Source organism: Cyprinus carpio, chromosome B1 (genome assembly GCF_018340385.1).
Source record: "Cyprinus carpio isolate SPL01 chromosome B1, ASM1834038v1, whole genome shotgun sequence".
NCBI lineage: Eukaryota > Metazoa > Chordata > Actinopteri > Cypriniformes > Cyprinidae > Cyprinus > Cyprinus carpio.
The window spans coordinates 11,215,738-11,359,916 of NC_056597.1; the positions used below are offsets into that span (position 1 = coordinate 11,215,738).

General features: G+C 36.9%; 12 protein-coding genes across 38 annotated transcripts in view; 6 read left to right on the top strand and 6 right to left on the bottom strand.

Moving 5' to 3' along the window:
* Positions 1–6,155, top strand: part of LOC109087252 (teneurin-3-like) — a 497,439-nt gene extending 491,284 nt beyond the window's left edge. For all 20 annotated transcript variants that reach the window (XM_042716547.1, XM_042716552.1, XM_042716548.1 and 17 more), the window contains 3 exons: positions 1–1,199; positions 1,343–1,473; positions 2,201–6,155. The exon at positions 1–1,199 is cut by the window's left edge and continues 413 nt beyond it. In XM_042716547.1, coding sequence (XP_042572481.1) covers positions 1–1,199; positions 1,343–1,473; positions 2,201–2,959 — 2,089 coding nt within the window. In that variant the 3' untranslated portion in view covers positions 2,960–6,155. The remainder of the gene's footprint in view (positions 1,200–1,342; positions 1,474–2,200) is intronic.
* A 14,420-nt stretch (positions 6,156–20,575) lies between these two features.
* dctd (dCMP deaminase) lies at positions 20,576–37,831 on the bottom strand. Its single transcript, XM_042716571.1, has 6 exons — positions 37,656–37,831; positions 33,915–34,026; positions 32,115–32,250; positions 29,417–29,533; positions 25,159–25,255; positions 20,576–21,258 (listed from the first exon to the last, which is right to left on the bottom strand). Exons 1-6 carry the CDS (start codon positions 37,694–37,696, stop codon positions 21,156–21,158), a joined length of 606 nt encoding a protein of 201 aa, XP_042572505.1. The 5' UTR covers positions 37,697–37,831; the 3' UTR covers positions 20,576–21,155.
* A 1,150-nt stretch (positions 37,832–38,981) lies between these two features.
* LOC109082905 (interferon regulatory factor 2-like) lies at positions 38,982–49,648 on the top strand. Of its 3 annotated transcripts, none has more exons than XM_042716569.1 (10): positions 38,982–39,089; positions 43,152–43,222; positions 43,721–43,814; positions 44,438–44,537; positions 44,721–44,897; positions 45,066–45,100; positions 45,186–45,300; positions 46,084–46,251; positions 46,446–46,492; positions 48,208–49,648. In XM_042716569.1, the coding sequence occupies exons 3-10, from the start codon at positions 43,728–43,730 to the stop codon at positions 48,538–48,540; spliced, it is 1,062 nt and encodes a 353-aa protein (XP_042572503.1). In that variant the 5' UTR covers positions 38,982–39,089; positions 43,152–43,222; positions 43,721–43,727; the 3' UTR covers positions 48,541–49,648. The 3 variants fall into 3 exon arrangements, with proteins under 3 accessions (XP_042572503.1, XP_018953290.2, XP_042572502.1); XM_019097745.2 differs by lacking the exon at positions 38,982–39,089 and adding an exon at positions 42,515–42,670; XM_042716568.1 differs by lacking the exon at positions 38,982–39,089 and having other exon boundaries at positions 42,986–43,222.
* A 635-nt stretch (positions 49,649–50,283) lies between these two features.
* Positions 50,284–56,228, bottom strand: LOC109082906 (transmembrane protein 134-like). Its single transcript, XM_042716570.1, has 8 exons — positions 56,031–56,228; positions 54,994–55,238; positions 54,839–54,906; positions 51,850–51,936; positions 51,632–51,708; positions 51,368–51,412; positions 51,077–51,130; positions 50,284–50,851 (listed from the first exon to the last, which is right to left on the bottom strand). The coding sequence occupies exons 2-8, from the start codon at positions 55,192–55,194 to the stop codon at positions 50,769–50,771; spliced, it is 615 nt and encodes a 204-aa protein (XP_042572504.1). The 5' UTR covers positions 55,195–55,238; positions 56,031–56,228; the 3' UTR covers positions 50,284–50,768.
* A 2,297-nt stretch (positions 56,229–58,525) lies between these two features.
* stox2a (storkhead box 2a) lies at positions 58,526–103,136 on the bottom strand. Of its 2 annotated transcripts, none has more exons than XM_042716572.1 (4): positions 101,724–103,136; positions 68,315–68,467; positions 64,191–66,696; positions 58,526–62,252 (listed from the first exon to the last, which is right to left on the bottom strand). In XM_042716572.1, the coding sequence occupies exons 1-4, from the start codon at positions 102,043–102,045 to the stop codon at positions 62,051–62,053; spliced, it is 3,183 nt and encodes a 1,060-aa protein (XP_042572506.1). In that variant the 5' UTR covers positions 102,046–103,136; the 3' UTR covers positions 58,526–62,050. The 2 variants fall into 2 exon arrangements, with proteins under 2 accessions (XP_042572506.1, XP_042572507.1); XM_042716573.1 differs by lacking the exon at positions 101,724–103,136 and adding an exon at positions 84,789–86,427.
* A 2,346-nt stretch (positions 103,137–105,482) lies between these two features.
* On the bottom strand, positions 105,483–108,201 carry LOC109052870 (inhibitor of growth protein 2-like). Its single transcript, XM_019070292.2, has 2 exons — positions 107,864–108,201; positions 105,483–107,139 (listed from the first exon to the last, which is right to left on the bottom strand). The coding sequence occupies exons 1-2, from the start codon at positions 108,000–108,002 to the stop codon at positions 106,442–106,444; spliced, it is 837 nt and encodes a 278-aa protein (XP_018925837.1). The 5' UTR covers positions 108,003–108,201; the 3' UTR covers positions 105,483–106,441.
* A 1,485-nt stretch (positions 108,202–109,686) lies between these two features.
* sod3b (superoxide dismutase 3, extracellular b) lies at positions 109,687–110,909 on the top strand. Its single transcript, XM_019070294.2, has 2 exons — positions 109,687–109,814; positions 110,141–110,909. The coding sequence occupies exon 2, from the start codon at positions 110,153–110,155 to the stop codon at positions 110,750–110,752; it is 600 nt and encodes a 199-aa protein (XP_018925839.2). The 5' UTR covers positions 109,687–109,814; positions 110,141–110,152; the 3' UTR covers positions 110,753–110,909.
* Positions 110,910–115,415: 4,506 nt separating this feature from the next.
* LOC109056466 (AH receptor-interacting protein-like) lies at positions 115,416–120,527 on the top strand. Its single transcript, XM_042716575.1, has 7 exons — positions 115,416–115,576; positions 116,445–116,627; positions 117,115–117,279; positions 117,432–117,641; positions 118,875–119,016; positions 119,332–119,564; positions 119,682–120,527. The coding sequence occupies exons 1-7, from the start codon at positions 115,478–115,480 to the stop codon at positions 119,685–119,687; spliced, it is 1,038 nt and encodes a 345-aa protein (XP_042572509.1). The 5' UTR covers positions 115,416–115,477; the 3' UTR covers positions 119,688–120,527.
* A 59-nt stretch (positions 120,528–120,586) lies between these two features.
* cdk2ap2 (cyclin-dependent kinase 2 associated protein 2) lies at positions 120,587–126,272 on the bottom strand. Its single transcript, XM_019073668.2, has 5 exons — positions 125,979–126,272; positions 125,547–125,706; positions 125,007–125,098; positions 121,485–121,605; positions 120,587–120,899 (listed from the first exon to the last, which is right to left on the bottom strand). Exons 2-5 carry the CDS (start codon positions 125,599–125,601, stop codon positions 120,832–120,834), a joined length of 336 nt encoding a protein of 111 aa, XP_018929213.1. The 5' UTR covers positions 125,602–125,706; positions 125,979–126,272; the 3' UTR covers positions 120,587–120,831.
* A 1,407-nt stretch (positions 126,273–127,679) lies between these two features.
* On the top strand, positions 127,680–131,636 carry lgi2b (leucine-rich repeat LGI family, member 2b). Its single transcript, XM_019073669.2, has 8 exons — positions 127,680–127,956; positions 128,146–128,217; positions 128,369–128,440; positions 128,608–128,679; positions 129,409–129,480; positions 129,644–129,813; positions 129,972–130,136; positions 130,225–131,636. The coding sequence occupies exons 1-8, from the start codon at positions 127,763–127,765 to the stop codon at positions 131,040–131,042; spliced, it is 1,635 nt and encodes a 544-aa protein (XP_018929214.1). The 5' UTR covers positions 127,680–127,762; the 3' UTR covers positions 131,043–131,636.
* A 1,956-nt stretch (positions 131,637–133,592) lies between these two features.
* Positions 133,593–140,680, top strand: ccdc149b (coiled-coil domain containing 149b). Of its 4 annotated transcripts, none has more exons than XM_042716577.1 (13): positions 133,593–133,786; positions 135,378–135,539; positions 135,640–135,678; positions 135,840–135,947; positions 136,065–136,181; positions 136,326–136,498; positions 137,474–137,546; positions 137,652–137,736; positions 137,868–138,015; positions 138,836–138,912; positions 139,123–139,155; positions 139,308–139,394; positions 140,026–140,680. In XM_042716577.1, exons 1-13 carry the CDS (start codon positions 133,736–133,738, stop codon positions 140,559–140,561), a joined length of 1,689 nt encoding a protein of 562 aa, XP_042572511.1. In that variant the 5' UTR covers positions 133,593–133,735; the 3' UTR covers positions 140,562–140,680. The 4 variants fall into 4 exon arrangements, with proteins under 4 accessions (XP_042572511.1, XP_042572512.1, XP_042572510.1 ...); XM_042716576.1 differs by having other exon boundaries at positions 133,594–133,786; positions 140,023–140,680; XM_042716578.1 differs by lacking the exon at positions 139,123–139,155.
* A 1,658-nt stretch (positions 140,681–142,338) lies between these two features.
* si:dkey-117m1.4 overlaps positions 142,339–144,179 on the bottom strand; it is a 20,236-nt gene continuing 18,395 nt past the window's right edge. For both annotated transcript variants that reach the window (XM_042716579.1, XM_042716580.1), the window contains one exon: positions 142,339–144,095. In XM_042716579.1, coding sequence (XP_042572513.1) covers positions 143,845–144,095 — 251 coding nt within the window. In that variant the 3' untranslated portion in view covers positions 142,339–143,844. The remainder of the gene's footprint in view (positions 144,096–144,179) is intronic.

Genomic DNA, 144,179 nt, shown 5'->3' on the forward strand with positions numbered 1-144,179 from the left:
CCGCTTCAGTGAGGACGGCATGGTCAACGCCCGCTTTGACTACACCTATGACAATAGCTTCAGAGTCACCAGCATGCAAGGAGTCATCAATGAGACCCCACTTCCCATAGATCTTTATCAGTTCGATGACATTTCCGGCAAGGTTGAGCAGTTTGGGAAATTCGGCGTCATCTATTACGACATTAACCAGATCATATCAACAGCTGTCATGACCTATACAAAGCACTTTGATGTCCATGGCCGTATTAAGGAGATCCAGTATGAGATCTTCCGCTCCCTCATGTATTGGATCACTATCCAGTATGACAACATGGGCCGGGTCACCAAAAGAGAAATAAAGATCGGCCCTTTTGCCAACACTACCAAATATGGCTACGAGTATGATGTGGACGGGCAGCTGCAGACAGTCTACCTGAATGAAAAAATGATGTGGCGGTATAATTATGACCTGAATGGCAACCTACACCTGCTGAACCCTGGCAACAGTGCACGACTCACTCCCCTCCGCTATGACTTACGAGACCGCATCACGCGGCTGGGTGACGCACAGTATCGGATGGACGAAGATGGCTTTCTGCGCCAAAGGGGTGCGGAGATCTTTGAGTACAACTCCAAGGGCCTCTTGGTTCGGGTGCATAGTAAAGCTAGTGGCTGGACCATCCAGTACCGCTATGATGGGCTAGGAAGACGTCTGGCCTCTCGCAACAGTCTGGGCCAGCACCTTCAGTTCTTCTATGCAGACCTCAACTACCCGACACGCATCACCCATGTCTACAACCACTCCAGCTCTGAAATCACCTCGCTCTACTATGACCTACAAGGCCATCTGTTTGCCATGGAGATCAGCAGTGGCGAGGAGTTTTACATTGCTTGTGACAACACAGGAACACCACTCGCAGTCTTCAGCAGCAATGGGCTTCTCCTCAAGCAGGTGCAATATACTGCTTATGGAGAGATCTATTTTGACTCTAACCCTGACTTTCAATTGGTTATTGGATTCCATGGTGGCCTATATGATCCTTTAACAAGATTGCTGCACTTTGGAGAGCGGGACTATGACATTCAAGCTGGCCGTTGGACTACCCCAGATATTAGCACCTGGACCAGGGTGGGCAAAGACCCAGCTCCCTTCAATTTGTACATGTTTCGCAATAACAATCCTATCAGCAAGGTGCATGAGGTCAAGGAGTATGTCACAGGTGAGGAGAGGGCCCTTCTGGCACACTGTATAACTATGATTTTAATAAGTTGCACTGTTTAACGGTTTGGCAAAAAGCTGTAAGGCAACCTGTGAAGATCTTTTTTTTTTCTTTTTTTACAATGTCTGTTCTTTCATTCATAGATGTCAACATCTGGCTGGTGACATTTGGATTTCACCTGCATAATGTTATCCCAGGATTTCCCATCCCTAAATTTGACCTTACCCAACCCTCATTGGAAATGAGGAAGAGTCAACTATGGGACGACCTACCGGTATGCAGTCTAATGTCATCATCTGTCCTGCATAAGTTACTTGGCTGGATAAGTTACTTGGCTGGATTGCTTTCGTACAGTATTTTAAAATAATGCAATGAAAAGTAACACAGTTTGATTACTCGCAGACTCTAAAATTCTGAATCATGTTCTCTGCCCTAGTAACCTTGATTGCTTTCATTCAAGTTAAGATTTTGGGGCTCATTTATAAAGCGTGCATACACACATATTTGATCTTAGAGTGTGTGTGCGCTTAAATCCATGCCAACACTCATATTTGTGAAAACTGCCTTTTACATGGAACAGTACGTAGTGTTACAGACGTACATACTTTTCCATGTTGAAGTACTGCAGGTTTTTGGAAATGTGAGCTGTTCTTGCAGCTCGCTTTTGTAAATTAAAGGATTTGGACGATGACTGGTGATCTTTTATATGTTAATGACAATAAGAGTTGTTTAAAAGGCAGAGAGCTAAAACCATTCAGTTGCATGCAAGTTCAAGATCACTTGCGATTCATAGATTTCACATCTGAAAGAGAGATGTACGTGCATTTTCTGTGCATATGTTTATTCTTTGAATCACACATACACATATTTGAGAGATAATTTGTAAGATCAAATTTAGGATGGTCTCTGTGCAGCATTTTATAAATAAGGCCTTTAGTGTTTACAAATATGTCCAGATAAATAATTAGAATATGTGTTTTGTCTTTTTTGGCTCACTTTAGTCAATCTCAGGGGTCCAGCAGGAGGTTATGAGGCAGGCCAAGGCTTTCTTGTCTTTTGAGAGGATGCCAGAGATCCAGTTAAGCCGACAACGTTCAAGCCGTGAAAAACCTTGGCTATGGTTCGCCACAGTCAAATCCCTCATTGGTAAAGGTGTGATGCTTGCCATTACCAGTAAGGGCCAGGTGGCGACCAACGCACTGAACATAGCAAATGAGGACTGCATTAAAGTGGCCACTGTCCTCAACAATGCCTTCTATCTAGAGGATCTGCACTTCACAGTGGAAGGTCGCGACACGCACTACTTCATAAAGACCAGCCTTCCTGAGAGTGACTTGGGCGCCCTGCGACTCACCAGTGGTCGCAAAAGTCTAGAAAACGGTGTCAATGTAACAGTGTCACAGTCCACCACTGTGGTCAATGGACGGACACGTCGCTTCGCAGATGTGGAGTTGCAGTACGGCGCGTTGGCTCTGCATGTGCGCTATGGCATGACACTGGATGAGGAGAAGGCACGTGTCCTAGAGCAGGCCCGCCAGAGAGCACTGTCAAGTGCGTGGGCACGGGAGCAGCAGCGTGTACGTGATGGGGAGGAGGGAGTGCGTCTTTGGACAGAGGGGGAGAAGAGGCAGTTGCTGAGCTCTGGGAAGGTGCTGGGTTACGATGGCTACTATGTACTATCAGTGGAGCAGTACCCTGAACTGGCAGACAGTGCCAACAATATCCAGTTCCTGAGGCAGAGCGAGATTGGGAAGAGGTAACAGTCTGCACAGCACAGACTGTTCAACAGACTACTGCCCCTCTGCTCCACAAGCTCCTCTCTCCCGTGTACACACTCCCAGAGCTCTTATCCAAGAGACTAAAGGGAAGGGGTTTATGTTAGAGAAGTGAGGAGTTGTGCCTAAGTGCCACACACACTGCAGTTATACGGAAAAAAAACCTGAGGCACTTCCCCTCATTGACTGAACACACCCCCATCCTACATATTTGTTCACATTATTGCATTGAATGGATAATGGACTCTCTAAGAGAGCAACCCAAGAAAAAACTCAGTTATGATTTGTTTTTCTTTTCGGCTTTTTATATAAAACCTTAAAGGTGACTTGGTCAGTGATAAAATTGAGAGAAAAAAGGCAAATGTGTTTACATGCGAAGACCACTGCACCCAGATGAACTAATATAATGCCTTTTTCGCAAGGCAGTGACTGTAATTCAGTGGTTTGTACCGTCCTTGTTCTCAGCAACATGTTTTGTCAACTAGTGAGGACTGAGGTTTCAGACTGTGAGCTAGCTGATCGTTTCTCTTCTGCTTTGATTTCTTAAGGGACACAGTTGTGGTTCATATAATCAAATCTGAGTGTACGATCTCATTCCTGAACCAACCCAGGTGGTGAATAGAGCGGAAACTGACAGAACAAAATATATAAATATATATCTCATAACTGACCAGTACTTTGACAAGAGATGTTAGAATATCTTTATGGATTTTTTTTTTAAAGTAAAAAAATTCCACTTATCCGTACAACAATATTAGTCGCAGAGAAAGTAATGTACAGTGTTTATACATAAAAATAAAATCTTACAAATATTGAGACTTTTTCGTCTTGTCATGCATTACTGTTTATACTCATGAATTTTAATATTTTATCGAAATTTGTGGTAATGCTAACTGAAATAAAATCAGCTGTACTGTGTCATTGAATCCTCAACATTGTTTTTCTTCTCTTTCCATCCTCTGAAACTGATTGTTGCCATTTTTATTTCTATTTCTCTCTTTTTCAGATTGTCTAAATACGTTCAGTGGTTTCATGGCGTTACTGCCTCTGTAATCAACAATAGGTTTAGAGTAGCTGTTTTCCAGTTGTGAGATGAGTAAATACTACTCAAATACTAAAAACCCAACAAGGGTTTAGTAATTTGCCAGAAATTATTCCTTTACAGTAATGTCATGGTATTGTTCTGTCTTTAATTGGAATGTTTCAAGCTTAATGCTTTTTAAACACTTTCTGTCCAGATATGCGAGTTCAAGCTTTAGCTTCGCTTTATATCCAGAGATAAGATTTTTTTAAAGTTTCCGCTCTTTTTAATGTGTTTAGATGAAGACTTTATCACACTAACATTAATGTGTGTTGCCACTGGCAGCATGGGAGAAAAATAACTTGCACGGAGTTTATATCCCTGCATTTTCACCATGACTAAAAACTCCCTTGACAAGAAGAAACACTCAAACTCTCTTGAATCAAAAGGGTCATTAGACAGCAGAGATAGTGTGGCTTTTTACCCACTCTACACAGACATTGCCCTATGATCATGTTACGATGCCAGAAATAAAAAATGTTTTGCATGGGGCTGAATTTATGTACCTGAAATAAGTCCTAAAGCAGAAATTTACTGAGCACTAATTATGAAGTGAACAGTTACCTTAAAAGAAAACTCCACCATCATCCATATGAAGGAGATTGATTTAGGATTTCTTTTACTTTAAAATATTTGACAACAAATGTATTCATCTAAGAGCACTACAAACATTAAAGTGATCAAAAGTCACCCCAAAAGGGGAAAAATAATAATAATTTATATGCCTAAATGGACTGCCTCCTTCTTCAGATACTGTTTTTGTAAAGGCTTTTTAAAGATTGTATAAAATAAAATGTTCTGACTAATGAATGAGAAAATATTGTTTCCAGTTTTAGTTTGTTGTTTTCCTATGAAAAGTTTTTAAATCAATCATGTAATTGTATGGTGGAGCCTATTTTTCTATTCATGAGTGAATGGAGGTCTGAAGGGGATGTTACCCACCTGTGGGCATGTGAGGTTTTGTTTGGGATTCTTCAGTTAAGGACTGGTCTGAGCTTGTTGCTAGGGTGAACTTTTCCCCCTGGAAAGAGAAAAAAAAAAGGTGAGCACTTCATTAAAACACTAGTAATAACCAGAATAAGAACCACTGCAATATTAAAGTGTTTGCCCTAAAAGGTCTACACAGATTCTCTGAGTTGCTCTGCAATACAGTCAAGTTATTTGTTAACTTAAGGAGTGGCCACTGTACTCCGGAGCCCTTCAATTGGTGTGTATTGACAATTTCCAATTTTCAACATAGTCAAAATACTCTTATTAAAACCTAAAAGTAGATTTGGGGGAAATGTGTTACAGAGTAGCAGTGAAGATTCAAATGTCTGTGAGAGAAGTGAGAACTGAAATCGTCCTGATATGTTTGCTATCGATTGCATGCATACAGTGTAAACCCAATGAATCAAAGGAAGGTCACTTTTTTCCTTACAGCATATTAGTGCCAATATGTACGTGGTCTGTTTTGATATTTCTTTGCACTACAATGTATGTTGAAGATGATGATGCCTCTACATTATACATTATTGCAGTCGTCACGTCTCTGGTCTGATCTGAGGGAGATTGTAAAAACTGGTTATTTTTCCTAAATTAAAAGGAAAGATGCCTGTACAGATAATCATCAGTATTTAATTTAATACTTTAAAAATAAAAAAAAGTAATTATCATCACACAGTTTACAGTCATTAACAGTAACATTTTCTCATATCAGATCTGATGTGGGATTTGGTCAACCTAAAATGTGTGCATTATGTGACTGAATTTGTCTGAGTACTGAGAATTTAAAAATGCAGTGTGTGATTAGCGTTGTTGCTACTGCGACGAATCAACCATTGGTTTTTGTTAAATTACTTTGTTTTTGAGCAGCCTCTACATTTTGTGTATTTTGTATTATCTGTTTTACAAACTTGTTCCAAACCATTACTACAAACTGAAGTGGTTTTACCTGTAAATTCAATAACTTATCTTACAATCTCTCATTTGTCATGAGGATTTAGAGGAAGTTGTATTACTGATGTTCTTATGTTATTTGTTTTTGCTCGGTTTTGCTTTTGTATTGTTTAATAGCCACGCAGCATCTCAAAAAAAAAAAATAAAAGCTCATGATTTCCATTTGATAGACACGTCTGTTTAGAGTGCAATTAAAGTGCAATTTTGATGTAATCTAAACTAGGTCACTGCTGGATTCATTACCTTTTATCTTCAACATGTTTAATGCTCCACAGAGATCAATCGTAAAAATAAAATGTAATATTCAAAAAAGTTGTGTATTTATTAACACATTACACAAATGTGACCACATATCTTACTCATTAAGCATATCAGAAGAGAAAAGCAACAGAGCAGTGGCTCTAAAACTGTGGGAGGCACGTAGTGCGACCCAGGAAATGTACACTATTAAAAAATAATTAGATATAATGTCTTGTTACTATTGTGGTGCTTGTGTTTTTTAGATGCTGGGGATTTTCACAGATCTCCAAAGGGTCAATAAAGAAATTAAAGGGGCAAGGATATTAATATTAATGCAAATGTGGCATTAGGGTAGTTACATTCACACACCCTCTTGTCATTCCAGACCTTTATGATATTTTACTGCGAAAGACACTGACAAATACATTGGATGCATACAGGTTTGAATTGACAATGCTAAAAAAAAAAAAAAAAAAAAAGAAAAGAAACGGAAAAAAAAAACACAAAGAAAACCAGTTTTCATTTCTTATTACATTCCACATTCCTGTAGTTCAAACATTAGAGTATGGAGCTAGCAGTGCCAATCTCACAGGTTCGACAATGTATGCTTTGAAATGCAAAGTAAGAAGCAAAAGCGTCTGCAAAATGCATAAATGTAATTTAACTGAATATCAGTTCAATATCCACGACAAAGAAATATAATCGCAAAACAAAGCCTGACAGCATAATAAATATGAAATTATTTCTTACATAGAAAGCATGTGTGTGTGAACTAGTTAGGAAATCACTAATTTCACGGTTTCGTGATTCTGTATAATTTATCAATTATCCATATGTTTCAGAACTGATGGAGAGAAAAGTGTCTCAGATTTGATCCAGCACATTCCAATTATGCATGTTTCATCTTACATAGCTCTACTGGAAGCAGCCTAGAAACTCAGGGCCAAAGATTAATGAGCAAGTCTGATTCTCTGTTACAGCCAATCACGTATACCTGACAACCGAACTTCACCAATCCGCACTCTAACAAGCCTTGTCCACCTCACACAGCAGTCTGTGCCCCTCATTCCTCTACTGTATCAGTAAAACACCGCCCTACAGTCAGACTTCATTTTTATGAAGCAGCGAGCCTGAAGGGTTTGGGCCTCTGATTTCATGGGCAATAGCCCATTCCTTACTGCAGAGAAATAGCTTTGCTGCCCCTTTGTTGTTCTGAGAGCACCAGGCCAGATGTGCTTCCATAACAGTGTTTGAGGCTCACAGTGGCATGGTGCTCTCAATCAGAGTGGGACTCCATCCAAAAGGCCCCACATCTCAAATGTGGTCGAGTTTCCAGCAGCTGCAGCTGCCGAACAGAAGACACAAAGCACACTTTTGGGATATGGGAAGGCTTGTGAAAAAAAAAAAACTGACTGGCTGTAATGGGTTTTCCAGTCACTTCTGCTGCATGTCTCTGGGGCTAAGCACATCTCTTTTGTTAGCCATTTATGAGAAGGTCTGAAGTGCTGACCCAGGCCACGTGTTGAGATGCCTTACAGGTGCGGTGTGTCTGTTTGCTCTCATTACTGGGGCTCCATTATAACCTCAGAGCAGTCCTAACTCAGGCTATTCCGTCTGTGTGTGACAGACAAATTACAGGCCTTTGACAGTTGATTTATATAATTATACAAGTTAAACAGATAAAGCTGGGTCATTTGCCTTGTGTTGTCTGCACAGTGCACACACTTTCTGTGTTGTGTATAGTCGGCACAAATTGCTTATTGATATTAGATATCAAAAGTAAATATAGCTGCAAGAAGCGATGACAGACGCAAGCACCTGAGCCATTGCCACCCACTGGCTTTAGAAAAACAGTGTATGGTGGGCATTTAAACAATTTTTTCACAATAGCTAGGACCCATTTCTCAATCCTTAGATTACTTTATCAAAACTCTTCTCATAGTGAGCACAGCAACAATGTATGTGGGTTAAACTTGGAATCTTTTTCCATTGCTTTGAGACAAAACCCATTAATTTTCTAAATCCTTCCAATAACATAAATCCTTTTCTCACTCAGACATAACCACCACCAAAAATCTGATTTACCTGCAGGCCAGTTTGGAAAATTTTACTTTTTATAGGGCTGGGTATTGACAAAAAATTCACGATTTGTTTCAGATTCTGATTTGGCATTGTTTTGAGTATATATATCACAGTACATAGCAAATTTTCTCAAGGAAAAAAATCTTAACTAATTCTGTAAAATATAAGAATCAGTAAAAAGTATAATAAATATGTTATATGGTGCAAATATTTAGCAATATTACTCTCTAGAGTTAATTTTTCTAGCAGACTAACGAGTTGACATTATATGATATTGTTTACAGGCTGCTTTATTGATGGTTGAAACACTGATTGAGCGATTACATGAGAGAGGTCACAGATTTCAGTAAGCTGTACTCTTTCTTTTGACATTCTTTCGGTAGGGGTGGGCGATAGAGCTAAAAATTCATATCACGATATTTTGCACTGTGCAGGCGATATATCAATATTATATTGCGATATGAGTAAGAAAATAAATAAATACAGGCTAAATATTTTAACCTTATATACAGCCATTGTTTTTCTGCAAACGTGCAACACGAGGTAGGCCTGTATGAATTAAATTAAATTAAATTAAATTTAAATATTGTGTGTTTGAGTTGGCCAGTGGTTCCCAAACTTTTTCTGCCGGGCCCCCTTTTTGTAGAGAAAAATATTTTCAAAGGCCCCCTCCCCGCTCCTTTTTTTTTTTTTTTGTAAAGTCTCATGCTCACCAAGGTTACATTTATTTATAAAAAATACAGTTAACACTGTAATATTGTGAAATATTGTCAATTTAAATTATCTATTTGAATGTTTTAACATATAAGCTACTGTATTTCTGTGATCAAAGCTGAATTTTCATTATCCAGTCTTCAGTGTCACATGATCCTTCAGAAATCATTCTAATATGTGAGCTGCTCAGTAACCATTTCTGATTATTATCAATGTTGAAAAAATTTGTGCTGCTTAATATTTTTGAGGAAACTATTTTTTCACGATTCTCTTAGTTATGAATTTTTGAAGTTTTTTGAAGTCTTTGTGTCAGAGTGCTGGAGTTCGTCAGAAATAGAATAGGGCATTAGTTTACTGTCATGGATTTGTCGTGCCGCGCCGTGCCGCCCTGCAGAGGTTTATTTTGCAAAATAATCTGCTGACCGTACACTATCCCTCAGTTTGGGAACCACTGGAGTTGGCGATCTGCGCTCTATTAATTTTGTCTGTTGATCACTAATGCCTGTGTGGTACGGCGTTGCACACAGAGGACAAAAACGTTCAGCCTCGACTCTTTATCGTCATTTGTGTTACAATTTGCAAAGCGTACCAAATTAAACAAAACTATATAAATGCAAAATTTGAATTCATGAATATATAACGGTATCCACCGTATAGCAAAATCCAAATCATGGATATCAGTAGTCACTTTCATACCGGTATAGCTCCCACCCCTAACCTTTGGATGTTCAGTCATGTTTATTTCATGTTATTAAAGCAGGCACTGCTTCTTTTGAAACCTTAACATGGGGTGTTAGAGCCCTCAAACACCTCTATAAATTTGCACCAACGGGTCCAATTCACAGAACTAACAATTAAAAGGCAAAAACCTGTTTCTAGTGGAACCCAATTATAAGCATACTAACAAATTCTAGTCATACTGACCAGTGATATAGGACGAGAAAGTTGCTCATCTGCTTCCAAAGTGGAAAACTTTTCACAAAGAAGGATAATCAGAATACAATAATTGATTTATCCTAAATAAAAGAACACTTGCATAGTACAACAAAACATTTTCAATAGCTGCAACTGTTTTTGTCACTTCATTCTGTCAGCAGTCAAACCCCCCCCCCCCCCCCTTAACTGAATGAATCAATAAAGACAGAGATAGATTTAGAGATCATAATTAGCCATAGTAATCAGACCATGATGACATTGCAGTCTGTCTTCTGGATGGAAGCCAATGTGAAGCCTTTTTGTGACAGCTTTGGCTTTTTGTGACAGGGATTAAATGTTTCTTTTAAAGCACAGACAGGTTAAGCTGAACTGTGCTTGCCCAGTCACAAACTGCCATCAGCCCTTTTTTGATTGAGCAATGACTTGGTATCAAGTTCCTACATTGTTCTCATAAGACTGATCCAACTTTGAGTCATAGACAAAACTTTTAGATGGTTGCTCACAAAACACAAAAGCTGGCAGGATATACCATTCTGCACTAAGTCTCCAGCCAGACTTGTTTTTAGAGTAGTACATAAATATTCTGTCTTTCTCATTTTGGGAATTCAAAAGTGGAACCAACCTGCAGATAGCTGGATACTTAATATAAAAGATGGCTTTTATATGAAACTTAACAGCAGGACAGCTGTTTGCATGCATCAGAAATACTGCCAAAACCTAAAGCCCATCTTACACAGATGTCCTTTTTGTCATAACAGCATCAACCCTTTTTCCACGTAGGAAAATCACGTTGCCAGAAAATTTTGTAAGGTGCTATTATTTGAACCAATCTATAGTGTGAAGCTTAGAGATAATGTGAGAATACAATTAAATGCAAACAATGTTTGGAGCAAGGAGAGCTAAAAATATCCAACCAGGAATAAACAAGTTCTCACTTCCAGAGCTTCAAACTGAATTTCTAAAGACAACGATGTATATTCTGACTATACAAAAACGGCATCAGCTATTTTATTTATAGGCAGGTGGAGAGGGCCACATGAGCATAATTCATTAAGTACCTTCAGACAACCTCCTCACACTTTCTGAATTTTAATAAGATAATAGGCATTAGGTGCCAGATAGTGATTAGGTTAAGATAAAGTATTCATGATATAAAGACATTCAACCTTAATATTGTTCCTCTAAGGGGGCACAAGGGACATTAGATATCCTGTAAGAACTTAACACTTATGAGACCGCAGGAGTAGTCTATGAGATACAAAACATACACAAGGCTCAAAATTGCAACCATTTTGGTCGCATATGCCCTTCATAATTTAATCTGTGCAACCTCAAAATATATTTGGGAGCGTTTGTGCAAGTGCATATAATTGTTGTAGGGCGACCTGTTTTAATTTCTCTAAAAGCGTTCACATTTATGTGCCTTCTGTGTGCTGATACGGTGACCGGTCTGCCGTTCTATCAAACGTTACATAACTTTACATTCTTAACTTTAATGCAGATTAAAGGAGCTAACTACCACGGGAAATGCAAAGGGCTGAAGAAGAGAGAAAATGAAATACGGACAGATTTATTTTGTAAACCACCTAAAGTTACAAATAATGGTGCAGGTGATAGCGGTCATGTGGTGAATGTTCCACCAGCCGAAAAGAAGGCGTAACGTACAGTTTTCGGAGAAAATGGTTGACAGACTTCGAGTGACTCCGCTATGAAAATGCACTGTGCTCTATGCACTGCATTCACTTTAAAGCCTCTGGGACAGAGCTTGCAGGTAACAGTAACAGCATTTGCCACCAAATCTACACATTTTAAGCTCGAGAGCTTGGTTAAACACGAAGAGAGTGCCAAACACAAGAAATGCAGGGACAAGTGTGTGGCAAAATGTTCAGGATCATCAGGTTCAATCGTTAAGGCATTTAATCGTCAGGATGCTCTTATAAGGGTCTGCGATAATATCGTAATTATTGTTTTTACGATGTGCGATTTGACATTATCGAGTATAAACCAAACACTTACAGAGAGTGCACGCATACATGATGTGAAGTCTAGTAAATTAGGCTAGTATCATGCGTGCGCATTTAGAGTGCATTTTTTTCACCGCATGATTCATCACTCTATTAAAATGCTTCACAAAATTCAAGATATGGGGGCTTTTCATTTCATATAGTTTATATCACACGAAGAGTGCCGTTTTTTCCCTTCAAAATTAGCATGATTACAAATGTGATATTGATTTTATACAGTTAACAGTTCAATAAACAAGAAGTTAATATTAAGGGACTTATGTTTTAGACACCATATTTCCTGATTTTGCTCTATTTCGACAACAAAAATATTTCCAGACAAAGCCAAAGCAGTTTTGTGTCTCTGAGCAACATGACAGCATTTCGTTTCTGAATGAATCAACTGTTTAAATGATTTGGTTCAATCGCAATGACTCACTTATTAAGAGTGACTTGCTGCCACCTACTGGCATTTTTGATTTCACATCTAAAGTATCTTTAAATTTTTTTTTTTTTTAATATAATTTCAAACACCAGTATTCAACATTATATGTTTACAGTATTAAAACATTACAAATGCATGTGTAACTGCATGTTAAATGCATTCATGTCCTGCATTAAACAGTGTGAAAATGCATCTAAATGCCACTTCAGATGCAGCGTCTGTTTCTCCTCTGCATTGCAAAGATGAATTTTGTTGATACTGATTTAATTTGCTTGATAACAGCCTAAATGTCTTATTATTCTAATTGACTGATTATATGATTATGCAAGAATTTGTCTCAAATGATGATGCATACTTTTGGAAATAAAAAAAAAAATGGCTTAATTGTAAAAATGACGATAAAACCTACAAATCTATTTAAACTTATTGGAAAAGATTAATTTCTATCACTGCTGTGAACTGACCACCACACAGAATATGAAGAATATCAAAGTCAGCTGTCCACGGTAGTCTTTAAGACTACCAGCACAATATCACAGGCTCAGCACAATAACACACTCAGCAAAGTATTGTCTCATAATCGTTATCGATAAAATCCTAGAAAATAGAGATATCATTTTTGTCAGTATCACACAGATTGTCCATGCAAATAAGAGTGAATGTGTGCATATTTTAAATAAAAATATTACTTGCAAACAGTTCAAAATTATTTCCCAACTAGAATTGGACCTAGAATTTCCTTCATGAAAAAAGAGAAAATAAAGTCCCCCCGAATGTTCAAGACATGTTCAAACATACATGCTTTTTATGTTTGTTTCTTTGTTGTATTCCTCATTTGTAAGTCACTTTGGATAACAGCATCTGCTAAGTGAATAAATGTAAACATATTACACAGTCTTCTGGGAGCTCCCCCTTTCCAGAGCTGTGTGAAGCCATAGCAAATGCTATAAACTTTTACATGGCAAATAGACACATTGGGTATATTCAAAAAGCACTGTTCTGTCACCAGAGCCACTAACAGAGTAACGTCTCATTTGATCTCCAGCATGTGAAGAGAGAAAGCCAATGAGACATGCCAGTTCAACCAAGAGCCCAGACACTGTCCCAGGGTTGATACTACTGCATGGATCGTCTGGAATACAGCATTAAGCTTTATATGTCAAACACTTATATAGAACTTTTAAAATGTCATAATGCATCACACTGACATTGATTTAAAAAAAAAAAAAAAAATCAAAGAAATTCAGAAATATACATATAACCTACAATACAAAGGACATGAAATGCCTTCAACTGATAAACTTAGATTTCAATAACCTGCCAGGCAGCATTAAAAAACAGAGGGCTTATGAACAAAATGCATTCTTATAAAGAGTAATTAACAAAAAATGACCTAGTTTCACAGATCAATCCTTTTTGTACATTCAAACATAAATACATTATGGTATTAAATTATATTACGTTTATAATAAATAAAGGAATGCACTTTATCTAATGATTGGTTAAGCATTATCCTATATTTAAATATATTTTCAAGTGTTAAAACTACCTCACAGAGTACGCAAAGTACTGCACATTAATAACTGGAATCTGTATGCTGTAATTTATAAATCCTAAAGGCTTAGCTCCAAAATATGAATCCACATTAATGCATGAGCCATGCAGTCGTGTAATGCAAACTGCTTTGTGAACTCACTATGGACGTGTTCTGTTCGTTTCGGTGGAAACAATGCAGGCAACCACTGGATTCGTTAATGTAATTTCTGTATAATGTTAGATACATAAGGAATGCCATATGTAGTATGTACTTTACATTTATAATGAAGACACGATGCTTCTCGTCGATTTCCAGCGGCGGCAAATCATTTATTAGAGGAAGACGCTTGATAATGCGAACTGACGCTGTTTATAGCGAGCAGCGCCCTCTGTTGGTCAAAACAAACAAACGCCAGAGGCTCTGATAGGCTCATACATTACATTAAAAACGTTTCAATTTTGCTAATATTAGACAGGATTAGAATCTGAATTAGGTTTGTTGCCATCAAAAATTATTTTATTTATAACAGTAGTTAATGAATATTCAAATACAAATTGGTCTATATTTTGCATTATGACGTAAATAAATATTAGAATGCACTTTATCTAATGATGTGTTGAGTTAAAACCATAACTATCTCAAAAAGCACATGGACTACTGCACATTTATAACTGAAATCTTTGTACTGTAATTTAATACCACATGTAGTGCAGAAATGGTGACGGCATAAAAAGGTAACATATAAATATGACAGAATTTACATAGCCTTCTTCACTTGAGTTGTACTGCACAGTGGTAGTATTTCCACTATACAATAAAATGTAAAAAAATAAAAAATAAAAAAAAAATATCCGTTTTAAAAATTATAATTCATTTCTCTACATGAATTAGCCAAACAACACAACATATGCGGTATTCCATACAGTGGTTTCATAAACCATGATGAAAGTACAGTTAATGTCCCATAAAGCTCTAATCACTTAAACGGCTGGAAATGAAGTGCATTCCAAAATGTGTGTCTACCAAATTTGGTTACTAAATCGAAGACATGGCTGTATGGATCAGCGAGTACACGTTTAGTTCTGAACTTGACGCAAATAAAGAGTTTTACACTTACTTAATAATCAACACCTTGTGGATATTTGCCACCTGTATTACTGTTCCCTTGTTTTATGCTATTTTTTTCATCTGGAACCATATGGAAGCAAGTTTGATGGATATCAAATGGAGCTGTCAGTGTGTCACTTTCCATATGCTGAAGCAAACATAAAGGTAAGTGAAGTCTGCTGCGGTTCATTTATTCCATACTGCATTCAGGTCATTTCATTAATTACACATCAATTCATGCAATAGATCAGATCGGAGGGTTATATGTTGTTCAATGGAGACAATGGGCCTAATGAAATAAGACGTGTTTTAGCTCATTCCACTTTTTTATCTTAAGAGGGCATCCTTTATATTTCTGATCTAAGTGTCTTTACACTTGGCAGCCAAGAGTTTTAATGCAGCCGCCTTCCACTAACTGTTTTTTATCTTAACTTACAAAGCTTTTGTCTAATGACCAGCGCTTTATCAAGGCTAAAAATGGAAAGAAACAGGAAAGGAGCTCACAGCAGGCCCATGCAGGGTTTTCCTGTATAATAAACCTGAGCTAAATCAGACAAAGCACCAATGGCAAACCTGATTACTTTGTCTTTGCATGATATATTATTTGTCTGTCTGTATTTTATTTGCCTTCAAACACACACTATGGTTACCTGAAATATTGAAATACAAGAAGTAGCTGTCAGAGTGGGATAATGTAATAAATGCTAGAATGCAAACGGTATGATTTTGCTCACATTGAATTATCTTCAGTTTATTCAACACCCACATCACCTGTCACTGTTGTTACACTTGCTGAGCATGATTTGCCAAACACCATATCGGACAGATTGCATCTCTCTGGTCTGAAAATTTTTGCCTTCACACTGAAGAGCCTCTATACTGGCATGGAGGAAGTGTCAAATTGTGTTTCCAGTTTGAAGATGAAGCTTAAAGGAAACTAGCTTTTGAGGTCGGCAAGCAGCAACATAAGGACAGATGTACTTTACTGAGTGGGAGAAGAACTGATCCTCAGTGCATTTCAAACTGCTTATGTTTATATATAGCCTAGCATACACACACACACACACACACATAAGGGTGATGCCGAAGAAATGAACAAACACCCACCATAGTCTACACTATTAAAGGTATCAAAAGGGGGTTTTCATAGCGATGCCATAGAAGAACCATTTTTGGTTAACCAAAGAACCTTTGGTGGAGTGTAAATGTGAAGAACATTCTAATAGTTAGAACCTGTTATGCAACTGAAAGGTTCTATGGATGTTAAACCACCTTTGTGGAATCATCAGTTAAGAACCTTTATATTTAAAAGTAATGTGAGAAATAGCCTTCATGTTTAACACAACTGGCCCCTTACCTGCTGCTGTAGAAAGAGTTTTCCCTCTGATTTCTGACATAATATGGATGATGATGTTGTTGTTAATAATGAGAAATAAATAGTTGGTTTAAACTGACAGGTTCAGTGTGCTTAGTCCTTCAGGTGCATTGCATATGACATCGATGTAATTTTATACAGCTTCCTGTCAGCATGCCTCTATCTGCCACCACGCTTCTCTCTATACATATTCCTCTTACACTAAGTGACATTGTGTAGTACTCAAAGTACAAGACCTGTCACACTGAGCATCAGTTTGAATGTCTACACAACACAAAGTGCAGCATGGTACAGAAACTGTGGCTTTTTCATCCGTTTTGTTCCTAAAGTAAGTTGTCCAGCTCTTTTCTCTCATAAAGAGTGACAGAACATTTAAAGTTACATCACTGAAAAAATAACTACACATTAGCAGAAAGATGCATGTATTTTAACTACTCAGGAGAGCCATCTGAATTCCATCAAATATTTTTGGAATGACTTGAGTCTATCACAAGCCATCGCTAGAATGACAGAGCTTTAAAGACTTTTCAGTGTGTGCAAAATTAGGTTACGATATGCTTTTACGATAAAAGCATCTGCTGTCTTTTTTTAAGCTATTCTATTTAATCTTTTTGCATTATTTTTTCTTATACAGCTGTTGCAAGGTTTGCTTTTTGTGAATATTTTAGTGAAATATATATGTATATTTAACTATTTTATTCATAATTTTTTGAGCTTTACATAGTGTCTGTCATCCTTATGGTGCTCGTATGCAGACATATCTTGTCCATCATTTCTGTCAGCTCTCAGGCTGTGACTCCCAATAAAATGGCAGTGTCAATAAAAGTCTAAAACACACTGGTGTTGGTGACTTTCCAAATGTACAGTTAAAGAGCTACATCTTCCCATAATCTGCATTGTAACAGTAAAACTAAGCTCTCGTGACCGTGTCATTTCTTAAGACATCAGTGTCTCACCAGTGAAGAGGGCCATTGTGCTTTGGTCTGTCTTCTCTTAGACAGTGCTGGCTGGCTGTCAGAGCGCTGTGTTCCAGAGAATGATTGCACTTGGTTCTCTAACAGACTATGCTGCAGCACTCCATCAGCTACACCATCTGACACATGAACAGGTTTTCATCTGCTTGCTGTAAACTTTTTTTTTGAGGCATTTTATAACCCCCTTTGCTGCTCACACATAACAAATACACTTCCTCAAAAATAACATTTAAAAAAACATCCAAACACAACACCCAAAACAAACAACCAAAAAAAAGTCATCCAAGAAAACCGTCAAAAAAAAAAAAAAAAAATCCACCCAAATTGATAGGTCTAAACACCTCCACATATTGTTCAACTTGCATACATCAACCAACTCAAGTCTTTTTTTATTTGTTACCTTTATTAACAACATACTGCATTTCAGATAAAAGAATGGAAGAACAAAAGAGTATTTATTTTCTCTTGAAGTATAAACTCAGTGGGCCTATTCTCTTCCAGCAATGACAGCACTCCCATCAGGTGGGTGTAATGATGCAATACATCATCAAAACGCAAAGAAAAAAATATAAGCAGCCACAACATCTACCTAAAAAAAGAGCAAAGTTATAGAACAGCAACAAACAAATGGTCAACATCATTATGGTTTTCAAAGCTTCAATTTCTTCTGATGTAGTCAGCATGTTCATTGCAAGGACTTAAAGTTTCACCAAAAATCATGATATTGTAGACATGTATAAAATTTTTCTGCCCAAAAGTATATTTACATTTTCATTAACCATTCAAAAAACCTTTCAGAGAACAGTTCTTAATATTCACTTTTTTCTTAGTCTGAAGAACATTTTAATAATCTAAAGAACCTTTTTTCCACTATAAAGAACATTTTGTGGAATGGAAAGATTCCATGGATGTTAAAGGGATACTTCACCCCAAAATGAAAATTTTGTCATTAATCACTTACCCCCATGTCGTTCCAAACCTGTAAAAGATACATTAGTCTTCAGAACACAATTTAAGATATTTTGGATGAAAACCGGGAGACCTGTGACTGTCCCATAGACTGCCAAGTAAATAACAGTGTCAAGGTCCAGAAGTCGTCATCAGAATACTCCATCTGCCATCAGACGTGCAATCTGGGTTATATGAAGCGACGGGAACACTTTTTGTAAGCGAAGAAAACAAAAATAATGACTTTATTCAATAATTCCTTTTTCAAGGTTTCTGCTTTCTTTCAAATAAAAGCTAAATACATGTAGAAACAGTGCATCCTTGTGGCACGGATGATACAGAAGAGCATACGCAGCATACGGTGATATGGACAGACAGAGGAGACCATTGACAAAGAAATTGTTAAATAAAGTCGTTATTTTTGTTTTTTTCGCTTACAAAAAGTATTCTTGTCGCTTCATATAACCCAGATTGCACGTCTGATGGCAGATGGAGTGTTCTGAACAGGACTTTCATACTTTTTATGGACCTTGACACTGTTATTTACTTAGCAGTCTATGGGACAGTCACAGGCCTCCTGGTTTTCATCCAAAATATCTTAAAATGTGTTCCAAAGAAGAATGTAGCTTTTACGGGTTTGGAACGACATGGGGGTAAGTGATTAATGACAAAATTTTTATTTTGGGGTGGAGTATCCCTTTAATAGCTCTTATGGAACAATCAACACCAATTAAGACCTTGTATTTTTAATATAAGTGTAGCAGAATGTCCAAGCTGTTATTTTCATGACAGTGCAAGTGAATTGGGTCCAGTGACATTTCATTGTGAGTAAGAGCCATTTTATTTTCCAAATATTTTCTTCAGTTTCTTTCAGAAAATACCTTTCTTTTCTAGGACCTTTCTTTGAATATTTCCAGTACAAGATCCTACTGGAAAAAATTTTAAACAATCAGCACAGAAACATCACATGGCATGTGTATTTTCACTAACCATCTATTAATGAAGGACATCTGCAAATACATATTGGAAACAATATTCGTTCTTATTTTCATAAAACATGCATAACCAGCATACGTAAGGACACTCGAAACAGGACCACTTCAAGAGCTGAAAGGTGGCTTTGAAGAGAATGACTTTATGGTTACTAAGAAAAGAAATTAAGATACGGCTTTTTAAATCCTCTAATGTTTGAGATTAAAATAATTTAAAGGTTCTCGAATCTCAACTGCCTGTGAACAATTAACATAATTTTCTTAATTTTGTCAAAGCATTTACAGCTTTGGTTTATGGTGCCGTTAAGACATTAGTCTGAATGGCTTTCTCAGTAATGGCAGCATAGCAACATTCTACAAAACCATAAGTGAATGTGCAATTCATCCAGGCAGTCTAATATAACGTGATCTAATCAGCTTGATGTCTTTAATAAGCATTCAACAAACTGAGTTTATTCAAACCTTTTTAAAGGAATCGTTCACCCCAAATACTTCGTCATTATTCCCTCACCCTCATGTCGTTTCAAACCTGAATGACGACTTTATGTTTTACAGAACAACATGACTAATTAATCACAGAATTAATTTTAGGTGTAAACTATCACTTTAAGTTATCTGCAACACTGCAAACATTCACAATGGATACTTCACAGTATAAGAGGGTCATTACACTTAAAGAACCTCATGATTTTAGTTTTCACAAGCTTAGTATTAATTATCTCATTAAGCCTGATATAACTCAGAAGTGATATAGATAATGACAAATTCATTTGCAATGCCAAACAACCATAATATGAACAATCTTTCATTCTTAAAATAAGATTAAGAAATTAAGATTTGTTGACAAGAGCATTACGAATGAACAGCAGTGACCAAATGATACTCAGAGAGAAAAAAAAATTATTGTTAAGAAATGCATCAAGTAATATGAAAGTCAAACTTTTGACCTGCTAAATGTATGCATGCCACAGAACAAAACCTAACAGCAGCTGTGGGCAGTTATGATTTATTTTGTGTTTTGTGCTATGTTATGAAAAAACAATATTCTAACTCTCATAGTATGGCAATGAACATTTTGGGAGTGTGATCCCGGTGTAACGATAAGTAACATTTAAAAGCTATTCCCTCCGAATGCAAGTCTCCTCTTCTTTTTTTTTTTTTTTTTTTTTTTTTATTAAAACCTGAAGTTGTGGGTTCTAACATGAAGATACACAACATGCACAAAAGAATGACAGAATATGAGGTTTATCTGCTGTGGTGCTTACAAAAACTTATAATATGAGCAAAACAGCCATCAATGGTCAATGGTTAAAAGGGAAGGGTAATTTGCAGTTTTAGTATTTGTGAAATGAACATCAAAATCTAATCAGCCTTGTCATAGAGAATACAAAAAGGTTAAAGAAAAGGTAAATAACATTTGATTTGGTTAATGTTGGCATCCAGCTTGATTTTAATGTCCTCATTGTCATCCCACTCATCATAAATACCAAAACTCTAAAAGAATCAATTAAACAAAGGCACATTCAGCCAAGGTCACAAACCGGCTGCTATTTTGCATGTAAATTGATAAAAACAAAATGTAAATTTTATGCATTAGAGCAAATACATAAAAGAAAAACATTCAAAACATTGACAATAGTTAATTCCAGCAAGTTTCAAGATTTGCAAAAACAGACTTAAAACAGTAAACTACTATACATCTATTTAGTAATCACTGTCAAACTCATAATGACCTTCACCAGTACATAAGTGAGAAAAACAATGAGTCTGTTTTATGAATACTTAGTGTCATGTTCCAAGTTCCTCAGTCTATGGCGACTGCACGCCCCCCAAACCACTGGAAGTTTTCAATCCGGGGTGGTTGATTGAATTAAAATCAATGACAATCCTGCCTTGCTTTGGCTGGAATTGCCTGTAGGACAGAAATAAGAACAGAAAATATTACTGAAACAACCAAATAAAACCTAAGTAGTTTGTCACTCTAGTCAAAACTGAGCCCTCCTTTTAAAATACCTTGAGAAAAGTGAGAGAAAGAGAATTCACTCCTTGTCCTCATTGTTCAAGTTGTCACACCAGTAATTCACCTCAGCACACTGGAGTTGAGGAAACCAATTACATACTAGACCTCATGAGAGAACACAAGCAGTAACCCTTCCATAAGGCAATCCCAGCAGGGACCAAGACTCCTACTTCTCATGAGAAAATACACTGCCAAGAAGAACCAAACCAGCAGGTGGTAAACTCCCTATTTTCCCACTTATAGCCATGTCTTCTGCGACTGCTCCCTGCTTTTCCTTTTATTTTTCCCTCTTTTTAATTCACTTTCTAACCCACTCCTTTTACTCTTTATTCTTTTATTAATCCCTCCCTCAGTGTGAGATGAGCTGGATGTAGCGAAAATCTATCCCTCATCATCCAACCTCTATAACAACAGAGGCTAATACAAATAAAATCTCTACTGACTGCAAAAGTATTCAAAGTCTTTATCCACAAACAACCACAAAGCTTTGTCTCTCGCTCCCCATGTACCTTAATGCAAAGCCAGCTTCAGCTGATGCCTGAGCAAATCAATTCATCATCTCATTCAGAATTCAGAATGCAGAATTCTGCACAGCAATGGTGAGGTTTCAAGAACACCTCTGTCCATCCTTCATTTCCTCTTCATGTGCCACTCAAAAAAAAAAAAAAAAAAAAAAAAAACACACAGTCTACTACTGCAGTTCACTGTTAGAATGCAAGTTAAGTCTAAATCTTTCATTGGGAACACACACAAGCAAGCGCATTGCTACTGAAACATTTTTTCCACAGGTCAAAACTGTGTACATTAAATAAGAAAATGGAAATATTATGATCATGCAAGACTATGCAGCTAACCAAAAAAAAAAAAAAAAAAAAAAAAAAAAAAAAAAACACACACACACACACACACACACACAGAAAGACAGATGGAAATAAATGCTTATATAGAGCCTTGAATGCCCAAATGTAGCAAATAATAGTAGTAGGATTGTTGGTAACACTTTAGAATAAGGTTCCATTAGGTAATGTTAGTTAACTACTTTAGTTAACATGAACTAAGCAAGAACAATCTTTCTACAGCATTTATTAATCTTATTTAATGCTAATTTCATAATTTAGCAATGCATTATTCAAATCAAAAGTTGTGCTTGTTAACATTAGTTAATGCACTGTGAATTAGCATGAACTAACAATGAATAACTTTATTTTCATTAACATTAACAAAGATGAATAAATACGGTAATAAATGTATTGTTCATGTTAATTATTACATTAACTAACATTAACTAATGGAACCTTATTCTAAAGTGTTACCGGATTGTTAAACTGTTGTATAGTGAAATCCCTGCAGTCATGATAGTTTCAAATGGATTTTAATACGAGCTTCATTAAATATCTTATGGCTCTGCAATCAAAGAGCTGAAGCCATGGAAATGGAGAGATCCAGCAGGACAAATTCATAGTAATGCTGGAAGTACTGGAGAACAGCCTTCAAAAAGCGGCAGCAGGGGAATTAACCTTGCTACCCTCAAAGACAGGCAAGAGGCATGAAAGTATCTTCAAGGATTTCCTGATTCTCATCTTCAGGCGGATCTACTCCTTTTGTCTCCTCAGGCTCATGTCCCCCTAGTCCTATTTGATCTGACTCTGATGAAAGGCTTCAGAGTATATTTACCGTGCATCTATATATAGTGTGTACATACAACTGGGGAGAGGAGATTTCCGTCCTGTCCGCTCTTGCTGTGGTTCCCGCTGACTCTCTCTAACATAAAGAGGACCGTGTCTGGACTGCAAACCCCACAGAGAGTGCAGTTAAGTTTTCAGTTAACCCTGTATCTCATTAAAAAAAAAAAAGTGAAGGACTTCTTCACTCACATTATGTATGTCTCAGAGTGTTAAATGTTTGCGATTACATTTTGCTCTTTTAGTCCCAGTGCTCTTGGACTTTATCCTGACATCTAACTCAATCTGTGGGCAATATGACCAAAATCTTATTTCACAATATGGGAGATTTTTTTCATGACAACAATATACATCAAAACATACTTATTAAATATAAGAAAATTATATAAAAAAAATTTTTTTACAAAATGGCAAATACAACAGAACAAGGATCCAAATTTAATAAACTAAGTTTTTGAGCTACAATGGGTTCAACAGCAAGAACTACTACAGAAATAATCAGATGTAAAAAATAAAACTCTGCATAGTCTTCACTGGAATAATTAATCTCATTCTTAGTCAAGTTATTTAGTCAAAAGTAGTGAGTGAATGTTTTTTTGTTATTGATTAACATTAATGACAAGACAGCAGCAGGTTTTTATGCTGCTATCACTTTAAAGAGATGAACTAAAAATGAACATTCTACCATCATTTCCTTACCTTCAAGTTGTTCCAAACCATTAAGAATTTCTTTCGGTGCCACTTTATATTAGGCAGCCTTAAAGGGATACTTCACCCCAAAATAAAAATGTTGTCATTAATCACTTACCCCCATGTTGTTCCAAACCCGTAAAAGCTTAGTTCGTCTTTGGAACACAATTTAAGAAATTTTGGATGAAAACCGGCAGGCTTGTGACTGTCCCATGGACAGCCAAGTAAATCACAATTAGTCATACAAAAAGTGTTCCATGTCTGATGGCAGATGGAATATTCTGACGATGACTTTCATACCTTTATGGACCTTGACACTTATTTACTTGGCAGTCTATGGGACAGTCACAGGCCTCCCGGTTTTCATCCCTAATATCTTAAATTGTGTTCCAAAGATGAACAAAGCTTTTACGGGTTTGGAACGACATGGGGGGTAAGTGATTAATGACAATTTTTTTTATTTTGGGGTGAAGTGTCCCTTTAACTACTATGTACTTACATAAAAAAATAAATACAATGTATTTATTGTGTTCATATTGTATAGCAAAACACTTTTGCTGCTATTGAGGGGGGATATGGGTAAGGTTGGGGACAGGTTTGATTATATGGGTAGGTTTAAGGTTGGGTTAAGGTGTAAGGCAGGGACAGGCAACGTCAGTCCTGGAGTGCCACTGTCCTGCAGAGTTTAGCTCTAACCATAATCAAACACACCTGAACAAGCTAATCAAGGTCTTCAGGATTACTAAGGCAACAGACAAGTGAGACTTTTTTTCAGGGTTGGAGCTAAACTCTGCAGGACATCCGAACTCCAGGACTGACGTTGCCTACCCCTGGTGTAAGGGATGGGTCAACAGTGTAATTATAAATGAGAAATTAATTACAGATGTAATTACATGCAGGTATTTTTTAAAATATAAGTACAATGTAAAACATATGCATATAATAAGTGCTTTGTATACAGTGATTAATTTAAATGCTAGAACATAGTAGTTAAAGTCACCTAATATAAAGTGGGATCTTTCTTTTTTCTGCTGAACACAAAAGAGGATATTCTGAAGAATGTTCTTCCACAAAATAAACAATGGAAGTCAATGGGTACCATCAACTGTTCGGTTACCCACATTCTTCAAAATGTCTTTTATGTTGTGTTACGCTTTGATTTCCTATGGAGTACGAGGCATACTCAGACTTGTGCACAGTGCTAACTCATTTTTCCCCAAGCGTCTATTTTCGAAGGCTCACAGCAGCTTTTTGAGGCTTCAGGTCACACATACACCCAACACATCTGAGGGTCGGTTCCGTTACAGCCTTGACTGTACAATCGTTCGGGCCAGTCAGAACCGACAGGAATGCAAATGAAGCTACTTAATTTCCAAGCCACACACCAACCCCTTACTAAGGTCAGACTCGAGATACTCACTTGTACGTGATGCCCGCCAAGTTAAGAAGCCGTCTGGAGGCAGTCATTTCTGGAGTGTCATGGTACTTGTCTGACAAATAGATCACATCCTTTATACCTGTAAGGCAAAAACAGCAAAAGGATAGTGTGGGTCATACAAAAGCACACTTGTGCACACACACAAACAAACAGACAGAGAAATTTAAACAAACAGGCCCAAGGAGAACAGGGACCCAAAATAGCCTGTTAGGAAAGAACAAGAGCTTGTGCTCGGGGAGAAGGAAGGGAAGTCGATAACTTGTCGCTGCAGGCTCAAACCAATATCAACCAATCCCAACTGAGACTAAATCTGCCCTGCTGGCATCTTTAAAACACGTGGTGCATTTGGCAGCACCCCCACGCATCCTGCTGACTACTCACAAGCGGCCCACATGAGGAGACTCTATAAAGGGCCCCGTTAGCCAAGCTTTACAAAGAAATGTGAGGAATCTGGTGAAACCACTTAGACTCCACTCTCGCCCTTAACGCTTTCAGAGGTGAAAAGAGAAGTCCAACATTGCCAATGGTTGCTGCAATCGCTGATGAATATACCATAGAGAAACACATCCACCCCCCAAAACACACAGCATCTCCATCATGTTCTTTTATCTTCACAAGAGGAGAGAAGTGCTCTGATCGAAGGCAAAATGACTTGCACAGAGTGAATTCCACCTGTCATTAAAGGCTGTCATTACAAGCATGGGGCCTCTCCACGGTATTACTTGAACAATTTTTGAGAGGGAACAGATGAAATTACCATGGAATAGCCTGGCTATGCCATCTTAAAACCATTTTGGTGGTGACATTTTATGGTGCAGCGGGGGAAAAAAAAGACTTTGTATATCCAAGTCTCAACGGGCTATTTAAAATAATAAGCAAACACCCAATCGTGTCCATACAAAAAAAAAAAAATGTAATTTTTTTTTTTTTAAAAAAAAAGTTAAAACGGTTCCAACTAAAGTCTGACGTGATCCATAAAGAAAACGTCCAAAAAAAAAATAGCAGTAGTGTTTCAATGTAAATATGTCTTTCCATGAAAAGAACATGAGAATAAGCATCAGAGCTGCTCAAAAATACTTCCAAGACGACAAGCTGTCCAACAGAAGGGAAGGCTCTGATGGAAGGTGGAGCAGAACTCTGGAGATACTACATTTCCAGAATGCTCTCTGGAGATGAGGTGACAGTACAGTCCCTCAGTCCCTCCAAAAACAGTCACAGGAAGTGACAAGATGGCAGCTGCTTGGGAACTGAACACTTTAATTCCTCAGAGAGAGGAGAGGCTCTAAAGCAGTGCTTCTGAAACTGCCGTCTCCGGCACCGAGGTGCCAAAGTGCAGGGGGGACATCAACATGGGAGCCAGAGAAAGTGAAAATGATTTGGTGTCATTTCATTCTGTGAGATTGAGGGATGGACACATTTGAACGGCATTCGAAAAGAGCAGTAACACTTTCTCGCTGGAGGAATAGCTACTGAATTAGATACGGGGGGGCATAATATCTGGGGTCTTCACTTTCTTGATGCCCCCCCATCTCATGTACTGTGAAAAAATTACACAAAGAAAAAAGAAATGGAGAAAGTAGACGGGAAGAGCTCTCATTTTAGTACAAGAACAGTTGTCAAATGACCGACACAGCACACATTTAAGCAGGAATAGGATCAAGGCAAATGAAAGCAGTGTCGCTGGCAGAAAAAATGTGTACCGATGGCACCAAAATACTGGAAAAACCTTCATTTTAATAAATCCCTCTGGTTATAATTAAATAATGTTACAGTTTTTCTATTAGAGAAGCACAGGCTGGCAATATCAAAAGGTTTACCATGCACAAATAAACAAGATACAGCCTGGTTGCCTTTATAAGAGAATCAGGGTGGATTCGTATTCCAAGTCCACTAATATTCCCCTTTATCCTCATGTTTTTTCCATGCAGAGGCTTTTCTGTTCCCTCATATCATGGGGCTTTACAACTTCTAGTAAACAAACATGGTCATAACACCTTCAAAATGAACAAACAGCGACGACACCCCTGACTCAATTCTTTTAAACTCAGCATTCAAACATTAAACATCCGCTTTGTTCAGCTCCATCTGATTGGCATCATCAGAGGGTGTTTTTAATGAGGTCGGACGTTCATTTTTAGCCGCGTTTTGCTGCATCCTATAGAGCGCGAGGAGACGAAAGAGAGAGAAAGTGCTGTGTGTGTTCCTTAATGATGCCAGAACATTGAGAGGAAGCTGACACCCCACTGAGAGATGGGCCAGGGCAAGGCCAAGCATCATGAAGATCAGACAGCATCGGAGCGTGTGTCGTGCTATCTTCAGCACACAGCTTCAGTGGGCTTTGCCACAAGAGTACATGGAGGGGGATCAGGAAAAGCAAACCAAAGAAAGAGAGAGAGAGAAGATGAGGACAAAAAGACTTGGAGGGGAGGAGAGAGACTAGGGATGGGGGTGTTAAGAGAGTTCAACAGATAAGAAGAGATTGAAAATAACAGCAGAACAGGGTTTGGAGAAGGAAAAATAAGAGGAAGACAACCTGTCACCATGTAGGCTGAATCTAACCAGCTAAGAAGGCTCACAAAGAAGATGGCTGCTCAAAGTGACGCCCACTGCAGGTTCTCAGTATGGAAGGGTGACCATCGAGAACCTCTGTTTCCTCCTGTCTCATCCGTCATTTCATCTGCAGCCACATCAGCACTGGAACAAAGGCTCAAATATCTGAGCAGAAACGCTGATCCTGATGTGTGTGAAGTGCAGAGACGGAACTGAATAAACGTATAATGCTTGCTATGCACTCTAATAGAGGTGAAAGGGTTGCAAAAAAAAAAAAAAAAAAAAAAAAAACCTTTGACGCTCAGGTCTGTACTACGTTTCATTTTGTGCCTTTCTCAGAAAATATAAATTTGAAATGTGTTTGAAAAGGAAAGTGATAGCTTTCAAGCATAACTGCATTAATTCTTGGTGTCACTAAATCGTGGTACTGTTCGCAAGAAGACAAAGAAAGCAAACAGATGTAACAATGAACGAAAAACTAATTATTCAATATATCTCTGACTATACTTGAGGCATATAAGTAGAAGGCGGAAGTCGGACTGCGTGAACAATCAACAGGAACAGTTAGAGAGCACATGTACGTTCTTAGTCACACTTAGAGTCACACATGCGAGACAAAGCCAGTTAAGAGCTCAGAGATTGCATTTCATCAACTTAAAGAAACGCTTAAAGAGGGTAAACAAATCTTTTATTCAAATTATTTCTCACTGGAGCAGTGTTGGTGCTAGTATTGAAATGTCTTTGCTTTAAATGCGTCGCTGGTGTACACTGCTATTGCGTCAAAGCATTTTGACAGAGAAAATAGGACTGTTGATATGTTCCCGATAGAGTACATTTAACAGCATTGTGCATTTTACGGTGACAACTAACAAAAAACATGAAACTAGTAATGGCAAAAGCATATCTGCACCAAGTTTGAATGGTAGATGTAATACAAACTTGTTTCCGTGACAGATTTATTCAAACACTTTAAATAATGAAAACAACAGAATATTTATTATAGTACATATATTTGGCAAAATTCCCCTCCCTAGCCAACTGATAAGTATATAGACACTGAATGGTTTTCCTGAGATAAAAAACAAAGTGTTATGTGACATTGTTTACAAGCTGTTTTAATGATGTCTTTCCGTGATACATTTCAGTAAGTTGCACTGTTTCTTTCATCATACCTTCTGATAATATTTCATGTTTATTTTGAGCTATATAACTAGTAGTAACTAGGAAGAGAAAATTGGTTCACTTGACGCTTGCACCATGGCAGATCCTTCACTCCACATTACAGAGCATCAAAACCACGTTTATTGTTTGCATTTAAATGATACAATTTACAGAATTTGAAAGCTGAGACTTTGTTTTATATTAAAAGTTACAAAGCAAAAAGCTTTTTATGATTACTGGATGGCAGATCCGTATTAAATAATGTTTATTGAAATTAGACATAACATTGGAGAAACGCTAATTAAAGGTCACTGTTTTGGTCAATGATTTTGGCCCTCCAAAACTATTTCATCTAAATAATAAATTGCTGAAATTTTGGTGCACCACCAATTCCTTGTATTAATGCACTAATGCCTGCTTACAAAATGAATTTCAAACAGTGAAAATAAAAGTGTTGATAAATAAACCAACATGCACATCATGAAAGACACACACACACAGTCAGAAACAAGTTCAGACACGCTCTCACCTGCTTGAATAATGAGTTTGGCGCACTCGTTGCAGGGGAAGAGCGCTACATACATGGTGCAACCCTTGACATCTGCCGAGTTCTTATTCATAATGGCGTTCAGCTCTGCGTGACACACTGCAACAAAACATGAAAAACCTGTTAGAAATGTTCAGAGTTCACGAACACACATACGTGCAGCACAGAAGCTACGATTAATATCTTTGCTTCACAACAAACTTGGATTGAGCTTTCTTGGCTTGTCAACATTGTACCACTTCACCACAAAAAGACTCCAGTCACCAGTTCACTGTTAAAAAGGAAAAAGATTTCAAAGCATGAGTCTGAACAGATGTCAGCTCTCCACAACATCACCCAGAAAAAGCCCCGTCTAATCACTCACTCTGCTCGCCTTAATTACGGAGAATGAATTGGCCCATCAGCGGTGGCACATTACCATTGCACCACGAAACACCAGCCTGACACGTTTATTTTGGCAGAGCTTCAGCACAAAGCAGAGAAAGAGAGAGAGGGCATGTAGTTATGATGGAAGAGAGACGTCAATAATTCACACAGATACACAGACTCATTTTGTGTTTTAACTGGAAGCAGACACACACACAGACACACAATTGAGAGTGAGTGCATGATGATGATGATGATGGAGTACGATCAACTGTGTGATCATAGGAAGGAGGGACTGAGCTCAAATCAATTCTAACATTTATTGCATGTATATTAATCTAACTGGAATGTCAAATATTTAAAGGTAGTGAAACATTTTCAGGATAAACAATCAGTGGGTAAATATCGCAGACGATTATGCTTAATAAATCAAGAGAAGCAGAAGTCATGATCACGATTAAAATTCAACTAATCTTACAGCCCTATCTGAATATAGAACCAACACTGAACTGACTTAAGCTAAATAAAAACACTACTGTCTTTCAGAGCTGATGTACAACAGAATCAGACCAATTTTCATAACTGATTCTGCTATTTCCTGTTTATCAATGTGAAGCTGCTTTGACACAATCTGTGTTGTATAAAGTGCTATGGAAATAAAGATGACTTGTTAAATCAGCTGCAGCAAAAAAAGCACAATATTAACCAACATATTTCTCTCGTTGCAGCATATGTCTCACATTTTGAGAATAAAGCAGCATTGTGTTTACAGGGCAAAAATCAAGTTGGCCACTAAATGTGATACTTAGTATTTCAGCACCCTCTGGTGGCACAGTACTGTACAGAACCTTCATAAAGCTAGAAACACTGCAACTATTGCTCTTACTTGGATGCTTGGGCTTAAAGGTTTTCTCAAATCTGCAAAAGTGTTAAGCAGTTGTCATCCATTCCAAATTTCACAATTGTGACAGCCCTAGCTGTAATGTTGTGACACTGTTTCACTCCACTTGGGCATGAGTTCTTTTTTTATTATTATTATACATAACCAGCAAGACTAAGCAATTACCTACTGTAGAACACCCTTGCGACTACATAGCAACATGCTACACTGGGGGTGAGGGGGGGGGGTAATATAATAATCAAATTAGCATACAGATTACAAAAGAGAGAATCCAAACTATGATCCTTAAGACTACGAGGGACATCCTACCGACTATAAATGGTTTACCTTTATTGTGCCACGTTTGTGCATTGAGAGAGACAGAGATATGCCGAATGAATCCTTTGAATAGAATTAATGTACCGTCACTCTGCATGAAATTGAACTCTATGCCTGAGCAAGCCACAAATGCAAATAAGATTTATTTTTGGGATTTTTATATTCATAAATCGTATCAGGTATGTGTGATTTTACACTAAATACTTTCTACAAAATGCATTCATTAGTGCCAAATATATGGGTTGTAATACCAAAGCTTTATAGGAACAAGGTGCAGGCAGTAGGTGCAGTAGGAAGAACTTGGAAAGCAATCCCATAAAGCTTAAGCCTGATAGAACTGCAAATTTAAACTTCTTTTTAAAATAAAACAATCGACAGTATTCTGACATTAACGTAAATTGTTCTTTCAACGCCCAAACTAAAGTTCAAAAAAATGAAAACAAAAAAACACAAAACTTTCAAAAACTTGTCTGCTGAACCAAGCCCAAACTAATTTTCTGCATTCAATTTAAATTTTGGGTCACTTTGTGGGGTCCAACTCAGTTGGCTTTGTTTAAAAAAAATATGTAAAAAAAAATCTTCCCAACCCTGACCACTGATAACAGAAACAAGGGTGAAATACAAGTCACGAACAGTTCAGAGGATCATCTAAGTGCCAGACTGATAAATCCTCTCCAAGGTTTCACACCTTCCCTTTGGCAGTACGACCCATTCAAAGTCACGAGTTGGCATATGCCGCCTTTAGGAACGCCAGCTCCAGCTCATTTCCATTTCTCACACTAATAGCTGCCACAAAGTGACCTTGACCATTCCCTCACTCAGCAGCTCCGCCTTTATCTCTCCCATCAGCCCCATGCAGGTGAAAACGAATCCGCTATGTGCTCAAGAGAGCATACACCTCACCACACTGCGTTAACAGACACCATGTGCTGCGTTGACAGAGCCTGAAATCAAAAAAAGCCTTTTCTGCGAGTGTTTAATGTAAGTGTGTATTGACCTGTCGGTGTCAAACAGAGGCAGAGTGACTGATAATTATGAGTAAATGCTTGCTGCAGTTTAAAAGTCAAGAACCCGGGGGTCAAATGCAAAACTCACCATAGGGGTATTTGGTGTCCAGCTTGTTATCAGCACTGCGAGACCAGGGCAGCAGGTCATCGTCACAACCGTTGGGCATGCCATTGTAGCCAATACCCACAATCTTGTTTTCTTGATTCACAATACAGGCACCAACCTGAAATGATATTGAAAAAAAAGCTTATTTTGCTAAGATCAATCACAATGAAGACAGCCTAGAGGCATAAGCCTGGTATTAGAGAAAAAAAAAAAACATTCACGGTCTAGTGAGTCAAATAATCAGTCAAACTACACTTTTCATTCCACTGATGATTTCCATTCATACACATGCAAATGCAGAAGCTCAAACGCAAGCTTATGCGAATGTTCCAAAGTTCAAGTTTGTTGAAAATTGGTGCAAATTCATATCATGTGAAGACAGGTGACCAATAAAATATCAATGCATCAAGTTGTTACTTTATTTGAATTAAAAAAAAAAAAAAAAAAAAGTGAGCTTTAACCCTGCAGGATGCACCGTTGCAGCAAAGTGGAGTAGATTAATATTCTTCTTACATTCTGGATGTATTGTGTATTGAATGACACTTTTTAAAAAAGACATTGCAGAGTGTGACATCACATTGTGACCGTTCCAGCGTTTTAACTACATCTAAAATTTCCATCCAACTGGAGTACAGTTTTTAAACTAATAAACTTGCATGCATATTTGTCAGTCAGACACAAATGATACAAGAATGAGATTTATATAAGATTACAAGTAAACCATATGTGTTTAAAATATTTAAATACATAACAACCAGGTTTATACATGTCATCAATAAATCCAGTGATCTTTTATTAGTATTATTTGTAAACCATATCATATTTTAACTAACTGAATCTTGCTTATTCCATATTTTGAACCATATTCAGATTTAACAGATTTTTTTTCACAATGAAAAGATGTATGCACATTCTAAGGTTTCTGAATAAACCACAAATCTAATTTAAATAAATACAACAGATGTAAACACTTCAACTATGCCACAATATTTTTTTAAGGTGTTAAGACTATTCTAGTTCCAATAAAATCTTAATTTTTTACTTTTTGTAACAAGATACACCACATTAAAAACACAACACTTGTGGCAGGATGTTAAAAAAAAAGACGCTAAGAGACTGATCTGAAGTCAAGAACCTGACCTGATGGATTACTGTATGTTCCAGCAAGACCCATCAAATTCATCTGATGCAACACAGGTCAGCAGAGGAGGAAAGCAAAAGGGTTTCCTGAGACGACAGATCGCTGTCAACAAAGTTCAGTCAGCATGAGTGAGCGGGGAGAAGGCTGACAGCACCCGCATTCTTGAGTTAACCAAAACTCTTGTGTCTTAGATATGCAATCCTGCTCTGTGCCTTTAGGAGCAATAACGGCTGCATGCATGAGCTGACCGAGGATCATGCTTGACTGAACTTCAATATTGCACTTAAATATCGGGAGTGTTTATGTCAGCCAGGAGGTCGCCGCACAGCAGGGGATCTCTGAAACCAGAATACGTTCTTACAGTACATGGAGCGGATAAGAGGCTTGTGTCCTTTGATCAAAAGAAGCTGTAGGGTGTTTGGAGTTCTTTATGGTACTATAAGCCGTTTAGAGCTTCTCCAAGCTAATATTAATTGTAACAAAATGGTTTTAATAGAAAGAAATTAAGATCAAGGTATTGAAAAGATTACAAAAGATGTCTATATTGATTGTAATTTCAGCACATTTTCAGACTGATGCATGGTCAACAAATCAACCCACATTTCAATCTAGCAGGACTGCAGGCAATCAATATCTGGTACCTGAGAACTGGGGTCCTTGCTCCGCTGCGCTGATAAGAAGGCAACAGCCATGAAATACTCAGGCCACTCCAGGTAGTCCTGTCTCTTCTTTGTCAAACCTTCACTGTGTGTTCTGATGGATGGGTTGAAAGAATGAATTCAATAAGGAAAAAAATCTAAACACCTGTTGTCATCAAAGCACACAAATAGTAATTTTTTTCACATTTTGTTATGTGGCATTATTGTGTTAAACTGCTTTAAATTACTTTTTTTCACATAAATCTACAGCCCACCCACCATAATGACAAAGCAAAAAACAGATTGATCACAACTTTGCAAATTTATTAAAAAGGAAACACTAACAAAATGACATTGCACAAGTCTTTCATACCCTTTGCTTTGACACTTAATTTAGATCCGGAGCATTCCAGTTTCACTGAATCATCTTTGAAATGTTTCTATACTCCGACTGGAGTTAACCTGTGGCAAATTCAGTTTGAATGGACATGATTTGGAAAGGCACACACACCTGTCTATATAAAGTTTAACAGCTGAAATGGATGTCAGAGAAAAAACTAAGCCATGAGGTCAAAGGAATGGCCTGCAGAGCTGAGAGACAGGATTGTGTTGAGACAGATCTGGTGAAGACTAAAAAAAAGGTCTGCTGTGTTGAAGGTTCACAGGAGCATTTGGCCTCCATAATCCTTAATGGATGAAGTTTGAAACAATCAGAACTCTTCTTAGATCTAGCTTTCTGGTCAAACTGAGCAATCGAAGGATAAGGGTCTCTGAGACACTGATGGTCACTTTGGTTGAGCTCCATGATCTTATACACAGATGGGAGAAACTTACAGAAGGACAAACATGACTGCGACACTCCACCAATCTGGGCTTGATGGCAAAGTGACAAAACTCTTTGTGAAAAAAAAAAAAAAAAAAAAAAAAAAAAAAAAAAAGAGTCCTTATTCATGTCTAAAGGGAAACCAAGCACTGCTTAGCACCTGCATAATACCAGCCCAACGGTGAAGCATGGTGGCAGCAGCATCCTGCAGTGGGGGTGTTTTTCAGCGGCAGGGACTGGGGAAGTGATCAGAGAAGACGGAAAGATGAATGCAGCTAAATACTGAGATATCCTTAATGAAAACCTGGTTCAGAGCGCACAAAACCTCAGACTGGGCTGAAAGTTCACCTTCCAACATGACAATCACTTTACGCACACAGCAAGACAATGCAGCAGTGGCTTAGGGACGACTCTATGTACATCCTCGAGTGGCCCAGCCAGAGCTGGGACCTGGAACCAATCAGACATCTTTGGAGGAACCTATAAATGGCTGTCCACTGATGGTCCCCAGCCAACCTGACAGAGCTTGAGATGATCTAAAGAGAAGAATGGTAAAAAATAAAAAATAAAAGGCAGATGTGCAAAGCTTGTTGCATCATACCCCAAAAGACCTGAGGCTGTAATTGTACTTCAGCTAAGTTTTGAGTTAAGGGTATGAAGACTTGTGCAATGTCATTTTGTCAAGTTGTGATAAATCCAGTTTTTGCTTTGTCATTATGGTGAGTGGGGTGTAGATTTACGTAAAAAAAAAAAAAGTAATTTAAAGCAGTTTAACGTAACGCTTGGTTTAACATAAGGCTCGGTATAAAATCATGTGTGAACAAATGATTTTTACCCGTGTTTTAAGTACATGATAAAAGTGAGGACAGAATTAATATACGTTTTTTTTATAGCATAATAATCATAATAATCATAATTAACATGTAAGTGCCACGCACCGCAACAGACTGATACTGACATGCTGGCAAGGCCAAAAAATCTGCCAATATTTGACCATTTCAAGATTACCAGCACTGGCCCACTTGGACAATAAATAGTGTTAGCATTCCCTTATGCCATCTCAAAAAATCAACCAGGATACTAATCAAATGGATTGAAAAATTATTTAAATATTATACAACGGGAAAACGCTCAGCACGCCGGGCGCATGGTCTAAACGGGTTGTCCCTATTCTCTTAATGAGTAATGGGTGTGTTTTAGGCACAACGTACAATAAACCAATCAATAGATAATTTAAGATCATTTTTAAAAAATGTTTGTGTGCTGCTGCGCATCCCTGTATGTGTAATAAGCAAAGTGCATGCATTTTGTGCACTGACCTATAGGCACATATTACTAATGCGCTCTTTAAATAACCAAGAAAAAATATTGCCAGACTTTAGACCAGGTTTGAGTTGGTCTATGGCCCAGTCTTTTTTCAGTTCCTCAAAATAGCAACACGCCAACAATGCGCCTGAACACACCTCTTTTTTAGACCAGCACGCCCATGGGTGCAAATGCAACTGCTATTTAAACAATGCGGTGCAGGACGGGAAAATGACAACTGCCTCGGGCTGAAAATAGCAAAAACACTTGTATATAAAAGGGCCCTTAATCTTATTTCTTACACTACGGTTCAAAAGTTTGGGGACTTTTTTTAATGTTCAGGAAAAGATTAAAAACAATAATATTGTGCAATATTATTAGAATTCAAAATAGTGTGCTGTGTTCAGTGATGGCAAAGCTACATTTTCAGCATCATTACTCCAGTCTCCAGTGTCACATGATCCTTCAGAAATCATTCTAATATGCTGATTTACTACTCAAGCAACATTTCTTATTATTATCAATGTTTGTACGGTTTAACATTTCAGTGGAAACCACAATCATTTTGGTGACTGATAAATAGAAAGGTCTGACAATTTTTGTCAGAAAAATAAAACATTTTAAAAGGTAATATATCTGCACTAAATTGGTCATCAGTCACTGACCCTGCTCTCTAGTTATCCATATCTGAAAAACCCACTAGCCAAGTGTGACTAATAATATGAAAGTTTCCTGTTGTCTCAGTGGAGTATTACATCTTTACTTGTGCATCCCTGATGCTCTACATGTGTGATTTGAGCACTGACAGACATTATCATCAGAGGGTTCTCCTCTGGGGCCTTCCATTTTAGCTTAAAGTGATATTACACCTTTCGCGACACATCTCAGTGACTGTCTTTGTAAGGCATGGGGATTTATGTGTGAACATTTAATGGACCCATCTGACTTGACTCGCTCTTTTTCCTAATGTCTCTGGTGAATCTGTCTTTTTTGAGCAGCTGTCAGAGCAGGTGTGTGTGAATTAGTCTGCTGGTGAAATACTGAGGGTTGATGATCTGAAGCTAATGGGAAGAGCAGTGGCACAATGCTGAGGCAGTCATCATTAAGCAGTTTTAAAATGTGCAGTTATCTGAAAATCATTCACACGATATAGATGAAAATGCCATGGGTTTCAGATTTTCCTTTCAGATCTAATGTGATTTGTGATGATTATAAAAACTGTCTGTCAAACATTAATTTTGTAGTGCAAACAACATACTGCGAGCTTACTGCGAGCTTACTGCGGGCTGAAGAAGGCAAACACGACCACAAGAGGGCAGTCTACCATCATGTTCATGCCAGTCCAGTCTATTTTTTAGTTGTATACACGCGCTATAACACTGAATTAACAGACCAAGGCATTAACTGTTTGAGATGTGTCAAAAACATATACAGTTTCTGTTAAACTATTAACGTACCCTTGTTGTCTGCACAAAGCACACTTATTACAAAATCTCATGCAACTCACAGTCCTCCAGCACATTTCTCATGAACACAAATCTGAAGTCATGACAGATTCATGTCCTGGCATGTGGTGACAATGAATTCAACAATAAAACAACAGATCGAAACATTACCCGTTGAGCTGTGATGTACCGTTCTTTGCACTGTGGTCCATGACTTGATCTGAGAATGTTGAGTCTGTTCTAATCGAAGTTCCCTGAAGTGATTCGCACTAAACACACAGCACATCAGAGCAGGGTTGAGGAACTTCCCGCGAAAAAAATAGTCCAGCCCACTGTTGCCAACTCTCGCGAGACAAATAAGCAACCGCGGCATCAACAAAGACCTTAAAAGGACGTGGGCTTCAAAAACAAGCTCAATATTTTTTGATAATTTATTATCATCAATATTATTCATGATCAATTATTTATTACCAGTAAAGGAGCCTGCAACATATTAAACTGAAACCACCTGAAAATAAAAAACATTATACAAAAATCAGCAAACTGCAACAAAGCACGAACAGGATTGGAGAGGTGGAAAAGGAGAAAAACACAAGAGCTTCAAGGGGGAGCTAGAGCCACATATTTCTAGCCTACTAAAATATTGGCTATTCAAACCAAATACTCTTATATATTGATATGGGCCTACTTGTTTTTATTTATTTTTTATTACAGCCCGTGATAATTAATACATTACAAAAACATTGTAAAAAAAAAATAGCTACCTTATAAAAGAAAATCATCCGTCACGCGGCTTCTTTTAAATGTGATTTTTCTTCAATCCCTCATTGAAGAAAAGTCGCGTTCAAAAAGAAGGCACGTGAGGAGGGGGAGGAATATTTGACTTAAATCTTTGCACTGATTGGCTATTAACTGTGAGCAGACAGTATCGATCAATGATTTATTTCAGTAATTCAACTCAAATTGTGAAACTCGTATATTAAATAAATTCAATGCACACTGACTGACGTATTTTAAGTCTTTGGTTCTTTTAATTGTGATGATTTTGGCTCACATTTAACCAAAACCCACCAATCAATCTCAACAAATTAGAATACTTCATAAGACCAATAAAAAAAACATTTTTAGTGAATTGTTGGCCTTCTGGAAAGTATGTTCATTAAATTTACATGTACTCAATACTTGGTAGGCAGGGGCGGTGTTAGGGGTGGGCTAAGGGGGCTGGATCCCCGAATGTTTTTATTACCACCATGCATCAATGAGTTTTCATGCCCAATAAAGTAATTTATATTAGAATTTAAATAAATAAATAAATAAATAAATAAATAAATAAATAAATAACTCTCGACTCTCACGTCTACGCGTTGTCATTCACACCCGACAAAAACCGCCCACTGAGTCTAGTGCTTCTGACTGACATGTAAACTGGCCAACCATCGATGAGCGTCTGTACGATCCAGCCAACGATATGAGATATTTTGGAGCCAGGCGGTTTGTTGGCGTGTAGTATTTTACTAGATCAATTTATTTGAAAATTAAAATGGATATTTCAAAATTGTTCAAAAGAATAGCGAACACTTGAACGCCAAGAAACAACAGCTTCAGGTATCTGTAACTTTTAATCATAGTATTATATTTCTTTTTCGGTTTTAAATTGTGTCTGATTTAACGTAACATGTTGAACATCTAACAGTTAACGGTTGCGCAGCACAGTCTTTAGGACACACACACACACAGAGCGGTTATAATGTTTGGTTAGCACGGTCTGTGGCAGACTTTTCGTGTCAGGGCAACAATTCAATAAACAAGATAATAAAAAAGACATATTTCGCAAAGGAAATGGTTCCAAACAAAGCATGTTGTTGTGCTCTGCAGCAACACACAGCGGTGTTTACTGAATAAATTTGCTTGAGTAAATGATTCACTGACCCATTCATAAAAACAGTTGCTTACTTTTTTCTGAATGAATCATCTGTTTCGAACGAATCCATCGATTAAATGACTGACCGACTCACTCATTAAGGCAGTGGCTTACCGCCACCTAGTGGCAAAAGTACCATTCTAATTTTTTTCATAATTTCATATTTCTGTATTCCAAATTTTATATTTGATACATTAGCCTCATAAGATTATTTATGCAATTTGTAAGTGCTGTGTAAGTGCTCCTTCAAAAATATAAGTGTATAGAGCCCTGCGTTTATAATTATACTTGCTTTAAGTGTTTGTGTGTGTATTATGTATGTGAGTGTATGTATAAAGTAAGAATAAGGTAGCCTATAAAATGTAATATGTGCAGGAAGAATGGGTGAAGTTTTTTTTTTGTTATTATAGATTCTTTATTCACCTTTTTTTATCTATTCTCACAAAAATCATGCCGTTAAGTGAAGACTATTAAAACAATAATAGAGTTGAGCTTACTATTTTACCATGTCTTAGATGAGTCAGCAAGGAAAGAAGAGGCTTTAGAAGGTGAAAGGGATGATCTAGGAACACTGCAGACAGGCCCAAAACACGTGAAGCTTCAGCAGTATCCCTTTACCCAATTTGGAACACAGCAGAGAGCTTTTAATAAGAATTGGCTAAATGCATTTCAGTGGCTTGAGTATTCCGTATCCAGAAATTCTGCATTCTGCTTTTCTTGTCGTCTCTTTGGCAAGCATCATATCCGAAACAGCAAAGACACATTAATAAGTGTAGGTTTCTCCAACTGGAAAAGGGCTTTAGAATCATTCAGCGAGCATGGACAAAGTAGCCTTCATAAGGCTTCCATGACATGCTGAAAGAGCTACAAAACAACTGAAACACTGGAGATATGAATGATGCACAGACTTCAGTAGAGGGTAAGGTTTATCTGCCAGACTGAATAACTTGAATCTGTTTACTGTAATGCATAAACACAGAGATAAAGTCCTTTGACCGGTATATCTTTGTAGAGTAAGAGTATGTCAGTGCACTGCTTAATGTTTGCTTCTTATCCCTGTTCTACCAGGACGAGTGTAGCCAGTCAGGCTTGATTGGAAAAGAAAACTGAGAGACAGAGGCAAAAAAAAGCGAGATAGAGACACAACATCAGCATATGTGTCAGGATACAAGGGATAAACTTTAAATAAAATGTTTTAATTTTTTTTTTTTTTTTTTTTTTTTTGTGTATTTTAAACAAGGTAAATCTTTCTGATTTATTAAAATAAAAAGTCACATACATGGATTTTTCTGGGCTAAGCCCTGGATCTCCACTCACCCTAGAACCGCCCCTGTTGGTAGGGGCTCCTTTTGCTTTAATTACTGCCTCAATTCAGCGTGGCATGGAGGTGATCAGTTTGTGGCACTGCTGAGGTGGTATGGAAGCCCAGATTTCTTTGACAGTGGCCTTCAGCTCATCTGCATTTTTTGGTCTCTTGTTTCTCATATTTCTCTTGACAATACCCCGTAGATTCTCTCTGGGGTTCAGGTCAGGTGAGTTTGCTGGCCAGTCAAGCACACCAACACCATGGTCATTTAACCAGCTTTTGGCGGTGTGGGCAGGTGCCAAATCCTGCTGGAAAATTAAATCAGCATCTTCCGAAAGCTGGTCAGCAGAAGGAAACATGAAGTGCTCCACAATTCTTGGTAAATGGGTGCAGTGCCTTTGGTTTTCAAAAAACACAATGGACCAACACTAGCAGATGACATTGCACCCCAAATCATCACAGACTGTGGAAACTTAACACTGGACTTAAAGCAACTTGGGCTATGAGCTTCTCCACCCTTCCTCCAGACTCTAGGACCTTGGTTTCCAAATGAAATACAAAACTTGCTCTCATCTGAAAAGAGGACTTTGGACAACTGGGCAACAGTCCATCCCTTATTCCCCTTAGCCCAGGTAAGACACCTCAGGAGTGGCTTAACAAGAGGCATACGACAACTGTAGCCAAACTCCTTGACACGTCTGTGTCTGGTGGCTCTTGATGCCTTGATCTCAGCCTCAGTCCATTCCTTGTGAAGTTCACTCAGATTCTTGAATCGATTTTGCTTGACAATCCTCATAAGGCTGCGGTTCTCTCGGTTGGTTATGCATCTTTTTCTTCCACACTTTTTCCTTCCACTCAACTTTCTGTTAACATGCTTGGATACAGCACTCTGTGAACAGCCAGCTTCTTTGGCAATGAATGTTTGTGACTTACCCTCCTTTTGAAGGGTGTCAATGATTGTCTTCTGGACAACTGTCAGATCAGCAGTCTTCCTCATGATTGTGTAGCCTAGTGAACCAAACTGAGAGACCATTTTGAAGGCTCAGGAAACCTTTGCAGGTGTTTTGTGTTGATTAGCTGATTGGCATGTCACCATATTCTAATCTGTTGAGATAGTGAATTGGTGGGTTTTTGTTAAATGTGAGCCAAAATCATTACCCGCTGAGGGTAATGATTTGGTTCTTTTAATTACAATTAAAAGAACCAAATACTTAAACTACTTCAGTCTGTGTGCACTGAATTTATTTAATACACGAGTTTCACAATTTTAGTTGAATTACTTAAATACATGAACTTTTCCACGACATTCTAATTTATTGAGATGCACCTGTATATGATAAAACACGCCTCACTCTTGAAATTACCTCAGCGGGTCAGCAAATGTGTAAAAAATGTGCATTCATTCAGGAAAATTATCATTAGGCCTACTCTTCTGTTGTAGGCTACTCTGTTTTTTTTTTGTTTAAAAAAAGAAATACAGAGCGTAGAATATAAAATTATCTTTAAAAATGTTTCATCATGGACAAACAAAGCAATGAAAGTCAATGGAAACCGAAACCGAAACCTGTGTTCAGGTATAAAAAGATATGAGGGTGATTGTCATTTCTGGGTGGAATGTTCCTTTAAGTACTTCTAATGTATGTTTTCCATAGAAAGAGTTTTCTTATTAAGTCATAAGATTATCATTAAAAGATTTCATATAAATCCTCAACACCCCTTCCATCATCTGACACCACAGAAGGTCATTGCGCAATTTCGTACCCTAATTAAATCAGTCGTCTGCTCTAAAATAAGCAGAGTCACCAATCACGGTCAGCAGAAAACAGAGGGTCCGTGAGAAGTTCCCAGCACAGCCACAGCGAAACTCGCCCTTAATCCCACAAAGGGCTATAATTGTGCAATTTTGGGATCAGCACAAACACAGAGTTGAATCAACACCTATAATTTGCTCAGAATCAAGTAAGTTATATCATTTACGAGTTTTTGGAAATCCCGTTTAAAACGTTTATATTTCGGGGAAGCGTTTAACAAAAAGACAAATGCCACTCAGTTGTTGTTGTTGTTCACACGATTCCAACATACATAACCGAGTTCCTTAGTCACGAAATGTTTCAATCCTCGTCTGTATACTTATAATAATATTACGGTGATAGTAATATTGGCACAGAGACATGTCCCAGTGTCGTCGAGCTCCAGCAGGTGGCGTAATGTGGAAGCGGAAGTGAAAGTGAAAGAAATGCTCCGCCGGCCAATGAAACACTCAGTTGTTTCACTTCCGCGGTCTAGTTCTCGATGACGTTTTTGCGTCATTCTATAAAACACGAAAGGAAGGGTTTCTGGAACAGTTCAAATGTCCAAATTGGAAAAAAATCACTGCCTCGTTCTTTAGAAGATGAAAAAAGTAGATCTAAAACAAAACATGATGACATTTCTTGCGTAGTTCCAGGACGGGATCTTATAAGACATCTCATCGAGGGATCTTTAGAGGATTATCGGCTGCCTCCCCTACAGGTAAATACCTAAACGGCTTCAAAGCATAAGTACAAATATATAAATCTGTTTACAAATAGATAGATTCTACACAATCTTTTGTCTGTTGGGTTGAAGCATGTTTACACTAATATATATCACATTATGTAAGTAGATGTATGGTTTATTCATTAACTTTTATCGTTAATCTTTATTATGATACGCATTGATATTCTGAAAAATAATTTTTATTCTGAATAATAGTTCTTGGTTTATGGAATTTATGTGGAAGATAATCCATATAAAGAGAGAGCACGCTGTGAATCATGGCTCTACAGGGATCTGCGAGGCTTCGCTCCCTGCATTTCTACTGAGCACTTCACTAACCAAGTTTTTTTTTTTTTTTTTTTTTTTTTTTTTTTGCTGTATATCTTAACTCATGTTTTGTTTTTGTTTTGTTTTTACCACATAATTAATTTTCTATGTGAGACAGAATGTCTAGTACATTTTTAAATCTTCACTGTTTTGGATTCTGTTCAGCATCAAGATGCCAGTGGACAGAATGAGAATGCGCCCCTGGTTGGAGCAACAGATCGAGAGTGGGCAAATTCAGGGTCTACACTGGGTCAATGAGGTGAGGGTAGAAATCTGACATCAAATCATAATTCATTTTAAGAAGAGTATTTTCATGCTGGGAATATATCGATGTATAAATCTTGCGTCACCCCAAGGGGTTTATTCTGTAATAACAACCAGCTATCACCTGACTACTCGCCACACAGGTAAATAATTAGCCTCGAAATAATGATTTGAAATTAAATATTTTATTCGCTCTTTAAATGCAAGATTTCAAATGAGCAGTGCATTATTCAGTGTTGCTAATGAAGACAGTGGTTATAGGGGAGTAACACACTGACCAATAATGTCACAACTGACAAGTCAGAATCAAGTAATCCAGAGAGCCGTGTAATAAATGTACATATTTATGTATATGTATGTGATAAAAATACATGAGAAAAAATAATTAATTAACATGTCATAATAAGAGTTTTATAAGCCCTGTGAAAGAATTCTTAATTTACATGTCATGGGCAGAGTTTTATAGTACAGAATATTATATCTGTGTACATTAATTTTGAACATGTGACAGTTTGTGTCTTTACTAATACATTATGAAAATGATATGCTTGACATGTTACTCAACTCATTGTGCATGGATTGAGTAATAGTACACTATTAAAATGTTTCTATTAACAGGAGAAAAAGATATTTCAGATACCATGGATGCATGCAGCCAGACACGGATGGGATTTAGAAAAGGATGCACCTTTATTTATGAACTGGGCCATTCACACAGGTAGCTGTTGTTCATTGTCTCTTGTATAAAAAATTAACTGCTTTAAAGGTGAAAATTGTACCATGAATTCGAGTTGATTCTGCTTTTGTAAACAGCTTTGAATATATTTTTAAATGTTTATAACTCCATTTTGTTGTATAATATTTTGATTCAGTTGTTACTGAATTATTGTATTTCATGCAGGAAAGTATCGTCCAGGTATTGACAAACCAGACCCTAAGACGTGGAAAGCAAATTTCCGCTGTGCTATGAATTCTCTACCAGACATTGAGGAAGTAAAAGATAAAAGCATAAAGAGAGGAAGCAATGCCTTCAGAATGTACAGAATGCTTTCCTCATATGAAAAAGCTGTTAAGAAAGGTAATTGCAACATTAATTAAACACAATACTATTTAGAAAAAATCCCATGTCATTCCATAGCATTTTTACTCGTATACTTATTAATGCCGATGTACATTGTTTTATTCTGGTGTAGAAATTCTAATGATGGCATTTAAGATTTTCTAAATGCATATTGTCTATTTTCAGGGAAGAAAAAGATAGACCTGGAGCAAAGAGCAAAAGTAGGAATGCATGAATCTACACTTAAACAACAGTGCATATTTCTGAGTAAAGCAAATCAGCTCACACCTATGTTTGATTCCTTAGAGAGTTTTTCAGAAACGGAAAGCTGGCATTCCCAGAAAATATAAAAGGACAAAGGAACAAATTGAAGAGAACCTAATGGAAGAAACTACACCAGACAGCACTGTGCTATTTACTGGTAATTAACCAAATCATGCATTATTTTACTGTCCAAATAAATAACAAGGCAATAATGGAGGCAGCGTTAGAAAGTTCTATATACATACTTTGACATTCAAGCCAAAGTTAAAATGTAACACATTTTTTTAACCAAAAAGTGGTATTCATAAACAAATGATGCTAATACTCAGAACCAACTTTTATTTAAAATTATTATAGAATTTTTAACCAACTGTTCTCAATGTGATGTTTTTGTGTAAAAGCAAGCTTCTTTTTCTGAACTGTTTTGCTAATACAGATATCTGACTCTCACATTTTATGACATTCGTTATTCATATATTTTACTCAAGGGTGGCTTAAAGAGACAGTTTACCCAAAAATGAAAATTCTGTCATTTACTCATCCTCAAATTTTTATAAACATGTGTTTCTTTTAGAAGAAGATTAAAAAAGATATTTTGATGAATCTTTGTAACCAAACAGTATCTGTTCCCAGTTGACTATTTTTCCATAGTATGGAAGTCAGTAGGTACCAACAACTGTCTGGTTATTCACATTCTTCAGAATATCTTCTTTTATGCTCAGAAGCAAGAAACAAACTCATACAGGTTTTTTAACAACTGCAGGGTGACATAATTTTATTTTTGGATGAACTATTGTTTTTTTTTTTGTTTTTTTTTAAGTAGCCAAATACTGTTTTGGTAATATGTTACCAAAATGTTAGCCCAAATATATCAAATGTATTTTAGTTGAAATGTTAACAATAAAATTTCTAAATCATACATGCTTATTCATCAACACAGAACAGGAGCTCTTCACTGTGCCCATGTCATCTGTGAGGGAGTTGGCTGTAGCTGAATTACCTGATGTGTGTGCAGTTGTTGAGGTGGCAACGGAGAATGCAGAACCTGCGTTTAGCTCCACTGAAGTGTGTCTGCCTCTCCAGGACTCCCATGTTTCATCCTACAGTGGTAGGGTCCTTTTTTTTTTTTTTTCTTTTTTTTTGCTTTCAGCTATACTGTGTTTGTGCTGTGTTCACCACATGAATGATAAATTGCATATTACTGTTACTATAACTGTATTATGTTATTGTTGGTCACAAGCAATCCGGTTTTTTTTTTTTTTTTCAATTGTTGGTTTTTTTTTTTTTTTTTTTTTTCAACAGAGAGTGACACAGAGAGCACATACAGTGAGGAGGAAGACTTAATACAGGTATGGATGTAAATGGGGAAAAAATTCCAAGGAAGGATATCTTCCTTTTAAAATACAACCTTCCCTTTCATTTTTTAAAATATGACTTAAGCTCTTAAATCTTAAGAAATTGTTTTAGGTAGCAGCCCATTACAGCAAATACACTAACATTCAAAAACTTGGGTTCAGTATGATTTTTCTTTTTTTAAAAAACACTTTATTTTAAGGACTAATTGTCACTATTAACTAGTTACTCATAGCATGCATATTACAGCATATTGGCTGTTTATTAGTATTTATAAAGCACATATTAAAGGGGTCATGAACTGAGACACCAAAATTCCCTTGATCTTCTGGTATATAAGAGGTCATTGTACTATAAAAACATCCAGTAGGTTTCAAAACTTTCTCATTAGCCTAAAAACACCTTATTTTGAAGGCAGTCTGCCAAAACGACAGCTTGTGGATTGTACAACTCTATGATGTAATAGTGTGGCTAAACACTGCCTCCGCAGAAGATGATCAATGCCTGCTTCTACATCGCTGCCAATTTAGCCCCTCCCACTGATTTGTGCATGTAGTGTAAATAACGAGAGAGGCGAATGCGCAGACCGATACAGAAACCAAAAGATAAAGATTGCATCAGTAAGAACTCAGTCCTATGTTCAGTTAATTTTACCATGGATTCATTTACAAACAATGCACAATTTGATGTAGGATTTTCAGAAAGCTTGAAACTAAAGGATGGTGCTGTGCCAGCTATATTGTAACTGACAGTAATATCGCAACACAAGTGTCAGTAACTGTTTTTATTACATGGACACTAGTGTTTCTCTGTTAAACAGATTGTTTGATATGTACTGAGTATTTATGTTTTGACCTAAATCACAGCAGCATCCATCTATGAGAAATGTCGCTGTCAAACATACACAAGTGTTAGCCAATCATAACAGTGGGTGTTTATTCAACAAAGCGTCCTGATAAGTGGAGTCAAAAACAGGACAGAAAATAGACTATTACTTCTAAATTATTATTATTTTATGTTAAAATATTAACATTAGAAGTGGACCTTAGAGAACAGTACAAAATAAAAAAGGCAGTTCATGACCCTTTTGATGTCTTGTTCAGCATCCCTTAATCCTACCTCATACCTAAATTTAGCAACTACTATTAATAAGCAGTTTATAGAGCAAAAGTCATAGTTAATAGTGAGAATGGGTCTCCAAACATTAATGCTGCATTAAATTGATCACAAGTGACAGTAAAGACACATTTTATTCAAAGAGAATCCCAAATAACATGCATCATGATTTCCACAAAAATGTGAAGCTGCACAATTGTGGTCAATATTGACAATGACAAATCTTGAGAATCAAATCAGCATATTGGAATGATTTCTGAATCATCATGTGACACTGAAGCCTGGAGTAATGGCTGATCAAAGTACAGCTTTGCCATCACATCATCACATAACATATTTTTTTTTATATATATATATATTTTCTAAAAAAAGACTTATTTTAAGTTGAAATAATATTTCACAATGTTATTGTTTTTAATGTGTTTTTTTTATTTAAATAAATGCAGTGCTGGTAAATATAACTAAAAAAACTTACCGACTCCAAACCTTTGAATGGTAGTGTATTTAGATTTACAAAAATAAAAACATTTTGTTATCAAGCCACTGCCAATTTGGTGATTCATTTTGTGCTAAGAGTGTTAACTTCCCCCTGCAGCTTCCCCAGGACTTGTCTTTAAAAGCTTCACAAAGATCAGCATGTAATTCTGTGTTAAGGATCCCATCATCAGCTCAATCCTCACCAAGCACATTTTTCACGTCAACAAAAATCAATTTCAAAGTGACCAGCTCCAGAGAGGACTCGCCTCTATTTGCATACAACACTCCTCCATGGTTCCCCTGCCTGTTTAATTTCCAAAAAGTCACAGACGAAGAACCCTCAAGCACTTCCCCCTCACCAGATCTCACCAGCTGCCCGACTTCTCAGGCAAGTGTGATCCCTAAAGCTGTGGACCTCTCTGTTGCAAAACACTACAGTGAAGATACTTGAAATTTACAACCTGCTGCTGTCTAGCTGATATACCTTCAACCCATTATTTAACATTAATCCAGTACTCTCAGGTGCAAGATTTCCCTCAAATATTTTCTTGTATTCGTGTTCAGCTTTTAAAAGCAAACAGAGATCTGAATCCGTTATACTACTATATTTCTGAAATATTTTGCAACACACTACCTCATTCTCATAAAAGTGTTAAATATGTAACTTGTATAACTACCTCACGAATGTGACACTTGATCACAGAAGTTGACAGTGTAAGCTAGAAATAATGCAGCATTGGGAGAATTTTGCATTGGAGTGACATTTCATACTCGTTGACAACAGATGTAATTAAACAAAGAATGAAACCGAAGCGTTACTTGGGAATTTTTAAGGGGAATTTGCATGTATATTTTTCTACAGGGAACTGTAGCACAATGATGAGAGTTTTCTTCAAGAAATGCTTGAGGTTTTGTACGTTTTCAGATGAAATTGTCATGTCTGAATGTATTGATTTAGCAAATTTGACATGTTCGTCTCTTCAGAACAACAGAATCATTGAATTGTCTGCCTGGAAACATCATGTTTTACTTGGTTTAGCTCTTCCATGTCCATAAGGCTATAAATACTTGAATAGGGACTCCCTAATTAGAGTTGTGTATTAACTTGTCAAATAGTTCTAATTTGTGTTCTGAAAGCCTGTTGTTTCAATGTAAGGAGATTTTTGCTTTAGTTTTTGTATTAACTTTTTATACAAGAGTCACTAATTTGCATAGTGAACAACTGCAGCACAGATTTAAAAGCAAATATAAAAACAGGTTTATTGTAGTGTCATAATGATTAAAAAAATTACACAATACAAAATCTTTTCAATACTCATTTGTTTTTGTATAATGTACATTAAAACAGTGGTTCAAAATGTTAGTAGTGGTACTAGTTAAAAAGATGAATGTGCAGTAGAAAAGCAAATCACTTGTTGCTGCATCTTACCTTGATTTTACAATAGAGGGATAAGTCAAAATGCTTTACAACTCAAGACTGTATGGATGTACGCAATGGCCTAAATGATAAATTGCATTCTTGGTTTCCTCCTATTGAAATTTTAATACAACACTTCATTTGTATTATACAAGGCTAAAGGTGTGCAATTTCATTTAATTAATTGTGCTATATTCCTGACAAAACTTTGTACATCTATAACAAGCTTATTATAATACTCCTTGCTCAATTCCAAGCGTTTCACTGAATTGAGAACCCATAACAACAGCTGATCTAAAGCATCTTAATCAGATTTCAAATTCTATGTACACAGATGTTTTAAAAGAATAGTTCACACAAAAATGAAAACAAACAAACAAAAAATGACTCCCTCAAGCCAGCCAAGGTGTAGATAAGTTTGTATCTTCAATAACGCTTTCTCAGTAAAAAATCCATCCCCCGTTGCCCTTCGTTTGTAAATAGTGCTTGATCTGTGCATATTTCTCTCCTGATTCAGCTGAGACATCCTGACTGGAGAAAACAATATTATAGATGACTCGTATTTTAACTGGATACAACGGTTTAAAGTTAAAAACTGAATTGGGAGAGAAATGTGCACAGGTCAAGCACCATTAACAAGCAAAAAGTGTCAAAAACAGTTCTAAACGCACGTCACAGTGGATTTTGATGTGAGAGGACAACAGGGGATGGACGTTTTCACCTGAAGAAGCATTATTATGAATTATTGCCAGAAGCGGCGGTTTGAAGTTTAAACACATTACTGATGGATTTGTTTATTACAAACAAGCAGATTTTCTCTATACAAGACATTAATCGATAGACTGGACTATTCATAAAACAGGATCCATTGGTGATCAAGTGATGTGCTTTCTCCAAATCTGTTCCGATGAATAAAAAAAGACATCTCCATCTTGGATGCCCTGAGAGTGAGTAAATTTTTAGCAAATTTTTGCGTGAACTATTTTTTTTATTACTGTCAGTGCATTCTTTTGAAGTATGATTGTATGTTGTTGCACTTGACACTCCTAAATCACAGTTGTTGTTGTTGTTGTTTTTTTCTGTATAGGTTATACTTAGATCTATGTACAGACTGGCTTTTACCAAAATGAAGAAGAAATTGTTTTAAAAAAAACACTAGTAACTGAAGTTGTAGAAGTAGGTCATCCCCTTACTATATTTTAGGGGGTTTGAAATGGTGGGCAATCCAGACCACCAGTCTGGACGATGCGAAGAAAAACGGTTTACTTCTCAAAGTACGGCAAATAAAAGAACTTGAATCCTCTTCGTCCCCGAACTGCACAGCTTATATAGATCACGTGATACACTGAAACAAAAAGGGAAGATCAAGAGTTATTTTGCTGTTTATCTCTAGCATTTTCTTTAAGCCTTGCTGTCTGTTAAAGCCATGTTCTTCCATTGCATGGATTACAATGACAACTTCACAATTCATAAAACTATATTATCTAAGGTCCAAAACACACTACTGATATTCACACCGGGAAAGCTGACTGTAGAAAAAAGCTTATATTAATTACACATTAGATCTTACCACCAGGAATGAAGAGAAGAAATCCAGGAACAAAGAAAATTGCACTTGAAACCCCTAAAAAAGGCATAAATACATGGGTTACTTAATTCTGCTGGACATATGTGGCATTATACCAACTGCTGATTTAGATTATGTCAGAAGGTGGTGTTATCTTTGTTTTAAAGCATTCAGAGCACTGATTTAAGTGATATGATATGCTTCACTTGTAATTAGCTGAATGAGTTTGTGTGCTAAAGCAATCCTGCTCATGTCTCAGTTATTTACAACCAATGCCAGCGTGACAGGTCTTACCTGCATGAGGGTTTAACTGTATGACAATGCCTGTAAAGATCAAAGCTGATAGGCAGGAGGAACAGGGAGGGGGAAGATAGGAAGGGGAGAGATAACACATTAACTAAAGAGCTGACAGTCGCATTTGAATTTTCAGAGCTGACAGCAAGATAAACAAAGACAGCACTTTACAAATCAAACAGAAACATCAGTTCCCAGACACCTTCCCCCTGAGATCTGTAGTACTTATTATCACTAACATCACAAAAGGTATGTTAGTCTCACCAAGTCCAGTGATTAAGAGGAGGAACGAGGCAAGAACAACTCGTCTGTTCTTCTTCACCAGCGGGTGAGACGTCCACCTGGGAACAATCCACCGAGAACAAAGAATGAGGAAAGGAAAAGAGTTTCACAAACTATTTTAATTTCCCCGACCAGAGTGATTTTAGTTAATATTAGGTTAAAATCTGATCTGGAAGTATGTAAATAGAGGTGCGTGTTACCCGCAGCAGTGAGCAGACAGCTGTGTGACTGAGCTGAGTGTGCTGAATGACCACTGAGAGCTGCAGTAGGACAGTGTAGCAGGATCACTGGAACACAGACAGACAATCAGGTTTTGTTCTTGAACATCAAAAAAAAGCAAAGCAAACATTTTTTTTTTATTTCTTTTAGTTATTTAATGGCTTGTTTGTCTGGCAGTTGGTCACTTGTTGTTGTCTAATAAACAATTAAGATGCTGGACTAGCAATTTAAAAATATCCTAGGTGTATAAAAATAGTAAAAAGAAACAAACTGTTGTTATTTAAGCCATTTAAACTGGCAACTAGATTTTACCACAGCAGCTACATAGATCAAAACTGGAAACTCCAACAATTATTAAAAATTATAAACCACCTTCCTGATTTTTTTTCATGTTTGTCACACTTTAATGTTTCAGATGTGTGAAAAATTGTTGGCCCCCTTCCTGATTATTTTGCATGTTTGTCACACTTTAATGTTTCAGATCATCAAACAAATGTAAATATTAGTCAAAGATAACACAACTAAACACAACATGCAGTTTTAAAATTGAGGTTTTTATTATTAAGGGAAAACTAAATCCAAAACTACATGGCCCTGTGTGAATAAGTGATTGCCCTCATGTTAAAACTGTGGTTTATCACACCTGAGTTCAGTTTCTGTAGCCACACCCAGGCCTGTTTACTGCAACACCTGTTCACAATCAACAAATCTCTTGACCTGCCTGACAAAGTGAAGTAGACCAAAAAATCCTCAAAAGCTAGACATCATGCCGAGATCCAAAGAAATTTAGAAACAAATAAGAAAGAAAGTAATTGAGATCTATCAGTCTGGAAAAGGTTATAAAGCCATTTCTAAAGCTTTGGTACTCCAGTGAACCACAGTGAGAGCCATTATTCACAAATGCAAAAACATGGAACAGTGGAGAACCTTCCCAGGAGTGGCCGGCCGACCAAAATTACCCCAAGAGCACAGCGACAACTCATCCAAGAGGTCACAAGAGACCCCACAACAATGTCCAAAGAACTGCAAGCCTCACTTGCCTCAGTTAAGGTCAGTGTTCATGACTCCACCATAAGAAAGAGACTGGGCAAAAATGGTCTGCATTGCAGAGTTCCAAGAAAACTGCTGCTGAGCAAAAAGAACATAAAGGCTCGTCTCAGTTTTGGCAGAAAACATCTTGATGAGCCCCAAGACTTTTGGGAAAATACTCTGTGGACTGACGAGACAAAAGTTGAACTTTTTGGAAGGTGTGTGTCCCATTACGTCTGGCGTAAAAGTAACACTGCATTTCTGAAAAAGAACATCATACCAACAGTAAAATATGGTGGTGGTAGTGTGATGGTCGGGGGCTGTTTTGCTGCTTCAGGACCTGAAAGACTTGCTGTGATAAATGGAAACATGAATTCTGCTGTTTACCAAAGAATCCTGAAGGAGAATGTCCGGCTATCTGTTCGTGACCTCAAGCTGAAGCGAACTTGGGTTCTGCAGCAGGACAATGATCCAAACACACCAGCAAGTTCACCTCTGAATGGCTGATGAAAAACAGAATGAAGACTTTGGAGTGGGCTAGTCAAAGTCCTGACCTGAATCCTACTGAGATGCTGATGAACTAAAAAAAAAACTTCATTCACAAACAAACCAACCAATCTGAATTAAAAAAAACAATCATACATAAATGAGCCAAAAAAAATCCACACCACAGCGACATAACAAACTCAATACAAATGATCACAAACGCTTGATTGCAGTTGTTGCTGCTAAGTGTGGCGCAACCAGTTATTAGGTTTTGGGGGCAAACACTTTTTCACACAGGGCCATGTAGTTTTGGATTTTGTTTTCCCTTAATAATAAAAACCTTCATTTAAAAACTCCATTTTGTGTTCACTTGTGTTATCTCTGACTAATATTTAAATTAGTTTGATGATCTGAAACAACAAGTGTGTCAAACATGCGAAAAAATAAGAAATCAGGAAGGGGGCCAACAATTTTTCACACCACTGTGTGTATGTGCATGTGTGTGTATATATATATATATATATATATATATATATATATATATATATATATATATATATATATATATATATATATATATATATATATAAATTTAAAACTACTAAAGCTACTGAAAACATAAGGTGAAGTACTTTACGTCATATATATATATATATACTGAAGTAGTTCACCTTATGATTTCATAAACAACACAATAAATACAAATCTTCTGTGATATTTTACTTATAAAAATGTCTAAACAATTTTGTATATACATATACATAATTTAATATTTTGTATTTAATTATTTATTGGTTAATTTAATTATTACTAAATGTCAATTTAATGTAACTTGTGAATTCTGAGTCATACAAAAATGGAGTAAAAGTTTGTCCTAATAAAAATCATTGTCATTGTGACATGAAAAATTGTGCAAATCAGAAATACATCCACTTGTTTTTAGACACAGTAACAGTTCAACAAGAAATCATTTTTCCTTTTTTTTTGACTTTCTGCTTTCTTAAATTATACAATAAACATATTTCATGGTTTGTGAGATTTGTAAGCCCTGCTTACTCAATCTGTGAACATTCTATCTATCATCATAATATAATAACATAATATTACAATGTACAATGTTTATTGTATCATTATAATACAATAATAATGACAATGGACAATGTACATTACACTGGCAAATCCATCATCGCTGACAACTGCTGTTTATTACATACGAAGGTTTTAAATCTCAAGTGATTTTAATTACTGATTTGTAATGCCGACTTTAAGTGGTGCAACATACCTTGATTTAAAACCTAAATCAACCGTTTCTACATTAACGTTAAACTCTGCTTAATTAAATCTAATGAAGGTGCAACCTATCCTTCATTTTATACTATGCTGCTCATATTATTACATCCGGTTAATTTCCTTGCTTTATGAGAATGTTCAAACTAAGAGTGTGAACTGCCAAACCTGATTTTGAAGAAGTTATTGAAAGAAGAGTTCACAGTGCCACCCAAGGCATCTTCATTTTCCAGGTTCTGTGGGTAAACACAAAATCAAGTTAAGTCACGTTTGCATGTGAAACACTCTCAAAAAGAAAAGCGGCGTACATGTAAACACCTGACCTGATATTTCAGATTACTATGTTCAGGAGTGCCAGTGGGTCCAGAAGTTTGTGTTTTGGCAAAAGAAAGAGGTCCAAACGTCATCTCTCCCCCGCCATCCTTCTCTCTCCCCTTCCAGTCCCCCACATCCTCTCCAGGCACCACACCTTCCTCCTCCCCCTCCAGGACGAACGCGTCATCGATTGTGAACTGTGTCCCCATAGCTACAGGCCCTCAGATATTGGTTGGGTGTTAACTGGCAAGCACTGTGAAGTTGATAAACATCTTAGTTTAGTTACTGATCTTCTACACTCAGCCCTATATTATATTTTATCTATATCTATATTTTTCACAATCCAGTGTGATGCATTGACAGCCCTATAAAATTCCTTTACAATGTGCAATAATGATTATTTTTTTTTAAACATCTGAATCCCTTACCAGTTTCTACAACCAAACTATAGCAGAGCAAACAACATTCCCTTCCTCAGATCAAAGCTGCTCAATAATGCTAATGTACAGACCATGTCAAAGTGAATGGTTTACAACATTTTATAAGTAACTTAACATTACAGTAAGGAAGTGGTTTACAAAGAAAATGCAAAAAATAGCTTTGTGTTTTTATTATTTAACTCATATTCAATTTTATATTTATAATAAAAGCTAAATATTAAAAACCCTCTAGGAAGCATGTGACTGACTGCTCTTCCGCTTGTTCTTAACAACAGAGTGCTGAGTGTGACAGAGTAATATCCCTCTAGGAAGCATGTGACTGACTGCTCTTCCGCTTGTTCTTAACAACAGAGTGTTTGCATGCACCCCAAACAATCTACAGCTTGTGTAACGGTACTATAAAGAAGCTCGTTACATAATTTTAAGTATGATATTATAATAAAATGTGAGTTTAAAACCCTTTAAGTGTTTGAAACTAGTAGCTGTTTTGACGCAAAACGTCTACTGCTAATTTTACGAGTTTGTCTTAAGATTTAAAGAGTCGAACATCCCGTTATCAACACCAACAAAAGCGCAAAACTACAACGGAAGAATCCTCTACTTACTGTCCATTACTCTTGAGCCTTGTCAGTTACTCATAGATCTGTCAGCCATCATCCTTAGATCACTTCCAAGGTATACAAGGTTAGTAAATCTGTTTAAATGTATCTTTTACTCGCCGGCGAAAAACTTTAACCTAAACTTTGCGAGACAACAGCTGCTTCTTTTTTGTGGGTCGAGTCTAAACAGACAAAAGTAGCGGTTGTGTGTGTGCAGCGACACCTGGAGGACTGGAGGATACAACAATTACTGAACTCATTGTACATGAGAATATCAGCATTTTGATAAATTTACGCAGGAACGATAAATGTATATTTATATATTTTGCTGATATTTATTCTTATTATAATTAAATTTAGTAATTTTTTATGAACAGTGCAACTCAAATTTTGAATATATGTTTAATAATAAAATAAAGGAAACGGAATGGCAACTTTTAAAATAATCTAACATAAATCAATGATAACATAACTCTCCCAATGTAAATATTTAATAAACTATTAAATAATCTTGCAAACCAAAATTTCATTCTAATGAATTTCGTCAAATATAAAATCATGTATCTTTTTCTTTGGGTAATTATGTAAGAAAGATTTGAGTGAACAGAAAATTGTTGTTTCATTGTTAGAAATTTGCTCAAGTATAAAGTCCAGTGTCTTTTTCTTTGGTTCTAGCTACACAGATATGTCCCTACTTCCTTACAGTAACTGCATGTAAATAAAGACTTGCTTCTAATGCTAATTAAGTTTGTCACCTTTTCTGTAATGGCTCTCAGTTGCCCAGTACCACTCTACAATTGACTCTACAGCTGTCTCTCATTTGATTCCCCTTGTGGTGTGGACAATTGAAATCAAGTCTGTGATGAATTTATATATGTGAGGAGTAACTATCCATTATATTTTATGCAGTACCTTTAATAAAGAATACCAGAGTTTTGAAATATTTTATTTTCATGTTTTAGATTAGAAAATGTGAGGTTAATGATATATTACTGCCTAGACAGAACATTTATGTCCTGTCCCATCTGAACCTGAATCATTGTGACGACATAATCACTGTTAGATGTATCCATTTAACCAGGTTAAAATTTGAATAATGGAAAATAGGGTCCATAATTTCTCCTTTGTCCATTTTCCACCATCATGTCACTTTAAATGTTTAAATGTCTCTTCATCTGACCATTTTGAATAATGTCTGTGGTATTCAGGTTCTGCTTGTTGATATTTGTCAAATCTAGCAGTTTATATGTATTCATTTCAGCACATTTGACTAATTTTATACATAGGCATGTGAATCTGTCATCTGATGTCTATTCCATAAGATGTTTACGCTGTCTAGCCACTAGATGGTGGCAAGATACAGCCTACAGTTAAACAGTTACACTCTCTGGCCACTTGGTTCTCCTTGCTAGTGATGGGCTGGACCACTTCAGAACTGCTTTCTTCATGATATAGATTCAGCAAGGTGCTGGAAACATTCCTCAGAGATTTTGGTCCATATTGACATGATAGCATCACACAGCTGCTGCACATCCATGATGTGAGTCTACCATTGCATCATATCCCAGAGGTACTCTACTTGATTGAGATCTGGTGACTGTGGAGGCCATTTGAGTAAAGTGAACTCATAATCATGATTTTTGACTTTGTGACATGGCACATCGTCCTATAGGACAATGTGCCATGTCACAACGCCTAAAATCATCTACATCTAAAGCCTAAAATCATATATACATCAGTATATTGGAAGTAGACTATGGGATTAACTGGTACTAAGGACCCAAAGTGTGCCAAGAAAATATCCCCTACTACACCATCACACCACCAGCAGCAGCAGCCTGCACTGGTGATACATGGCTGGATCCATGCTTTGATGTTGATTGCGCCAAATTATAACCCTACCATCCAAATCTCACACACAGAAATCAAGACATCGGCAGACCAGGCAACATTTCTCCAACAACCATGCCACGTTCAAAGTCGCTTAAATCACCTTTCTGAACTCCAGCAGATCGTCTTGACCATGTCTACATGACAAAATGCATGCAGTTGCAGCCATGTGATTGACTGATTATATATTTTTGTTAATGAACAACTGAACAGATGGATACTGTGCCTAATAAAGTGGCTGGTGAGTGTATGAAATTGATCCATTAAGCCTTTTTTTAATTAATCATATTATGATTATGAATGATGATTATTCTGATTATGATTAAGAATGATTTGTTATGTTCAGACAATATAATCTTACACTAGAAATGGAATGCAAGTACAGGTGATTACATGCGATGAAATAAAAAATGTCTTTCATGCCCTTCTCACATAATCGTTTCAATAATTCAGTTTTTCATTTGGCATGCCAACAGATTTCCTTTAAAACTGCATAAATGATTACAGAAATGTAATGAGCTGTTTAGGTAATATTATTCAACCAGCTAATGGTAGGATGTAACTTTAAGACATTACACTGGAAGGTTTCAAGACACAAGACATTTAAAACATATAACCAAACGTGTTATTTTATTGTCTGAAAAAGTAACACAATCTCCCAACTGGGTTTATCACATACACTACCACAACGATGAAACACCATTACTACACAAATAGGGACTTCTTTTCAAATATTATAGACATTACAAAAAGATCCCTCATATCTTTCAGTTTTGTTTTGAAGTTATACTAAGCATGGCAGATTGATTTCATTTACAGTATGATACTGTACACTGTCACCATTTAGAAACAATGTTGTCTGACGTGGTTCTAAAATCCATAATGTTAAGGGAAGACATTTCATGGTCATTTTTATTTCATATGAAATATTTTACAATATAAACAAAGCATCCGTCTTGGATGGACTTAACAGCAACCAGAGGCCAGGCATTTCAGTGCAAACATGTTTTTTTTTTACAAGGCAGTCTTGGCTGCATTACTCCCTTTTATCTATCAAAAACTATCGAAAAATAAATAAAACGATTACCAGATGAAGGAGGGGATTCAAATTAAAACTAAATTTCACAAAATGTGAAAGATATCTAAAATGCATCCTCTGATAGAGCCTTGGTAAGTAAAGGAGGCCATGTGTTTGTATTAATGTCCAACAAAAAAAATAAAATTCAAAAGTTTAGTCATCACTGAACTGAAATAAACTTCTGGACTTAAATCGTTGTTTTAAGTAAAGCTCTGTTGCAATGATTTGAAAGAGTATCTATTTATAGAACAGACGTTATAAGATGCCTGCTCTGTCTAATGTTGCTCTCTGATGTACATCTATGATGTCTAGCAATGATATAAAATTACCATTTAATATACCAGGCTCGTATCTTTCTACAATCTTCATCCCACCTCCAACTACAGGGTCTAAGAGGCTGTTTGGACCCTAACCACCGACCTCTTAAATATAAGGTGGGAAACTGAAAACAATACTATTGTAATCAGTACTGCCAAAAAAGCAGAAGGCAGGTAAACTGTTTTTGATTTAGGCTGAACTCCTAAAATATCTGTTGAGGTGCTTATTTATAATATAGAATGTAGTCCTTTGATTTCCATCTAGATGCATTTTTAATAAACTAGAGGTATGGTTACTCACTAGGCTTGAAATAATGAAGCAGATAAACAAATATTCCTGTGAAGGGAACAGCAGAGAACTAAAAAATGTCTTCTTACACAAATTGGAGGGAAAACATAAAATTGGAAATGTTCTGTTGACGTGGTGCTAGACAGATTTATACACAACTTGCAAATAAGTAAAAGACACTTCTGTCAAAAACTGAGAAAAGTTGAGTTGAAACTACAGCACTTAATACTGATTACTTTAGAATAAGTCCTCCTAGTTACAATGTCCACCGCTCCTTGTCAACATTCACAGAGAAGAGGCTGATAGCACTGTGTTCCACAGGCAAAGAATCCAAATCTGTACACGTCCCTACCTTGTTGTTACACAGGTGGTGGAGGTAGCTATAGTTATGTGCATGTATGTGGGGTTAGGGTAGTTTGCATGGCTGCTTGCAGGAGTGTATATGTGTGGATAATAGTCGAGCGAGAAGGAGTGAGCTGAAAGTGATTCAAACACTATAAGTCCCACTGGAGGATATCCAACTGAACACTCATGACAAAGCAACAAAACTGTGGAGGGTATGGGCAAAGAAAAAAATTAAAGATAAAAAGGGAGGATCACCACATAATAGCACCAATGGATGCGACATGAGCTCTACTCTCTTTCCCAAATCTCACCCAGTCACTGCCAGAAGGGACACGACCATTAATTCTGGTGCATTCTTGAGATGGCACGCCAAACAGTTAAAGCCATAGTCCAAATGTTCAAAGCAAGTATTTTAATGTTTAATTTAATTTTTGAAATGAGCCTTTGCTCATGGATCTGAGACTTATTGTATATTCCACATGGCAGGTCAAAACCTGATGTAATCTATTCAACTGTGACATTTGAAAGGAATGATAAATAACAGCGAAGCAAATTATTTGTACATACTTTCATTCAACGAGTTGTCTCAACCTAAAATAAGCATTTATTGAAATCATGAAAAGATTGAGAAGATTGTGAATATACATATCATGTGTTGGCTGGGGCAGAATTTTTAGCCATATCATCTGTCGACCGTATTTTCCATTGAGGTCAGGGACATGATTTGAGCAACAGCTCAGTTCCCAAGGAAACAACAAAACGGACAAAAAAGGTCGAAAATAAAACACCATAGTGGTCTGGGTTCAAATCAAGTAAGAAAATCTTAAAAAATAAAGGTTTTATCAGAGCAGCAAAAGGGCCCAGTCTCTGAATCCCGCTGGCCCAAAGGAAGAGAACTGTATGACCTTTCCTTGGAGTGTTCTGGACGCAACACCCGTGTACCCGCCATTGCGATTTCCAACATCCTCCTTCTTTCGTGACAACAAATAAAGCCATCAAGCTACACAGAAGACAAGAATGTTTCCAAATCAACAATGACATCCACAAATGTCCTGGTTCATGAGACTAGGTATCAGATTCACACGCGTAAAACACACACCTGTTTTTTATTTCAAAAGGGAATAACAATAAAAATAATCTACATCTGAATTAAACTGAGACAAAAATGCAATTGAAATCATTTATATTTTTTGTCTACAGACAGTGTTTTATTCCCTTAAGAAACAAAGATTGGTGAAACGATCCACAGAAACATGATTACAGATGTTTTTACCTCTTCTTAGGAGAGTTAACTATTCATGACCTGAGATTAAATATGAACTTTAATGAAACAGGTAAATCCATTACGTAGTGTAAAGGTGCATACAAAGTAATTGTATGCACAATAAGTTTGGGTAGTAAAAAAAAAATCAATAGTCCTTTTTCAAAAAAAAAAAAAAAAAAAAAACTTTAATTTCAGACGAGATCATTTTTTCCCACTAATTCAGTCTATGTATTGTTTTATTAAGCATGTGAGTATGATTCTTATTGTGTCACCAATGTAGCTAACAGTGTCATGACAAATGTATTTATTTTTAGGAATATTATACAACTTTATGAACCATGAATTAAATGTTGTTCAGATTAGAGCATCATTTTTTAACTTGTACTGCATTCCGATATCACAAATCTGTAAGACCTTTGACCTGCACATCAGCATCTATTTCTTAATGCGTGCAAACTTAATCCATTGGTTGGATGATCTCTAATCTGTGACTGACAAAAATACTCTTGAAAACAAAACATTGTTAAATTACCAGTTACTTTAAGCCTATTTTGAAAATAACGGTTGAATCCGACTGGAGAATTTCCTGATTAATTGCTTGTTAAGGTAAATCCTATGATGAGAAATGTCCTTTTCCATGTTTTTCCCCTTTTTTTCTCTTTTTTTAATTTTTTTGCAGTGACCATTTATGCTGTGGGAACAGTCTCTGGAAGCCATGCCTGTGGGTTTAACAGTCCCCATGTAGTCGAGGTGCTTGACGGAGGGAGTCACCCAACCTCCTGCACTTAGGCACCCCAACATTGCAGATCACCCTGACCCTACGTCAACCCAGATGGGCCCATGTCAGACGCTGGTGATGGAGGCAAGGCAGTTGGGGGATTTCTGCAGTTTCTCAGGTTGCGTGGTAGGGGGCTCTGGGATTGCACGGAAGCTGAATGGGGGGCCGATGCTGGTGGTACCCATGTGGCCTGGACTTAAAGCCAGATTCTGTCGCCGGTTACTCTCCACAATGCTCGAGGTGTTGGACGCCAGGCTTTCCCGTGTGCTGAGAAAGTGGTGGAGGTGGGGAAATGACCACAGAAGAAGAGACAAAGAAAGAACAAGAGTAGAGTTTAAGACAAGATAATGGATTCATTATTTTGAGGCATGAGAAACAAGGTAAACAATCACACAAGGCCTCAGAAAGAGAAAACACACAACCTCACCCTTACCTATGGTTTCAGTCTGGTTAGCAGGATTGCTTAGCTGAATAAAAACATTGTACTCCTTTATGATAGTATGACTGACAATTATACCACAAGCACTGACAGCTAACCATAAGAAAGAGGATATATTTTAAGGTTTGAAGGAATAAAGGAATAGTTTGACAAAATATTAAATCATCATGTACTCATGCTAATCTTCTATGGCTGTATTCCACAATGTTTCCACAGAAAACAAAAGGAGAAATTTTGAAGGAGTTTTCCCTTTTTTGTATGTGCCATGGAAGAACGTTAGCCATTCAAGTTTGGAATGACACAAGGTTAAGTAAACAATGACATTTTTGTGAAACACTATTGTTTAAAATATAAAGATTAAACTCAGATATAATGTATTTAACATTAGTACTGCACAGAAAAACATGCAGGGTTTTTCTTTTCTTTTCTTTTGCATATCCCACTTTGTGTAATTGCATTACTACCTCTCATCAATCACAAACTAAATTATGTCTATGCACAAGAGCTATGCTGGTGTTTTTCCAGGAGCTGTAAAATGACATCATCGCTAATGTGATGAGTCATCCAGAAAATAGTGAATGATTTTGTGCGTGTGTGTGTGTGGTTGTGCATGTAGGGACTGCTAGGGGTCTTAAAATTATAGACGTGTGGCAGTTTGTCTTGTAGGTTTTGCAACTCCGTCACAATGTGACTGGGCCACAACTACTATTTATGGCCTATTACTATTATCATCAGTACACGATTGTAGAAAGGACAATAAAATGCATTGCATTACACAAATTTTCAAAACATCACAAATGTAAGGATTTCGATACAAAAAAAAGGAAAAAGAACATTTTCATAAGCAGCATGAATTGTATTGATAAAATATATTATTGGTACGTACATAGTGTGTAAAATTACAATGCAAAAATCCTTTTAGAAAGGCTTTCCGTGGGATTTATCTGTATAAAGCTTGTTTTTGACAAATTATTAGGTCAATATTACTAGAGCCTTTTCTGTTAAGTACAAGACACCTCAAACTACAACACAATGTAATTCAAAAACACGTGTAAAACACCTGGGAAAAATCAATCAAGAAAATTCCTTCATATTAACATAGTACATTTGCCGGTATTTTATGGAGTTTTCTTAGAGTGTATTGTAAGGAGTAGAGGCAGCACATGTACAGAACATGTAGGCTCTCTCAGTTATTCTACCACTGCCATATCCCTCTGAATGAGTCATACAGACACAAGGGGTCTATTTTTAGCAGCTGAAAAAAGTCCTCACCCTCTCACTCATAAAGGGCTTCTGCTAAAACATACACAGCCCTGGGAAACCCACTTAAAGGCTGTCTGTGTTGGTTTGTGGCCTTGGCAAAGAAGAGGGGGAAAACCATGCCATACATCACAGTATAAGATGGGATAAATTATATGGGCTCTATGGCAACTATGTGCTTCAGACCAAACATCAAAAATTGTAATAAAACACACATATAAAAAATGACCAATGGAAAACTATATTTCATTTTGTGGGATGTCAGAGAAGTAGTGTGGAGTCTAACATATTAGCAATTTAGGTTTTCTGGTGAGCATAATGTTATATTTTATTTCCTCAATAATTAACTTACTCTTAATCCAATGTCTTTGGTAATAAGAATAAAAAAAAGACAAATGGCAGTTAATTGATGCATTGAAGACTTGTTCACGGTCAACAACTGAGAATATACACTCAAATATGGGTTTTCAATTGTAGCACCTTCTGTCTATGAAGTGAGTACTTACCGTGGGGAGTTAAAACCACTGTCTACAGTCACACTACTGCTGTCCATGCTGTCCAGCCGGGCCGAGTGAGCCGACTTCTGGGTGTTATTATTCTCGCTCTCCTTAGGGCTAAGCAGAGTCAAGTTGTTCTCAAACTTCCGCTGTAAATCCCGCTCTTTTTCCCGTTCTAGCAACCACTGCATGGTCCCGCCGCCGCCACCACCGTCTCCGGCCCCTGCCCGCCCCTTTGCTTCTGTCGGGGCGGCCTCTTTATGGGAGGCCTCCTCTGCCTCCTCCTCATCGTCATCATCTGACACGTTGTAATAGTCAAAAGCAGCTTCAGATGTGGAGGGAGCACCCTGTTCTGTGCCTGTAGGTGCCGGGGCAGAAGCAGACAAAGTGGTGGAGTTAGGTGGCTGTTGGGTCTCCAGAGTGTCAAGGACCTCGGATGATTTCATGTGCGGAGTCTTACGCAAAGTGCCTGACTTTGAGTAGCCACTGTCCACATAGCTCATATTCAAAACATTGTGTGGCGGTTTGAACAAAGTGTCCTTACTAAAAATCTCTTTCCTCTTGTCCACCCCGCCACCAGTGCTACCGCCACCTCCCCCGCCCCCTGGGTCAGTGTTGTGTTGGTGCTGTATCAAACGTCCATTGGGCATAGGCTCAGGTGTCTGGCTCGGTGTGGGTTTGCCAGAACCATTGTGCCCCTTGGTGGAGGATTCCTCTTTGTACTCCAAGAGGTGAGGAGAGGTGAGGTGCGGCGTCTGCCGGTCAGCTGGAGAGCCCTTGCGGATTCCGTCAGATGGGGTTAAAGTGTCATGGTCAGATTTGCTCAGAGGCAGCGGGGCAGTAAGGATTGTTTCATTCGATGTATTGCACTGAAAGTAGTCATCAGCCAAAGGCTTTGGCGACAAGGCCTTCAGGTCACTATAGGCTGGGAGGCTGTCCCTGCTCTTGTTCCGTTCTAGAGGGCTGCAGAGCCTTGAGTCATCCAAACTCAATTTGCCCATATCAGGTACAGACATTTCAGAGCTGAACTTGGCAGCAGAAAACATGATGCACGAGTAGTGCGGGGCCTTCTGAGAGGAGGCCCTCAGCGTCCCGTCATCGGTATAGTAGCGGCTTCTGTCATCAGGACTGCGGTCGTAATCCTCAGCCATGCCAAGTGTGGAGCTCCCACCTCCCAGTGGGCCCTTGGAGTTGTCCATAGAACGTGATCGCTCTTTCGCCTTGTCGGGCCGCTCATTGCGTGACTTGCGGTCCTGAGTGTGGCTGTGGCTCCGGTGCACTTTAGAATGTGACGTCCCACGTGAAGGCTCAGGGAAAGGCATCTCTGTCCGCCTCTTTGCGAGCTCCCCCGAAACATCCCACTCCGGGGTGACAGGAAAGTGTGACTCAGCAATGTTGGGGTTGCTGTGAACAAGGTAGGCACCACCGCTTCTGCGTTCCACTGTGTACATTCCCTCTCTTGGTGAACGTACGAGAGAGTGACTGAAAAAACGGTAGTCCCTCTCCAGGCTAACTGCTGGCAGGTCCAGATTTGAGCCCTCAGAGGGGTCTCCCCGAGAAGCCCGCGTCTTGCTGTGAGAACGCGACTTCCCGTGTGGCACGCGTCGGTGGCCTCGGCTGCGGCGACTGCGGGCGCTGTGCTGTGCGGAGGAGCTGGCCTTGCAACGCTGAGCTCGTTCCTCTTCCAGCCGCTTCATGACAGCAGTGTGACGGGCCACGTTCTCCACCGTCAGGTCTGGGTTGATGCGGCGGATGATCTCCATCTCCACCTCACGAGGGATCGCTGCAGCAGACGGTGTGTCCTCATCCCTCAAGGGCCACTCCTCTGGAGGGAACTGTGCTGAAAAGGTGGCCAGCTGTTTGGTCTTGTCCTTCTTCAAGCTTAAGCGGAACAGCTTCAACCCAAACTTCTTGGACTGCCTCTCACTGCTGCCCCCACCGCTGCCCTCCTTCTTCTTGGTAAGTGTGTCGGTCTTGTAAGAGAAGGTGGCGGTCATGCTCTTGCTCTTGTCGGTGGGGTCAGGTGGATGCTGAATGGCAGGTGGAGGGGGTGGAGGTTGTGGGTATGAAGGGGGATCTCCTTTGGGTTCTTTTGGGGATTTTCTTTGAATTGTAGAGGTATGAATGCTGGGCACCTCATCGCGGTAGGCATTATAGGAGTCGCAGTGGTTCTTAGGGTTTGGCCTTTCCCGTACGCAGCCAGAGGTGGAGGGAGTGATGGTTCCAGATTGTGGCGATGTGCATTGCTGTTGAGGTGGTGGCTGCTGCTGCTGCTGCTGCTGCTGCTGCTGTTGTTGTTGCTGCTGCTGCTGCTGCTGCTGCTGCTGCTGCTGTCGCTCTGGATGCCTCTCGTCCAGGTGGTACCACTTGCTGTTGGTGCGGATGAGGGAGGGAGTGATGAAGTAGGTCTGTGGAGTAACAATGAAGTAACCTTCTGGTGTGGGGTAGATCTTTCTCTCCCGTACCAACATGTTCAGCGTGTGCCGCAGGATCTCTGGACTCGGAGTGGGTACACCTGAAGATAATACAACCGCATGTAAATTTCATAATAATTTTCATAGTGCTACTGAAAGTGCTGACACAAACTTTTTGGCTAACATTTGTGATATGATAATAATAAATCTTCAATCATCATTAACAATTAATATTTCAAAGGAAATGCTCAACAGGCAAACACTTAGATGTGAAAAATAGAGTGCAAAGTGGGGGAAAAAGGGTGGGGGGGTACCAGATTAGTGGGTTCAAGTTCATGTCAGCATTATCCAGAACTGCTCTGACGTGCCAAAAGTAGGATTAACCGTGAGTAGGTGTGATCACACAAATAACTACAGAAGGCTAATCAAAAGAAGAGCATTGGTTGCTGATTTATGTCACTACCAATCACAACACACCAGTCATTACCTCATCTTTCATCATCACATCTGTAAGCCCCTCAATGTAATAAGACAAAACCTGCCATTGTGACCCTCCTTCATAAGAACTCATGTGATAATAAAATAATGCAATAATAATATTAAAATATCTTCTCATAATTTCAAGAGGTTTTACAGTATATCTTGTTTTGTCCTTATTTCATTAGCTAGACTGGAAATTTTAACTCTTAAACCTAAGCTGTCTGAGCTAACTGTTCACTAAGAAGTCGGACTGAAAACTTGTATAACTATGTTATTGATGTAAGACAACAGAAACACGTTATCACAAGTTAATGTTGACAATCAATTCGTTGTTATGAGTTGATTAATCAGTCAATCATCAATTATAATTATTTAATTTATTAAGGTCTATTTTGTTGTTATAATTTAACCAACTCATGGGCCACTTGGAAACCTTCATGGAGCACCAGTGAACCACAGAACATATTCTCATATTTTGAGATCCACTCTTCTGTGCTTTCAGAGTATGCTTTAGAGGGAATATATTTATACACAATTAAGATGGCTTACTTAGACACTCAAAAATATATAATACATTTGTGGTAAGACTCAGTACTGTGAATGTCTCTCTTAGTCTAATATCACGTGTGCAAAATAAGTAAACATTGCCTGTAACTCACAGACAAGGAGCACCAACAGGGTAGACTGCACTACAGGGTACATGGTGTCCTCACTGCACTCAAGTCCTCACTTCACCCAAATCAGCTTTTCAACAATCTCAATCACAGAAACACACACAACGGATAAAGGAGCAGATAAGCTGTAACTAGTCAGGGTTAAGTGTTGCCTGCCATTACATCATACAGTGGTAGTTGCCATACCAACATGACGAAACTCAGAGCCTCTGTTCCTTTTTTTCTCTTTCTTTTTTTTTTTACCACTACTTCTTTAAGGGAAAGCAGACAGACTCTATTCAGGTGAAGTTTGCACACTTTGCACTTTGATTGACTGATTTCTCTGAATAAAGCTGAGCAACTTAAGGTGTACAATGCACCTTTTTTACAGACTGTGATGATTAATTTCCAAAATTATTAACACTGTAAATCTGGCTACATTTTTATATTTTTTTATTTTTAGATTTTTAGTTTTTAGATTACATTAAATTTGAGATGTTTTCCTTTAATATTTTCATGTACATGTAAAATGCTATATTTATATATAATGCTATATATATGTTCATAAGTGTGTCTGGAGGGCTACCTGGGAAGCAAGTGGCGAGGTGCTCCATCAGCGCATCTTGTGTGACAGGCTTGCGGGCAGAGTTCATGGCTGAGATGGCCAGACACAGAATCTCTCCCAGTGGGATGAACTGAGACTGACTGATGGGTGACATACTGATCGGAGATACATCGCCTAGAGAGGAGCACACACACAAAATAATGATCAATCCTACTATACAAGAACATGCTTGTTTGGCAAATGACTGGTCCTGAAATGTCACCTTTTTTAATGCAACACAAGCATATAAGAAAATAAAAACCACATAAGATACTGATATCTCCAACTATTACTGTGGGACCAGTGAAGATGGAGAGAGGAGAAAGGAGGAGTTTGAGGCTAGGGAGGGGTGTGGAGGAGTTTTCAAGATGCTATATGGTCACAACAGTAGTGTGAAGGTTATCCAGGGTGTTTGATCGCGTGTTGCCAAATGTGACCTTATACTGATGACTCAGCAATAAGCACATCTGCCTGTGTAGGCAGAAAGACCCCAGGCCATGCGTCAATATTGATCCCCAAAAAAAACAATGCATATTGAATTTACTAGAAGCACAACTCAGAGCAAATCAAACATGTTACATCACATAATACATCTGAGATTAGACGTCATATTCCTGCATTTAAATGTGGAAAAGAGTGGATTGACTTTTAATAAAGAATTACGCACTGTTGTCCAGCTCATTGTTTAAAAAAAAAAAAAAAAAAAACAGTTTTACTGTAGTATAGGTCCAATTCTCACTATTACCTAGATGCTTATTAGCATGCCTATTATTAACATATTGGCTGTTTATATATCCCTAATCCTTCATATTGTTAGTAAACTGCAAATGAAATATGACAGAAAAAGCACATATATGTTTACAAACTCCATGTATTCCCTGTGTGAAGGTTACAAACACTATGAGGTTTAATAGTGAGAACAGCATTATCCAGCATGAGTCAGCATTATCCAAACCGGGGATGAATATTGTTATGGATCATTTATACAGTTATTCATACTGAAATAAACTCTAATTTGGGGATGAGATGAGAATTACAATGTATAATTCTTTATCACTGTTCATGAAACAATCATAAATGATACACTTATAGCTTGAAGAATTTTAACTTATGAACAGCAATAGAAACACTAATGTTGAACAGAAAAGCTTTAAAACCAGCGTCCATTGATCTGTATTGAAAGAAGCCACAAAATATCTCCAGAAAAACCATATGTTTTACACTGAGATAAGCCTGAACGACACCATTAACCTTTAAAGATTATGCTATGCTTCATTTTTAGCTCAGCATGCTAAAAAAACCCATAAAACTGGTCCGAGTATAGCATAAAGGGCAACAAAGGGTCTGAAGCTGCGCTGCTAACACTGCAGGATGCAGATAGGATGACATCATCCACACGGAGCTGCTGCTCTCCTGGTGTGTGTGTGTGTGTGTGTGTGTATACGGCAGGCAAAAGACCATCAATCAAATCCCAGCTTGTGTGTCTCACTGTTCATGCAGAGTCTGTACAGACAGCAACGTGCTGCTCGTAACCCTCTAAATGACTTACGGAGCATTAGTGACTGATGGGGAGGTTGCTAGCCTAGCATTGTTTTTGTGAGGTATCAGCATGCTAGAGCTAAATTCAGTTGCTCTCCATTATGAATTTTATTGTTTTTACTTTAGTAGGGGGAGGAATAGCGGGTGTGTGGATGTGAGAGAGAAAGAAAGAGAGAGCAGGATGGAGGGAGGTGCAGAGAGACCCCTCCCTCTGCTTTTGTGCTGCAGCCATCAGAAAAGGCAGCTCTGGCGATGGACACTTACCCAACATGCTCCACTCCACACAAAGACAGGAGAGGTGTGACCAATCACAAGCAAGCTTCATGCACACCTTTTTTTTAACTCTCCTCCAGCACTGCTCACTGGCGTACACACACCCACACACACACACATACATATCTACTTGCTCTACCCTCTCCTTCGTCTCACACACATACACACAAGCTAGTAGGTGGCCTGCTGAATTCGTTGTTATGGCAACGCATCCCAGTTGCTCTCTCTTGTTCCTCAGATGTGTGCTATGCCAGGATTTCTCTCTCTCTCCAGCACCCACTTTTCTGTTCTTCCTGTCTCCATTCCTGCTCTTGTGCTTCACACTCAATCTTGTTAATGAAAAATTGAGGAGAGCATGTTGGCTGCAAGACTAAGCAAAACCTGCTCAAATACAAGGCCCTTTAGGTAAATAACAACTTTTATATACACACACGTCATCCCTTATTCTATGGAGTAGTATATAAATACGGAGTAGATTATATTGTTTGTTTTATATAAACAATTCAAATGTTTGGGGTCAAGGAGATTTTTTTAGAGAGAAATGAATGCTTTTATTAAGCATGAATGCATTAAATTGATCGAAATGACAGTAAATACATTTATAATGTTGCAAAAGGTTTCTATTTAAAATAAACACTATTCTTTTGAACTTTCTATTCATCATCAAAAAAAAAAAAAAAAAAAAAAAAAAAAAAAACAATGATTATAAGAAATGTTTCTTGAGTGCCAACTCAACATGTTAAAATGATTTCTGAAGAGCCTTGTGACCCTGAAGACTGAAGTAAATTTAGGTTTGTCTTCACAGGAATAAATTACATTTTAAAATATATTCAAAAAGAAAACAGTTATTTTAATTGTAATATTATTTCAGAATATTACTGTTTTTACTGTATTTTTGATTAAATAAATAAGGAACTTCTTTTAAAACCATTTTAAAAATCTTACAGACACCATAAATATATAAAATGCATGGCTATTATTCTTCCACCTATAAATAAGAGTGTAGTACAAAAAAATTACTATTTTTAAATCCATTCCACATGTAATCTCTATAAATTTCAGCAGTGTTGCCAGACATATGATAATTATCATATTTGTACAATAATTTTGACCTCTTCAAATGATGATGGTTATAATCATAGGGATTCTTATACTCATTGATTGTGCACACCTCAGAGTGCATTAAGAATGCGGGAGGGTGCCCTGCTTTTAAGCCAACGAGCACTATTGGGGTCCATGATGGCATCAAATCTGTACTGCAAAAGGGCCCCCTCAACATCTGGCAACACGCAGGCTTCCAGTGACAGCGACTCAGAGGTGGAGTTTGGACCTTCCCGCTAAGGTACGCCTACTTTTTTATCTATTGTGGTCATTTGCAAGTCATTTCATAAATAGCTGTATTCTGTACGTTTGACTCATGTATGATCATTTTCTTCCAAATACGATACTTTTTAGTTTCTGGTACAATACTTGGACATTTCCAAACTGAAAACACTGAATTTCAGAGCATAAAATACAGAAGTTAGCTGATTCCATCCGTGCCTGGTCATCATCAATAGTCCTGGGAAACAGACAGCTACGATCACAAACAGGACTATGAATAGCACAAACAAACAGCTTGCCCTGCAAAGAATTGTACGCTTAAAAAAAAAAAACATGAATTCTTCTGTTCTGTTTGGAGTCAGAGAGACTCCAAAGCTGTTTAAACAGCTCAAAAACATACGTAACATCATAGTATCAGGATGATTCTAAACAATTTAAACTTGATTCAGCCAAACAGGAAGAGAACCCAGAAATAAAATACAATGTACACTATTAATATTTGCATGTGTAGACCTATAGCAGTGGGGACTCTGGGACTGCAAACAATTTAAACTAAATTAACCTTAACAGTACTTGAGGTTCAATATTCTCTCTGTCTGCGGCGCAAATGGTGTCACAGTACCCACTCTAGTTTTTGTGCAAGTTGTCTTGTATGGCTTCAAGCACATCTGAGGTGACGTCATCCCACTTGGCATAAAAGGAAGAAAAAAGAGACCAAGAGAGGAAGAATGAGAGAGAGTGAGATCAAGAGATGAGAGATAATTTACCGTGTTATAACTTACAATCAATGTATCACATTCTAAAATTGTTTAACAATGTAGTACAAGTATGGCTACTAATATAATAATCAACGAAAATAGAAAACAGTGCAGCCAGAGATGTCTGAAATGTGTCTTTAATAACTCAAGATGGCAGTAAGCAAAACGATTTATGATAGTTAGTGTAATGTGGACTGATATGGCTGGGGAACAGACTAGTATCAAGTATATTATTTTACATTAAAAGGAGATGGATGGATTTTTCATGCTTTGTCATTCAGTGGTTTAAGGGTAAGTCATGAGCCATTAACAGGCATATAAGCTGCATTCCTATTCACAGGGGTCCCTATGCAGGGGTTATCAGTAGATATTGTTATATACAGTATTTAAACATAAAACCTAAATGCAGTGATAAGGTGAATCAAGCTGATTAAAAGTGTTAGACCCTCAACTCATTTTGGGTAAATTTCCTGATTTACTGATGTGAATGTATTCCTGATGCCATTTGCAGTGGCCTTTAAAGTTAAAATGTCTGGGAAAAATCTGGAAATCTGGAACCTCACTTAAAATTTCTGAATATCCTGTGAAGTCTACTTTGTAGGGCACGGTTGGACGATTGGTACCTATACAGATCTATAAGCCAGGAGTGCTCCTGTGGAATAAACAATATTATTTTGCATTTTCAGTCAACCGTTCTGTTCCTCACAATGGATTGCCTTGTGTTTGACAAAATAATAAAATAATAAAAATAAAAATAAAATATTCACATTCAAAATAATTATTCTATCTATCTACTGATAGAAATTGTGATATTAATTATGATTAACTATGCAGGCCAGTGTGCTTTCCAACAATGGGGGAAGCAGATGCAAGCCTAACCTTAGATTCACCATCATAGCCTTATATAAACTCAGGCAGAAGTTTGACTGAAGCAACACTAGATGGAGGCAGGAATCCAAAATGTCCAAAACCAAACGGAAGGAAAAGGACAGGAGCAAAATATTTTCTTCTCAGCTTAAATTTCTTGTTTAATTAAATCTCCAAACTTTTGTTCATTTAAGGCTGTCACTCTGTTTTGAATATTCAACACGTTTTAAATATTTAACAAATGCTTATCCAAATAACAGTTTTCCATCTGAAGCCTGATCTTCCTGAATTACTGTATCATTTGATCCAATGTGAGAAATTAAGGCTAATTTTCTAGACTGATTGGCACCTGAATACACTCAATCAGTTCAGGGGTGCTACACCAACACTGAGAGAAGATGGAGGCTTGGTCACCTGAATAATCTTCTTGGTGATCTATAATGTAAACAATGAGTGGGAGTGAGTGAATAAAGTTCAGTGGGGCACAGATTTGTTAACTATTTGATATGTAAAACATATGCTTGTGGCCTTTTTAAGACATTTTAAGACTTGATTATTTTATGATCAATTTTAATTCATATATACACAAAAACATTACTAAAAGTCGCTCACTAAAAGTCCTCTTGTTTTCCTAAATAGACACTGTGGAACTTGTTAGAAAACCTCAAGCTTCCCTAGAAGTCGAGACATATCCATACAGAAGTGGATAAATCTACAAACAGATTAAACTTTCAACGACTGACAATGACTTCAAATTGAAAATATAATATATTCTGTTTATCTGAACAATGCAATAATTCATCACAATTCTGTGATTACCAGATTGTTGCTGAACTCAGGTACATCTTGTACTTTGTTAGCTCTACCTCTAAAAAAAGTACAAAGAAACAAAGAAAGAAAGAGAAAGAGAGAGAGAGAGAGAGAGAGAGAGAGAGAGAGAGAGCGAGCCTTTACCTAAATCCTCACAGCTGCCCACTGAACGAGAGGTGACCTCATTTTTTGTCAGGGAGGACACAAAAGATCCGTCTCCATGACAACAAACCAGAAAAAAAGTGTTAGCTTGTACACACCAAATGTGGCCAGCACTTCCCTTGGAGCCCTATTGTATAGGCCACTCTCCACACTTGCTCTGTTGCTCTTCACACACAGAAGAACTGCTATAATAGATGAGCAGAACAACAACAAACAACAAACAAAACAAAATCTTTCAGCCAAAATTTTCCAAACCTGCATGAATTTCTTTCTTCTGTTGAACACAAAAGATATTTTAAAGAATGCTGCACCAAACAGTTGCTGGTAGTCATTGACTTCCATAGTATGAAATAGTGCTGGGCGATATGCTAAATAGTCATATCATCCTTGCATTATCCTCTGAGATTGAAGAAACATGATATTATCATGCCAGTTTATTTCATTACTTACTTAGTTTCATAATTTGTAAACTGATAATTTAATAACAAACATTGTAAGTTACTAATTCGAATGTTTACATTTCCAGCTATTCAAACAGCAGCTACAGAAAACGAGCAAAAAACATCATCACTGACTTCAGTCCAGCGCAAGTATATGTACCTTAAAAATCACTCACATTATAATCACTGAAGCTGTCTACACTGTCATGAATAAATCTCTTATACTTACATTGCACATACATCTGCAGTTTGTTGTTTATGATGAGAGAATTTGCAAGAGAGCAGAATTCATTCAGCGAGCACTGAACAACAAAACTCTGGAGTTTCAGCGATGACTCATCTCTGATTGGCCATTGCATTCATAAGCTTAATGGAATCATGTGTGATTGGTTATAATGCGATGTGCAACATTATAAAGACGCGTAAAAAGAAAAATGATGGAACAAATAAGCCCTAATATTAATAAGATAATATTACTACCCTGATAATAATAATAATAATCTTGATATTGTAAAAGACATTAGCCAATGGTGAAATCTTTGACTATCATCAATACATGATACCATCTATCGGCACAACCCTAGTATGAAAAAAAGTCAATGGCTACCAGCAACTGTTTGGCTACCAACTTTCTAAAATATCTTCTTTTGTTTAATTCAAGAAATTCATGCTGGTTTGGAACAACATGCGGGTGAGTAAATCTGACACAATTTTCATTTTTGGGTGAACTATCCCCTAAACACCAACAGTTTACTTGTCGATTGAGCCACGTTAACATATATGGGTTCATATACTACCAAAAATAAAATACTGGCCATATATCTCTATACATCAATGAAGATAGTATCACATTCACCCTCTCCCACACATTCAGTGCACACACGAATTACATCACGTCCCATATGGCAGCCCAGCAGCTTCAAACTAGTTCAACTCCACCCATAAGACACACATCCACACACTCTCTCTCTTTCTGATGGGTAGGTAATGGATTAAGGTCACCAGACTGACTAAAACAGGTTGTTGGACAGACTTAAGCCTTGTTTATGTGTAGCCACGTCAGAGTGCACCACAAATGCCTCTATTCTCAGTGAGGATGAAAACATCTTGGTTACATCAGCAGTATATTGACAGCTTGTTTGAAAATGGTGGGTGAAGATAACTGGTTTAAAAGTACTCATCCTACACACACCTCTCTGGGTGGGGAGGAACAGCCAGAACATGTGTGAGTGTGACCATATGTGAGTCTTTTTAGATTTCACTCAAGCACAAGTTGATCATAATCATCCTAAATAGCTACATAACCTATCACTTTTTTAAATTCATATTTAGGACATCTGAGTGGATTAAGCCATGTGACATACACACTTTAAACTGGCAGTCAAAAGCAAAGCAGGAAACATGTTAGAGTTTGCTAAACCAATGTCATTTTAGTGAGAAAAATAAGTAGTATAATGCTCCACCAATAATTTTCTCAGCCTCATTCTGTAAATCATCCATTTAGCCTTTCTCTTTCAATTTAGACCAGTCTTTATTAGGGTCCTAGGCCAAGCTAAGTTTCAAACAGATGGGAATATTGAGCTCTCAATTAGTAATTCATTCAGTTTTGCAAAACTCCAGGCTTGTTAAAAAAGAAAATGTTTAAAAAGACAGAGACTGCCAGAAATTCACCATAAAACGATGTTGGCAATGTTTCAGTTATTACAGGATAGCATATTGGTGCCTGTATTTTTTATAACCTACAACCATATATTCCATCAAGTAATATAACATTAACAAAACATGTTACTTGAACAACCACATCATAATTGGGCTGTCCATGAAACATGGCCAATACTCATGTGTAGACACCATGCAGGATCATACACACAAAGACAAAATGCCATCAGAGTAACACAAGACACTAAAATAATGCAGTAAACATTAACCAGATATTATGAAATGTCTCTAATATACATTATTAATAAGAAAAATGATACGAAACAAAATTGCTTTTATAAAATTCAATCATATGTGATGGGTCATGCAGGGACTTCTGTGAAAGTCCTTTTACAGTTTTTTATTTTATAAAGTAATTCAATTTTTACTTGCAAAAAATGTTAACAGTGTTTTTTACAGTGTGCTAAGCAGAATATCAGACCCACTCTCTGTAAAACCATGATGCATTTTGAAGAAGTTCAGTATGTAAGGATGTGTGCAAAGTATGTTTTGGAAACATACTACACCAGCCACAAGCTGGTTTACACGTGATTTTCAACATACAACTACATTCAATGTCCTTTTCAGCTTTTAAAAAAATGCTGAGCATTCACTAATAGTTGTTTGCAGTATGTTTTTTTCCAAAAAATATCTCCTCAGAGCCCCTCTACATTTTGCATCCCTTTTATTCTGTCTAAACTCTTTAGCTGAGGGTCTAGGCTTTACTTGTAAACCAAGTGAAATATGTTGTATTCAGCATTACACCAATGAATTAAGTCTGATGATGCAGGGTTAATGCGTGGCTGCAGCTAGCCTAGCTTAGCACTGCCTTAGATGAGTGTATACAGACTGCTGGCCACTACACACTCCACTGCATTGACACACTTTCATCCTGCAAATCTGCGTCATATGCCACAACCACCATATGACATTTATAAAAGAGACATTTTAGCTGTGGAACATTGGTTTTTATTCCAACTTCTATAAAACATGCTAGTGAATATGGATGTGAAATCTTGAACCAAAATATTAAGTTTAGCAGTCAAGGTCACCATGAACTGAAATCAATGGCAGCCTAACGCTATGCTATTGACTGGTCTGGCTAGCTTGTGCCAAAACTGAGTTCAAACCAGCTCCCTGAACAACCCAAATTTACGCACAGATCATCTGATACTGAGATAGAGCTAGACAATGTAAACATCATTTTGGATATTATCTCTAAATGTTTCAGTATAAAGTTACTAGATAATGTAAACATCATTTTGGATATTATCTCTAAATGTTTCAGTATAAAGTTATTAGACAATGTAAACATCATTTTGGATATTATATAATGTAACTACACATGAGTGATCAGTCATGGAGGACACACATGGATTGTGCAACTGCAAAACTCAAACACTAGGCCAGTTGCCATAAGGGGCAAAGGAAGGATTTAAGAGAAAATTTTGGCATCATTAGCATCATCAACATTTGCATTACAAGAGGAGTAGATTGGATTTATATCCGTTTTGCAGAGGCAAATTTATGTTAGCAAGTGTACATGTGTATACCCAATTGGATGGTAATCAATCATGAAACATGAAGTTACTGTAAACACACTGTGCATTTAATAAATAACTCAATTAAAAAAAATCCAATTAACAAACAAATAATTGTGATTTTTTTTTTTTTTTTTTTTTTTTGTGAAACCCTTTTCTATAAGCTGTTTTAAGAGAGTAGAATACAGAAAAAAAGACAACTAAGCAACAGTGGTGGTTTTGAGCGCTGTAGTCATTTACATTTATATATTTGGTAAAAACTTTTATCCAAAGCAACTTATACTACAATCAAGGTACTAATACAAGGTACTCAAGGTAATAATCCGTAATAATTTTCCCTGGAAATCGAACCCATGACACTGGCTTGCTAATGCTATGCTCTGCTGATAAAAGGTGCAGTAGGACATCTTGGAAAATGCTAACTTTAGCCTGATAGCACTGAAAGCGTACATCCCACCCTCCCTGCAAATCTTTGTCCAAAGCCAAGCCTCCTGAACACATATACGCACACAGACCAAACGGCCAGAGACAACATTACTACAATACATCATGTGAGAAAACTTTGTAGTACAGTTACCAACAGTACTACAATACCAGGAAGGAAGGTCGGGTAGCTGATGTTTTCCTGCCATTCTCAATCTGTCTGCACAGTGTACGTGAACGCGCTAATGACGTATCCTGATATAACCCGGTGCACAGAGGTATGCAAATACATATGTTCACAGGCAGGTAGATATCCTCTCATAATGTTCAGACCGAACATTTTGATTTCTTGGGCCTACTCCTTTCACAGAATATATACATGCATATAAATACATTTAGACCATGTTACTTAAAGAGCTGTAAAGAGATTTTCATCCAGCATAACAAAAATGTTTCTAAAGACAATCACCTATTGCACATTTAAGCTACAGGTTTGAGTTTGCTGGAATAAAATATGGCTGCAAAAAGTTTTGCACTGCAATCAAGTGATAATTCATGTGTAAATCAATGTATTGACAAGGCTGATAAATCAGCCAATAATTTTTTTTTAATTATCGGCATTGACCAATACATTTATTTTTGTTTGGAAAGTCTTTTATTTTGACAGCAATGAGAATGCCAGCACCTGAGCTCACAGAGATCCCTTCTCCATCTTCAGTGATTTACTGTCTCGGTTTAACAGTTCTTTCTAAAAAAAATATTAGATAGAACAGTTAAATAAAATTAGCATTATATAAAAAAATATTATAGTGTGACAACTTTTCTATTATTAGAAATAACATTAAAACAGTCAGCCAAATGCATTTGTAGTATCAAAGAAGTTGTTTAAAAATAATCTGAAAACTGTTTATTTACAAATTTAAGTTAAACTTTAAATTAACCAGATTTCTAATAAGATCTCAGATTTTCGGACTTCATTGTATCTAAGGTATAGTTTGATGAAACTGGACAAACCTAAAGGCCCGGGTAGGGGTGGGTGATATGATCAAAATGAGCATGATCGTGATATAGTTATTTTTGCTTTAAATAAGGTCTAAATGATAATGAAGTCACTGATTAAGAATAAGAAACTAATTTCAAACAATAGGACACAAAACTACAGTAGAACAAATAAATAAGAAATGCTACATACGCTGTATAAAGTAATCAAATGTATAAAAACACAGCATATTCTTCACAGTGAGATTTTCTTTCTTTTGTTGTTTGATTAACATGAATGACAGACAGCAGGAATATTAGACTGCTGTCACTTTAAGAGCTGCCCGAATCCAGTTTACTGTTAGACGTTTGTTTTTTCTCAGCTGTTTGCTTTCACTCAAGACCTAAATTAATGTGTTTATGAGGAAACTTGCAAATACCGATATTTTTACTCAGTTCAAAACTCCCGTGCTCTATGAGCACCATCTTCACGCACACGCACGTCTGTGACAGTGTTCCGAAACAGTCTCTCAGACAGCGTGCTTATATAGTGAAATGAGTTCTCTTTCGCTGCCGATTGCATTTCAACAACTTGTTTTAAAACGCAATGCTTAAAAACGCATGCAAATGACAATTTTTCATGACCACATAGCACAGCAAAATCACATGAGCGTGTAACCACCATTCGACAGTCGAAACGAAGAGACAACAGTAAAAAAATCTCTACCGGTTGACAAATTTTTAGCGGTTAATCAGTATACCTGCGCCACCAACCCCTAGGCCCAGGTGTACTTCTTTTTCCATGTTCTGCTCAATCTCATGCACAGCCAACTGCACAGCTTTCAAAGTATACTTCACCCCGTATGAGCACGGAGGACAAGTTCGCCACATGTACAGTGGACTTTCTGTCTTAACCTGGTGCCTGCGCTGTTGTAAAAGCAGACATTAAAATTGGGCTGCACATGGAGGGTCTGTGAAGACGTCCGTGGACACGCCTGAGGACAAAAATTACATCACCTGAAGTATACTTTGGGCCTAAGATCACTCAACAACAGTTTCCTTTTCTGGAGACCCAGCGAATCAATCTACAGCAAAAGGAACACATAGCTCTATTATACTAAACTTCAAACTATATATCAATTTCTCAAGTTTAGTAGGCCCTGACTCTCAACAGCATAGTGGTCCAAGCTATAACTGAAAAGATATGAAGTGGGGTAGAGCAGAGTGCATAGGGTGGTCCCCTCAGACTAGAACAAAAATCCATACCATCCAACATCCCCCACACAGTCGTGTACTCTGTAGCCAACACTACTACAAGCACATTAACTGAATACAGAGGTAATGAAGATACAGTCATACCATATGCTCAGCCCTCCATGATACTATAAGGATTTGTTATAACCTTCAGGCCTGGTGCAAAATGGAAACCAGCGTTCTTTACTACTTAACGGAAAGGTCAAATATAGCTATTTAGGACAGACAGTAAACGAACGCTGCTTCAAATGGGGGTCAATGCAGAATCTTCACTTCATGCAGTATATTAGCTTGCAGTCCTACTTCTGTGGCCTGATTGCTCGCCATTCGTTCATCCCTCCCTCTCTCATGCTCTCATTCTCTTCTCAATCATCTCATGCAAATCCTGCATACAGTCCCACTAGTGATGTCAGCCACTGGGATGTCCAGAACTGGGGTGGATATTTTTAGCCTGGTGCAATGAGTAATAGAACGTGTAGAAGAGAGAAAGAGAGAAAAAATAGAACAACCGAGTGAATCGGTGTTGTGAGGATATAATGAGATGGTCTATATAAAAATAGGTGTGAGTGTTTATCAGAACAGGGAAAGCTAGAGGCACTATATGAGGACTTGTGCAAGGTACGAACATCTTTCACACATGCATATGTGTGTGTGTCATTTTTAATGCAAAAGATCCCAAAGGCTTAACTGAGTTTCTCATAGTGGCTGGATGATTTCTACAAATCTATCAGCTGACTGTAGGCGGAGACCAGAGATTTGTTCGAGCACAGCCTCTTCTATCTCTCTCTTCTTCCGTTACGCACATTACTACAGAGGCCAGGCTATTACTGCACCAGCATGGCCTCGTTTCTCTCCCACGCCTAAATCAGGGACTCTGTCACAGCTGGGCCGGTGCGTACGTGCGAGTATGTGTAGTTACTTTGTGCCACTAAAATCAAGTCCAAAACAGTTCAGTGGAAAACAGGCAAGCAAGATGATGCCCTTAATCAACATGAAATCAACTGATACTATTTATTTTCTTACTGCAAGTTATTCAAAACAGGATAATGCTATTGGGTTGTAATATTTTATCAAAATGTAGTAAGGTTGAAATGATTTTCCTCTTCAACTTACGTCACTTTGGTCAGGCAGATTTTAAGATAATATTAGCCAATTGCCAAATAGCCCTTGGGCACTGATTTTTACAACCCAAACAAATTCTGATTCAAAAAACCAAAAAAACATAAAACCCAATTTCTGATGGATAAAACCCAAAAAATATTTTAATGGAATAGCTTGTCCTGTGGAAGTATAATGGGTTGCAAAAAATCAGTGTGAAATTCACATTGATTTTAAGCATAACACTTCGTACTGGGAGCATTTTCTTTTCTTCCTTTTTTTTTTGTTTTTTTGTAGAAAACCATTTTAGAAGATGTTGGTTTTGCTTTCTCCGCGGGATACAGCTAAATGTTCCACAGACACATACAGTACAATAACTATGATATACACCACTATTCAAAACCTTAAGGTCACTAAGATCTTTTATTTTTAAAGAAACGAATAATGAAAATAATAATGAAAATAAAAACTTTTACACTGTTACAAAAAATGTATTTCAAATAACTTTCCATTTATCAAAGAAACCTGAAAAACAGCTGGCTTCACTTGTAATATCAGTAGGCCCCAGAGGTTAGTCAACGATTAGTCTGTATACTGCGATTAGCCTGTGCTAACAGTTAAAGTTAGCATAACTTTAAGGACAATCTTGACACCTACTGCAGGTGAGCACACAGTAAAGCTGGTTCTTAAAATGACGCCATCCTGAAAAGAAAGCAAGGCAACAAAGGAGTATTTGCTGCACTGATCTATGCTGCAGTTATTTGAGCTTTATTACAAAGTCTGTTGTCCTCCAATGAACTCATCTGAAGTGGATAACAAATACATACATTCAGTATATACTAAATATGACATGCTACTGTAGCTGTGTTAGCAGCATAAATGAGATTTAACAGCTATGGCAGAGGGCAGGTTTTTAGCAAATAAGAACTTAAATTTCCAACAACATTTCTACCAACATTTTTGTTGCAAAACTCCAGAAAGTACCTATACATAAAGTTCACTGAGGTTTCTAGATGAAATGACCACGAGTGGCAGTAAAACAACAACAACTTTAAACTTGGAAAATTCCTTTTGACACAATCATGGTTACAGGGGCAGATTATTAATTAATAATTACTTATTTTTTTGTGTGTTGTTCTTGCACAATTATGAACTAAAAACTGTCCGTGGTTTATAAATGAATACATTTTTATGTTTGTATCAGATGTCCAGCTCCACACGTATGGCTTTTCTCATGTAGTAAACGTGCTAGATAGCTCTCCTGGTATAGCATTGTGCTTGCAAAAAAAAAAGATCTTAAAGTCTTGTAGAAACTAGCTACAATTGTATGGTTACTTCAGAAAGTGCATTTCATCTCATGTTTGCTTTTGCTATTGGTTGCATTAACCTTTTAGTATCACTCACAGGACAACTTCCAAACTACTGCAGTAAGTACAATAACCTGTGTAATAAAACATTGCCAGATTCAAGTTCATCTGTTTCAGATGAAAACAAAAGAACACTTTTATCACCATTCACTGGACATTTCACATTAAATGTGTTGTGAAACATGCAAAAGCAATGCAATAACATTTTTCAGAAATGCCACAGGCACTATTTCCAATAAGCCTGGGCTGCAAATTTAGGTCTGTTTTTTCAAGCATTTTTGTCTTTTCACACTATTTCTCAATTCATATATGATCTTTTATGTAAAAGAGCAGCTCAAACATTCTCTGAAACATTTCCTTTTTTTTAATGGTGGGAAAACAATACATAAATGACAACAATTTTCACTATTACTTTAAAAAAACAGAGGGACAGATGGCAAAACGTCAGCTTCTAAAACACTTAGCTGTAAAAGCTGAAAAGGAATTGCCACGTTAAAAAAGTGAGACCTGAAAAAAAGTGATAATTTAAGTGGAGACATTTTTATCTGGCTTCAAGTACAGACAATTTAAAACCTCATCTGGTTAACTCTAGCCTTTTTTGTGTCACTTTCCATGGGGTAAAAAATTAAGCTACCACTCAGTAAAGGTTAGCTGATTTAGGCTAAAATGTTAATGATTAACTTCATTTACCCAATATTCAGAGAGACAATATTTGTTTGATCGTCAATTTTCACGATAGTTTAGGTAAAAAGGTAAAAAAAAATTAATTTGATGGATGCTGTGACTATAGTTTACTTAATTTTGTAGGTAATTTGTAGGTAGGTGACTTGCCTTTATGCCATGTTGTAGAAAGAGGTTTGCATTAGTTAAAAAATAAGATTTAGTACAATAAACTGATTATCAATTTGACAGATGCAAAATTATTACGTATTTCTATAATTTTAATTGTTGAATATAGCCTTTAGGGTGGGACAGTCTTGGTTCATCTAATTTTACATTATATTTTATTAAAGAAATCAAATAATTCTTACAACAAAACATGGAACTGTGCCATTAAAGTGTACAGCAAAATGTATAATGTTTGTGAGTGTTTCCTGATATGCTTAAAACTAAAGAGAATTTACAGATTTTCTCCCCAGTCACTGTTCTTACTTTGCACCCAATTTGTCACACCTAATGCCCACACACGACTGTACAAACATGCAAGCAGATACATTGCACCAAAAGGACTGGCAACTTTTTTTTACCCCAAACACAGATCAAAAATACAGCTTAAAAATTGAGGTGGTGTCACCTTGCCATTTCACTACTGAGCTCCTCTTCAGGCCTGACCAGCTCTCCAGCTCTAGGCCTATATTATGGACAATAACACAACCAAAATGGAGAAAAGCAGCCATGAAACCTAAGGCCATCTCACAATCTCTGTAAAACTGGGAAATCAGCTGCCAGAATAGTTATTCATGATGCTGCAAACTTAATACTGTAAAAAACATTGCTGGGACCAAAATGGTGGATGCATGATGCTTGATTTCATCCTCTGCTTTGCTTGTGCTGTTGCGACTGCTTTGCCACAGCATGATTCAAAAGCCCCTGTCTATCAGCACTTCAAATGCAGCAGCCTCTCATGGCCATTTAAAGAATGATGGAAAACGACAGGTACTAGGCTAATGCACTAGGCTAACAAACATTTACAGTAGGCTTCCTCAAATCCGGTCCAGAAGGGCCACTGCCCCTGCAGAGTTTAGATCCAACCCAAATCAGAGACACCTAAGCAAACTAGTCAAGGTCTTGAGAGTTACTAGAAAATGACAGGCAAGTGAGGTGGGTTTGAGCTAAACCCTGCAGTGGTCCTTCAGAAACAGATTTGTGAAACCCTGATCTACGGCCTCTGGTCCAAGGTGAAATAGAGGTCCTGGGGGACCCACCTGGTGTCATGTAGCCCCGCGGAGAAGGGGAGATGTGGGTCGGAGGAGGGGGCGGTGGAAAGTGCTTATGGTGGTGGTAGTCCTTCTCACTGCGAGAGCGGATGCGCTCCAAGGCCCGCTCCGGTAGATCCGAGCTGGGCCAGGCCCGCCTGAGGTTGGTGCTGCGGGTCTTCTTCATGCCGGCAGGTTACCCGTGGAGGGGGGAAGGGGGGAGAGAGGGAGGGGGAAGGGGAGGGAGGGGGTGGGGAGTAACCTGAGGTTCAGTCCCTCCCCCACATTGGCAGGGGACACCCCAGTCCAGGTATCAGGCCAGAGTCATGGTAAGGGCGCTCTCGCACATGCACACGTGCGTACGCATATACACACACATATGCGCACGTACGCACGCGAATTGGGGGTGACACGTGGTGGTGCAGGCGGGTGTGCTCAGTGACGGGCAGGCGGGCTGGAGGTGGGCGTGAGAGCACTGGGCTGGGCTGTCCTTTGAGGCATCACCCTTGGCTGGTACAAATCCCGCCGACCCCCTGCCAAACATCCGGATTCATGTGCCACGAAGGGCACATTACGTCGCCAGGCACTGCGGGGATGGGAGAAGAGAGGGACGGCGGGGTGGGAATGGGGCGAGAGTAGCGAGAAGCAGTGCAAAGACGATTCTGGACAGTGCGTGCGTAACGGCAAACACACATATGAGTTTAAGCAAGGTGCATTGCGATGAAAGGATGGAGCGGTGAAGGAAGGGAGGGAGGATAGGGTATTGTGGAGGGAGGGAGGGAGGGAGGGAGAGAGAGAGAGGCCTGCCTGTCCAACAATAGCCCAATTTAGCACGGCGGCGGCAGCCCCTCGGACAATCCGCTGAAAAACAAAAGGCCTGCCAGGGAAAGGGAAAAAAAGAAGAAAGGAGAGACCGGCCTCTGAGGTGACCTCGAAGCTTTGGTGATCTCAGTCCGCAGACAAGCCCGTGTCAGCCTCCCTCCTCTCCAGCTCTGCCACTAGCCTCCGTCGAAAACGACGCCACGCACGAGGGGAGGGCAGAAAAACCGCGACAAGGGGGAAGGTGGAAAAATGGAAACTGCAGATGCGGAAGAAAGGTCCTCCTCTTTTGTTCCGTAATTCCACAGTGAAGGAGGACGGCGGCTGCGAGGCTACACGCACATTCACGCGACTACATCTTGTCTCCGAGGCTCCCTCCTCTTTCAATGCTGATGCCGTCGCTGCTGCTGCTGCTGCTAACACTGCTGCTGCCAGCACCTTATGAAAGGGGTGTGTGTGTGAGTGTATGTGTGAGTGAGGGGGGAGGCAGGAGAGCAGCAGAGCAAGCGATCGAGTGTGTGAGCGCGCGGTAGAGGCTGTACGTGAACGTGCATGTTTCAGAGTGCGACTGAGAGTGAGTTAGCATTGATGGAAAAGAAAGATGGGGGAAAGGGGAAATAATAGCAGCGTTCAAAATCAAAGAAGGAATAGAAAACACGTGCATACCATAGCAGGTGTCCTAAAATAACATGTAATTAAAATTTTTTAAAAACAAATGTGTATCTTCTTCATCTTGCCCATGACCTGCTTTAGTTCCACGCTAATTGTACAAGAGTATTTGTCCTATTCAACGCTCACTTTATCTTTCAGCATTCATAAGCAAATTCAAGGCCAAAGCACAATAATTACAGAAAAGAGAGACATTTGTATTATTTTCATTTGTGACCGAATAAAGAAAGAAAACAAAAATCGTATCCATTGCTTTCATCAACACACGTTTTTATTTACACAAAATTTAATCCAAAAAGTAATAAAATTAAACAAATACCCTACACAAAAGAACAACACATAATTTCAGAAAATAATAAAACTCTCTGACCCCATATAACACAGAGATTTTTAGAAAATAATTAATCTCTGTGAGCCCATATGATGCAAGTGGACATGACCCCCAAAGTTGACGCTTCAAAAACCACTCAAAACTAACACTATGCTAATCCATATGACCCCATTGGATAAATCAATATCTTCTGAAGCATACCTGAGAATATATATATATATATATATATATATATATATATATATATATATATATATATATATATATATATATATTTAAGGCAGCATCGATATCACAATGTGCAAATCTCAATAGTCACATCACAGGATGTGCAATTATTAGTATACTGATTGTGTGGACGCAACAAAGCGACCGGAACATACCATATAGCTGTCTACACTGGATGTGGACGCAACAAAGCGACCGTTGCAAATCCTTTAAACTTTGTGTCACTACATCATAAAAAGAATGAGGGATTTACTCTCTGGGATTTGCCATGTTGCGCCGCATCCAGTGTAGGCAGCATCACTGATTATAATGGGTTCTATTGTATTTTGTTGCTTTACGCTGCTCGCGTCCAGTGTAGACACGGCAAGAGCCATGCAGATGCACGTGAACACTGAATTCCATTCGCAACAGTTGCTTATGGCTTAGGTAAAGGTAAACAGCTGATAAAGAAAATGGATAGTATCACAGCAGTTTAATGTTCCTAAGGCTTTCTGTGTCATGAATGTTAATCAAACAACAAAACACAGAGAAAAAAAAAATCACTTTTGTAGCTTTAACACAGATTTATTAGATTTAATTTACAGTGAAGACTATGCAGTGTTATTTTACATTTGATTATTCAACCAGTATACCTGAATACTGTTAGACTTACCAGAAAAATATAAAGCACTGTTTAATTTATATCTTTGTTCTATTATATTTATCTATGTTTGTAATTCTTTTATCTATGCTGATTAACTCACCTATAAAATCACCCTAATCACTGATTATTTTTTTTCCAAATAAAGCTTTTCAAGTCATCTGGTGTTTTTTTTTTTTTTCATTTCACAATATATATCACAGAAATACTAAATATCGCAATGTGAGTTTTTTCCAGTATTGTGCAGCCCTAATATATATATATATATATATATTAGCCCTTATATAAGTAGGATCTAAGCGTGTTGTGAAAGTGACTTTTTGAGCAAGATTCACAACACGCTTACATCACGCTTCACAATGTGCCAACATTCACAGTGGGACAATTGGTCAGAAGTGATGGTTTATAGTTGAAAAAGTTTATTTATTTATTTATTTTTACATACACATTTTCATTACAGAAGACATTGATTTATCTGGGGTTGTATGGATCATCGTGATTATTTTGTGTGGTTTTTGAAGCTTCAGCTTTGAGGAACCCATCCACTTTAAGATTTAAGATGGATATTTATTTTTTTTAATTTGTGTTCCACAGAAGAACAGATGTTATATACACCTGAGACAGGATGAGGCAGTAGCATACCCATGAGGGGGCCTGGGGACCAGAATCGCCCCTGCCTACATGTAATATAGAGTGGTCCCCTCTTTTAAAGATGGGCCCCCCAACATTTAAATTCTGACTTCACCACTGGCATGAGGGGGACCAAATGATGAGAGAATAGTTTATGGTTGGGCTAAGTATCCAGAATAGCTGGAGAGAGCTGAATGACTAAAGAGCCTTGCTGAACATAATACATGAATTATGACACACTCTGTAAATGTATTGTACTTAATATAAAAATATTCTTGAAATCATGAAGGCTCACATAAGATTAAGACTCCAGTCTCATCAGTAGTCTAATAACAAAATGTTTACTTTATTTTACTGTATTATTACACTTTATTTTTGTGTCCTTATTACATCATATATACTTACTATGGTAAATTCTGTAGTAAACAGTAAATTATGCAGAATTAAAAGCAACTAACCCTAAACCAAACCATATCCCTAACCCTAGTAATTACATGTTATAAATTAATATTACTTAATACTTACTTGTGTAATTATGGCACTTTAAAATAAATTGTAACTAAAACTAATTATTCTACATGTAGCATGCTGTCTAATGGTGGCTGGCATACTGACATACAAAATTAAAAAATCTGAATAAGATTCCAATAATAATTGTACCTGAATGAAGAGGACTCATGATAGCAGCAGGAACCATGTCTGGGAGATGTAGTTTTTTGTTGATTTAAATCAAGAAGAGGAGGAGGAGGTTAGAGGCCAACTAAGCATGACAAAACACCAATGCCTTCTCTTCAAGTTGCTCCCACCCCCTCTGCAATTAAAATGAGAGTGAATGTGACCACATCACAAACTCCCTGCAAGGCGTTACAGAGGCTAAAGGCTAACAACAAGCAAGAGGGGGTGTGACACAACATGCTGTGACCATGACCTCTGTGAGTCAGCTTTAAGAGTTAGAGAAACTCATTTTCCAGTAGAAAGAAAAACTCTGTATCTTCAACAATTGTAACAGGAGCTCAGAACCCGTGTCTCCTGAGTTTCAGCATATTAACTTTAATTTGTTTTGAAACAAAAGGTATCTAACTCAAAAACCCCTTTTCTCTTATGTTAACTTTATACATTTTATACATTATACATGCTTTGAAGTAGAAAATAATGAAGTTTTGAAAATATAAAGTTTTGAAAATATAAAAACCCATAACATGCTCTTTGCTAACAATTAATAAATGGAGAAACTCTGCAAAAGCTGCAGGCCTTATATATGTCACAATAAAAACTATAATAGTTGATACAGTGAATCTCATAACAATGGAAGAAGCTATTTTGTAATTTCTAAACTTGTGCATATAATACAAACCACAAACAAAAACCTATGAACAGTATACAGACACACATATTTAAGTAAGTAATAATGGCTAATGTTTCTAATGACAGATGATCAGTTTTGTTCATTCTGTAATGAGTATAATCCTTACATACCCTCTAGTGGTACAATAGTGCTACTGTGAGTCTCAGTTACAACACATGGAACAAGTCACAACAACACAATTAGTTAACAACAAGTGACAAACATGACAAGTATTGCTAGTCAGATTGCTTATGTATTTTGTTGACCTACACAACCGTTCAGTAAGATTTTTGAATGTTTTTGAAAGATGTCTCTAATTTGCACCATAGCTGCATTTGTTTTATTAAAACAGAGTAAAAACAGTAATAATGTGAAATATTATTAAAATTTTAAATAACTGATTTCTATTTTTAAAATGTAATTGATAAACAAAATAACATTAAAAAAAATTACAAAAAAAAATAATTCTTCTTACAATCAATGTTAAAAACAGTTATGCTGATTAATATTTCTGTGGATGCTGTAATAAAAACAGGATCTGATGAAAAGAAAGTTCAAAAGAACAGCATTTATTTGACATTTTTTGATCTTGCTGGATAAAAGTATTCATTTCCTGGTTAAAAAAAAAAACGTATTAAACACAAATTTTTGAATGCTGAGGTATGTATCTTATTAAACATTTTTCTTGAATAATCACATAACAACCATCAGTTCCATTATACATTATTATACCTTTCATATTTTTAGTACTGTCTGATTTGACACAATTTATATATACTTATTAATATTTAGTATTAGTGTCAATGCAATGTAAATAGCTCTCTCAATAAAACACTAAAAATTTAAAAAATACTCCACAAGTGCATCAGAAACTGTGAGAGTAAATCTTAATACTGTGGCCAGCCGCAGGTTCAGCTCAAGTACATTTGAGGAGAGAGGCCTTGCGCTATAACCTCTTCCTCACACCGTCCTATCGCTGTCTGCCTGCTCATCGGCTGAAATCACTATTCTGCTATTCTGCTATTCTGCTATTCTGCTTGGCTGCGGATTGGAGGACGGGAAATTGGATTAGAGAGAGGGTGAAGAGTGAAGTTATATGGGAGGGGGAAAGGCAAAGCTGCTCTGGTTCATTCATACAAAAAAAGGAAGGGGGAAAAAACACCAGCCATCTTATTTCTGAGCCGCAACAGCAGCCGTAACCATGGCGACGTTGCTTGATGAGCTCATAGGCTCTGCAGTAGGACATCTCTAAAAGGTGAATGGTGGAAGATGCCACCGAAAATGTGGAGAGGGGCTAAGGAGGATTACTACGCATTTTAGGAGGCATTTATATTATGAATAATAATTATAAGTAATTACATTATTATTATTATTATTATTATTATTATTATTATTACATATTATCTATCTCTGTGTGTAAAAATATATATGCATACACAAACACACACACACACACACACGTATATCATCTGTCTATTGATTTTATTTTTAGATTTTACTCATACAAACTAGCTTTGCAATAAATCAAAGCTATATTCATGTATTTATATATAATACTTACAATGGTTGCATTGCAAAACCATGAAAGCAACTGTTAATAATTACTTCAAATGTTAATTTTAACAATTAACTTTTTTTATTTTTTCATTAAATAATAATATATTTAAATATGTATATTATAACACTTCCTGATTTACTTTAAAACACCAGAAGGGTGGATGCAGATGAAAATTATACCCCATGCCTCTAGATGGCAGCAATGCATCACATTTTCTTTGGAAAGTTCTGCTTTATTGTTGTTGGTCAATAAATAAGCCTCATATGAACAACTGAGTTAAGAGTCCACATAAATTCACATAAAACATGAAATTAGGTTTTTGGATCTCAGTTTCTACACTTTCTACACAAAAATAGTTCTAAACAGTACCAGAAAAGGTTACTTCGGCTTATAACAATAGCAGAACCCTTTTCAGTGCTAAACAGAACCCTTGTTTTAAGGTTCCATAAAGAACCGTAAAAGTGCTATAAACCTTAATAGTGTTATAAAAGTCATTGTTTATTTTTTCATTAATATTAGTATTATTAATATTATTTTGATATATTATTTATTAATAATCAATGCTTTGTTTTCTGAATAGATTCACCAAGCCCTACTAAGAGAAGATACTAAATGTAAAGGAAAAACAAAGCCTTGACGAGTACAAGCCCTTCAGATTCAATACAGAAACCTACACCCACAGTCCAGTGCTAAACAAGAAAAACTCTTCCGATATTTAACCTTCAGATATTCAAAGTAAGCAGATCTTTATACATCATTCTCCTTGGTTGTTATATATGAAAGGAAGCTAATAATGTTACTCATACAAACTAGCTTGAAAGCTAATAATACTGTTGACCATGAAAAAAAAAACGTTTACAGCGTTAACGTTTTTATTTATCTATACATCCATTAATTCATATTAAAAAAACACCAGAAGTGAGCAGAGAAAGTTCCTCAGGACAGCATGCATACAGTCAATAAAGCTTGGGTGTTCATGATAAAATATGAAACTTGGAAGGTCTCTAATCTAATTTTCACATGTTAACAGAAAAAAGTTAGTTAAAACAAAAAACAAAAAAAAAAAAAATGTTTATGGACACAACAACATTAATATGATTTAAAAGGAGTTGATCAGTAAAAAAGCGTGTCCTCAGGGAAATAACAGTGGGTACAAAACAATAAAGCCTCATCAGTTTGTGAACCGCTGAAATTCACCCAATGTTATGTGCACGTCACAAATCATGATAAATATGAGAGCTGGAAGGTCTCTAATCTATATTTTCACAGAGAGTAAAGAAACACGTTTAAAACACATATGTGACCCTGAACCACAAAACCAGTAACACGTTTAAAACACATATGTGACCCTGAACCACAAAACCAGTTTTAAGTGTCAATTTTTCGAAACTGACATTTATACATCATCTGAAACCTGAATAAATAAGCTTTCCACTGATGTATGGTTTATTAGGATCAGACAATATTTGGCTGAGATACAACTATTGAAAATCTGGAATTTACTCTTTGGTGGTCATGTCGGTTTCACGTGGTTTTGAAAAACTTTAAGAAAAGTTTCAAACAAACAACTTTCAAGTAAAGGTTTTCGATTAAATAAAAATGCCATGTGGTGTAAAAATAAGTAAATGTGGTGTACTTATCTTTTCAGAAGTTTCGTTCTTTTATCTTCATTATGATTTTAGGACAAAATCAAGTATTTTAAGAAGAGAACTGACAAAAAACAGTGTCATGTCATTGACAACTATACAGAGAACCTATATCCAAATATATGCACTAACATTGTGATCAAGTCTGAAATGACTGCCATTGTCTTTTAAGCAATAATATGATTCAGAAAATATATATTTTTGTACACCGCCCCATTAAAGCCAGAGGAACAACCTGACAGAAGAGTTGCTGACTATTGTCTTTATCACAGTGATTTTCCCCTTTCAAAGCACTCTATAAATGTCAGAATAACATTTCAAGTGGGAACATCTCCACAGCTTGTCCTTCATTTAAGAGTACAACAGGTTTGACAATGGCACAGCTGTAAAATGGTTTTACTTGTGAACCCAAATTAATTTAAAAAAGCAAGAATGTAGCATTCAAAAGAAAGAAATTTAATCATGAATGGGTTAAAAAAAAAAAAACTATCAAAGCACTAGAACATTTATTATGTTCTGACTGTGCACCTAAAGCCAGACAGAGCAAACAAATTAATTGACATAGATTTGTGCAGAAACCACTCAGCGTTCTCAGAGTCTCTTGCGAGTCCACATACGCAGAGGACTGACAAGAGCATGCATGATGGCAGTTAGTGAGACAACACTCAGCAAGACTCTACCAAGGTGACACATGAATGAAGCCGGCGGGGGGGGAGAAGGTGAAGAGTGCAGGTTAGGCTCCAGGCTACAGAAGAGGGCTGCTCCGCAACAGATCACAGAGATCACTCACAGATCTCCTTACAGGCCAAAGATCAAAGCCACAGCTGGGCTTTCAACCGGAAAATTAATCAAAGTATATATTTGCCCAAAATAGAAGCTCAGATATGGCTATTTTAGGACCACACATGTTTCTCAGCACAAATTCATGTTGTTAAATGTTGTCAACATCAAATTGTCAACAGTTGGATGAAAGAAGTAAGAGGCTAATTCAATTTTTTCACTCTAATGTCATTCACAGTGAGACCTGTATAACTTCAATTAAATAAAATTATATATATAATTATACAACCACAGAAAAAGTTCCTAACACGATTTGAGATTTATGCCCAAATTAAATTAAAGACAAATAAATGTTCTGCAGTGGAGGTACGGTAATCTCAAGTGATATATTATATATGGATAATTATGGATATTTACAGTCCAATGGGGTTATTTGTAAAATTAAATGAATACATAAATCATTTTTGTGTTCATAACAATACATTACTGTTAATAATTTCACTGTCACTGTAAAAAACAAGAAAACAAAAAAAAAAACAAAAAAAAGCTGACCACATTTCTGTTCATCTTTCTGACTGTTATTTCAACTATTCCTAAAATTGATAAAAATTGCAAGTTTCAGTTTTCCCACACAGAAAAAGTTAAAAGTACATTTTAAAAAAATTAAATGCATCATTACAGTAGCTTAATAAAGCTTTTTTATTTTACATGGAGCAGTTTTCTCATGGAGGTCGACATGCTGAGTGCTGAATACAGTCCATTTTAATGTGGTAACCTCCTGTTTCCAGACACTTTTTTCCATGGAATGAATTAATCATGGCTTTTGCTTTTGTGTGAAGTTGCAGTAACTGCACTACGGTCAATGTAAGTCCAAGACAATGGACAGCACAACATCAACAAAAGATTACTGACTGAGAGCGCCTTTAATTTAAAAATTAGTTTAATAGTCAATAATCTGCACTTGCATCAGGTTTTGTGGGTGTTTTGTTTAAAGCCCTGCAGGAGTGGTAGATTTACAATGAGGTGTTGAAAGTGAACCTGCACAGACATCAGTGTCCCAAACACCACATCAGCCAAATATGCAGTCAGACACCACAGAGAGAGCACAACTCAACATGACTTACTGCTGACCTCTCACACACAGACATGCACAAAATGATTTACTCTCTGTGCATGATCAGGTGTTATCAACACACCTGATGACACATCTAATATACGTTAACCCCTAAAGCGAACTGAAGAACAAGGAGCAAGTGTAGGCACAGAGAAGGTCAAAAAGACTAAATTTAATTATACGGCACTTATTAAAGACATTACTCGTACTGTATTAGAGTCTTTAAAAAGCACTAGATAAATGGTTAAAACTGCAGTAAAATACTCACAGACCTTGTTAAAAATAAACTTGAGATCCTTCTGGAGAATGTGCAGAGCAGTAGGTGCTACACACAGCCAACATTTAACTGTGTCTGGTGTCTATCTTACACTGCAATTGTTACCCTAAAGAGGAATTTTAATCTGATTTAACCAATGAAATTTAGTTTTGTTTGTATTAATTAATGTGTTTGATTCAACAATTTAGAATAATTGAGTAATACAATATGCTTAAAATAATATTATTAATTAACTGTTTACGTATATGTAACATTTTACAGGTACATAAACATACTTTTTTGTTTAAATAGTTGCTGAAAATTACAATATGGATGCACTGACAGCATCTAAAATGTAAACAGTAACTTGTGTATGTAAAATATTTTATTGCTTTATATATCATAAATATATTTTTATACTTTCATAGATATATTTTATCTTAACTCTATCCACAAAGCAGTAGCCACTTTTTATCAACATAAACAATGAAACAGACAGAAATATGTACAATAACATTATTTTAGTAACATGTAAATATATTTAAATATATATTTGTTTGCAAATCCACCTCCTATCTCTAAACTCAAATCTGACCATATTTAAAGAATATATAAAGTTACAGTATAAAGAAAAACTAGTGTAATCACTATAATTTATTCCATAAATTGCAAAAAGCACTAACAAAGTACAGTCGAAATGATGACATGCTGTATTCAAAGTACTCTCAGGCAGTATACAATAGTTTTGGGTAGACAGTCAAACTTTTGTTAATGTTGTTAATATCTGAAAATCTTATCCTGATCCACTCCATGAGACACACATATCTTATTCAAATGCACACTTCACCAGAAACACATTCGGCATGTTTTGGCATGTAGAAATTTGTGATGAAGCATACAAGAGCCAATGAACGTTTGATAACACTGACGTAAAACCTTTGTAGCTTCTTGAGGCAAATTCTCCATTTTTAAAAAGTGTGGAAATTGACGGTTACTTTTACTACTGAGGAAGTAAATGAATATTGTTAAATGAAGACTTGGATTTTAAAGATTTGTAATTACAGATTACAGAAATATTGGTAACACTTTATTTTAAGGTGTCCTTGTTACACACTACATGTACTTACTATCATAATAGCACTTAATAATGCATAATTACAGGCAAGTAACCCTAACCCTGACACTAATCATATAGTAAGTATATGTATTTAATTAATATTACTCAGTACTTACATGTATAATTACAATGTAACAAGGACACCTTAAAATAAAGTGTAACCGAAATGTTTAGTATTGTTCAAAATTATGTAATCCATTAACGTGAGCTGGCACCAAAAGTTATAATTTCAAAATAAGTAAACAAGCCAACTGCGTTTAATAATGCAAATAAAAAGATTATTTGGGATTTGTCTGTGGTTGTTAACATATGTTTTAGATGCTGTCAGTATTGTATGTTTTTCCTATGCAAATGTACATTTTACATACGTTTTGCGTAATACACATACAAATACACGAGATCGCATTAACCTGTATAACCTCATTGTGTTTTTGGTTTCAGAACAAGCCATTTTGCACCTTAGTTTTAAGTTCTAAAACATTACAGCATATTGTCATTGTAATAAGGGGTTGATTTCTTATGATATATGAAACAGGTACAACATATATAGCCATAAAACCATGACACTAGTGGTCCAATTGTTGAAAATGTTTTGTCTGAAAAGGAAAGTTGACTATGACGGAGTCAGGTTGTCCACACATCCCTACATGATGCTGATTTGCTGATCCATTGGCTATTTCCCTTCATTCTCTTCTGTACTCCTCCCTTTCCTCCTATTGAAGACAAGGCTTCTAGGGCTTGCCACAGAGTTCCCTTTCCTGTCCCCCAGCCTTCCTTCCCATCTGCGCCAAAGCAGACCTGCCACCACAATCCATGTGTACACACAACCTCCAGGGATGTTGTCCTATCACGGTCCTTGTACATTTCTGCCCTGTGACAAGCTGAACTATGGACAGCCATCCACATTCCATTAACACAGTCCTGGCAGATGTTGAACGTGGAACATGTTTAAAGAGGGATTCTCACTTTTCAGCAAAATGATTATTATTCTGCAGACGCCTTGAGGAATCTCCTTAAGAGTGTGGTTACCAATAAGGCTCTAAGTGGTTCGTGTTTTGTGAAATCTAAGACTTCACGGTCTCTGGGCGACCTCCAAGTAATACAAAGACATGAGAGGTAGCCATCCCAATCTACCCAGAGTATAAATCTTCAGCCCATTTCATCCTGACATCTAAAGGAAAATATGGGGTTTGAGTTACACATCTCAAATTTCTAATAATTTAGAAGAAAAAAATGCAGGTTATGTTTTTCACACTTTGTAGAAACTGTTCGTATTTTGTTTAAGTTGGAAAAAATTCAAAATCTAAGTACTCCAAGTTAAAATAGTTTTGTTTTCTACATGTAAAAAAAATATTTGTAAGGCAAATACAGAAAAAAAACACCATTAAAAAGCAGTTTTATCACATAGCTGCTACTCTCATGAACATTTCCTTCATCTCTTATATCTTACTATTATGACTGCATAAAATACATCTAAATATGTTTCCACTTTGAGTGCAAAAACACCCGGGCTGTTTACTTCAAAAGCTTTGATATAAGCTTGAGTCAAACTCCATGTCTGCAATTAAGTTTTACCAGACAGTCTTCAAAGATTTGAGAAAAGGTTCCTCACTTAAGGTGAGTTAATGTCACCCTTAACAGATAAATCATTGAACACAAACAACCTCCCCACCACTCACACAAACAGGTATGAACTCTGCTTGACACTACTTGTTTGTCATGCTTATGATAATCACACACCTTAGGGGCCTGTGCTATGTCAAGACGTTTTTAGCACAGAAAAACGGAAACCTTTTTATCTGTCTAGATGGCAGTGTCTGTTGGCAGGGGTGAAGTCTGGGTTATGCAGCAAGAAACACATTCTAAACTTTTGAGTCTTCACTTTTGTTGGTCCTGTTTTACTGCATAGAAGGAAGAAAAAACTCAAGGACAGAATATCTATAATCCTGCCAACATTTGGTTTCTTGAGATGCTGAACGTATAGTATCAGCAAGTAAGAATTTTTAACATAAGTTATAAAAAAGTTGCAAAAAGGGGACATTTTTATATAAAGCTGCTGCATAAAAAAGAAAATAATGCTTAATCTAAGAACTTAATGGTCCAGAACCATAATTGAGCAAAGACAAACAGATTCTAAAGTCTAATTTTAATCTTGCATTCTAGTTTATATAATATGGGTACATAAAAAATTGGTACATGAATGTTTCTGTGACACGATACACAAGCATAGAGTGACCGTATATCCTCTTTTTCCCAGACATGTCCTGGTCAGGATTTCTATATTGCCTAAAATACAGGTCAGGATTTCTAAATTGCCTAAAAGCAATGCAAACACACATAATATGTATGAGGATTGTAAAGAGAATATCAACATAAAAACAAAGCCAAAACCTGGACATTTCATGCAATTTTAAAATTCCATTGAGGACATGTCCAAGAAAAAGAGGATGTATGACCATCCAACATGAGCAAGATGATTGGTTTAGGTTCTATAATGATTAAATGTCCATTTCAAACATTCTCAAAACAAAATTTTTAAAGGGGAGGTTGACTGTATTTTTTTCTAGGCTTGATTGTGTTTATGGGGTGCAGTCTAACATGTGTTAATGCTTCATTTTTAAAATAAATGCATTCTTTTTCACATAATTTACCTTTATTCCACACCGCTCTGTCTCTTCTCCTATAAATGCGTTGATCATTTCCTGATTTTATGAAGGCCCTCCCTCTGAAATACACAATGGGCTCAGATTGGTTAGCTGGCCCAGTGTGTTGTGATTGGCTAAACCACCTCTAGTGCGTGTCTAAACTTCCTACCGCTCACCTCAGCGGCATGTGCTCCGGTTGTATTGTAAACAATGTGTCGTCTGTATTGCTTATCAATTTGAGCCTGATTGAGACAGAGAATATTAGTGAAGAGGATCGAGCAGAACCTGTGCAAGCATGGCTCTTAATGTTTTTGTTTGTTATCTCATACTTTTAGATACGCTGTTATTTGTAAATGCTACTGCTTATGTTAGCCTTTAATATATGTAATATATGTTATAATATATGTTTTATCCTGATTAAAGCTTTAATACAGCACGGCAACTGTCCATGACTAACCCCACACATATCTATGTAAAAAAAAATAAATAAAATAAAACAAACAATTCATTGATCTAACCTAGCTGATGATCTGAATGAGAGAGAGAGAGAGAGAGAGAGAGAGAGAGAGAGAAAGAGAGAGATGTCCAGAGCAGAGCATGTGCAGAGCTGGGGGTCACGAGGAACAGGATTGAGAACCGCTCCTTTGATCAAGAACAATAAGTTAGAAGACAGAATTCCGATTCATATATGAATAGATTTTTATATGCACCCCTAGTTTTCTCTTCCTCTTTTCTAAAGCAGCACAACATGGCCTCACGTCTTTTACGTAACGTAACGAACCCGGGAAGTAACTCGTTGAAGTCCCTACAAGCCATTTGTATAGGCATTAAACTGCCAGAATTTTATAAGATTTTTAAATCTCCATTTGCATTGAACTTTCAGCATCGTAACTTTGCAGATATTGTTTATGCTCAAACAGCAACATTAACTAACATCAAAAAAGTGAAATCACAATCAACCACCCCTTTAACATGCTGAGGAAAGGAAGAGAAATATTGCATTTTTAAGTCACTATGTTAAATTGTTATGGCCTTTCTATTTTTCTGTGAATCATTGATATAAGGAATGATGAGCAAAAATAATCCTTTCAAACGACAATAAATGCTTAGAATGTTGACTATATCAATTCTTACAACAGACGCTACATCGCAAAATCAAAATATCTGTTATCAAATTCTTTGCTTTAATAACAGCATGTTTCCATATATGAGCTGATACTAAAGCAGGAATTAATAGTTTATTTTATATATATTTGTTTACAATTTAATAAAGCAATAAAATAAAATTAAAAACAAATAAAACAATAAACTAATGAATTAATGGGCTTTGTCAGATAATGAAATATATGGGCCTAGGAAATAAAAAATAAAAAAAAATACCCAGACACTGAATGTTTCCTTTAAACTAATACAATAGTCCAAATCACTGCATTCAAAATGAAGAATCAATCATTTGATGAGTTGGAATGTAGATCAGCCCATGTATGGCAAAAAGTCTAAACTCACATCTGCAAATACTAGACATATCACCACATTCCAAAACAAATCATTCAGTACCAGCTAGTGGAATGAGAAGAATTTCCCTTTGAGAGCTGATAGTGCAGTAATATGTCCAGGTTTGTTTTATGTTTGCATTATGTGTGGAGGGCGGCCCATTTCTTCACAGTCTCACCCATCAAAATATCCTTTGTTTCCACAGCCTTGAACACGTACGAAGAGCCAAAACAGCTAGCCTACGGGTGGAATATAAAATGCTTCACATGCAAACTGATACATTTTATTTTCACTTTCTTGATATTTAATGATATTTAGACCTTTTTAATATATTGTTAAAGGTTATTACATTATAAAGATTATTATAAAACAAATTACAATTGATTAAATCAATGTTTTGAGGCAGAATAGGAACTTTCCACAGGGATAAAGCACATCTTTGTGTAACTTCATTTCTGTATGATGTATTATCCAGTGGAATGTTTTAACTTTCAACCTGTCTATCCTTCAAGCAGACATCAAGATTTATGGGAGTGTTAGAGCAAAGAACCCATCAGAATGGATGGTTTAAAAGTAATAGAAAGAGTGGCCTTGATCGTGCTGTTTTTACAATAAGAAAGTCCTCATAAAATGTGTTTTTGCATGATACTAGGAATGTGTCTTGGGCTCTTGACCTCAAATTCATAAGCAACATTTAAGGGCTTCATAGAGTCTGCAGTTTTACAATAAATCTCACTGCAAGTTCCTCTTGTCACATTAATTTCTCCAAAGTTGTCAAATTTTAAAAAGGGAAAAAGTTTATTTTCCCGACATGAAAATGATTGTAGAATACATAAATCAACTAGCTCTAGCAAACTGGTAGCTGGCATGACTTTACCATATCAATGCTCCTAACATCTTTAAGAATTCCTTACTGTGTGTCATTATACAATAGAATATTGATATGCCATGTTATTACAGATATTAAAATCTGTTGGAACGCCACATGGTGAAGTCAAAAGGGTTTCTCAAAAGTGGCCTCATTAGCAGTTGTAGCCAATAACAGCATGCACTAATGTAGAACAATAACCAAATATGAAGACCAAATAGTTGGACACTTAAATAATATGAATATGAATAAATAACAAACTGCAACACAAAACTCTCCAAAGTACAACAGTTCAATAAAATAAAATAAAAATGTAATGGTTCACTCAAGGAGGTCTGGGAATGCCACATCCCTATAAATTATAAAGTGACTACTAATTTTACTTATTAAAAACGCTTACCTCAAAGCATAAACCAAACATAAATATAAAGTATGGCTTGCTAAATATCAATTTTCTTTGTAAATTATGTTATCTCAAACTTTTTTTTTTTACTTCTAAAACATTTTTCACAGTAAAATGCATTTTCTCACGTGGCAAGGCATCTTAACCAATTTAGTTAACCCATTTAGTTAAACAGATAAACCTCACCTCATAAGAACCTCATACTAAATTTTCAGAATTTTCAATTTGCAAGTGCACCTTACCAGCATCTTCAATATGGAGAAGGTTGGCAAATGTCTCTCAAACCTCTGCACCCACACATATGTTTTAAACCATCTCCCTGTGACATTATTCCTCGAAAAACAACTTGGCTGTTTCCTTTCAGCAAGGGTCCCCGTGTGATGCCATTTGCTCAGGCTTACCTATGCACTTGATCTCGAAGCCCCGCGGTGGTTTGAGGGCTCTCCGCGTCCATCCTTCCCTCAGGACCTCCAAATGATCCTCCTTGCCTTGAATGAGCAGAACATGTTCATCTATCCAGCCCAAGAAGAAGGTCTCCGATATGGCGTCTGTGACTTTCTTATTCCAGAAGTGCTGCATGTTCTCCGCTTTGAAGTCGGCGAATATCTCGTAGCCGGTGTGATGGTGCTGAAGCTTCTCCGTGACCGCGGCCGCCTCCTCGGTGCTGACCCGCGACAGCACTATGGCCAGGGAATGGGGCGCTATCTGCAGGAACTTCTCCATTCTCCGGCGCGTTTCACACGCAGGCCACGGCGCGGATTGCGACCCTGTCCGATGCTCCGCGGCACTCACACGGTGTTTTATTGCGCACCTTATTGAATTTCCAGAAGGAACACATTGCACCGTATTTCAGTTTATGTCCAGGAGCCGAAGCGCTGAGCCTGACGGCGAAGGTCCACCAGCATGATACGCGAGAGAGACGCCAATGTCATTTATTCATCAAACAAACGCTTACAACGCCGCGTTCCGCACGGTGCGCCCATAGCCCGATGCCAACGGTCCGGTGGGCAATGTTAACCAGGCGCTGCACTGCTGGGCAAAGCGGCTGAGCTGAGTGATCAATGGGTCTGTCCGTATTAATAGATCTCAACCTGCCTCTTTCCACACCTCTCCCGCGACATTCTGCGCATAAGCGAGACCGACTCCTCCAGCATCGAGGAGGCCTCTTGAGCGGTGGCTTGATCGATCACTGCATTTATAGGTGATGTTTGCTGACCATAAAGCGCAGGAGATGACTTCATCCCTTCTTATTCATGTCTTCATTTGGTGCACTCCGTGGTGCCTCCCAGTCGGTCTTGTGCACTATGGGGCGTTCATATGGACTGCACGCTTTCTGGTGTCACAATCGCAACCGTTAACTCGTCTCGGAGGTGTCGCGCTCTTCTCCCTGACGCCTTGCGCGTTGAGCCTGGTGTCCGGTGCGGCGGCGTATTATTGGACGCGTCGACGGAGAGCGCGCGGATCACCAGATGTTTTCCTGACTCCACCTACAGGCGGCCTTCAAAAGATCGCGAGTACAGTGTGAGCCTCGCAACAGGTGAACAGGGGGAAAGCAGAACGAGAGCTGGCGCTCACAGATTAGCGCAATGCATTTTAACACTTTTCAAGACAGGAAGAATGATAGGGTGGACTTGTAGAGGCGATGAGAGGTCAGGCTATGTCTGTATGCTGTGTTTTTTATCTCATTTAACCGGATTATTCCTTGTATCCGGTGCCTTTAGTTCGTAATACAAACTATGGCATAATGTTACATTTATGTGTAATTATAATGTATAATAATATTATAATTATAATTATAATTCCAAAAAGAGAAAATACGTTTTTATATATATTTCTCACAATGCTTTGGGTCTAAAACAAAAATACTATGCCTTTAATTTGTTGTCCTCTCTTTGTTTCCAACCTATTTAAGTTATTGATCAAAGTTTAACAATATCATTGTTGAATATCTATCCTTGTGCATGTGTATCTTAACAGTAAACAAAGAATACAGAGAAATCAAAAGAAATGTACACTTGTTTAGTGAAATATACACTTTTCTGTTCTAAAGGTTATCAGGAATATCATATAATATCAAGAAGAGTTCATGATTTCATAGAATTATAGGCTAAATGTATTTGTCCATAACAGTGTAGATATTTTGTGTCAATTGTTGTATAAATAATTTTGAAATGTATGATTTGGAATGTTTTTATGATTAAACATATACGTTACATGTTTTATGTTAAGGTTCTGAATTGTAGAAATGCCCCAACCACAACTGTGGTGGTGGGGATATTAATAAATTAACACATTGATATTATCTTCGTCAACATATTTTTGTAATTCCTTTTTATAACTAAAATGGGTACTTAAATGCTTAACTTGAGAAAAAAAAACTGTGGAAGTTGTGTATTTCTTCTACCTTTTGAGATTGTGGATTGTTATCTGAAAAGAATTTGGCCTTGTTTGCATTTGTGAGGTTCTTTTCTCCAAGGCCTTGATCAAATAACTTCTATACAGAGAGCAAGGGCAACCAAGCTTTGGTGTCAGCTTTCGGTTCCCAAGTTTCCCAGGGTGTTTCCTCTTGTTTAGTGACCTGAGTATCACTAGAAAGAACAAGCCTGAATCTTTTAAAATACTGACCCAGGGTTGCAATTGTTTGGATAAAAAGGTATTTCTTCACACACTCCCACAAACCCAGGTAACCGTGGGATTGATGACAATGGAAATGAATTATGTGCATTGCATTTCACACTATAAGGTTAGATACTTATTAACTGGCAGCGGAATTCATGGATCACTTGAAATGTTAACTTTACAAATCCTGGGTTATAGAGTAATCCTGATTACTGTGTAACACAGAATAAATATTTATTAACAATTAATAATCAACATTTGCAATGCTTAAATGAGCTGGTGTCCTAAAAGCCTAATGTTTTGTAGTATTACTCTATATATGGAGGCTGCACTTTAAATGCTCTCTCAAGAGTTTTTTTTTTCCAGAATGTGATTTCTTCCAGTAGACATTACTGTAAAAGGAGCTGTAATTAAACATGCTTTTTTGTTCTTCAAAAAAGTTAATTCCGAGTTCTGAAGCCAAACCAGTTGAGAAGCACTTATGCCTTTATGGTGACATCTGCTGGCAAGCAAGACCTATTTATACTGTCAAAAAACAGAATTGGATGGTTTGATGTGGTCATTGATTTGTTTTCTGGCCAGTTTCATAACACAGGGGCGTGCTTCTATTAAAATTCAGATTGGTCTTTATATGTCTGACTGCTGAAGGTATGTCATTTATGTAGTCTTTTTGCCATTTTTCATAGTTTCATGTACTGAATCAGGTTCCAACCATTCAAATAAAGATATTTCTACCTCATCATAAAGCTATAAAATATCATAGTTAAGCTTGAAACTTATATATGTGTGTGTATGTGTATGTATATATAGAATTAAATCCTACTGTAAATTCTTCTCTATTCAAGCATAATCAAAACACTATTTTCTCTTATACACAAAAGCTTGGACACACCTACTCATTCTTTATTTGTAACATATTCCACATTTAAGAAGAATAGTACAAACAAAACAATTAAACAACAAACAAAATGTTAAATAAAAACTTTAGTCTTTTAGCTTCTTTAAAGTTGTCACTTTTTGCCTGGATTCCAGCAGCTCTGCGCATTCAACCAACTCGAGTTACTTACTTTCATATCATATTGAAGGAGCTCATGTACTGCACTTGGTGGCTGCTTTTCCTTCATTTAAAAAAAAAAAAAAATAATAATAATAATAAATTATTGGTTTTGTAAAGAATTTCATATACAAAGGCATGACTTACAGTTTAAGAACAAGCCTTTATATCCAAAGATCTTTAAAAGGAGAAACTCATTCAAAGTGTGTCCAAGCTTTTGACTGGAATACACACACACACACACACACAAATGGTTCTTCAGCGGTTCTTTGGGGTTCTTGAGGTGCTATATAGCACCACCACTGCCATATAAAGATCCGATGAGCCCCTGTATAACTCTTTAAAGGTTCTCGAATTCTTTCTTAATCTTAGTTTAGTTGGGAAAGGTTTAAAACGACACTAAAATAGTGTATTTCCTAAAGACAACATGGTTGTCAACCTTTTTGGCCCCAAGGCCCCCCTTAAGAAAATATTCCAAGGCTCCCACACAAGACTGTTTGACTTCGGAGCATAAAAGTAAAAAAGTGATTCAAAACAGCTTTCGCCATTGTAGTAAATTTACCACATTTGAGAGTGGAGTAACATCTAAAATCTAAGGAGGAGAATGGGGTTCCTCTTATGGTTCTACATAGCACCATTTGATAAAGGTGCTTTACGGCACCCTTAAAGATAGGTGCTACATAGCACTTAAAGTGGTTCCGCTAGGATTATGAGCCTTTGAACCACTTTCAGTGCCATTTAACAGTATTTTTTAGAGTGTAGTGTTTCTTTCTTTTTATCAAATGCAGAAAATATTGTCTATATATCTGTTTTTATATTATCCACATGACACAGCAACAAGCAGATTAGAGACATAACAAGCACTGATTTATTTAAATAGATGAAACTTTAAAAAAAAAAAAAAGGATTTTTAACAACAACAACAAAAAAAACATCACTCCAAAACAGTAACAAAGAATTTGTTCTCTCACTGGAAGACATTTCAGAGGTGTGTTTTCATTTATACTTTCTAAAATGTGGAACGAAAGAACGAGAAATGCAAATAAAAGGTGTTGACAATGTTCATCAAACCCTGTGCATTTTGATCACTTTCCTCTTTTTTTTTTCTTTAATAACAGGCACTACCCTGGACCGGGTGACCTCCAACATATATAAACTCTCGAGGCTTACCGAAATCAACAAGTAAGTGGAAAAAAAAAGCTTAGAAAAAGAACTCTTCATTGTCTTATGGACATTAGTGGCAGTATCTTAAACATCTGTTTCCAGGGTTAATTACGTCTGTTGGTGGTTTTCCATCCTAATGCAAAAGCAACAACAGCACCTGTTTGGAAACTTTTCAGCTAAGTGCATGAGGAGAACGTTTTAACATAAGTTAAACACAAAAATCGCCGAACCCCACACAGGCATATTTTCACTTAAACAATCTAGCACATCTCCTGTAAGGCACTACCTGGACCGCCTATCCTTCTTGGCCCTATCTGCACTTTTTTCCATAGTCTTTTCACTGTCACCCCTGCATTTAGGACAATACCATTTCCCCTTGGGCTTGTAGGTCAGTCCAACACAGGAAAAATGGAACCACTCAATAGGACACTGCTCATTGTCGCAGCCAATCATCTCCCCATAGGACACCTGTTCACAGAGGCAGTAGGTGGGCTCGTTGGGGTCGATGGTGAACTCCACCGGTGATGCTTCACGCTCTTGCTTGGCCTTGGAGCGCTTCTTTTTCTTAGCCGACTTGGACTTTTTCTCACGCGGCTGCTGCGGAGACTCTTCTCCCAGGTCCTCCAGGGCTCCATTGGCACAAGTGTCACGGCTCTCGCTGTTGCGTTGGCGTCTGGGTCTTCGCGCAGAAGAGCGCTCGGGCATAATGTTTGCAGAGGTGCTAGCAGGGTCATGCCTCACCTTCTCCGCCGGTCGCTCAGCTTCCGCCGGCTCCAAGAAACAAGGCGAGTGGGCCTCAATCTGACGCGAGCGGTTTTCCACCACCTCCATCATCTGGGTGACCACATGGATCTTCTCATCTCCCAGCTCCTGACTGCAGATGAGCGCCCGCTGCAACTGAATCTGCAGTCGCTTGCGCTGCCCACTGTCAGTCTCCTTTTTGTACTTTTCATAGATCTCATCCACCTCCTTGAGGACCTCTGAGTGGCACAGAAAGCAGAGAAAGTGAGGTGGTGACAAACACCTTCAATCAGGATATTAGAAAATTAAGTGAGGCAGCTTGTGCACGCCCAAGGAATTTCACAAAGCCACTCTTTAACATACTATACACACTCGACTGTTTGCTGTTCGCAATGCATGCCTGGGTTGCTCTAGTGCTACCGCTGTGCAACAAAAACATACCTTCAAGCATGCATGCTGCTCCTCCGCGGTAGGTATGATAAAAATATGAGGAACTAAGACGCGAATAAATTATTTTGCACGGTAAGTTAACCCTCATTTTCGAGTGGTTAAGTCAAACTCGAAGGCGTCGACATCGAGCTGTGGATGCTCAGGCTACATGCGAACAAAACACACGCCGACTGAAAGCACCATTACGTCGATACTATGGCAACTAAAGCGATGCTTTAAAAGAGCACAGCCAAACAACAGTACACAGTATGCACTAGTCAAAATGGCTGATCACTGGTTGTAGGATAGTGTTGCTGGAACAAACACAGCCGCATACGCTAAAGACCAAATACAACTAAAACACAGCGGGCGTGGACAGCTTTGGAAGCACTGATAAAGGTTTCATAAAAATGTGTTTTGTGCTATTGTGAGGAAACGAAACGAAGCCGGTCTACAGGGTGAAGTGCACTCGATGTAAATGAACGTAAACATACAACGTATCGAGCTGGCACCTTTCACAAATGTTTCGCTTACCCTGATACTTGGTGTCGATCTCTCGTAACAATGAAACATTCCTCTGTATATCCAAAGGCAGCGACTCGACACATTCTAAATAATCCTCCACGTAGTTGACAAGCTGCGATTTTTCCACGTTTGGATAATGCCCTAACATGATGATAGTAATGCATCAAGCAGCTATTCGCCTTTTCGAGAAGAACTGCCGCTTGAAAAGAGGCGCTTTTCACGCATAGGTTCCTTTAAAATATGATGTTAGTTGGCAACCTTGTGGAGAGCCACTCTTTCCGGACAAATTCAGTCCAGTCTTCTCTGGCTACGAGAACTCCTTCAAACAAAACTATCTGATGTGCGCATGCGTGGGATCAGCCCATAAAATGCCGCGTTTTGCATTTTTAGACGGTTTAGCAAATGGAGGGTGGCGTTGCTGAGATGTGGGCGGATCGCGGGATCAGCTGGGCGCGTCCGGGTTTCATGTGGAACCGGGGCTTCGATGAAGATTTGAGATTTTAAGAACGCTTTATTTGAGTTCTCAAAAGCTGACATACAGCGACAGTAAAGAAACACAATTATATATACAGACAGACACATACATATAAATATGTGAACTAACAACTGTCAATTAAACAATACAGCAGTATAATAAAAATATAATGTAAATATATTAAAAAACTAAAGGGCAAAACAATTTAACAACTAAACGTCCCTGTAATTAATTCCTCTTTTTAGATTTTGTATCTTTGTTTTATATTTCATAACATTTTATTCTAGGCCTAACTGTAACATATCAATGATTCTGATTTTAATTTTGCAGGTAACAGCCTACTTATAAATTATTTTAATTAATTAATGGCCCTTGGTGACACAGTAATTACTGGAGTTATAACTTCTGTCACAGGTTGGCAAAACTGACACCTTCTACACATTATCATAAAAATCAATTTATACATCCAGTTTCCAGAATTAGAGATTTAAGACCGACAAACATAAAACAAAGCGCAAGCTGAGAATGAGCCCCGTTCTGTAGAAGCACGGGTGTGCTTCACTTGAATATCTATTTCATTGACAAATCTGGAGTGCAAGCGTTATGCTCTGTCACAGAGGACGTCTTAGCATTGACACGCCACGCAAACCACCGCTCTGCGCTGCATGCAGGACATCTCTGCCCAGGGTCCGGGGACTTTCCCCCAAGCAATGATGGCGAAACGAGGTTCCCCGTGCGTAGCTTGGGATACAAGTTTTCAGGCATGCGCACATTCAAACACTCCGGCACAGGAAATATATACAGCGGAGAGCAGCAGTCTGTTTGCACGACGGTGATATTGTGATTTTATTGCTTTAGATTTTTCTCAATGGATTCTTTTACAGAAGAGTGTGATATACCACCATAAAGACATATATCATATTGCAAAGGACGTATATTGCGGTATATTGAAACATTTGGTCCTGAAGTGAAGACTGAGCGAGTCATGTAAATGAACCACATAGCTACGTCACGATGATACGCCAAGCGAGCGAACAGAAATACAAGCACAACAAAAAAACTCGAAATTACTCGTTTGTTCTTATCGTAAGAAACAAATAATCCGTTTTTTTTTTTTAGTTAGTTAGGTTGAGGATTTTTGTTAATTATAAGAGTTAGTTAAAAGTAGGCTACTTTTTGTTTTTGTAGCTATCTTTTCTAAAACATATATGGAGGACAAAGATGGGGGAAACTATATTATTCTTTATCTTCGTATGTTAACAGACTGTATTTCATACACGATTTCTGTGCCGCTTGTAGGCAGGCATGAAATTTGATCTGTAAAACTCGCATGCATTATAATTTACTAAATATGAAATGTTTACGCCCCTGAGTTATGCAAGTATAAAACAGCAGCCTGAAATGTGTCACACGGGGAGGAACACCGACCGAGTAACACGTCTGTAATAAAAAGAGCTTTTTAAAAACGGTGACGTAACACCGGAGGTACGTCTATATTATTTATCACCAAAATTCGACTGTACATAATCAAAAAATGTAAGCTAACTAGCCTATATGGATTTATTAATTAATTTATTTATTTATTGTGATTAGCAACGTCGAGGCTTATGGCATTGTTTTGGATACATTTACGTTTTTGTAAACACTTTTGTGGATATAGGCTAATGTCTCAATAAACCCACAGAGGCTATAGTCCATTTTCAACATTTTAGTTAAGATGGGGCTGCTGACGTTGAATGCATATTGACTTAAAGAGTAACGTTTGACTTAAATGTATGATTTTCTGATTAAGGTTTTTTGTTTTGCCATAGGGAAAAGAAGAAATGAAATCCTTCTGCATTTTACCACTTCTAGCATTCTTGCTTAGTTGCTATGTGCACTTCTGTGGCTCACGCTCAGGTTTGGCATATGCTTCAAATCCAGTTTTCCCACCAGTGAACACCAATTCCCTTCGGGCCGTATGTAGAATGCGCCCTAACACTCAGTTATCACCTGGAATGCCCTGTGTGTACGGTCTTGTTTTTTTCCAACAATCTGGTCCAAAGGAAAAGCTGAGGGTGACTTTCAGACTGCATGGTCTCCCTGTCTACAGCCAGAAGCCCAGAGCAATGCACATTCATGAGTACGGAGACTTAAGCAAAGGCTGTGGATCTACAGGTGGGCATTACAATCCCCTCAGTGTGAACCATCCACAACATCCAGGGGACTTTGGGAACTTTGTTCCTGTTAATGGGAAGATTCGTCAATCACTGGACTCCAGTGCAACACTCTTTGGGAGATTCTCAATACTTGGCCGGTCTGTTGTGATTCATGAGGGAGAGGATGATTTAGGGAGAGGTGGGAACGTGGAAAGCTTGCTGAATGGCAATGCTGGAGGGCGATTGGCATGCTGTGTTATTGGACTGGCAAACCCCCAAAATTAGCATATACAAATAACATATATATACTGGAGTATATATATCAGCTGAATAACTGATATGCTTTGAAAATGGAATTGTAGAGTAACATTGCTCAAAATGCCTGGTTCTTTTTATCTACAACACCAAATAACAATTAAAGTGAATAAACTTGCTTTTCAAAGGTGTCTTCATTCTAATGTCTTCAACTTATCTGATCTATAAACAGATTCTAAATCCGTACAATAAATGCTGGAAGCTATGCCTGTTTACATTATTGTCAAAATATGGCATGTTACTATTTTTTATTTTTTATATTTTTATATTTTTTTGAAAATGTGCTTTATTTAGTGACAACAAAAGTAGAGAATAGTTACAAAATAAAACAAAAATAAAAACAACAACAATAATGGTAATAACACATTTTTAATTAATAAAAAAAAACATTAATTTAAATCATTAAATTTAAGCCTAATCAACATCACTAACACCAAAACAAGCCTTTAAAATTAATAAAAGGTCAAGGCTTTACAATAGTTTATAGTCTTTTTAATGATTGATTGATTGATTGACTGATTGATTGATTGATTGATTGATTGATTGATTGATTGGTTGATTGATTGATTGATTGACTGATTGATTGATTGATTGATTGATTGATTCTTACACCAGTGCTTTAAGATACTGATACTTAAGAGTGTAGAGTTTTTTTTTTTTTTTTTTTTTTACACCTTTTTACATTTATGAACATGATATTTAACCAAATAAAATAAGAATCAAATATATTTTTCTCTCTAATGGCTTGTCATACATTATAACAATTATTATATTGTATTATTGTATTATACAACCATGTTGAATTTCAGCCCCTAAAAAGCCCATATATATATTCACCTTCCAGAGTCCACTTCCGAAATGTTCAGTCTATTTAAAAATATAATCTATAATATTCGACAAGCGATTTTGGGCCTTTAATTTCGCTTTACTTTTTTTTCGTTTCTTTTTTTTTCTTCACAAATCACATCCGGGAACTGCAGGAATAGCAGTTCCAATGCATAATCTCTGGTCACCAGCAGGAGGTGCAAGTTGGTGTTGATGAAGACCAGAGCAAAAGGGAGAGCAAGTCATTCATAAAATAAATGGAGTAAGTGGTTATTATCATCAGGACCAGGGTATCTGCTGAAAAGCTGATTAAAGGGGTCACATGATGTGATTAAAATTTTTCCTTTCTCTTTGGAGTGTTACAAGCTCTTGGTGCATAAAGAAGATCTGTGAAGTTGCAAATACTAAATTCAGGGAATATCTTTATAAAGTTAACAGTCAACCACACCCCCCTAAAACGGCTTGTTCTAACATGCCCCCACATCTCTACGTCACTGTGTGGGCAGATTTGGATAACACCGCCCAAATGTTCACGCAAAGAGAGAAGGCGTACCTTTAATCCTCGTGTAGTATTGTTGTTGCTGCCGCCGCCACCGCCATGTCGTCTTCGAAAAGAAGACGATGTCCGCTTCGTGGCTCACTCTAGGCCTCCAGCCTCTGCTCACTCAAGGCATGCCTAGAGCTGATCCACGCCGTTGTGTGTGACACTATTTCGTTGAGAAACTACTTTGCTTGGCCTCTAGGCCTCCAGCCTCTGCTCACTCAAGGCCGCGGTGTGTGACACTATTTCGTTGAGAAACTACTTTGCTTGGCCTTTCAAAAGAGGACACGACTAGAAATCATATTTATATCACATTCATAATGGGGTTTAATGTTTTTGTCTCGTCGCTCCGGCCGGACAGGGCATCACAATATGTTAAGGGGCGTAACATTTCCGTCACACACTTGAGGTATTCGTCCAATCACAATGCACTGGATAGCTGGCCAATCACAGCACCCTTTACTTTTCAGTATAAATCGACGCGTTTCAGAAGGCGGGGCATAGAGGAGAAACAATAATGTACAGTATGTGGAAAATAATGTGTTTTTTGAACCTTAAACCACATAAACACATTTCATTACACCAAATACACAAAATAATGTTTTTTTTAGCAGCTTTATATGACCCCTTTAAGACACAAAAACGGAACAATTCAACACCACGTGCCAAAACAAGTTTATTGGGAGTGAAACAAGCTCTGCTTGAAACAAGACTGTAGGACACTGTTAAAATGATAAAGATATTATTTAGCCATTATTAGTCAGTAATATATTTAATGTTTTTCATAATTAGTGAAGGTCTGGTGTTTTTTAAACATTGTGCGTGATCTACTGAATGGCGATATGATGCTCGAGATATTGTTTAAATTCACACCACATTATAAACTAATATAATATGAACTGAATATTCATGTATTAAATAATGAATAGATGTATTTTAAATCACATGAATGCCACCAAACGCATATTTTAATTCATGTTCCATTTAGCCTACTTATATTTACATTATAGTAATTTACTGCGTGAAAGATTAGCCTATCAACACAAATATTACACAATTCTTACAGAGCGAAATTAGCCAGTGAGCGCTTTTTACACCACAAGTGAATCTGTGGAATGTATTGATTATGTTCTAAAAATGACATCACAATGACAGTAAGGTGAAAATAGTCATTCTTATTATTACTTGGTCATTTGCAACTTCGATCATCTTCAGTGCGTTCATTGCTTCTGACAGCTTCTTTGTACAAACTGCTTTTTGGTCATCTGCAACTTTGGTCCCTACAACATTGCTTTCTACAACTTTGCTCTTCTGCGGTTAAGAGAATAGCAGCGAAAATGAGACAGCAAAAATCACACTGCAAAAAGGCTGAGAATTGTGGACAAATGTACAATTTCCAACAATGTACAGCACCACATTATTCCAGTGATGCAGTGGAAAACCATCCACCACTCCCACTTCAACAGGTTTCTGTGGATGAGGCGAAAGGAGGAAAAATGAATAAGAAATTTAAAAAGATAAAGAGGAAAAATTAAATAGTTTTCTCTGTCCAAGACTATAAGCTTTATATTTAGGCACATTATGTATACGTATGTAAGATGTAACTTGGACTTTTGCGCTAAAGTAATTTTTTACTTGCACTTTAGAGCCCTGCCAAACATCATAAAATAATCACTTCATAATATACAGCTAGTGTATCTGCAGTAATATGAGTAGGCACTATTAATGTGCCATATTTAACTTATATTCATAATAATTTTGGTTGTTATCATTCCTCTTTAGACCAAATTTTTTAAGACCAAGGCCTCCTCCAAGCTGCAGCCTGCACTGAGTCAGACTGGAATGGTGACATCCTAAAAGCTCCAGTGCAACAAAGCTTGTTGGGCATCAAGACTCCAGTTGGATTTGGTGCAGACTGATGCCTAATAAGCTCCAGTCCGTGCTATGTCCGACTGGAGTGTGGATGCAAACTTCAGGCCACACCAAGACCTTATTTGATCCTTGCTCAGGTATGAAGCAGTGTTTCGTTTGCACTTTGAAAATGTATACTTAATGCTGATTTTTATATATGCTTAATGGGTAGTTGATGAATTTGAAGTTTTTATGTAAAAAAAAAATAAAAAAAAATCATATTTTAATAAGTGTTGTACTTCTAACAAAAATCCAAATGAATTTCAATTAAGTTGAGCTTATTAAACCACATGTGTGAATTATGTAAGATGAAAGAAAATTGTTTAACATAGTTTTATGTTAAATAAATATAAATTATGTAGGACATGTCACTGCTTGATTTTTTTAATGTCAAATACTCTTATTTATCTTTTACAGACATATTATCCCCCTGAAAAGTATAAAACAATCTATTTAAATAACTATCTAGAAACATCTACGAAGGGAGGCGTGTAGGATGGCCTTGAAGTGTATATTTTTATTTATTTATTTACTTAGCTAGTAATTTCTTATCTTTATCCTTTTGGATGGAATTAAATCCAATAGTACCACGGTCAATAATTCCACATGTATACCACAACCTACTGTACATGACACCGTTAGACAAGGAAAGCAAGCACCAGATATAATGCATATTCAAAACAATCATAACTTCTATACCAAAATAAAGGAAAAATATAATGACAAATAGAATACAAGTATAGTCGGAAAAAAAAAATAAAACACAAAAATCATGGCAATTCTAATAGTGTTATAGTGGGCTGAGTAAAATAAACCATTGAGAGCATGTTCTGTCTCAATTTAATCTTTAAAGACATTAGAAACAGGTCACATAGAAAGCAAAGTTGGTGTGCTTATGGAGACCATTTGTCTCAGGCTCATATGTGTAAAAAGAAACAAGTTGGCAGATGAGTAAAGGAAGGAAGCTACAAAAATGCCAACGGAGATAAAAATATAAAACGACTGAAATTAAGTTCTGAATTAACAATATAACAAATCACAAAAAAAGACAAAAAAAGAAAAAAGAAAAACGGTTTTTCAACATTCAAAGTAATGTTGGTAAAGGGAGAATAACAAAGAAAAATGGAAATGAAGAAATAATAATTAATATGATAAATGTTTTAATTGAATGCAATATCTGAAAAAGACGGGTTTTTCAAGAGATAACACGAACCTGGTTGTACAAGTTTAACCCACACTCCAAACCAGCAAGTGGAGGTAAGCTAGTGCACCTTAGTTGTATGCCAAACACCATGGAAAGTAAAGAAGAAGAAGCAGCGAGGCGAGTTTATGGTTTACTGTAGCCCTGTCACTCTGAGCCGCTGCTGCAGCGCCATCTAGACTCAGCGGAGCGAAACTCATGTACATCTTCCAGAAGAATGGAGGAAATTGACGTAAAGCTCAGAGCTGATGGCGTCCAGAAAAAAGTCATCTCTCCCGGAAAAGGAGAGCTTTCAACGTTTCCCAATGGAACAAAGGTAGTGTAACGTACAGGATACATTTTACAGTAATGAAGTGTCACAAGACGATGGTGTAACGTGTCGAATTCTGAGCTAGCTGGAGTCGCCAGTTCTGACGCATAACATGGGCTTGATTTCGACTGAAAATAGCCCAAAGTCGTTCAGGTTAATGTGTTATGCATATATCGCAATATTAAAAGAAATATTTCACCTGTAGTGTGTCCTGTTTTTAACACGGAGACGGTATTCAGATTTAGCCGTTAGCTAAGCTTCGGGAAGAATACCTGATGATATACAGTCTATGAATGCGATCTCACAACCAGCATGTCTGTCTGTTTGCATTTTTGCCACAGAGAGGGGAGAAAAGGGTTTATCTCTTCAGAGTGACAGCTGAAAGCTACGTACCCCATAACATCAACATCAATTAGCCACTGGCTACATTATAAGCAACGTCAATAATTGTATTAACCCTGTAAAACCTGACATGAAATAAACAAAGCAAAAATCTTTTCTCTGTACCTTGTGGTGCTTGAGGCGAAGACAAGGGATCATATGCCTATAACTGTAGTAAAATCTATTAAATATGCTTTTATTTTTTAACATTTAGACAATTTGTGAATCGAATAGAGTTAGCGTATCTGGGCAATATTACTACCTGATTGCCTAATCCTAACCCTAACCCTTCCTAAACCTACCAATACTAGGGGGGTAATAATCTAGCAGGGGGTCAGAATTGGGCTCTTTATAATAAATAACCAAATTAATTTACCAAAATATAAATAAAATCAAACTAAATAAACTTACTAATAAAATAAATAACAGGTGTAAAAAGTAAATTCTTTATAATAAATAACCAAATTAATTTAGTGTTTTTCTCTCTTGAAAGGTGAAGTTTCATTACCGCACTAGCCTCTGTGATGGCACTGTGTTGGATGACTCCAGGACGATGGGAGGTTACAGTAAACCTATGGAGCTCATTCTGGGGAAGAAGTTCAAGCTTCCTGTGTGGGAGCAAGTGGTTACCACTATGAGAGAGGGTGAAATTGCTGAGTTCACCTGTGATGTTAAGGTCTCTGCCTTCTGATATGTGCACATCTACATATTTGTAATATTACATATATGTGACCCTGGACCACAAAACCAGTCATAATGGTCGGACATTATTTGCCGAGATGCAGCTATTTGAAAATCTGGAATCTGAGGGTGCAAAAAAAAATCTAAATATTGAGAAAATCACCTTTAAAGTTGTCCAAATGAAGTTCTTAGCAATGCATATTACTAATCATAAATGAAGTTTTGATATATTTCCGGTAGGAAGTTTACAAAATATCTTAATGGAACATGATCTTAACATAATAACCAAATTATACATGACATAAAAAAAAAATTAACCCAAACAATACAATTTATTCTATTCCAACAAAAAAAACATACCTACTTATGACTGGTTTTAATATCCAGGCTCACAAATTCATTATGTAAATATCAACAAATTATTGTTTTATTCTTTCTGATAATATTTTGGCTCAGTACTTTTTTTTCCCCTACTGTAATAGCACACAGCTCTCTACCCTCTGGTTTCTCTGTCACTACGCAACATCAGCCATGGAAAAGACCCGTTGGAAGGACAGAGACACTGCTGTGGAATAGCTCAGGTTCACTCGCATCATTCTATGGGTCACCCCGATCTGGATAAGTTGCAGGCCAATCCTCAGCCTCTAGTACAGTAGCTTAATCTCATTTTTGAAGGTTACAAAGTAGCTGTGGGTAATTCCCACTTGATATTTTTTCTACTTATTTGACAACAAATATACCACAAAGTATTAATTACAAAGTAGCTGTGGGTAATTCCCACTTGATATTTTTAATGAAGCTGATTCATGATTCTGATTCTCATCTTTCTAAGATCTTGCCCCCTGGATCCTTCCAAATGGAAATATGGGCAATGACAGATGAGGAGAAACTGCAGGTCATACCACAGATCCATGAGGAGGGAAATGCACTCTTCAAGAGTGGAGATATTTCAGCAGCTTCTGAGAAGTACTACAGTGCCATAGCTTGTCTGAAGAACCTACAGATGAAGGTTAGCCTTAATATCTGCTGAGCAGTGACTGGTTCTCCTTAATTACCTGGACTGTGAATCTGTCCTGCCACAGTGCGCAGTGTGCGCCAGGTTCACTTTTTTACAGTTGCATAAATGATTTGTTGACCGCTGTTTACAGCAGTGCACTAGATTTGTAAACCTGCTGTCACAGAAACTTGGAGGTGTCCCTGGAGTTTTCTTCCAAAATAAGCATGGTTCTGCTTTTAACGCTTACAAGTGAGAAAATAAGACATAAGTACCATGATTTTACAATGGTTAAGTAATTAATATTAAATATTCATTTTTACAGTGCAGTTGTATTACAATAGTAGTATATTCCTGTCTTAATAACCATTTAATATAGGATATATATCACTGTTATTATTACTTCTAATTTCAAAATAATATTTTCACATTGTTTGCCTTCCTAAAAACACCAGTGTTAATGTAATGTAGACTAAGAAACCATCACAACTCAAAAAAAAGAAGAGAAAAAGTCCTTAAAATTTAAAGTCCAGATACAAATCAGTGGAAGGTTCATGCTTGGGGTTGCCAGATGATTAGAGGTCAGATCTCCCAATCAGACCTTTTCTAATAAATAGATAACATTTTCCTCCCAGTGTTTTACCTAATCTCCCAAAGTGGCAACCAGCTCTCTCTGGCCTGAAAAAGAGCACTAATGATTTGAAAACACAGACAAACATGTATGTTGGAGTTAAGCAGTCTCCATTGAGATATTCTGCACAAAGGAAAGTGTCATATAGCCAGTCTGCATTCCTGTACAAGGCTGCTTGAGCTGTTCGCTGTGACTAAATTTACGAGCAAACTTTCTCATTGACAAACTAATAAATCCAAATATGAATCTTGCATATGTTGTTTGCAATTGTTTTAGCTGAGTACATGCATTTACACAACCTCTGTGCTGCAATTTAAGATCATTTAATAGCTAAATAAAATAATTTGGCATTTTAAGATTTTGCCAGTTTTCAACATTTAGAGAGTTAATGTGTACAATGTGTACTGCATATGAGCTGACACATTCTCTTGATTTGTATCATGATTATAATTTCAGCACAAAAAAAAAAAAAAAAAATTTCAGCAAAAAAAAAAAAAAAAAAAAAAAAAATTAAAATCATTATCAGTTTGACCATTCTTGTGCAGCTATAGCCAAAAGTGTAGTATTATATTCCTCAGGGTTGGTCATTTTACTATAAACATATTCTCTGTTAATAGGAGCGTCCGGGTGATGACCATTGGATCAAACTAGATCTCATGATCACTCCTCTCCTCCTCAACTATTGCCAGTGCAAGCATCTTTTGGGCCAGTACTATGAGGTTTTGGACCACTGCTCTTCTATCATCAACAAGTACAATGGTAAATATCAAAACACTTACAACACTCACATACCCCCAAGCCTAAATTCTTTATAACAACCCACTTTGTCTATTGATTACAAGTCTAGCTGTAATTACAGCTAGGCATATCAAAGAAGCTTATTTTAACTTCTACAGTATGTTTAGGTTAATAAAAAGCTGCACTAGGATCATGTTCCTTACAAACAAGTCAAGGCTAAATAAAAATACTGCTACAGTTTTTTAAACAAGACTTAGTATGAGCGTGCTCTCATCATGAGTAACATTCATCATTTGTATTACAGCTGCCCATACTCATTCTTTGTTTTTCTCACAGATAATGTGAAGGCGTATTTCAAACGAGGGAAAGCTCATGCTATGGTATGGAACGAAGCACAGGCAAGAGCTGACTTTGCCAAAGTGGTTAAACTAGACCCATCACTTGAAACCTCAGTTGCAAAGGAGTTGAGGGCAATGGAGGATCGCATTCGGGAAAAACAGAAAGAGGAGAAGGGACGCTACAAAAACCTTTTCAACTACAGCAGCAAAGCCTCTGCTACAGCTTCCACGGTTAGTTCAGTCTTCTGTTTCAAAAACAGAATCTAAATGAGTGAATATTGATAAATTATTGTTAAACTTAAGCTGCTCAGTTAAGTAATGTACTGTGCTATTTTCGTCTCTTTTTAGGGCTGAAACAACGATGAACGTCCAATTTTACATTTATAAGGATGCAGTAAGGCCACTGTCAAGTTGGAGCACGTGCACTCTGATAAATTCATCCCTCACAACTTCATATTGTTTATCACCTCCTCATGTTTTATTAGTAAACTGATACACCATTGAGGAGTGCATAGGTTTAAATGCACTTGAATTCATCCATTTATCCTTGGAGTAACCCATCATTTATTGAAAAGTGCTCATTTTCATGGAGTTTCTAATGGGATCTGCATCTCCTGTGAACCAGAAATGGGTTAAATTCCAGCTTACTGCCTTGTTTCCTTGTATATTCAGTCTTTGGATATAGCTGATATAGAAACTGTCACAGATTGAACCCTGTTCCTTAAGGACAGTGCTTTGTAACAAGGGCAGTCTGAACGAACCAAACTTGAAAGACAATCTGAAAATAAGATGCTAGTCTGGTTAAATAGGATTTCTTTGACTATATCCCCCTTTCCCTCAATTTTTATGTTGATCTTTTGTATTTATCATGTTTATTAATTTTTATTGCTATTACCCTCCTTGTCTTTATATGTATACTACATTTTTAATATTTGAAAGATAAAAGAAATTAGGAGGCCTATGAAATATGTAAGTGAAAGACACAATGATAACACTGATGGCACATGTAGAAGTATCCACTTCATCATTGAAACAAAAAAACATTCATTCACACTGTGTTGTTAATTAATGGAATTGTCAGTTATATCTATGTCACTACAAATAAATTTCTATTTTCAAAATGCTTTTTAAATAGGTGTTGCAACTATTCTGCATATGTTGTGACTGAAGCCAAATAAAGTTCTTTGAAAATCACTTATCCCCCATTTTACAAAAGTAATTCTTGCATTCAGTGGAATTGACAATCTGACAGATTGTTTGTTTTGTTTTTTATTTAAATACAGAATTGCAAAAATTGGGCTTAAAAAATTTCTATGCTAATCGCATTACCAAGACATGAGGTGTACATCGGGAAGATAGCTATGAATGATGGACAAAGGTCAATAAGAAAGATAGAAAGACGTGGTGTTGTAAATAGCTTGGCAAAGAGAAGGAGCATGTTTATGAGAAAGAACAATGGGGAGACAAGTACCAGAGGGAGTGTGTGTGTGTGTGGATGTTATGTGCGAGCACTTCGCTCTGTCTCTGCTAGACACTCCCTGACAAGAGCACGTGCGTGGATGATACCTGATGAAAGACAGAAACACAAATCAGCCATTTCAGACAAGTAAACATTTATCCAAATAACAAGACCTAAGTGCTAACGTACAAATGTCCAAAATGACTACTGCAAGTAGTTTTGTTGATTGACAGGCCATTTACTAATGGACCAGGTAGCACTGATTGTAAAATACTGTCTTTGGAGGTACACAATAAATTGACACTGAAATAAGCATTACATATCAGGCATTATAAGTTACAACTTATATATGTAGTGCAACTTCAATAATTAATCATCAGTATAATTTAAATTAATTATATATAGTACAAATAAGTGGCTTACTTGCAATGTAATTAATGGCTATTGGAATTATAAATATTCTGAACACTTCACGTTTTCTATATTAATTTTACTTCGGTGACAAGCACCACAACCTATAAAAGAACGTCTTTGTGCTAACAAAAGAAACATTGCAAGTCTTAACTCACACAGATCTGAAAAGGCAGAAAACTATCACAACTGCCCTTAGGCTCACATTACTCCAGGGGGCTAAACGTCACAGTCTGTTACAAATGTGCTGCATGCACTTTATGCCAAAGGGTTTGGAGTACCTCTCTTCAGCCTCTCCATGGCACTTTTGCTGCCAGCATAGGTAGGACGAATTTCACGGCTCATCTCTTCAATGACGGAGAGCAGCTCACTATAAGTAGATCCCTGGGACACTTTAACAGGCTACAAAAAACAAGAGATATCGGAGTAATATAAATCCTCTTTATGAGGTGTATCCACCTTATTCTCCAACACAGAAGTTATCCAAATTAAAAAACTTCATACCAAATAACCTCCATAATAAAATAAACAAAAGAAAAAACAAAACTAATACAAGTAAAACTGTTTACAGATTTGTCCAGCTGAGAATAGCTGGAAGCGGATGAGACCTGAAGCCGGACACATTTACAGACCCAATTTTACTGGAAGAATAAGGTGGATAATAAAATTTTTAATCAATACCCATAAAAATTACAAATCAAATACAATAAACCATTAAGCTGCGCCCATTTTATGGGAAGAATAAGGTAGATATATATAAAGGAATATATCTATACATATGCACATTACCGGTCAAAAGTTTGGAATAATTAAGATTTTTGTATGAAGTCTCTTATGCTCACCAAGGCTGCATTTATTTAATCAAAAACACAGTGTGAACAGTTACATTTTTAAATATTATCATTTAAAATAACAGTTTACTATTTGAATATATTTTATGTGATGGCATAGCTGAATTTTCAGCGGTTGTTACGCGTTCTGATCCTTCAGAAATCTTGGTAATATGTGATCCTGGACCACAATACCAGTCCTAAGTCCTAAAAAAAACACTGTATGGGTCAAAATTACAGATTTTTCTTTTATACCAAAAATCATTAGGCTATTAAGTAAAGATCATATTCCATGAAGAAATTTTGTAAATTTGCTACCGTAAATTTAACAAAACCTAATTTTTGATTAGTAATATGCATTGCTAAGCACTTCATTTGGGCAACTATAAAGGAGATTTTCTCAGTATTAAGATTTTTTTGCACCCTCAAGATTCCAGATTTTCAAATAGCTGTATCTCGGCCAAATATGTATATGTATAAATATGTATTATGTATAAATCTCAATTTCGAAAAACTGACACTTAAGACTGGTTTTGTGGTCCAGGGTCACATATGCTGATTTGGTGGACAATTTGTATAAATTATTGGTGCTCTAATTGATATTAATGGTTCTCAATATTAGTGTTTTTGTTGCTTAATATTTTGGTGAAAACTAAATCAGGATTCTCTGATGAACAAAGTTCAAAAGAACAGCATTTATGTGAAATAGTAACAACATTTATAATATTACATACATTTTCTGTCACTTTTGATCAATTAAATTAGGGGTGGGCGATATGACCAAAATCTTATCACGATATGACTAATTTTATATCACGATAACCATATACATTCATAATCCTTGTCACCAATGTAAATATCAAACTTTTTTTGATATTAAAGTCTTTGATACCATAGAATTTTTATAATCCTTGTCACCAATGTAAATATCAAACTAATACAAGCTTAAAAAGAGACAAAAAAAAAAACCAAGCTCACTGAAGATAAATAAACAGTGATGAAATAAGGATTAAAAACGAATGGCAAGAAATAGGACAAAAAACTACAATAAATAAGAAAAGCTACATTGTGTAAATTAATCAGTCTCCACTGTTAATTATATCCATCTATCTATAAACAGACAGACAGATAGATAGATAGAGATATAATTAACACGTGTATTAAGTATAGATTCTATACATATATATTTTATAATTTTTTAATTTCTTCTTATTAAGGTTACAAAAGTGATTTAGTCAAGAGCAGTGAGAGATTTTCTCTCACTGTCACTTGATTCATATGAATGGCAGACAGGACGAATATTGCACAGCTTCCCCTTTAAGACCGAAGTCCGGATCCAATATACTGTTACACATGCATTTTCTTTTTCAGCTGTTTACTCTTTCTTAAGACCTGTGTTTGAGGATACTTGCAAAGACGGGGATTCTGACGCATAAGTGTTTATGTAATCGTTCAAAAAAAAAAAAAAAAGAAAGTGCACTCCTCTCACACAGAAACAGAGACAGCGCACACATATAGCTCTGTTGTTTGTGTTTCAACGGCTTAAAATCAGTTGTTTTAAAACTGCAGTGCTTAAAAACGCTACATGCTAGAGATGTAGTCTCTCATTTAGGAACGAGCTCCTCGTTTTTTATTGGCTTGTCATTCTCCACCTGGTTCTGTCTCCCCTGATGGTGGTGTGTAAAGATCTCAGTCATCCAAATGATGAAAAACGTACATTATAATAGACACAGCCTGTTAGGAGCTATAAATACTATTAAAGTGTAAGAATGAATTTGCGCGTGTCTACGGATGCGCGCACAACCGCTGCACATAGACACTTCAGTTCAAAGCCTCAGTCTAACAGCACTCGTCAATGTCAAAATGACTGAGATGGCCAATCAAATCAAAGCAGGCAGGTTTATGGATCACAGAAGCAGATCACGAAGTGTCAGTTTAATGTTAAAGAGAGCAAATCATTTAAAATTAGTCAACTTTTAACGATACGTTTTCTGATAGAATATGATATTATGATATTAGAATATGATATTACTGATATTAAATGACCGACAGCTATATCCACTATCCAGTGATGCGATCTACTCAATTTTTTCTCAAATATGCCCCCTTATTGCTGAGAAATATAATGTAGTGATTCAGTATAGATAAAAAAAAAAGTCACGTGGCAGCGCTGACAAGTTTATGAGCTTCTGAATGTTACTTTTTGCACAGCTCGATCTCAGATCTCTGTATATAAATGGTGTGTGTGCATCAATTAAAGCAGGGCATTAATATAGAACGGTGATTAAACTAAATGGTTTTAATGCATTGGCCTTGTCACACATACACAGTGGTGATCAGTACGGTCACACTGTATATCTGTTATTCAAGAAACTTTTGAAAAGTTTAAAAAACAATTTATGAAAAAATCCTTAGAAAGTATTTGCATGAAAATCAAATATGCCTATTGTTTTTTATCGTATCATTTAAAAGCGTGTATGTACTGTATAAATACAGAATGCAGTGGGGGGAGTGGGGGGGGGGGGTGTTGGCACAGTGGTTAACCAGAAAAATTAAAAATGGCACATCATGCTGACAAGGTAGTCAACCCCTGCGATAGAGCATAAAATGAGATGATAGACTTTTTATTCCGTCTATCCGATATATATCGTCATGTCATATATAAAATTCAGCCTTGCAATTACAAGAATGTTACATTTTTAAAAAAAATTTAAATGTATCTTTTTTTTATAATATTTCTTTTTTTATGAAATATATACGTTTTTATTGTATGTTTTGTATCGTAAGTACATTTTGATTAAATGTATACATCATTGGTAAACATTAGAAATAACTTTAAAAAGAAAAACATTTCAAACTTTTAATCAGTAGTGCATTTATTACAAATAAAACAGACCCTAGGGGAATTTATCATCATAATTTCAATTCTGCAAATTTATCTAAAAGCCCACTGTTATCAGAAAATTGACTTACTTGTACAAAGCCCATTGATGGTGGACCAAAGTCACTAAATGCTGGTCTAAAGTTAGAAGAGGAGGCCAGTGATGGAGATGAGCCACATGATCCTAAAACCAACGAGCAAGAGGAAGACCAATCACAAATCAAGGAAATGTCAAAAGGCCAAACTCGACCAATGATATCTCGCCACCCAGTGTTTGTATGAAAGGAAGTGAGGTAAAATACAGCCAATATTAGATGCACTGATGTGATGGCATGGCACACTCACAAATGAGTAAGAAAACGGCTAGCTCTTAAACGTAATCGCGATAGGGTGCTGTTAGCAGAAGAATATAACGTTACCACATTAATGTAATGAGCGAGCCAGATGGCTATGGCTCCTTTAACTCCTCCCCCTTTATCCGTGTCTCTGACCTCTTTTACAGTAGGTTCACTGACCCCTTTCTCCAGGATTAAAACGGTGCGTTTGAAAAGACGATGGGCAAAAATACCTCAAATATAGAAAATATGAATGTACAAAAGAAATGAATGAACAGAGAGCACAATGAAACTCACCTGGCGGCGTGTGGTTGGAGCCGGTGGGTGCGGGGGCGATCGGCTTGTAACTCATATTTACACCGCCGTCGACTGTAACCTCTCTTGATGAAAACTTTCTGTTTATCTTCTGAATGTAATCTTGATGGGCTTTAGTGTCTGAAGCAGGAGCTATGTTAACCTGATGTAAACACAAAGAGTAGATACACAGATACGTTTAAGAGGTGAGAGACACGATAAAGGCTAGCGGGCAGAAAAGACGGTCCCCTCTAAACTTAACCGGCTTCGAACCGTGCCTTGTCTATTTAAATCGCCTGGAATTGACTGGCTTTTTCTTTATTTTCAGCTAAGGCAAAACAAAGAGTCGTTTTATATCAATACGAAATATATTTGGTGTATTAAAGAGTGGAAGATGCCTGTAGTGGTTTATGAAAGGTAAATTTAACTACCCACCTCTTCTTCCGCGAACTCGCTCGACAGCGACACGCGCTAAATATCCAACAAGCCGCCAAATCAAACAAACAACAACCGTGAACACTTCGCGACACGCTGGGCAGTCAAAGACGGTTTCTGGTCGCCGGTTTACACTTGTTCGAGGAGGTTACCGAAGAATATAACGCACAGGAATAGTTTCGTTACGCGGAGGAGTCGGCGGCTCTTCTCCTCTCTTCCTGCGCGTGCTAGCCTGCTATGTTATTTTCCCATGATACTCGGCAAAAAGAGTGACTGCGTCATCAGGCACGCGCCTTTGCCCTCGCTCTTCCACACTGAAGATTCCATAATGGAATTTTCTTGTTGAGGTGTTTGAGAGAGTGCACAACAACGAGCTGGGAATGCATTTGGAAAGTGTATCATATGAAGTCGTTTTATGATAATATTTATTTATTGAGTTGTTTATTTATAGAATGGCATATAATAATATGGCATAGAGAATAAAAATGTATAGCTACCAGAACAAAACTGAATTGTATTGTTTGTCACTCTGCAAGTAATCCCTACTGGTGAGATGTACAGTACAATTTACATTAAACAATGGAATGTGCAATCTGCATAAAAACATAACTATTAAAATATAGATGTTTACTGAACACTCTGACAGCTGTTTAAAGGAAAGTGTTTTTTAATCTGGATGTTTTAGCTGTTGGTGATTTCAGGCTTTTGTGCGCTGGGTGAGATGGATCCATTGTAATCTTTTTACTGGTGCATTAGATGTGCCAAAGGGAGATCAGTACCTGTTAGTCCTTTCTGTGCCATACTGATGGACACTGTTACAATCTTCACAATGACAGTTTAAAAACATACTAAACTGCTAATTGGTTTTCGACTTTCCTTAATTGTCTGATGACGTGGAGTTTTTGATGAACATTTCTGATGAGGTGGTCTGTATTGATTTGCCTTTTTTAATGCAGCAAATAGCTACCTATGAATTTGCAGTCTGGTAATTTGTTTTCTGTTGATGCATTGGGAGTTTGTTCTGCAGGAAAACCAGTTGAAAACCACCTATGCGTATGTACTTCAGTAGCCTAAATGTGACAGATTGTAGCAGTGTCATCAATTTAAGCACCTCCCCCAGTCACTTATAGACAGAAAGCACTCACATGCTGAAATCAGATCTGCTTCTAAATGATTAATGCTATACATTCTGTAGAGTCCATTATTTGCAGTCACATAGGCCTATTGTTTATTACTGGTTGCCAATTTATGCAGCGTCATCTAGTAATCTGTAGGGAAATAGACAAAGTAGATACAGCTTGAGCTCATATTAATGTAAATTAGGCCTACAGTAAATGTAAAGTACATTAGTCAGTGACTATTGATACACAAAACACTCAAAGAACTGCTGCGTCATTACCACATTTTCCACATTGCAACTTGTTTTCATTGCCAAGATAATTTGTGCATTTTCATACTCACTCCACATACACAGAAGAGGAATTACAACAATTTTGCTGAAATGACATTTAACATTTCAGTTTACAGCAAAGAGGAAGACAGAAAAAGGTGTGATAAAACAATATAATTAGCACGCATGTAAAAGCATCTTAAAGCAAACACAAACAAAAAGTGGTATGATCTGTCAATTACATGGCTACTTTGAGATTTTTTTTTTGTTTTGGACTCGTGGTGCCTCCTCTAATGGGACAGTATAAAGCACTGACTGCATCAGAGCTGCTGATTCTGAAGTCAGTGCTTCATGCTGCATTTCACTGTGCTGTGCGGGACTCCGCTTCAAAGCCATGGATCTTTCCAACCATAAATCTTCCATCCGAAAGTGTCTTTTGGTAACTTTACTGTTCGTTTGTTCATTTCAACTGTCCCGATCAAAGCGAATATTCAAATGTCCTTCAGGATGCACTTGTACGACAGATTCAATCATTTGCGTCGGTTCGTCTCTCATCCCACGGACTATACCGAGTGACATCAGCTCTCTGTAAGTCTGATATTATTATGTTCGCCTCACAATTTATTTGCGAAAATGTATAGAATTTTATCAAATCAATGGGATATAGCCTGTAGGCTATTTGTGTTTCGAAACTGAACGTGCGTCGTAGTGTTTGGTACAAATCAATGAATTGAAGTGTCGTAGGCAATTTGTGAATTTATTTGATTTATTTTTTAGGAGTATTGTCAATTGCAGTTTCCCAGAAATCAAGGAGGCTATGTTCTCGCTCATGCCCTCACTGCAGCTACTGTAAGTGACTGCTGCATCACTTTTTATAAATGTACCTGTTTATCTGCATTATAAAACATTAACACTTTGAATCCATGGCATTCTTTGTTATGCTGGTCATATTTATGTTTTGGAATTTTCTGGCATATTCTGGCATCTTTTCTCTTCTTAGGCTCCTTAGTTCTAATTCATTTTCTGAAATCAAGGAGGACGCATTCTCAGGGCTTCCTCATCTTGAGTATTTGTAAGTATTTGGACAGCATTTATTGATTTAAATTAATGCTCAAAAATGTTCACTCCTTTACAGTACTGATATATTTGTTGGTTGCCTGGACCACTTTATCAAAATCACTGCAGTTATTGAAGTACTTGTTTTATAGCTATTTTGTCTTATTTTATCTCTCCAATCAGATTTATTGAAGGTAATAAGATTGCAGAGATAAACAAATATGCCTTCAGAGGACTTCGGGATGTTACACATCTGTAAGTATATGACATACAGCGAGCAAAAGCTAGGTTGCATTTATTTAGACAGATTTCTGGTAGGCATCATTTAATTTAGTAGGCTAAGTTATATGTGTTTTTGTTTAATATTTTGTGTCAGATGGTCAGTACATTATGTGATATATTGGTGTTGTCTTGAATTGTATTATAAGGTACACTGTAAAGTCCCTAAACATCCTGACTTGTATAAATAACCAAATGGAAATGTAATATATTGCCATATGTCTAGAGGGATATTGCCATCTATGTTACCTCTAAGGCGATATATAATTTTCACATACATACATTCTCTGGGTAGATGAAGATAACTTTATAACATATACAAAATCCCCACAGTAAAGTTGTTTATATGTTAATAATATCTATGTGATGCTTTTAATATGGTATTATATGCAGCAAGCATATATGTCAACATTATATATTTTACTGATATGTGCAACTTCTAAAAAACAATCAGTATGTTTATGTTTTTTTTAAATACATTTTTTATTATTTATTAGTATATTCACTTATATATTCACAACATGTATTGACAGGTTTTAGGATGGATCTATATGTGCAAATGGTCCAATTTCTAATAGGTTTCATGTTTTTACTTCATGTGACAATATATTTATCATATGGAAATCTAATATATGTATGTACATTACATTTGCGTAAAGTCTTCTGTCCATTTGTATCGATTAATTTTTCTCTCTGTTTTTACAGATCATTAGCGAACAACAATTTAAAAACACTGCCCAGGGGTCTTTTTTCTGATCTACGCTCTTTGATTGAACTGTGAGTTTTTCAGTTCACTGTTTACAAATGTGCACATGTAATCATCATGCAAGACAACCACTTATGCTAAATAGCTGGGAAACAATAATATTGCAGTCACATACGATTTTGTTTATTTGCAGAGTTTTTAGAGTGTTTTGATCATTTCATGTCTAATAAACAGAGATCTGCGTGGGAACATGTTCCATTGCGACTGTGAGTCCATGTGGCTGATGCTATGGTTGAAACGATCCAATGCTACAATCTCTGACGTTTACTGTGCCAGTCCATCTGGCATGAAGGGTGTCCTATTAAAGAATGTCCCAGAAAAACACAGCAAGTGTGTCTCCACAGGTAACTAAATTTCTGTTGCTTAGATATGTTGAATTTTTGCATTGATTGTCTTGATAAATGCAGTGAAAAGGTGTGAAGAAAAAAATATGATTTGTTTACACTTGTTTAGTGACAATGAATGAATGTGCTCCCATATGTCTGGTTCTTTTTCCCTTCAGAATTTGTTCAGCACCAAATAGTGAATACTCAATCAATGTCAGCAGACATCTTCTCTCACAAAGATGATATATATGTCGCTATGGCAGTTCCAAATTCAGACAGCTGCATAATCATGGAATGGGATCACATTGAGACTAAATTCAGGCCTTTTGATAACATCACAGGTTTGACTCCATAATCATTTGTCACATGACATAAAAATGAAAGAGTATAGATGATGATTTCATTTTTTTTATATATATTGTATTTCAGGTCGGTCTGTTGTTGGATGCCGGTCGGTTCTGATCAACGAGCAGGCATTTGTCATTGTCTCCCAACTCTTCGATGGCTCCCTTGTCTACAAATATGACCAAGCACAGAATAAGTTCACCAAGTTTCAGGCCGTTGAAATGCTTAATGTGTCCAAGCCGAATGACATTGAAGTCTTCCAGATTGGAGATGACTGGTTCTTCCTAATTGTAGACAGTTCCAAAGCTGGAATGACAACTCTGTTTAAGTGGAATGAAACTGGTTTCTACCCATACCAGTTCCTCCATGAATGGTTTCGTGATACCGATGCAGAGTTTTTTGATTTAGATGGCAAATCTGTCCTCATACTCGTGAGCCGTTCCCAGGTTCCTGTTATCTACCAATGGAACAAGAGCACCCAGAAGTTTGTTCTCCATGATGAGATAGCAAATATGGATGATATTGTCAGCGTGAAGGCCTTTAGGATTAATGATGTTCCATACCTTGCGCTCGCCTGCTACATCGGTGACTCAAAAGTCATGAAGTGGACGGGCAAACACTTTGAAGAAGTACAGGGCTTGCCTTCACGTGGCGCCACAGTATTACAGCCCATCAAGTTCAAAGACCAGCACTATTTGATTCTGAGCAGTGATTATTCTTTCTCCCAAATCTTCAGGTGGGATGAGGAAAACCAGAAATTTATCAAGTTCAGGGATGTGTATGTTCAGTGGCCACGCTCATTCACAGCACTGTCCACAGACCAGCGTGATTTTGTGCTGGCCACCAGCTTCAAAGGCAAAACCAAGGTTTTTGAACATATTTCAGTGGATTATAGCAAATGAGGCATATGCTGTTATGCGTTGCATCTGAGCAATTGCTAAAATAAAACTCTATTCTTCAATATATGTATGCAAGTAACCATAATATTTATGAATGTAATGTTTCATCAATAAATGCCTCTCTTCTGTCTTGCAAAAGCTATTTATGCAACATTTTCTATAAAGGTTTAAATAAATAATGCTCTGCTGCTTAATTTATTCAGACCTTTAAAATACCTGACTGTTTGATTATATAAGGGGCCTTTTAAATCATTTCTTTGTGATATATCAGGTTCACCAAAGGTGCTCCGGCTTCATTCCAAAAGACTGTGGACTTGTCAGCTTCAAGCTAATTTATCCTAATGAGCTGGTTTTACCATATGCAAGCATGTTTTTGGTGCTGAGTAGTGATATTATTCAGTAGAGACCCTCAGTGTTATTGCCTTTGATGAATGAAAGCCTTAGAAATTTCATTTTTATTATTCATTAATTAAATTTTATTTATTTATTTATTTTAACAGAGGATGACCCTTTATTTCTGTAGCTGGCCGATGATTGTATTGGATGTACATTTGAAAATATATTATTGATAATAAATAAAACAGCATCTTATATTCATTCATGTTTGTTTTTATTTACACACACACACACACACACACACACACACACACAGTGGTGTAAAAAAAAGTGTTGTCCTGATTTCTTATTTTTTTTGCATGTTTGTCACACTTTAATGTTTCAGATCAAACAAATTTAAATATTAGTCAAAGATAACACAAGTGAACACAACATGCAGTTTTTAATTGAATGTTTTTATTATTAAGGGAAAAACAAAATCCCAAACTACATGGCCCTGTGTGAAGAACATCATACCAATAGTAAAAACTGTGGTTTATCACACCTGAGTTCAATTTCTCTAGCCACACGCAGGCCTGATTACTGCCAAACCTGTTCACCGCATTTCTGAAAAAGAACATCATACCAATAGTAAAATATGGTGGTGGTAGTGTGATGGTAGGGGGCTGTTTTGCTGCTTCAGGACCTGAAAGACTTGCTGTGATAAATGGAAACATGAATTCTGAATTAGAAAAATCCTTAAGGAGAATGTCCGGCCATCTGTTCATGACCTCAAGCTGAAGCGAACTTGGGTTCTGCAGCAGGACAATGATCCAAAAACACACCAAGAAGTCCACCTCTGAATGGCTGAAGAAAAACAGAATGAAGATTTGGAGTGGCCTAGTCAAAGTCCTGACCTGAATCCTACTGAGATGCTGTGGCATGACCTTAAAAAGGCGGATCATGCTCGAAAACCCTCCAATGTGGCTGAATTACAACAATTCTGCACAGATGACTGGACCAAAAATTTTTCCACAGCGCTGTGACAGACTCACTGCAAGTTATCGCAAACGCTTGATTGCAGTTGTTGCTGCTAAGTGTGCAGTTGTTGCTGCTAAGTTAGGGGGCAAACACTTTTTCACACAGGGGCCATGTAGTTTTGGATTTAGTTTTCCCTTAATAATAAAAACCTTCATTTAAAAAACTGCATGTTGTGTTCACTAGTGTTATCTTTTACTAATATTTACATTGTGTCTGATGATCTGAAACATTAAAGTGTGACAAACATGCAAAAAAAAAAAAGGAAGGGGGGGCCAACAATTTTTTTTTACACACCACTGTGTGTGTATATATATATATATATATATATATATATATATATATATATATATATATATATATATATATATATATATATATATATGTTTCTTACGATGAAGCCAGTTGGACAAATGGTATAGCAGCCAGTTTAGCATTTTCTGCAGTGTGTCACTGTTCGACGTTAAAACTTACATTTTATGACACTCCTTGACAGTGAGAAACTGCTTATGTTCACAAAGATCACTTTACCAGCCAGTCAGCAACATCATTCTTTGTGACAGAGCACTTAGGTTTGATAAATATGAGGCATAAGCACATCACAAATGTAGCTATTTGAAGTAAGCACAGAAATTATGTATTTAGAGTCTGTATGATTTTTTTTCTTCTGTGCATTATGTCCATGTTGTATTATTTACATTATGTGCTTATATGTTGTGTTAGTGTTATGGTGGCCTTTTAAAATAACCTTGTATGGTATTTTCAAACTAACTGAGACCATGTTTAATTTAAATAAATATATAAATCAAATTACAACAAAAATTATCAAATTAAATAAATATATAAATTTAATAGCAACAAAACTTAATATAAATTTGTTAATCGCACATCAGTACAATATAAATCATTATATCTTATACATTGTGTAATTATAATCAAATACAACATTAACATTATGTGAAATGTGTGATGTATGAAATTCGTTGTAAGTGCGTTCAACAACAATGTAAACAACAGAAGACTATTGCAGCAAAATAAATTAATTTGCAACATCAATTTATAGTTTTATTCGAGACCACAGGTTTATTATAATCGTATAACCTAACGTAAGAAGCTTCATTACACATCTGTTATTATTCTTTGGCTTTTGTAGCACTGTCGCTTTGCGTTCTATTTAAAGCGACACGCTGTGGTTGGCCATCATCCCAGCCGGAAATGATGTACGTGATGTTGATTAAACCCGAAACATGTAATCCTGTCATCCTCGTCGCAATAGATGCTTACGACGTGAACAGTTTTTGTAATTTACTGATTTTTTTTAGAAGAATATTCTCGGACCGAAAATGAATCCTTCCAGAAGAAGCGAAAGTGATTGGCAGGGTCTGGTGAATGAGGTAGGAAACGCAGACATATTGATGCCTCGCGCTCATCTGCACTCTATGAATCATACTATCAGTACTGCACTATAGAGGATGCTCAAATTAACCATTCAATGTGGTTTTCAATAAATTTACCCAAATGACGTGTGCAAAATTTAAGAGCATGGTTTTCTGAATACGATCAGATTATTCTTCTGATTTACAGAGACGTGAAATCCTCTTACTGTAACCGTGTTGTGTTGTCTTTTTCTCGAGACCGCTCGTTCTTATCGAATAGTGTAAGTGACATGCATGTTATTACATCTTTAAATGCCTTGCATCATAATAAATAAAATGCAGAAGGTCTGACACGACATGATCAGATGAGGGATTAGTGTAAATCTTCATCCTTTACGTCAAGATCCATGAACTGCGCTGAACTCAGCTTGGACCTGGAATTGAAATAATTTTAAAAATAATGATTTTAAAATACAGTGGTGTAATATTACAGCATCTCATTCAAAGTACATTAACTATCATGTATGTGCACAATTTAGAAGTATATCAATAATAAAGAAATATGAATAGTCGTATGTTTTCATTTAGGGAACTTTTAAACACATAAGAACTAAATAACAGGTGAATGTGCTTACATAATCTTTTGAATAAATGTGCTTATATTGATTAAATTGTGAACTTTAATGTCCCTTCTCAAGTGCACTGACAAATTTAGAACTTTCAAAGTTTTGTCTTACCTTTTCAAAGGTTATATTCATTTAAAAGTAGGATTTAGTTCTTTACTTCCAACTTCCAAGGTGGCTGCATGATGTCTTAATTCAGTAATAATAATATTAATAATAGGTACTGTTAATGATAATAAGTAGGCCTAATACTTAATCTAACTTCAGTTAAAGGCTAAAGCCACTAAAATCAAGATATAGAATTAATAATACTGATGTTTTATTAACTTACAGAACACACAGTTCCTAGTAAATAAATTAAAGGAGTACATTATGGTTAATAATTTAAACTGTTGACATGTCTGGTTTCTATGAAAAGTTCTAAAATGCAGAAACTTATAAGCATTTTAGCAAATGTGCCAATAGAGATATTTTCACTTAGATGGGAAAAATGTAAATATTATCTAGGAAGAGCTTACTATTATAATAACAATTAATTATGCATAATTATGCATATTGCATGTGCTTACTATTATAATAACATTATACTAATTATAATAACAATTAATTATGCATAATTACATGCAAGTAACCCTAAGCCAAACGGTAACACTTTATTTTAAGGAGTTCTTATACTAATTATAATAACAATTAATTATGCATAATTACATGTAAGTAACCCTAAGCCAAACCCTAATCCTAACCCTAACCATATAGTAAGTGCATGTAGTTAATTAATATTACTCAGTACTTAAATGTATAATCACACTGTAAAATGGACACCTTAAAATAAATTGTAACCAAGACTTATGAAGCGTAGGTGATTTTGCTAAAAAAAAAAAAAAACAATGCAAAAACCCACTTTGATCATTGCCTCTTTTGGCAGTGGTGACTAAATGTGTCGAATCGAAGCATTAACAACCCTGTTGTTTTCTTTGTGTGCCTAGTTCCTGGTATGCAAGAGAAAGCTGGAGAGTAAGAAGGAGGCACTGCTGATCTTATCCAAAGAACTGGACACCTGCCAGCAGGAAAGGGATCAGTTTAAACTGATGGCAAACCAGCTCCGTGAACGCCACCAAGGGCTCAAGAAGAAGTACAGAGAGCTTATAGTATGTATTTCTATTCTAAATGAATTAAACACTCATGTAGAAGTATGAGGTATTGTTATTATAATAAAGTATATTTAAATGATTTTGTTTTCATTAATAGGATGGCGACCCTTCTCTGCCTCCTGAAAAAAGAAACCAAGTATGCTTAACACCTATTTAAATATGCTTAACTATACTCCGTTATATACTGTATGTATAAAACTAAAGATCTGAAATCTATATGTGTAGTTTGTGAAGCAGTCAACCCAGTACTCATAATTTTTTCATTTGGTGTTATTCATTGTGTTTAACTTGCCACAGGTCAATCTGGCCCAGTTACTGAGAGACTCACGTGAACAGAACAAACAGCTGAGCGAGGAGATGAAAGAACTGAAGCAACGTTTAGCGGAGGTGCAGGGTGATAACAAGGTATGGGTGATTACTTTGCATGACTCAGTCCCATGCAGATGTCTGCAAGGTCAAATGTGTAATCAGTTGTTTACAGGTCATATATTGTGGTATATTTGCATTCTTTCCATCCCACAGCTGCTGAGGATGACCATCGCAAAGCAGCGTCTAGGAGACGAAGAGGTGGGGACTCGTCACTTTCCAGCCCATGAGAGAGAAGATCTTGTTCAGCAGTTAGAAAGAGCTCGAGAGCAGGTGCATTGCTCTTGGTGTTCCACACATTTTAGTTCTCGAGAATATCACTGTGTGTCATGTCTCACAGGTTTTGTAGTCACTGGTGTCACAGAAAAACAAAACACTGAGACAATAATCCTGTGTTATAACCCTATGGTGTTGCAGAATGAAGCACTGGAACAAAGCTTAAAGGCAGCCACGGATGAATTACAGGACGTGAGAGCAGAGCGTAATGTCTATCAGGAGAAAGCTCACAGACTAAACCTGGAAATTAACCACATCCTGGGAAGCCACGAGAATCGCATCCTAGATATTGATGCTCTGTGTATGGAGAACAGGTCAGTGTTGACATGTTCAGGTTCTACACACCTGCACATTTAGCATCTAATGCTGCGGTAGCAGGAGGTAAACACACACACACACACACACGCACACACACACACACACACACACACGTTTGGTTTTGTGAATTGTAGGGACTTTCCATAGACTTCTATTACTTTTTTACTGACCAAACAATATTTTCTATCCCCTACCCAACCCTAACCCTAAATCTACCCCTTACCGAAAACCTGTTTGCATTGTAACACTTTCAGATAAACATAACTAAAAACACATATTCAAATATATTTAAATATAAAAAGAAAGATTTTTTTACTATCCTTGTAGTGACACAATGTAGTATAAACAACTACACACACAAACACACACTAATTAACATATATGCAGAGATTTATTATTTTAGTACACATGAATCACATTCTGATTCCAAAATAACTGCTATTTTAGTATAGTTGATATATAGTACTATTATAGTTTTGTTAATATTTTGATATTCTGTTTTGATTTTAAATGTAAAGCTTTAGTAATTTTGTTGTGTGTTTGTCATTTTTTTATATCTCCATGTAGTTTTTATTACCTTTTATTTGTGTTTTAGTAATTATTTTAGTACTTAGTGTTAAAATAAAATAAAATGATGCATAGGACACTAGCTGACATCAAATAACTTTAGAATTTCCATTATTTATTTTATTTCAGTTGGTTTTCCACGACAGGCAGTATATGTTCAATGTAACAGATAGGGAGAAAATCCCAGTAACATGACTTAAGAATGGCATTTTGATGGTTAATCGATATTTTTATAAGAAAGCACATGTGACTCTCACATGATCAGGTTTGTGGTGAGACTGACCTCTGTCGGAACGGTGGGGACATTACAGACATTGACATGGCCGTTTTAACATATACAGTTGGTTATATTATCAACAGTGCTATTTAACTAGTCATAACATGTATATCATATTAAATTCTTAGTATCTGCATGAGCGGCTGATGCAGCTTCAGGAGGAGGTCAGCCTCCTCAGATCAAACGTCATGAAGTACAAGGTATTTATTACACATACAACCAAATTTATATGTATACAAAATTTTTATTCACTTTAGCTATGCATAAGCTCATTGTTGGGCATATGCCAATGTCTTTTATTTCAGAGTGCTTTGGAAAGCAAGAAGAACTGTAAAGTCTATGGCAAGTCCAACAGCAGTGCTCTGACAGGAGTCCTCTCTGCTAAACAAGGTACCACACAAAACTTCTACAGAATCCAGACAGTAACAATTCCGTGCTTTACCAGTATCCTTCTTTAATTAATATACAATTCTTTGATTGAAAAATACTCCGAAGCTAAGTTACAGCTAATATGTTTGCAGTACAAGAGCTGTTGCTGTCAGAGGAGAATGGCTGCAGTCTCCCGGTCACTTCGCAGTCCATCAGTGACCTGAAGTCCCTGGCCACTGCTCTGCTGGAGACCATTCATGAGAAGAACATGGTCATCCAGCATCAACGGCAAACCAACAAGTATGTTACATCGTGACAGCTCTCATCTCATTTCCTGTGCTGGAAAGCACCCAAGATACAGTATTACTTTCGAACGGTTTATTTATACACTGTTATAGTTTTTATCAGTATTTTGGATTAGCATTTATTTGTATATTTTCATTTTTAAATTTAGTTTAAGTTAGAAATTTTGTTGTAAAATGTGCATTTATGTTACTATTTAGGTTTAATATATTTATATTAGTTCAGTTTTAGTTCTTATTTATTTCTAGCTTGCAATTGTAGCGCTTCAGCTAGTTTATTTTATGTTATTAATTTGTATTTTATTTTATTATGGCTTTATTAAAATTAACAATATTTTTTTTATTTAATGGTTTTTGTTAATTGTAATAATCCTGCCAAAATGCAAGTTAAGCCATAGCATTCTTATTTTTACAGAATTATGGAAGAATATTCCGGACAATTTTCAAAAGGAATTCCGATTCCATTTGAGTTTTGGTTACATGCAGGTTACATGCGAGAGTGAAAAAAGCGGATGAGGTAATTTATATTGCTATTTAAATATGACAGGCTCTTAACTCGTCAGATATGGGAAATACAGTTGCAAATAGACTTTTCTTTTTCATTTGAAATTTGGCAGCTAATTTGTGTTCACAAAAGCGAAAATGCAATGCAAGATTTGCATTTGCGTTTAGATTGTCACAATTAAAGCGTCCAGAAATGGGAAACGCAATTGAAAATACAATTAGCAATTCCTTTTGAAAATTGTCTGGAATATCCTTGCATGCTGAATAGTGTTAAAAAGTGAAATGTAGCTGTTGGTTTGCATATATTTAAACAGGATCCTGGGTAACCGGGTTGCAGAACTTGAAAGAAAGTTGAAAACATTAGAAGTGTCTGGGTTGTGGAGTCTACCAGGTAAACATCAAATCCATTCAACTATGCAGTTGCTTTTTTATTTTTATTTTGATTATTTGATTGTAGTTTGATGTTTTAATGTTTGCTGTAATACACTTTGCATTTATGTAATTGGTGTTTCTTTGTTTCAATCTTTAAGTGACTTTCAATTGCTCTTCCATTTCTGCTTTTCACTCTTGCTTCTCTACTTTCGTCTCACCCTCTCTGGAGGCATCACCTACAATGTGTCTCTCGGACTAGGGAGTATGTTTTTAATTTAATATAGTTTTTTTTATACCTTTCTACACTTTTTTTTCAAACCAGTTCTACCTCTGTTGCCCTTGTTGTTAACTTGACAAGATAACTTCCAGTGGCTGTTATAGTTGTGTATTTATAGACTTGAACTTTTTTTCCAGGAAGGAAAGCTGTTATTGTCCTGAGTGACTCTCAGCATGTCCAGTCCACCACAGAACAGTCAGTCCATCTGACACCAGAGTCAATGGGTAAGTTACTACCTAGTGAACACTAACTGGCACGTTATATCTATACAGTACACTTTTGATTTTCATGACTTCTTTAAACATTACAGGCACAAATCCATTTTTTTTTTTTAATTATTAGTTATTGTTAATTTTGTAATAATCAGACCCTAACCTAACCCTAACCCTAAGTTTGCAAGCTCAAAACATTTCATTCAAAGACAAGAGGAGAAGCTTGCACACATAATCATAAAAAAATGTCCTTTCAAAATTCTTACATTCAGAGGCCAAAAAGTGAAAGAAAAGTGCTACATTGTTAAAAGTCTTTAAATGTCACCACAAATTCAACACCATAATTTTAATGAGCTTTATTTCTCTGAATTAGTAGAATCAGTGTTATGAAAATTTTATTTGCAGACAGCTACACACAACTTTGCCTGCTGAATATTAAAAATCGAATGAGCAACCAAAAAAAAAGGAGTAAAACCACTCATATTATATTTGGATTAACTTCTGGAATCATTTTCTGAAGGCAAATCACATCCTTTCACTGAAAACAATGGGGGGGTTGTTTTTTTTATTTTATAAGGTTGTTTAAAATATCTATAGTTTTTAAGTAAAAAATAATAACAAAAGTCTCAACGCTTTCCAGCAGGAGACGAAGAGATTGTTACTGGAGAAGAGGTGACAGAGGACACTGGACTCAGTACAGATTTCAGCCCAGATGAGTGTCAAGCCGTGGCAGTCGAGTTGAACCAAGAGGGTGATTATTTCAACCGCACATATTCAGTCTCACAAACTCCACAATTCAGCAATCCAGCAGAAAGTATCCAGCCTGTGGAGAGCACGCAGAGTAAAACCCTTGCTTGTTGTGACTCTGAGAAGCCTGTGTGTCCTCCTGAGAGGGGATCAGGACAACATAATGAAGATCTCACGAGCCGTGGATGTCAGTCTTTGAACACAGAAGCAACTTTGAAAGTTTCAGAAGAAGAGGCTGATGTGGAGAATGAAGTTCCTGTTGTTCATTCTGAGGAGGACTTTGCATTAGAGGACAGTCGGCCTGTGGCATCAGAGACCTTTAGTGGTTCTTCCTGTATTTCTGGATCTGAGTCAAGTACACCAGAACAGCAAACAGAGCGATCGGTCGAAGAAGAAACAGAGAATGTTCACACCAGGAATGAACCTTCATGATGAGAGAAATTCATAAAAACAACCTCCATTCATTTAAGGCCACATCAGTTAAAATAAGTGTTCTGATTCAGACTTTGGCAAAAGAAAAAAAAAAATAACAATTAAACCACCAAATGAAAAAAGTTCACTAAAACATAAAAGCTAAAAGTTCACTAAAAGCTAAAAGTAAAACCAGCAAGCTGAATATTAAAATCAACAGTGTTAAATCTTTCTGGAGGTTTTTTTAAAATCATCAAAAATCTCAAATGAAACCGTAGATGTGACGTCACTATGATGACACTAAACCAGCAAGTTTATTTTTTTCTAACATTAGACACATCTCGGTGTATTTTGACGATGTTAAATACCTTTGTAATTACATCTAGTGTATTTTGTGGAAACATGACAATTTTGACTTCTAATTTTCAGTTTAACCTTTTTTTTTTCTTTCTAATGAGTAAAACAACATGCAATTCCTGTTTCATATGCAAAAGCTGTTTTTCCTTAGTTCTTTTCTTATAACACTTAATGTCACAATTTCAACCATTATCATTTGTCCCTTACAGGGATTATATCATTATTTATTTCCTTTCATATGTCTTATCTATTATAATTTGTGATGTTGATGATTGTAAAAGTGTTTGATCTGTAAAGGTTTTTGTAAAATCATTCTCTGTAGATCACCTAATATTACACTGTAATATAGTGTAAAATTAAAATTGGAACAATCATCAGCTTGAAAGCTTAAATTATATTTAATTCTGCACAATTCTGCACTGCATCACAGTACACCAGACATTTAGTTTGACCCTCTGCTGCTACTGTATATTATTGAGTTATTACTGCATCAGTTTATATGGTTTGCGTTGACTTGACCTGTTGGGTGCACCAAAAAATATTTGTAATGATGGAAGGATTATCTTGTTGTTTATGTCCTCAAGTCATTGAAATAAAAAGTATCACTTGCCATTACAAACATTGGTCTTCTGAAATCCATCAATAAGAGGTTCTTAACTTCAAACCATTGCTTCCGGCTTAAATATGAGTCATCTACCCATAATATTCCTATCTGAAGTAGAAGTTTTAAACAATGGAGGAAACATTATTATAGATCATGGTATTTTGGCCAGAAGTGATGGAACTATTCCTTTAAAAGATCAGGTAAGTTTTCATTACTCTGAAAAACTGAAATGTCTCTATCCAAGCAGTGATACAGTTCCTCAAAACATGCTGTATTTATCAATTCATTATTTCTATGCTATTTTATGAAGTAACATAAAATGTTGGAATAAAATACTCAAAAATACTTAAAATATTTGCGTCAGGTTTGATGCAAGTCTTGGACTGTGGTTTGTTAACTGTTCTTAATGTTTTGCACAACAATAACAAAAATGAAATGGGTAAGCTAATAATAAATCCACTCTTTTTAAATGATATTGGACCAACTACTAGAGACAGCAGAAGCTTGATTTCTAACAGCATTTAATGCAAACAAACCTTTCTGACTGGAGCAAAACAAATAGCTGTGTGCCGCTCACTATCCAATCAAACCTATCAGTGCAGAGTGCAATGACACAGTGATCAATAAGGGAAAACATTATGTACTGCACTTAAAAAATAAATAAATAAAATTGCTCCATTTAAAATGTAATGAACAATACCAAATTAAATTAGATAATTTTAAATTAATACAGTGCAGAACATCGCTAGATTGAAATCTTTGGACAGAATTGTAAGGATTTTTTGCTGTTATTCTGCATTTTCTATAAGAGCATCACAAACAAGACCAAGTCTAGAATTACAACCAAAACATTTTTTATTATTATAATTTCAGACAACTTAAAAAAAACACACACAGACAACACAAAAACAAGCTTGTCTTGTCTACGGTATATTTACATCGTGCTCTTTTTTTCTGCAAATATTTACATTCAGTATGTACATGAAGTGGAAATGGAAAAAAAAACACCACAGTAAGATTTAATAGTAATAACAATACCACTGTTAACAGTAACAACAATATATATATATGTTTGTGTACATATATACTTTGCAAAGTTTGAAAGAACAAAGGATAACAAAACAGCAAAGTAGATAGATATATAAAAAAGTATAAACTGAGGTGTTACGTGTGGTTATCATGTGTTTCCAATACACAGTTTAAATTTCCATATGGAATTGATGGATGAATACAATGCAAACAAGTGAACTAAACTCATCTGCTCACTCATTCATGTCCATTTTTGACAGCACAGGACAGATAGTTGATTATTTTTCAATGCTGAACAAGCTACAGTACCAAACAGCTAACTTAATGAAAAGAACCCAAAAATAAATCGTCCCTCATATGTTCTTTCAAACCTGTATGACTTTCTTCCATGGAACAAAAAGTAGTAATTCTGAAGAATGTTCTGGTAATTTTTGTTCTTGTAATTACGATTAATAATGCACAAACATCAAAAAATGCCATAGATGTCATCCATATGAATCTGTGCACTAGATTGATGCCTTTATGATATATTTATTTGCATTCAGAATTGCAAAAGACAAGTGCATTCAAAAATCATTCAAATTTCTACTGAGTGTTCCACTGAACAAGGACAGTCATACTGGTTTGACAACAAGAATACTGTAAATGAGAACAGAACTATTTCATTAAAATCACATAAGGCTTAAAATGGTAGGAACAAAAGTAAGGAATTCCCAAAAAACGGGGAAAAAAAAACTTTAAATAAAATGTTTTAATTCAGGTTGGTTTTCAAAGGGACTTTTTAAACCATTTTAATGAGCAAAGATGGTAGGCAAAAATTCACCTTCTTAAATCCCATTTCTTATGCATATTCCTTCATTTCATGAAAAATGATGAAATTTGTAAATAACAGTAAAACGTTCACAAATGTGAATGAAACTGAGGTTTGACTCCCATCAAGGCACAAGTTGCTCAGTCTGCCTGTTTCTCTGTCCGTGGAGAGATAGAGGCATGGCCAAAGGGAGAGAGCGAAGCCATTCAGACTTACGGCTGGTCTAAAATGGTCATCTACTTTTAAGCCAGCAACAGAAAAACTTACTGGTCATCTGCAGACAGAAAAAGTAGTGTTCTTTCGTCATAGTTGGAAAAGTACACAACAAGTGCGCATTTCCGTCTGCTTCCCAGAGTGGTTCCATTTTCCGTTTTACACACCGGACACAAATCACACACAACATCATATTAATTAAAGAATTTGTACTGTGTTTACTGTGACTGTACCATGTCAATATTTCCCTCACATCTCCTCCATTCCCAGCAGCGTGCTGATTCACAGCCTCAGCAGACGGACAGGACGGGTGGACCCTGTCTCTGCTGGGTTTTCTTGAGCAGCTGTATACGGTTGTGGCAGTAGAATTTCACAGCCCTCCAGTCCCGGTGGTTGGTGACCAGCAGGGGGCAGAGCTCCAGGCAGCGCTCACAGTCCGCTTTAGCCGGCACTCGCAGCTCCATGATGTTTTGCACCAGGTGGGACTCAACAGCTGCCCGCTCCGCCTCAGACCAAGGCCGCTTCAGCACACCACGTTTACCTGAGGCAGAGAACAGAACGTATGTTAATCATTATTCCTGTGTAAACACTGAACTCAGGTTTTCCTCCTCCCACTCCGCTCCCC

Coding starts and splice junctions, on each gene's coding strand:
- LOC109052870 (XM_019070292.2), bottom strand. CDS start 108,002: ATGTTAGGGCATTATCCAAACGTGGAAAAATCGCAGCTTGTCAACTAC. Junction 107,140..107,863: donor GATCGACACCAAGTATCAGG/GTAAGCGAAACA, acceptor TGTGCCACTCAG/AGGTCCTCAAGGAGGTGGAT.
- stox2a (XM_042716572.1), bottom strand. CDS start 102,045: ATGGAGAAGTTCCTGCAGATAGCGCCCCATTCCCTGGCCATAGTGCTG. Junction 68,468..101,723: donor CTTCGAGATCAAGTGCATAG/GTAAGCCTGAGC, acceptor GCTCCTCTCTAG/GCGATGTATCTCCGATCAGT. Junction 66,697..68,314: donor CCTCGCCACTTGCTTCCCAG/GTAGCCCTCCAG, acceptor TATTATCTTCAG/GTGTACCCACTCCGAGTCCA.
- LOC109082905 (XM_042716569.1), top strand. CDS start 43,728: ATGCCAGTGGACAGAATGAGAATGCGCCCCTGGTTGGAGCAACAGATC. Junction 45,301..46,083: donor CAGCACTGTGCTATTTACTG/GTAATTAACCAA, acceptor TCATCAACACAG/AACAGGAGCTCTTCACTGTG. Junction 46,252..46,445: donor CCATGTTTCATCCTACAGTG/GTAGGGTCCTTT, acceptor TTTTTTCAACAG/AGAGTGACACAGAGAGCACA.
- lgi2b (XM_019073669.2), top strand. CDS start 127,763: ATGGATCTTTCCAACCATAAATCTTCCATCCGAAAGTGTCTTTTGGTA. Junction 128,218..128,368: donor ATGCCCTCACTGCAGCTACT/GTAAGTGACTGC, acceptor TTCTCTTCTTAG/GCTCCTTAGTTCTAATTCAT. Junction 128,680..129,408: donor CTTCGGGATGTTACACATCT/GTAAGTATATGA, acceptor CTGTTTTTACAG/ATCATTAGCGAACAACAATT.
- ccdc149b (XM_042716576.1), top strand. CDS start 133,736: ATGAATCCTTCCAGAAGAAGCGAAAGTGATTGGCAGGGTCTGGTGAAT. Junction 133,787..135,377: donor GGCAGGGTCTGGTGAATGAG/GTAGGAAACGCA, acceptor TTGTGTGCCTAG/TTCCTGGTATGCAAGAGAAA. Junction 135,948..136,064: donor AGGTGCAGGGTGATAACAAG/GTATGGGTGATT, acceptor TCCATCCCACAG/CTGCTGAGGATGACCATCGC.
- LOC109056466 (XM_042716575.1), top strand. CDS start 115,478: ATGGAGGAAATTGACGTAAAGCTCAGAGCTGATGGCGTCCAGAAAAAA. Junction 117,280..117,431: donor AGGCCAATCCTCAGCCTCTA/GTACAGTAGCTT, acceptor TTTTTAATGAAG/CTGATTCATGATTCTGATTC. Junction 117,642..118,874: donor TGAAGAACCTACAGATGAAG/GTTAGCCTTAAT, acceptor CTCTGTTAATAG/GAGCGTCCGGGTGATGACCA.
- LOC109082906 (XM_042716570.1), bottom strand. CDS start 55,194: ATGGGGACACAGTTCACAATCGATGACGCGTTCGTCCTGGAGGGGGAG. Junction 51,937..54,838: donor AATAACTTCTTCAAAATCAG/GTTTGGCAGTTC, acceptor TCTGTGTTCCAG/TGATCCTGCTACACTGTCCT. Junction 51,413..51,631: donor CCTCTTAATCACTGGACTTG/GTGAGACTAACA, acceptor CCTGCCTATCAG/CTTTGATCTTTACAGGCATT.
- cdk2ap2 (XM_019073668.2), bottom strand. CDS start 125,601: ATGAGTTACAAGCCGATCGCCCCCGCACCCACCGGCTCCAACCACACG. Junction 125,099..125,546: donor CTCCAACCACACGCCGCCAG/GTGAGTTTCATT, acceptor CGTTGGTTTTAG/GATCATGTGGCTCATCTCCA. Junction 121,606..125,006: donor CATCAATGGGCTTTGTACAA/GTAAGTCAATTT, acceptor TGTTTTTTGTAG/CCTGTTAAAGTGTCCCAGGG.
- sod3b (XM_019070294.2), top strand. CDS start 110,153: ATGAAATCCTTCTGCATTTTACCACTTCTAGCATTCTTGCTTAGTTGC.
- dctd (XM_042716571.1), bottom strand. CDS start 37,696: ATGGACCACAGTGCAAAGAACGGTACATCACAGCTCAACGG. Junction 29,534..32,114: donor GGACACCAAATACCCCTATG/GTGAGTTTTGCA, acceptor GTTTTGTTGCAG/TGTGTCACGCAGAGCTGAAC. Junction 21,259..25,158: donor TTGGCGGGCATCACGTACAA/GTGAGTATCTCG, acceptor TCTGTCCTACAG/GCAATTCCAGCCAAAGCAAG.